This window comes from Fundulus heteroclitus, unplaced genomic scaffold (genome assembly GCF_011125445.2).
Source record: "Fundulus heteroclitus isolate FHET01 unplaced genomic scaffold, MU-UCD_Fhet_4.1 scaffold_80, whole genome shotgun sequence".
In the NCBI taxonomy this organism is placed as follows: Eukaryota; Metazoa; Chordata; class Actinopteri; order Cyprinodontiformes; family Fundulidae; genus Fundulus; species Fundulus heteroclitus.
In genome coordinates this window covers 516,326-638,658 of record NW_023397252.1, presented here as the reverse complement: position 1 = coordinate 638,658, position 122,333 = coordinate 516,326, and the positions used below count along the sequence as shown (strand labels likewise).

General features: G+C 38.7%; 3 protein-coding genes, 2 long non-coding RNA genes and 13 gene segments (V, D, J or C); 4 read left to right on the top strand and 14 right to left on the bottom strand.

Moving 5' to 3' along the window:
- Nucleotides 1–13,870: 13,870 nt before the first annotated feature.
- On the bottom strand, nt 13,871–20,738 carry LOC118562065. The segment is given in 2 exon segments: nt 13,871–14,220; nt 20,707–20,738. A coding segment is annotated over 1 exon segment (261 nt).
- LOC118562078 lies at nt 15,096–15,887 on the bottom strand. Its single transcript, XR_004930454.1, has 3 exons — nt 15,610–15,887; nt 15,300–15,538; nt 15,096–15,226 (listed from the first exon to the last, which is right to left on the bottom strand). It is a non-coding gene; the product is annotated as an uncharacterized LOC118562078 (long non-coding RNA).
- LOC118562079 lies at nt 20,010–20,668 on the bottom strand. Its single transcript, XR_004930455.1, has 3 exons — nt 20,482–20,668; nt 20,172–20,410; nt 20,010–20,098 (listed from the first exon to the last, which is right to left on the bottom strand). It is a non-coding gene; the product is annotated as an uncharacterized LOC118562079 (long non-coding RNA).
- A 3,415-nt stretch (nt 20,739–24,153) lies between the features above and the next one.
- On the bottom strand, nt 24,154–25,850 carry LOC118562051. The segment is given in 3 exon segments: nt 24,154–24,520; nt 25,355–25,406; nt 25,818–25,850. Coding segments are annotated over 3 exon segments (423 nt in total).
- Nucleotides 25,851–28,830: 2,980 nt separating this feature from the next.
- On the bottom strand, nt 28,831–30,433 carry LOC118562066. The segment is given in 2 exon segments: nt 28,831–29,185; nt 30,325–30,433. A coding segment is annotated over 1 exon segment (255 nt).
- Nucleotides 30,434–31,562: 1,129 nt separating this feature from the next.
- LOC118562050 lies at nt 31,563–33,907 on the top strand. Its single transcript, XM_036134343.1, has 5 exons — nt 31,563–31,743; nt 31,844–32,147; nt 32,751–32,754; nt 33,417–33,468; nt 33,576–33,907. Exons 1-5 carry the CDS (start codon nt 31,692–31,694, stop codon nt 33,905–33,907), a joined length of 744 nt encoding a protein of 247 aa, XP_035990236.1. The 5' UTR covers nt 31,563–31,691.
- Nucleotides 33,908–40,619: 6,712 nt separating this feature from the next.
- LOC118562072 lies at nt 40,620–41,781 on the bottom strand. The segment is given in 2 exon segments: nt 40,620–41,000; nt 41,763–41,781. A coding segment is annotated over 1 exon segment (255 nt).
- A 5,948-nt stretch (nt 41,782–47,729) lies between these two features.
- On the top strand, nt 47,730–48,351 carry LOC118562049. The segment is given in 2 exon segments: nt 47,730–47,904; nt 48,044–48,351. Coding segments are annotated over 2 exon segments (360 nt in total).
- A 1,485-nt stretch (nt 48,352–49,836) lies between these two features.
- On the bottom strand, nt 49,837–50,299 carry LOC118562073. The segment is given in 1 exon segment: nt 49,837–50,299. A coding segment is annotated over 1 exon segment (255 nt).
- A 7,038-nt stretch (nt 50,300–57,337) lies between these two features.
- Nucleotides 57,338–58,645, bottom strand: LOC118562071. The segment is given in 2 exon segments: nt 57,338–57,746; nt 58,618–58,645. A coding segment is annotated over 1 exon segment (255 nt).
- A 1,669-nt stretch (nt 58,646–60,314) lies between these two features.
- On the top strand, nt 60,315–60,821 carry LOC118562061. The segment is given in 2 exon segments: nt 60,315–60,366; nt 60,474–60,821. Coding segments are annotated over 2 exon segments (384 nt in total).
- A 6,003-nt stretch (nt 60,822–66,824) lies between these two features.
- Nucleotides 66,825–69,458, bottom strand: LOC118562048. The segment is given in 3 exon segments: nt 66,825–67,212; nt 68,095–68,200; nt 69,432–69,458. Coding segments are annotated over 3 exon segments (459 nt in total).
- A 3,160-nt stretch (nt 69,459–72,618) lies between these two features.
- LOC118562047 lies at nt 72,619–75,437 on the bottom strand. The segment is given in 2 exon segments: nt 72,619–72,974; nt 75,419–75,437. Coding segments are annotated over 2 exon segments (345 nt in total).
- A 106-nt stretch (nt 75,438–75,543) lies between these two features.
- Nucleotides 75,544–76,034, top strand: LOC118562062. The segment is given in 2 exon segments: nt 75,544–75,595; nt 75,703–76,034. Coding segments are annotated over 2 exon segments (384 nt in total).
- Nucleotides 76,035–82,659: 6,625 nt separating this feature from the next.
- LOC118562075 lies at nt 82,660–85,389 on the bottom strand (the record flags this gene model as incomplete). The annotated part of the segment is given in 2 exon segments: nt 82,660–83,127; nt 85,356–85,389. Coding segments are annotated over 2 exon segments (360 nt in total), but the record flags the coding sequence as incomplete, so codon positions are not given.
- Nucleotides 85,390–91,027: 5,638 nt separating this feature from the next.
- On the bottom strand, nt 91,028–92,346 carry LOC118562074 (the record flags this gene model as incomplete). The annotated part of the segment is given in 2 exon segments: nt 91,028–91,368; nt 92,307–92,346. Coding segments are annotated over 2 exon segments (366 nt in total), but the record flags the coding sequence as incomplete, so codon positions are not given.
- An 8,959-nt stretch (nt 92,347–101,305) lies between these two features.
- On the bottom strand, nt 101,306–106,653 carry LOC105922906 (major histocompatibility complex class I-related gene protein-like). The gene is made up of 7 exons (XM_036134361.1): nt 106,261–106,653; nt 103,740–104,006; nt 102,721–102,999; nt 102,332–102,634; nt 101,683–101,781; nt 101,561–101,578; nt 101,306–101,470 (listed from the first exon to the last, which is right to left on the bottom strand). Exons 1-7 carry the CDS (start codon nt 106,310–106,312, stop codon nt 101,460–101,462), a joined length of 1,029 nt encoding a protein of 342 aa, XP_035990254.1. The 5' UTR covers nt 106,313–106,653; the 3' UTR covers nt 101,306–101,459.
- Nucleotides 106,654–119,848: 13,195 nt separating this feature from the next.
- LOC105923692 (major histocompatibility complex class I-related gene protein) overlaps nt 119,849–122,333 on the bottom strand; it is a 5,113-nt gene continuing 2,628 nt past the window's right edge. The window contains exons 3-7 of the mRNA XM_036134358.1: nt 121,804–122,082; nt 121,406–121,708; nt 120,558–120,665; nt 120,432–120,449; nt 119,849–120,332 (exon numbers count right to left, since the gene is read on the bottom strand). Of these exons, the coding sequence (XP_035990251.1) occupies nt 120,322–120,332; nt 120,432–120,449; nt 120,558–120,665; nt 121,406–121,708; nt 121,804–122,082 (719 nt within the window). The 3' untranslated portion in view covers nt 119,849–120,321. The remainder of the gene's footprint in view (nt 120,333–120,431; nt 120,450–120,557; nt 120,666–121,405; nt 121,709–121,803; nt 122,083–122,333) is intronic.

Below are 122,333 nucleotides of genomic sequence, written 5' to 3'. Positions count from 1 at the left end.
GCACACATTGATCCAGTAATCTGTTCTACATTAGATGGTAATAGTGGGTGATCTGTCTTCCCTGGACGATGTCACAGCTAACAGAACGCCATACCAGGTGAACCTACTATGAAGGAAAAAAAAAAGAGAGAACAAAAAGTTAAAAACATAAATGATGTCAAGCAATGCAAAATTGAAGAACAGTAGAACTCAAAAATAGGCCCTGATGTCCTCCAGTAGCCTAAGCCTATAGCAGCATAACTATAGAGGTAGCTCAGGGTAAAATGAGCCACTCTAACTATAAGCTGTCTGTTTCTTTGTGAAATTCTTTTAAATGTTTCATTGGAAACTTCCAGTCCTTTAAAGACGGAAGCTGGGTTTATTAAAACTTAGTATAATTTGGTCATATGCGCTTATCCCTGCATGTCCATATTCTTACCATACACCTGCAAAAGCTCACTTCTAAGAGGCAAGGCAAGGCAAACTTATTTATATAGCACAATTCAGTACAAAGACAATGCAAAGTGCTTTACATGATTAAAATATAGCAAAATAAAAGCAAGTAGGAATAAAATGTAGATAGAAAATATAATAAAAGCAAGTAGGGATAGAATGTAGAAACAAAGAAAAACATTAAAAGCTGTAAAATAGTTTAACTAGAACAGTCAAAGGCAATTTTAAACAAATGTGTTTTTAATCTTGATTTAAAAGAACTCAGGCTTTCAGCACTTTTACAGTTTTCTGGAAGTTTGTTCCAGATAAGCGGAGCATAGGAACTAAATGCTGCTTCTCCGTGTTTAGTTCTGGTTGTAGGTATGCAGAGTAGGCTGGAGCCAGAAGACCTGAGTGGTCTGGATGGTTGATACACTGATAACAAGTCTGTGATGTATTTAGGTGCTAAGCCATTTAGGGATTTATAGACTAACAGAAGTATTTTAAAGTCTATTCTCTGAGATACAGGGAGCCAGTGGAAGGACTTCAGAACCGGGGTGATGTGCTCTACTTTCTTAGTCTTAGTGAGGACGCGGGCTTGGAAGAGACTTCTGTTGGAAGAAAGGTGGCATTTCAGGATCTCCGTCCTGCAGCTACTGGAAATTATCTCTAAAACTACCTTGAATGTAGATCCTTTACGTCACTGGAGATGCCAAAAATAAAAGCTAATAAAAATTTTACAAAGAAATAACCAAATTATAAGAAAACAAGGAAAAGACAATGTCTCCTAAAGAGTAAAATTACAGTCTGTATATTTATTAATACAAAGATCATTGACTTATTTTTAGGCTTTCAATTTCTTTCTGTTCCTTTTGACCACCTGAATTCATTGTTTGTATTGCCTTTAAATATATACAACATTCCAAATCTCAGTTAATCTATGGTAAAACTTTAAAGTGAACTGATTTACACTTCGTCCAACATCAGCAAAAGTAATGATTTTCTCTTTAAGTTTATGAGCTTCTGGTGTTCTTTTGTAATGACTGTAGTTTTCTCCTTGTAATTCAGCACATCCACAACACTGACAACAATGCCAAGAGCAATAATCAAGCTATACACATTTTTATTTTTTACTTGAATCCTTCATTTCTAAAGCTGCCATTATTTTTCTAAGGTTGTAAACTCCGCCCCCCCCCCCCCCCCCCCCCCGTGACATCAACTGAAACTCTATTTCATCGAGCTCCAGTCCCTGTCAAAGGCCAAAACATACAGACCAAACTTCAAATTCAGATGTTTACCTTGAAGTAGATTAATCTTAACGTTTCTTTTGTCTCTTCGCAGACTAACCCATCCCGTCTGGAAAATGTTCAGGGTTTGCTTCAGCTCAGCAAAACTAGTTGTTTATATAATAGATTATGTGCATAACATGGCCTGTTGAAAACCTGAAGCTCCTCAAATTTCCTCTCTAAGGTGTTCTTAGAGAAGAAATGAATCTTCATTTTATTTTATATTTATTTATTATTATAATAATATTGTTTATTAGTGATTAAATATGTGGTGCAATCCAGTTGATCCTTGTATCCAAGGCGAATTTCTCTCAGGGGAGACTCATAAAGATACTTCAATTTCATACAGTTTTGATCTAAGCCAAAGCACATTCCACCTGAATTTAAACATGTATTAAATGAAAAACCATGGGCCTTGCACTTATTATATTCTTCTAATGTATATTCTCAAATATTGCAATGCAAACTTTATTTAAAGCCTTCTTTCAAATGGACAAGTTTGTCATTATTGTTACAATTTCATAATCTCAGTAAGCTTTTATGTAGTATCTATACTTTGCTGCTGTTTGCAATTCTATTAATAGTCTAGGATCAGAACTTTAGAGCTTCTAATATGTTGTTTTTTTTTTTAATTAACATTTTATTGAGTGTATTTCAAAAAAATAAAAAATAAAAATGTATACATTCATCATATCCATTTCTGACATAGACTTAACATAGCCAAATTAACTTCACAACCTTCCATACATGAGCTAGGTGACAGTTATGCTTCAGGTAATCTTACCATTTTATCCTGACTCGCATACCTTCATGTAGAAAGAGAAAAACTCCCTTCCCCTCCTCCTTAATCATGGATATGTCTACAAATTTTCATTCCGATAGAAATACACTTTTTTATCTTAAAAGAAAAACAAGACAAAACAAGAAAAAACACCCAAAGAAAAGAAACCAAAACTGTACAACAACACTAACTGTGTGGCACTAAGAGGTTTTCAACCCTAATTTTATCACATGACAAAGTCTGATCTCACAGGCGATATAAATTTCACCCAGTTTTCCCACTGTTTCTTAAACTTGCCAGATTCTAATCTAAAGGAAAAGGTTAGCTTTTCCATTATATAAATATTGCGCATTACTTCAACCCAATCTTCCCTTGTCGGAGCCTCAGTTTTCAGCCAGTTCCTAGTTATAGCTCTATTCCTGGCTACCAACATGATCCTGAAAATATATTTATCCTCTGAGGTTGTCATCTTATCAATCCCTCTTCCCATGTATAAAGTGTCAAATGTTAGAGGAAGTTTCACTTTTAGAATTTTCTCCATACATTCCTTCAAGTCTTGCCAGTATGTATCCAAACTCCCACAACCCCAAAATACATGGAAGTGATTAGCTCTTTCCTCTCCACAACCTCTCCAACATCTAGTATCTTTGTATTTCATTTGCGCTGGAGTAAAGAAATACCTTATAATACATTTCCAGCCAAATTCTCTCCACGAGGGGGAACATGATGTTTTCCAATGTTGCCTAAATATCTCCTCCCATGTCTCCACCGTCCACCTCCCTCCCGTCTCTTTTTTCCATCGTTCTTTTATATATAATGTGTTTCTTCCTTTCAGGTTCTCCACTCCTGAATATAATTTTGATATTACTTTATTGCCTAAATTTGATTCAATTGCTCTGATAAACATCTGAATTAAACCTGTTTCTAATTCTTTAAAGTTTATCTTTTTTTTTAACTTCCTCTATAACATGCCTTACTTGCAGATACCTAAAGAGGTTTCTATTTTCAAGGCCAAATTTTCTCTTTATATCTTCAAAGCTTATTACTTTCCCTTTTTTAATCAGTTCCCATTATGTCTTCGGACCCCTCGCCCACACACCAAATGTTTTATCCATTGTATTCGGCTTAAAATCTGAATCATGGGCAATCCATCTTAATAGTCTAGTCTGCTCTGTCAGGCCGTGCTTTGATATAATTTCATGCCATGTACTAAGTGACAGTTCTATCCTTGGATTCAGATCGTTCTCCAATTGTAGTTTCAATTTATTGTCATTAATTATGGCTTGTAAAGGTATTTTGGGTGACATGGCACATTCTATGTCTTTCCACCTTGATTTATATTGAGGGTCACAAATATTCAGGAGAGGTTTTATCTGTGCCGCCTGGTAATAACTTTTCAGACATGGAAGGGCTAAGCCTCCACGATCCTTGGCCAGCTGTAAGGTTCTAAATTTAACCCTCGGTCTTTTCCCTTGCCAAATGAATCTCGAAATTAATTTATCCCATTCTATAAATTCTTTATCTGTCACCCCAACCGGAAGAGAAGCGAATAGAAACATTAGTCTTGGTAATACATTTGTCTTAACCATTTCTATTCTAGAGGAAATGCTTGTAAATGGAATTAAACTCCATCTCCCCATGTCCGATTTTATTTTGGTAATTAGAGGGTTGTAATTACTGCTCATTAAGTCAGGTAAGTTACGTGGTAATTCTACTCCCAAATACCTCAGAGACTTTGATGACCAGTCCCAGTTAAATTGCTTTTTGATCACTTCGTCTGGAGTATAGTTATAGCATAGAACCTGGGTTTTCTTTACATTAAGTTTGTAGCCCGACAAAAGGCCAAACTCATCCAGAATGTTCTTTAGGGCTGGAAGTGAGCTGTCTGGTTGTGAGAGGTATATTAATACGTCATCAGCAAATAAAGCTATGTTTTGTTCCCCCCCTTCCATATGTATACCCTTTATATTTCTATCCTGTTTTATCCACTGGCTTAGTGGTTCCAAATATATTGCAAATAAGAGTGGACTGATGGGGCAGCCTTGGCGACAACCTCGTTCTAGCATAAAATGGCTAGATAAACTCCCATTAATTTTTATCCTAGCTGTCGGTTGGTGGTATAATGATTGTATAGTTTTGATAAAGAATTCACTGAAACCAAATTTCCTCAGTACCCTAAACAGAAAGACCCACCTGACAGAATCAAAAGCCTTTTTCTGCATCCAAACCTAATATAACTGCTTCAGTTTTCATTTTAACTATATTTTGCATCACTAGTAGTGTGCGCCTAACATTATCTTGTGTTTGTCTCTGCTTTATGAAGCCTGTTTGGTCTAAGTGTATTATGTTTGGTAGAATTTTTTCCAGGCGTCTAGCTATTACAGCTGTAAATAACCTATAATCCAAATTCAACACACTAATTGGTCTATAGTTGGCACATTCCAATTTATCTTTTCCATCCTTGGGGATAACAGTAATATAGGCTTCTCTCCAGGAGATCGGTATCTCCCCACTCTTCAAAACCCAATTAAAAGTATTTTTTAGTAGGGGAATCAATGGTTTCCTAAGTAATTTATAAAATTCCGAAGTGTATCCATCCGTTCCAGGAGCTTTATTGGTCTTCAGTCTTGAGATTTCTGAGTTTAATTCTTCCTCTCTAATTTCCCCTGTCAACATTTGATTTTGCTCCTCTGTTAACCTAGGTAACTTTAATTTTGCCAATAATGTTTGGATTTGGTCTTCATTTTTAATTTGTGTTTGTGAATATAATTTTTTGTAATATTTTTCAAAACACTTATGAATCTCTTCTGTTTTATATTTTACGAGATTTGATGTGGGGTCCCTTATTCTGTTGATATTACTCTTCACCTCCTGCTTTTTCATTCTATACGCGAGATACTTAACTGACTTGCTTCCGCCTTCATATAACTTTTGTTTTGTATATAACAACTTTTTTTTAATCTCTTCGTCCAAGATGCAATTTATCTCTGTCTTAATTCTTTTAATTTCTTTGTTTTTCCCCTCATCAAAATTATTTTTTTGTTCCTTTTCTAGTCTCTCTAGCTCTGATTTCAATTGAGTTAGTTTACCTTGTTTTAACTTTTTTAAATATGCCGATTTGGCAATTAACTTCCCTCGGATAACTGCTTTACATGCATCCCATAGTACAGTAGGAGAGACCTCACCGTTGTCATTCTCGTTTACATATAAATTGATTTCTTTCTTAAATTCCTCCAATGTATTCCCTTGTAGTATGCCTGCATTGATTCTCCAGAGGGTTGACCTTATTTCCTGAGACATCTCCAATGTCAGATATACTGGGCTGTGATCCGATATATCCCTTATTCCAATATCACATTTTTCCACTCTGTGTCTATCCTTCTTCGACATTAGAAAATAATCAAGCCTAGAGTATACAGAGTGAGGTGAGGAGAAGTAAGTGTAATCTCTTCCCTTAGGATTTAGTTCTCTCCAAACATCCATTATACCTAGCTCTCCCATTAATTTCCTTATCTTTTTTCCGATTTTAGATGTTTTCCACCCTCTGTCTGAACAATCAAATTGTGGGTTCAACCTTAAATTTAAATCTCCACCACATATTATAATTCCCTCTCCCTCTACCACCAATAGATCCAACATCTTTCTATAAAATGCCCAGTTAGAACCAGGGGGTGCGTATATATTCAGGATGGTGACCAGCTCACCTTCCAGCCTACCCTTAATCAATACAAACCTCCCATCTTTATCTATAATTTCTGAAGACCTCTCAAATTGGGTTCTCCCTGAAATGAGGATGGCTACTCCTCTCCTATGTCCACTTTTATATGATGAATGAAATACTTGATTAAAACCGTGTCTCTGAAGCTTGGCATGTTCTTTGTCCGTCAGGTGGGTCTCTTGTAACATTGCCACTGCCACACCTTCCTTTTTTAATTTCCCCAGAACTTTAGATCTTTTTATTGGGTTGAGCAGCCCATTCACATTAAATGACACTAATTTTGTTAACCTTTTCTTGGTACACATTTCCTTGTTTCTCTCTGCTATCACCGCTCTTCTGAGCTCCCCGGTGCCACAAAAATCCCAAAACTGGGTTGAACATATAAACGAACAGAACAACTTTCACTAATGAACTAGTGATTAACATAACCATAATAACTTCCTCATGTGGGGTCCTTGTTTTGACCCTTTTTGAGATAAGATGGTAAGTCTGATCAAAGGGATAGCCTCTCCCTTTCAGAGGAGAAGGGCCCTTGATGATGCAGCAAATGTTATTCATGCACTTTCCACTGCTCAAAATCCAAATAACATTGCTCAAACAAGTAACTAACAAAGAAATACTTAACTTGGGGAGATGCCCCGACCATTTACTTATAACCGGGAAAAATTACCTCGAAAAGACCGGAAAAAAGGGAAGAAACCCGGTGTGTATTCGTCCTGGACCATCCTTTTAATTTACAGATGCTCATCATTCCTAGTCCTGACTTCTCCTAAAAGACTGTAGCCGTTGTTTATATCCAGGCAGCGTTTCTTTGGTTGTTGATCCCTTCTGGGCTCCGCTGGTCTTCCAAGTCAGGTGTCTGATCTTCTCCAGGCTGCTCTCCGTTGGTTTAATCACTGACACCGGAAAACCCCTCTCTGCCATATCTTTAGTCGCCTCCTCTGCTGAGTTGTAGACCTTCGTTTCTCCCTCGTAGAACACACGCATTTTGGCCGGGAATGGTGTCTGGAACCTTATATTTTTCTCTTTCAAAACCCTTTTGGCTTCTGCGTATTCCCTCCGTTTCTTTAGCACCTCCGGAGCATAATCATGGTCCAGAAACACTTTATTTCCCTCATACAGAAATCCCCTTTTCTCCCACGCTTTTTTCAGGATCTCTTCTTTAATTCTGAAACTTGTAAACTTTACCACGATGGACCTCGCTCGCGTTCCCGGAGAAGGACGCGCTGCCAGAGCCCGATGAGCTCTCTCTATCTGGATGGAAAGCGATGGCGGCAACTCCAGCTTTTCTCTCAACAGCTTCTCAATGAAGTCCGCCACTGACCCAGCGCCGTCCTCCGCTCCCTCTTTGAGACCATGGATCCTAATATTCTCCCTCCTCGAGCGTCCCTCCTGGTCCACGAGTCGTGTCTCCATGCGTTTCTGTAGCTCACTGAGTTCCATCGTAGCCCGCTCCACGAGCTGCAGGCGTTCCTCCGCTTCCTGAATCCGATTTTCGGCATGATCGATCCTGTTGTTGGCGACTTTAATCTCATTCTTAATTTCGTTGAGGTTCTCTGAGTTTTCCTGCCGAAAGTCCCGCAGTTCGGTCAAAATCGTTTCCAAATTTGCCATATTTAGGGAAGACTGGGACTCGTCGTCTCGACTTTTCAGGCTTGATTCTGCACCCACTGTTGTGCGGTTTAGCTCTCTGTCCAGGACAGCTAGCTTAGCATCTAGCTTTCCCCTTTCGGTGCTCTCCCTGTCGTGTCGGTCCGGTTTTTGAGATTTTCTGGCGTTTTTCCCTTTTGACATAATTAAATGCCCTATATCGGTTAGTTTTTATCAGTTTTTCGTTCCTTATTTGATAAGAGAGGGCTGGAAAAAAAAAAAACTTTGGTCGGTAGCTCGCACACTAAGCTGCCTCCATGCTGGAGTCACACCGGAAGTCTCTAATATGTTGTTTCTAAGGCTGCAGCGCCTCAGCAGCCTCAATTGTTTATGAGCTTTTCCTAAGTATCAATTATTTCTAACAAACCTTAAATATATTTCATTCAAGCCATGTTAATCTCTCCGTGTATCAATTTAATTTTGGCCAGACATTTAAAGTGACAACCCAACTGTATTTTAATACAATCTCTCTTTTCCCTCTTTCAAGCTTTTAGTTAAAATTGTCATGCTTATTTTAGGTCTCTCGAAAATGCATTTATGTTTAGAGCTGCAGTCTCCCAACACAAACAATTTTGAAACCAATTTATAATTTAAACTAAATCTCTGTTCATCTGTGTCAAGTAATTCAGTCACATACAAATGAGACATTCAAACAAAGAAACAACCACACACACACACAGGCCTGTTTTTTCACACCGTTTTTGCACAGATCTGTGGTCTTTGATTTTAAAAACGTTTAGACTAAGAGCCAATGTGGAAATACATAGTTTTGTAATAGCTTATTCAAGAATGGAGTGTGGGTGGGTTTAACTAACCCTGACAGTCGTCATTATTTTTTATTTGACGCTTCGAATCTCCTTATCTTGCAGACACTTGGAGCCTTGTTCCTTTTTATTACTTTTGTCTTGATTTGCACCGTAGATTCTATAGCTTTGTAACATGAAATTACCAGTCTTTCCCCTAAAATGCGCCCTCCATGCAGCGCTGCACTTCTTTTATTTCCGCTTCTGCCTTTTTTTTCTTTTTTTAATGTTTTACTTTGGCCAGTTTCCTATGAACGAAGTTACATTTAACTATAGTGCCCTTTAACTGGATAGGGGGCTTTAAAGCATCATTAAGCGAATGCTAGCGAATGCTATCTAAACCAAGTATCCGATCTGGCTGAGAGTTTTCTAAGCGTCTTAGGGAAGCCCCAGGGACTTTAAACCGAAGCCAATAGTGTGCTTGTTTTTCAGAGGGTAGCTTTTGTAACTATATCTTATAATGTATTATTTTTACTATTCGCTATTTGTTTTATTTTATTTTCCATATTCATTGTATTTATCACATATTTACTTAATACTATTAAAAAACTTTTAAGGTTTGAGTTTATTCAGATATAAAAATGTCTTTCAGTTGACTAATCTTTCTCTCCTATGTGACTCATGATATAAGTCTCATGATGTAAAGTTGTTTATCTCATGATATAAAGTTGTTTATACCCTTTTTTAACCCTGCCGAGACCAATCCGAGCTGGTTAACTGAGATAACTTTCTCTAAGTAATTTCCCTCTGGGATTATTAAAGTATGTCGGATTCTGATAACTTTCAAGCGTAAATGGAACACAGCCTAAACTGAACCATGCCAGACCGAACTGGACCGCGCTAAATCTAGACCAGGTTGAGGTACGGGCTCGGTCCGGTGTTTCAATGGCACATTTCTTAGATAACAAAGAGCGCATGAGCAGACCGCGTCATCTCCTTACAGGCAGCTGACATTTCAAACATTCATAAAAATACTAGCTTCCCTACCGTGCCAGACGATTTCCAGTGATGATTCTGCTTTGCAGTGTGATGAACCTCCACACCTGTTGTTGTTTCCTGCTTCTATAAGCCCTGATTAGACGTTTGTTTGTATTATGCACTTCCCAAAAGCCGACTCTGTCTAAGCATTACTTCCTGAATGTTACTGGTGCAGCAATTCTGATTTGCTTGAATCCTTCCTTCAAACCAAGAAAGCAGTAGTGTCGTAGATCGTCACTAGTTGGCGAGTGACCACGATAGCGTGATGTGTAAACGGTCATCAGAAGCAAACTCGGCATGGTTAACTGATCCAAGCTCAGTCTGAGTTCGACACGGATCGGTTTAACAAGGGTAGTGTAAATGGGTCTACTATCTGCAACTGTGAGGAATTGCACCTCGCCATCTGTGCAACGCCTTTCTCTGAGAACTGAATGCTCAATTGTCCTGTGTAACCGAACTGCTAGTTTGTGAAGTTGAAGGTCATCATTGCAGTTTGCTTCCCTGTGAAAATAAAAAGTAAGGGGAGGCACGGATACACTTCAGAGCGATGGGAGACACATGCCTGAATGTGTTCTTGGCGTTCTCCTTGCAAGAAAAGTTCTGTTGTCTTTCCTTTTTACGTTGTTTTAATGAGTGTGTTAGGTTTTTAATTTAATTGGTCCTTCGAGCTGGATACCAACATACTGGAGGATTCTGGTGGGTGAGATGAACCGGGTGGAAATCAGTGGCCACTGCATTCACATCCTTTTTCAAGCACCGGGTCATCCCGCTTACTGAAATCTGACAGTTGACAGTAACTCCGGGAGAGGATTGACAACAGAGGTTAGTGCAGCTTTGTTAAACAGTGTGAGTGAGTGACTGAGGGTTATTGCACATAGAAAGTCAGTGTAAAAAACAAAACCTTGTGAATCCTAGGCTCTGACGGGTAAAAGAGGACACAGAGCCCATAAACGTCTGTGTACAGGGAGGCAGAGCCCATTGACTTCTCTGTAATTAGGACGGGATGCGGCATCGGGTATGTCCGTGTAAATTGTGTGTGCTTTTGTGTATGACTGAAAAATTAAATACCACTAAGTATTTTCTTTTCATTTAAAAACAGTGGGATTGTAAGTAACACGTCTTTTGTGGATGTTGTAAGCAAGAATTCTTCACTTAGAAGAGTTGAAGTGAGAATTACCACAATAGGTATTTTTATTGTTGCCCCACAGTGTATAAATCCCATCTATAGAACACCCTATGTGTTAGAAAAGACTGGGCCTAATTTTTTTTTTTTTAAATGGATGACGTTAAACATTAAAATAACCCCAGGGTAAAAAAGGTAAAAATTGGAAGTTTATTAAAATATATATATATAAAAAAGGGTACAAAATGGCATTTTATTAAATTATAAGACCATGGCAAAACACAGCTCTTAATCAGAGTGATACAATACAAGTTAAGGGGTGATTAAACACACAAAAAAAATAGCTAAAACTGCAGGAAGCTATTATTAAATAAAGAGATTTAAAATGGATCCCATAGAAACAATTTGGTTTGTTTTTTCAGCACGACGTTTGCCCCAAAAGTAATCGCCGCCTGCTGCATCTTCCACAATATTTATATAGAGGCAGGGACCAGCTTGACGTGGAGGACGTGGAGGTTGACCCAGAGGAGAACAGCCATCCGGCAGCTGAAGACAGGGAGCTGTTCCAGCTGGCTGCATGTTTAAGTGAACATGACTACATCTGACCTAACCTAGATCAGTTGTAGTCATGCTCACATGCTGGTTCATTTAATTTTTTTCACTACCTGTAAAAATACATTAAATAATCAGTAAATCAATTTCCATTCCAACTATTTTTTAATTGTATGTTTTTAGGCGTTATTTGTGATGAACCGAAACTGGACCCAAGATTCAACCAGGACAAGTCAGTGACGTTTTAAGTAACGTTTTATTTAAAAGCGTGAGCAAGGCAACTCGGAGCGCTTCCGTCCGCGCTAAGACTGGAAACCCCTGGAGACAGAGACACAGGTTAGTGATCTGTGGAAGCTGCACTTCACCATGCAAGAGCTAGATCACTAACCTTATTAAGAGAGTGCCGGCCTTTAGCTGAAGAGCGGGGGTTGGAGGCAGCGGTCCATGTCAGTGACTATTAATAATTTGTTGACAAAATTTCACCTTGATTCTGTTCCAAAGGTAAAACATTTGTATACAATAAATGTCTGTTTTTTTCATGTACTGTTACTATTGTTTTCTTTCCCTCTTTTCTCAATTCTTCGTGTTCTCACTCAGAAGAAACTCACTTGGATAGGAAAAACATTTATAGATTTTATTTATTCATTTTATATGGTGCTGTCGTCCTTGGGAGACATTTACAATTCATTCCAGCAAGTATTGAGGTAATAAAGCTACACACGTCAGTCAGATAAACACAAAACAAATAATTCATAACCAGCGGTACTATGCACACTACTAGGCCGACAGAAGTGTACTACAGACGGGGTAACATCAGCCCTGGCTGTGGTTATCCTCGTAGGTCTGCTGGTCACTCTGGTCCGCTTAACGTCTGACTTTTTTTTTTTAATTACGCACTAACTCTGTAAACAAGCAATATAGGGAAGCATAAAAGTATAATGTGCAGACTTGATAAAGAGGGCGGGGCGAGACCAACATCAGGGGATTTGGTGCATGTTTGGTCTGGCATTCTCGGCGATTGGAACAGTGGCTGAGGCTAATGACGTGTCACAGGCACACAAGAACGCATATTGAGAAACGGCCAGGGTGAGGAGAGCAGTGTGATTGGCTGCTCCTTCACTCAGACCAAAGCAATTCAACACAGAGTTTCAAGTCAGGCCTGAAGGTCCTAATTCAGGGCTGCTTCCTTTGAAGGACCCGTTCTTCATGGGCCGGGTCTTGTAGCACAAGTGCAGCTCACTCAATTGAAAGTGCTTTCATGTAGAATCTTTATTCAAACCCACATCATTTTCCAACTTTTCAAAATCTCTAACTATGGGTGGTTATGAAGCTTTAGAGTTTTCAGCCAGGATGAGGCAGAGCAGCTGTCTTTAAGACTGCAGAAGTAAAAAGGGAATCATGGCTCCCTCAAGAAAAATGGAGATCTGCTTTCACATCAAGTCGGCAATAACACAGAAAAAAAGATGAGATGTTGCTTTATTTAGAATCAATAAATGGGTGGAGCAGGGGTCTGAAAAGTCTCTGGCAACAGCAGCAATGAGACAGAGTACGACAGCCTCCTCAGGAAGTAACAGGAGGGGGTGCGTCTGTCTTTTCCCGCTCACAACTGTGATCTGCATCAGAAGCTGCTGCCATCTTTTGTCAAAGAAACATTCATTATCGAAGTGATCAGAAGCTGAACTGGCAGCTGCGTCTGCAAACTTCTGCTACTCATATAATCACACATGCACCACCAAGCATTCAATGGAATCGATTCATGAATATTGTTAACATCCTTGTTCATTGATCAGTGAAGAGCGTGATATGGAAAATCATCCAATCTTAAGCTATTTACTTTCATAGATGTTTCTAAAAGTAAGAAAATAATGGATAATTCTAACTGCACAGACATGTTAAAGCACTGAGGTAATTTTCTTTTCACCATCAAATCAAAATCAGGTTCCATCAGATGGATTCTTTAAAATTTTATCTGGAATACTAAGAATATTGTTCTTTTTTATTTTAGGATGTGTTGTGAAGAACGCTGGAGATGCACCAGCTACCCCCGCAACCCCATGAGGGATTAAGTGGGTCAGAAAATGAATGAATGGATGGATGTATTGTGAAGTGGATTTTCCATGGCTGGTTGTTGGAAAGTGAAAGTATTTGGGGTTTTTCTTATTTAGATACTTCATATTTTACCTGATAACAGTGAAAACATTTTAAATTGTTCTTCCTATATTTTTAATAAAAAAGTAAAAAAAAAAAAAACATCTTCTGTCAGTATTTATCAAACCTGTCATTTAATATTTGAGAACACTCAATGCTTTTCTCTGATGATGTGGACGTGACGGGTTCAATAGAACCCATCTTGTCCCTCTGCCCAAAATAATATCTTGTCTGCTGATGTGCTGGTTAAAGATGTAAAAATATTGGCGTTAAGGAAATTTTGATAAAAATCACCATGAACCAATCCTGATTTGAAGAGAATGTCTTTATTCTGTAAATTTGAGTCAAAACTGTATTGGACAGATGACAAGAAAGGAAACATTAAAAGTAAAATCAGTAAAACTGTAAGAAAAAGAGAACTCCCAGTGAGGGACATCAGGACTGGGAACACTGGTCTCTGGTCAGTGTCTGTGTGACTGCAGGCTGGGAGCCCTTGAAGGCCTCACAGGTCACAGAGCCCACCTTCCTCCACTGGTCTGCAGGGAGCCTCAGGGTGCTGCTCCAGCTGTAGAGGCCGTCCTTCTGCAGCACCCCGGGGCTCCTGCTCTGCTCCCAGCTGCTGCTGCTGCTGCTGCTGTCGTCCACCTTCCAGGACAGACTCCAGTCTGAGGGGAAGCCCTTGTTGGCCAGACACATGAGGGTGGCCTTCCCCTGCTGCAGCTCCTCACTGGAGGGGGGCAGCACTGTCAGGGTGGGACGGCGTTCACCCACTACAGAGAGAAACAAACACATTGCAAAGTCTAGATTAAAGTCCTCCAGGTTTCACTTCCTGCTCTGGATCTTGTAACCATGGCAACACACATGCATCACTGCTCAACCTCAGCAACAGACAGGTTTCAGTACCACACATAAAAACTGACATTTCTAAATGTTTTCATGTTTTCTCATTAAATTTGTTCCATTTTTGAAATCAGGTCAAATCTTCTAAAACCACCTATAATGTATTTACATTGTTTTTATAAGATATGTGCTGTTACCTGAATCTCACAAACTACGTTTTTTTTTCCGCGTTAAAAAATAATGTTTTCTTGAAAAAAGAAAACAAGCTTTCAGACATTTTCTTTTCCAAAACTGTCATCAAAACATCAGAGAAAATGGATAATAAAAAATGTAATTAATATACATGAGCCAGAGATCACATTCCACACAGTGACACTGATAATGTGGCTCAGCATATAGTCCACATCACTCGTTAATGATAAGTAGAAATAAGAAAACTTTCAGGAGAAAACTGGAAACTTTGAGCTATGCAGGTTCTATAAAAACTCTAAATTATGACTATAGTAATGTAAAAAATAAAAATAGAAGAACTTTATTTTGCTAAGTTTTAAATGAACATTTTATTTAACATGTACAGTTTTCTGATTACTATTTTTTTATACTTTTTCATATAAAGTGGAATTTCTTTGTCTTTTTTAAGTAAGAATATTTTTTCAGTGTTAAGACTCATATTATTAGTCCAATTCGGACATCACAGAGTTTCGATTAAACACGCCAACTTAGAAAATTAAAAACTAACTAAACTAAAAAAAAAGTGTTTTTCCTCTCAGGAAAACACTTTAAAACTTGACATTACAGGTGTCATGTTTCGGACGTATTTGGCCCACATGCAGAGAGACACTTGGGACAACAATGAGCAGTTTAAAGGTTTTATTTACAGGAGCGGAGCTGGCTGATCACAGAATTTAAGGCTGAACGGAGCCGGGGTGAGAGGATCTAGGGAGAAAAACAAGAAGTTTAGGCTGGGTTGCGGTGAGAGAAATAACGGACTGAGGGGCGGGGCGTTTACCACAAGGTTCGGGGACCGGACCGGGGGAAGTGGAGCGGAGGAGGAACTTAGCGCTTTCGGCTCTGATGGAGGTTGGTGACTGAGCGGCGGTGAGCTGAAGGAGCAAGGGGAGGTCCGAGCAGCGCCCGAGGTGGTCGAGGACAGCCGGTGGAATCTGGCGAGTCAGACTGACTGGTTTTCCTCTGAAGTCTGGCAAGACAAGTGCATAAGCGCCACGGCTGGATCAAGGCACGGGAAACCTGAGAGGACAAGAGGCACTGATTAGATGCGAGCATATAATCGTTGACAGACAGTGGCCACACAAGCATACCACTGATGCTAACACTCAGGCATCCACCGGCTGTCTGAGCGCTGCTCTTATGCTCCAGCGCTGACTCGCAGAACGAGCCGCAGGTGTGCGCGCCCCGCCCACCAGTCAGCTGCAGTCACCTGTGGAGAGAGCAGAGGGGACAGCGCCAGCAGAGAACTGCATGGCGCTGTCTGCTAAGTTCTGACACCACCCCCCCCTCAACGGTCGCCACCTGGCGACTCAGAGGAAGTGGAAGGACGGGACGCCAAAAAGGACTCGATCAGGGCAGGATCAGAGACAAAGGAACGGTTACTGGAACGTACGGGTTTGATTTGGGAAACGTGGAAAGTGGGGTGAACACGGGAGTGTGAGGGAAGGCGCAGACGGACGGCCGTGGGACTGATTATGGTCTGAATCTCGTACGGGCCAGAATAACGGGGAGCCAATTTACGGTGAGAGGATTGGATGGAGGTGTTCTGGGTGGAAAGCCAAACGAACTGGCCGGGGCGGTAGCAAGGGGCTGGGACCCTCCTCCGATCGGCGAACCTGCGGTTCTGCTCCACCGTTCTTTGAAGGGCCTGCTTGGTCTGATTCCAAAACTCATGGCAGCGGTGAATGTGTTGGTGCACGGAGGAGACGGCAATCTGTCGGACACTGGCGGGGAATAAGGGGGGCTGATAGCCAAGAGAGGCTTCAAAAGGGGAGAGTCCGGTGGCAGAGGAGGTGTGGCTATTATGTGCATATTCAACCCAGGGGAGGTACTTACTCCAGTCCGCCGGGTTGGAAGATGTTAAACAGCGGAGGGCGGACTCCAGCTCCTGGTTCAGCCTCTCTGTCTGGCCGTTGGTTTGAGGGTGGTACCCGGAGGAGAGCGTATACCTGGCTCCGAGAGCTGAGGCAAACTCTCTCCAGACCCGGGAGATAAACTGGGGACCACGGTCGGACAGGATGTCTTGGGGTATACCGTGCAGGCGAAAGACATGCTTAACCAGAAGCTGGGCCGTTTGGAAAGCAGAAGGAAGTTTGCGAAGGGGGATCAGATGACAGGCTTTTGAAAATCTGTCCACTATAGTGAGGATGGTGGACATGCCTTGGGATGACGGCAGGCCGGTGACGAAGTCTAACGCTATGTGAGACCATGGGCGTTCCGGGACGGGGAGTGGTTGGAGGAGGCCCGCGGGTGGTCTGTTAGAGGGTTTATTTTGTGCGCAGGCGGGGCAAGCTAGAACAAATTCTTGGGCATCCCTGGACATGGATGGCCACCAGAAGTAACGGGAAAGGAAGGTGGTTGTGCGGCGAACACCAGGGTGGGCGGAGAATTTCTCTGTGTGGGCCCATTGTAATACTCGGGGACGGACAGCAGGGGGAACATAGGTCCGATCAGGGGGTCCGTTGCCTGGGTCAGGGTCAGACTGTTGAGCCTGCTGGATTAAATCCTCTATCTCCCAATGTATCGCTCCAACGGTGCAGGTGGGAGGTAAGATGAGGGCCGGCTCTTTTTCGAAGTCTTGGGGTGCGTGCAGGCGAGAGAGGGCATCAGGCTTTTGATTTTTGGAGCCAGGGCGGTAGGAGAGGGAGATGTTGAACCTGGAGAAAAATAAGGACCAACGGGCCTGTCTTGGGTTGAGCCGCCTCGCGGTCTGTAGATAGGTGAGATTTTTGTGATCCGTCCAAATAACCACGGGCTGCTCGGACCCCTCGAGCCAGTGACGCCATTCCTCAAGAGCGAGCTTTATGGCCAGCAGCTCCCGGTCTCCCACGTCGTAGTTGCGCTCTGTCAGGGATAAGCGCCGTGAAAAAAAGGCGCACGGATGGATCTTTTGGTCCCTGCTGGAATGCTGGGAGAGCACGGCCCCAACCCCGGTGTCAGAGGCATCGATCTCAACAATAAACTGCTTCGCAGGATCTGGATGAATGAGGACAGGTGCTTGAGAAAATCTGTTCTTCAAGTCATTAAACGCCGAGTCGGCGTCGGCACTCCAGCGGAAAGGCACCTTGGTGGATGTGAGAGCGTGCAGGGGGGCGGCGATCTGGCTGTAACCTCTTATGAACCGGTGATAAAAGTTGGCAAAACCGAGGAAGCGCTGGAGCTGCTTCCGTGTTTCAGGCACCGGCCATTCGATGACAGCCTTGATCTTTTCCGGATCTGATCGGACCCGCCCACCCTCCAGGATGAGGCCGAGGAAAACTACTGAAGGCTTATGAAACTCGCATTTTTCGGCCTTGACGAAAAGGCGATTTTCCAGGAGGCGCTGAAGAACTAGTCGGACATGATGTTGGTGTTCAGCGAGAGTCTTTGAATAGATCAGAATGTCATCCAGATAGACGAAGACAAAAATGTTTCGAAAATCCCGAAGGACATCATTTACCATGGCTTGGAAAACTGAAGGCGCATTGCACAGGCCGAAGGGCATCACTAGGTATTCAAAGTGCCCTAGTGGGGTCTTAAACGCTGTTTTCCACTCGTCCCCCCGGCGGATCCGAACCAAGTGGTAAGCATTGCGCAGATCCAATTTTGTGAAAATTGTGGCGGACTGCACCGGTTCCAGGGCGGAGGAAAGAAGTGGCAAGGGATATTTATTTTTAACAGTTATTGCGTTCAGCCCTCGATAATCAATGCAGGGACGGAGAGATCCGTCCTTTTTGCCGACAAAAAAGAACCCAGCCCCAAGCGGAGAAGAGGAGGGACGGATTAGGCCAGATGCTAGGGATTCTTTAATGTATTTCTCCAGCGCCTGTCGCTCTGCACGGGAAATGTTATAAAGGCGACTAGAAGGCAGGGGAGCGCCCGGCAAAAGCTCGATTGCGCAATCGTATGGTCTGTGCGGTGGTAAAGATTCAGCCCGGGCCTTACTAAAGACTAATTTCAGGTCATGATATTGCTCGGGAACAAAACTAAAATCTACTGAGTCACCCTCAGCGAAAGACGGCGTGGAAGGGGGCCCCGCAGGGACAGCAGATTGCAAGCAGCGAAACAGACACGTCTGGGACCAGGACTCGACTCGCCGATCGGCCCAATTAATATGCGGGTTGTGCTTATTTAACCAAGCGACCCAGGACGACAGGAGCGTGCTTAACTGGGAAAACAAAAAATGAAATAAACTCCCTATGATTACCGGAGATAACAACCTCAAGGGGCTTGGTCTGCTGAGTTACCCGGGGAAGACTGCCCCCATCCAGGGCAGAAACCTGGAGGGGGGTAGACAAAGGAACAGTTTCAATCCCGGCTCGCAAAACAAAAGATTGGTCAATTAAATTAAGGTCGCACCCTGAGTCAACCAGGGCGGATAGAGCAAAATTCTTGTTAGCCGTTAACAGCGTTGTGGGTAAGCAGAGCCTAGGAGATGCGGGGAGCGAAACTTCAGTGTGGTCCGCCGGCCTCCCCTTTACAGACGACGGACCCGCCCTTTTGGCCGAGCAGGACAGGTGTTAACAAAATGCTCAGGAGACGCGCAGTACATGCATAGTTTGTCATCAAAACGTTGCTGCCTCTCCTCAGGAGTCAGACGTACCCGACCCACCTGCATGGGCTCCGGGGGGGAAGGAGGAGTGGCAACAGGGCGAAGGGGTACGCGGTCAGGTGTGGGAGGAGGCGGCCGGTAGAGGACTGGCCTCTCTGCGCGTCCCCTGCCTCGAGTCCTTAAACGGTTGTCTAAACGGATTGTTAACACGATCAATTCGTTTAGCGTGGCGGGTTCCTCGAGGCGGGCCAGCTCATCTTTGAGTGGCTCGTCCAAGGCTTGAAAAAACACGGTTTTCAAAGCGCGAGCTCCCCAGCCCGCAGCAGCCGCCAGGGTGCGGAACTCTATAGCAAACTCCGAGACCCGCTTGCCACACTGCCTGAGGGCTAAAAGATGTCGGGACTGCTGAACTGGGTCGAAATCAGCGGAAAAAAACATTTTAAATTCCTGCAAAAATTCAGCAAAAGTGCAGCCGAAAAGCTGACAGTCTGGGAAGCGGGACTCAGCCCATCTTAAAGCTTTCCCAGATAATAAACGTAAAACGAATGAGATCTTTGCCTCATCAAGCGCAAATCTTTGCGGGGATTGGTTAAAAACTAACGAACACTGAAAAAGAAAACCAGCACAATCCTCACTATCCCCAGAGAATTTCTCTGGACTAGGGGCTGAGTTTTCAGGTACAGATCGGGGAGGATCGGCAGATTGAGGCTCAGGGGCACCACTGGATGCCGAGCCGGACTGTAGTGTAGCACGGAAAGTGTCAGATAGTTGACTGATCTGAGCTGCCAGCCCCTGCAACTGATTCTGTGTTGTTTGCACGGCCATATGGAGGGTCTGAAGCTGCTCCTGATGGGCTGTTAAAGTCGTCCCAAATGCCCCTGCTGGGTCAGATTGTTGGCCTGAGTGTTCTTCTGTCATGTTTCGGACGTATTTGGCCCACATGCAGAGAGACACTTGGGACAACAATGAGCAGTTTAAAGGTTTTATTTACAGGAGCGGAGCTGGCTGATCACAGAATTTAAGGCTGAACGGAGCCGGGGTGAGAGGATCTAGGGAGAAAAACAAGAAGTTTAGGCTGGGTTGCGGTGAGAGAAATAACGGACTGAGGGGTGGGGCGCTTACCACAAGGTTCGGGGACCGGACCGGGGGAAGTGGAGCGGAGGAGGAACTTAGCGCTTTCGGCTCTGATGGAGGTTGGTGACTGAGCGGCGGTGAGCTGAAGGAGCAAGGGGAGGTCCGAGCAGCGCCCGAGGTGGTGGAGGACAGCCGGTGGAATCTGGCGAGTCAGACTGACTGGTTTTCCTCTGAAGTCTGGCAAGACAAGTGCATAAGCGCCACGGCTGGATCAAGGCACGGGAAACCTGAGAGGACAAGAGGCACTGATTAGATGCGAGCATATAATCGTTGACAGACAGTGGCCACACAAGCATACCACTGATGCTAACACTCAGGCATCCACCGGCTGTCTGAGCGCTGCTCTTATGCTCCAGCGCTGACTCGCAGAACGAGCCGCAGGTGTGCGCGCCCCGCCCACCAGTCAGCTGCAGTCACCTGTGGAGAGAGCAGAGGGGACAGCGCCAGCAGAGAACTGCATGGCGCTGTCTGCTAAGTTCTGACAACAGGGATAGTTAACTTTATTTAAGTTAGTTGTACTTACAGTTAACATCCAGTCTGGTTCCTCCACCAAAAGTCCACCACAGTGATACAAACTGATGGAGCCGTCGTACAAAAACCTCTGACTGTAGAGACACGGTTCTCTGACTCTGAAACAAACAATTTATGGAGGGTGAGAAACTTTTAGAAAGAGGAAAAGATAAAATTTTGGTACATTCATTAAATTAATTCTTAAATTAATTGTCTAAAGTCTAAAAGTCTAGAATGTGGGTTTACCAGCCAAAGTACTATTTCCTCAGTATGAGCTCTAAGACCACTGTGTGTCTGTGGGTGAAGACTTTGTCCACTAACCAGTCATTTAATTTTGTTTATATATTAATAAAAAGGCATTTTGAAAATGATTTATATTCATCCAACCATCCATCGACTTTCTTGCTGGGTGCCTAACTCCAGCAGTCGATGGACGAGAAGCAGGACTAAACCTTAAGAGGTCGCCGTTCAATTATGGCTTTCAGGTCACAAACTGCTTCCTCCTGCATCACTATCACCTTAAAGAATTGTTACTCTTGGTGAAATTATTATTTACTATGAAAAACCTAAACATCCATGTCTGATTTAGTTTTTGATTTTCAACAGCTGAAAGAAATAGATCCCAGCTCCTACAGGAATCACTACAGAGCATTTCCATAGAGAGGCACTTTGCATCAGCAGCACCATGCTCCAGTGCTCTGGGAGAGTTTATAGTCCTAAGAGTTGAACACTGGAGGACTGACAGCTGTCCTTCATCACAACAGAAGACACAGAAATCCTCCTCATCAAAAACATGACTTTGATCTGCGTCCTCATCTGGACTCTCCTCTGCTGCTGCTTCACAGGTAAAGTCCAGAGGATCAAACTCCTCTCCTCTATCAACATCTGTCCCTCTGAAATGAAGCCCACACAACCATCAAGCTGCTTTATGTTTTTGTCTCTGTGTCCTCAGAGTCCAAAATCCAGGTAACAGTGACTCAGCCTGCAGCAGTGACAGCTGATCTGGGAGGATCTGCCACCATTAATTGTGGGACAGGTTACAATGTTTTTGTTGATTCCCATGGACAGTATTTAGCCTGGTATCAACAGAAAGATGGACAACCTCCTAAGCTGCTCATTTATCGTATCAGCACTCGAGCATCAGGGACTCCAAGTCGTTTTACAGGCAGTGGATCAAACTCTGACTTCACTCTGACCATCAGTGGTGTTCAGGCTGAAGATGCTGCAGTTTACTACTGTGTGGGAGAATTTGACGTGAATAAGTATGAGCGGTTCACACAGTGAAAAACAGTCGTACAAAAACCTCCCTCAGTCAGACTGAACAGAAACTGCAGCTGAATGTCACAGCAGACTCTGACACAGCTCACTAAACACAGACACACAGAGTAACAATCATTTTATGGAGATATTTTCTCATAAGTAGTTCACATTGAAAGTTATTGCTGGTTTCACACGAAGATTTGAATTTAGCTTATTGGTTTCAATATTTGAATACACCTGAACAACGTTTTTTGGGAAAGAACATTTTTACATTGGATTCAAATTAAATGTAAACATTTAGGTCCACATGGAAGAAAACATTAACAACCTGATGAAGATTTTTCCACAAGCAGTAGATCATCTTACTGCATGGTGCTGAATACATAGATGACTGTCTGCTAACGTTAAGGAGGAAGCATGATGACTCCATCTGACTGACTCTGTGGGTTTTCATAATACGTCCTGAAAGTGATGTTGATGATGAGGTAGACTGGTACCTTCACAGACCTGGAGAAGCTATTAAACTCCTTATTTACTGAAAATCATTTAGTTAGTTTGGAGTTTCTGATCGTTTCAGTGGAAGTCAGTCTGGAAGTGACTTCACTCTGACAATCAGCAGAGTTCAGGCTGAAGATGCAGGAGTTTATCACTGTCAACAGGATTACAGCTTCCCTCAGCTACACTGAAGCACATTCTATGTAGGATTAGATTAGTGCTTGGGAGTCGCATGTTGTCTGGTGGTGGTGTTTATTAATACTATTATGAGGGTTACAGAGAGTCAGGGAATAACAGGAATCACAAACATGGTAAATAACACAGACTGATGATATTTATGTTTAACACCTGCTCAGAGGTTGATATTTAAGTTTTAAGTGAATTTAATCTCGCCTCATAATGCATATCTTGATTAACTGAGATATACATTTACCTTTGCAGATTAAATGATAATATATAAATTGTAAAGTGGAAAGAATTTGAAAGCTCTGTTTATCAAAGTACAAAACAGTACAAATTATCTAAAATATATAATGACACAAATCAAAAGTTAATTAACTGACTGATTGATTGATTGATTGGTTGATTGATGATATCATCACATTAATCTAAATCCCTGTTCAGAGGGTTAGGTTATGTTCACAGTGAGAGTTTCTGATCAAAACTTGATTTTTATCATATTCTTATCTTTCCCATTATTGGCCCAATAATAATAATATGATGACTGAGCATCAGCCGTTCCTCCTCTGTGAAACAATCTACCTCTACAAACACGCAGCACTCAGTCAGTATAGACCTTCAAATGTTCATTAAAGACTCACAAGTTTACTTTGACGTTTAATGAGAGTTGAACCTGAATTATTGTCTGAAAAACCTTCAGACCTGTTTTGTTTTTGTTTTGTCTTAATGTAGCTTTCTGCTTTTCATTATTATTATTATCATCAATTACTGGATTTCTAAAGCGTATTTTAATGTTTTACTGAGGCATTTGGTCTAATAGTTGTCTGGCTTATAAGAGCTTCAGTACAACGTTGTTTCACATGATAAATAAATTTGACTTTGAATTCTGATCAACATGTTGGTTTGTCACACATTCTTAAAAAAGCACTAAACTGTTACCAGCTTAATCATTTACTCAGACTGAGCCAAATGCAGATAGTTTTCTGCATTTTCTGCTTTAAACCTTTAATAGAAAAACTCACATGACTCAGTAAGAAAAATAAGAACACTGGAGAAAACCTGGTCAGATAATTATCAAATAAATACCTGTTTTATCATTTGATGACAGTTAAATAAATAGGTACATTTAAAATATAATGTATTCATAAATACTAAATTATATTTATTATTATCAGAATAATTCACTGATGAAAAGGATTAAAAAGTAAATTGTTCTGAGGAATATTTCAGCCTAACCAGATGTTCTTGAACTTCTTTAATTAAAGAAAAAAATCAAAGAAAAAAATTATCTTTTAATTTTTTTTTTTTATTAAAGAAAGAAATTTGTTATCTTTGACAAGGTATCAATTACGCTGAATTATAAAAAATTATGGATGATTTAATTGGAATAAATTCAAAGGCATAACAGGAGTGATGATTTATATTTTATTGTTTTTTAAAAAGAAGTTAAGGTTCTTAACAAAAAAACAGAGATTCTGAGGATTAAATCCATCAGACAGTTTTTAAAGCAAGCAATCTGTAGCAGAATAAATCTTTAAAAATCCCTGAATGAGCTCAGGACTGGGAACACTGGTCTCTGGTCAGCGTCTGTGTGACTGCAGGCTGGGAGCCCTTGGAGGCCTCACAGGTCACAGAGCCCACCTTCCTCCACTGGTCTGCAGGGAGCCTCAGGGTGCTGCTCCAGCTGTAGAGGCCGTCCTTCTGCAGCACCCCGGGGCTCCTGCTCTGCTCCCAGCTGCTGCTGCTGCTGCTGCTGCTGCCGTCCACCTTCCAGGACAGACTCCAGTCTGAGGGGAAGCCCTTGTTGGCCAGACACATGAGGGTGGCCTTCCCCTGCTGCAGCTCCTCACTGGAGGGGGGCAGCACTGTCAGGGTGGGACGGCGTTCACCCACTGCAGAGAGAAACAAACACATTGCAAAGTCTAGATTAAAGTCCTCCAGGTTTCACTTCCCGCTCTGGATCTTGTAACCATGGTAACACACATGCATCACTGCTCAAGCACAGTAACAGACAGGTTTCAGTACCACACATAAAAACTGACATTTCTAAATGTTTTCATGGTTTCTCGTTAAACGTCTTCCATTTTAAAAATCAGGTCTAATCTTTTAAAACTAACTTTATTTCCCTATTAAAAAAAACTAGCTTTCTTGAAAAAACAAAGTTTTCAGACATTTTCTTTTCCAAAACTATCATTCAAAGATTAGAGAAAATTAGTTATTGATAATTAATATACATGAGCCAGAGATCACATTCCACACAGTGACACTGATAATGTGACTCAGCATATAGTCCACACCGCTTGTAAACGATAAGCAGAAATAAGAAAACTTTGAAGAGAAAACTGAAAGCTTTAAGTGATACTGAAATATATAAAAAAAATTAAAATATATGATTATATAAATGTAAAAATTGAAATTGGAAAACTTTAAATTATTATGCTTTAAATTAACATTTTATTTAACATGTAGGATTTTCTGATTATTAATTTTTATACTTATCATATAAAGCTGAATTTCTTTGTCTTCTTTAAATAACAGCTGTTTTATCAGTGTTAAGACTCATCTTATTAGTCCAACTCAGACATCACAGAGTTTCCATTAAACACAACAACTTAGAAAAATAAAAACTAACTAAACCCAAAAAGAAGTGTTTTTCTTTTGAGAAAACCCCTATAAAACTCAACATTACAGGGATAGTTAATTTAATTTAAGTTAGTTGTACTTACAGTTAACATCCAGTCTGGTTCCTCCACCAAACGTGTACCACAGTGATACAAACTGATGGAGCCGTCGTACAAAAACCTCTGACTGTTAGAGACACGGTTCTCTGACTCTGACACAAACAATTTATGGAGGATGAGAAACTTTTAGAAAGAGGAAAAGATTAAACTTTGGTACATTCATTTAATAATTACAACTGATAAACTTTTCAAATAGTTGTCTAAAGTCTAAAAGTCTAAAATGTGGGTTTACCAGCCAAAGTGATATTTCCTCAGTATGAGCTCTAAGGCCACTGTGTGTCTGTGGGCGAAGACTTTGTCCACCAACCAGTCATCTAATATTATTTATATATTTAAAAATGATTTATATTCATCCAACCATCCACTGACTTTCTTGCTGGGTGCCTAACTCCCAGCAGTCGGTGGATGAAAAGCGGGGGCCAACCTTAAAAGGTCGTCGTTCATTTACGGCTTTCAGGTCACAAATTGCTTCCTCCTGCATCACTGTCACCTTAAAGAATTATTACTCTTGGTAAAATTGTTATTTACTATGACAAAGATAAAGTCTGATCAGTTTTTGATTTTCAACAGCTGAGAGAAAACAATCCCAGCTCCTACAGGAATCACTACAGAGCATTTCCATAGAGAGGCACTTTGCATCAGCAGCACCATGCTCCAGTGCTCTGGGAGAGTTTATAGTCCTAAGAGTTGAACACTGGAGGACTGACAGCTGTCCTTCATCACAACAGAAGACACAGAAATCCTCCTCATCAAAAACATGACTTTGATCTGCGTCCTCATCTGGACTCTCCTCTGCTGCTGCTTCACAGGTAAAGTCCAGAGGATCAAACTCCTCTCCTCTATCAACATCTGTCCCTCTGAAATGAAGCCCACACAACCATCAAGCTGCTTTATGTTTTTGTCTCTGTGTCCTCAGAGTCCAAAATCCAGGTCACAGTGACTCAGCCTGCAGCAGTGACAGCTGATCTGGGAGGATCTGCCACCATTAATTGTGGGACAGGTCACAATGTTTTTGTTGGTTCCCGTGGACAGTATTTAGCCTGGTACCAACAGAAAGATGGACAACCTCCTAAGCTGCTCTTTTATCTTATCAGCACTGCAGCATCAGGGACTCCGAGTCGTTTTACAGGCAGTGGATCAAACTCTGACTTCACTCTGACCATCAGTGGTGTTCAGGCTGAAGATGCTGCAGTTTACTACTGTGTGGGAGAATTTGACGTGAATAAGTATGAGCGGTTCACACAGTGAAAAACAGTCGTACAAAAACCTCCCTCAGTCAGACTGAACAGAAACTGCAGCTGAATGTCACAGCAGACTCTGACACAGCTCACTAAACACAGACACACACAGAGTAACAATCATTTTATGGAGATAGTTTCTCATAAGTTGTTCACATTGAAATTTATTGCTGGTTTCACACGAAGCTTTGAATTTAGCTTATTGGTTTCAATATTTGAATACACCTGAACAACGTTTTTTGGGAAAGAACATTTTTACATTGGATTCAAATTAAATGTAAACATTTAGGTCCACATGGAAGAAAACATTAACAACCTGATGAAGATTTTTCCACAAGCAGTAGATCATCTTACTGCATGGTGCTGAATACATAGATGACTGTCTGCTAACGTTAAGGAGGAAGCATGATGACTCCATCTGACTGACTCTGTGGGTTTTCATAATACGTCCTGAAAGTGATGTTGATGATGAGGTAGACTGGTACCTTCACAGACCCGGAGAAGCTATTAAACTCCTTATTTACTGAAAATCATTTAGTTAGTTTGGAGTTTCTGATCGTTTCAGTGGAAGTCAGTCTGGAAGTGACTTCACTCTGACAATCAGCAGAGTTCAGGCTGAAGATGCAGGAGTTTATCACTGTCAGCAGGATTACATCTTCCCTCAGCTACACTGAAGCACATTCTATGTAGGATTAGATTAAAGTCAGGTTTTGTGGATCGACACGCAGACAAGTGCTTGGGAGTCGCATGTTGTCTGGTGGTGGTGTTTATTAATACTATTATAAGGGTTACAGAGAGTCAGGGAATAACAGGAATCACAAACATGGTAAATAACACAGACTGATGATATTTATGTTTAACACCTGCTCAGAGGTTGATATTTAAGTTTTAAGTGAATTTAATCTCGCCTCATAATGCATATCTTGATTAACTGAGATATACATTTAACTTTGCAGATTAAATGATAATATATAAATTGTAAAGTGGAAAGAATTTGAAAGCTCTGTTTATCAAAGTACAAAACAGTACAAATTATCTAAAATATATAATGACACAAATCAAAAGTTAATTAACTGACTGATTGATTGATTGATTGGTTGATTGATGATATCATCACATTAATCTAAATCCCTGTTCAGAGGGTTAGGTTATGTTCACAGTGAGAGTTTCTGATCAAAACTTGATTTTTATCATATTCTTATCTTTCCCATTATTGGCCCAATAATAATAATATGATGACTGAGCATCAGCCGTTCCTCCTCTGTGAAACAATCTACCTCTACAAACACGCAGCACTCAGTCAGTATAGACCTTCAAATGTTCATTAAAGACTCACAAGTTTACTTTGACGTTTAATGAGAGTTGAACCTGAATTATTGTCTGAAAAACCTTCAGACCTGTTTTGTTTTTGTTTTGTCTTAATGTAGCTTTCTGCTTTTCATTATTATTATTATCATCAATTACTGGATTTCTAAAGCGTATTTTAATGTTTTACTGAGGCATTTGGTCTAATAGTTGTCTGGCTTATAAGAGCTTCAGTACAACGTTGTTTCACATGATAAATAAATTTGACTTTGAATTCTGATCAACATGTTGGTTTGTCACACATTCTTAAAAAAGCACTAAACTGTTACCAGCTTAATCATTTACTCAGACTGAGCCAAATGCAGATAGTTTTCTGCATTCTCTGCTTTAAACCTTTAATAGAAAAACTCACATGACTCAGTAAGAAAAATAAGAACACTGGAGAAAACCTGGTCAGATAATTATCAAATAAATACCTGTTTTATCATTTGATGACAGTTAAATAAATAGGTACATTTAAAATATAATGTATTCATAAATACTAAATTATATTTATTATTATCAGAATAATTCACTGATGAAAAGGATTAAAAAGTAAATTGTTCTGAGGAATATTTCAGCCTAACCAGATGTTCTTGAACTTCTTTAATTAAAGAAAAAAATCAAAGAAAAAAATTATCTTTTAATTTTTTTTTTTTTTAATTAAAGAAAGAAATTTGTTATCTTTGACAAGGTATCAATTACGCTGAATTATAAAAAATTATGGATGATTTAATTGGAATAAATTCAAAGGCATAACAGGAGTGATGATTTATATTTTATTGTTTTTTAAAAAGAAGTTAAGGTTCTTAACAAAAAAACAGAGATTCTGAGGATTAAATCCATCAGACAGTTTTTAAAGCAAGCAATCTGTAGCAGAATAAATCTTTAAAAATCCCTGAATGAGCTCAGGACTGGGAACACTGGTCTCTGGTCAGCGTCTGTGTGACTGCAGGCTGGGAGCCCTTGGAGGCCTCACAGGTCACAGAGCCCACCTTCCTCCACTGGTCTGCAGGGAGCCTCAGGGTGCTGCTCCAGCTGTAGAGGCCGTCCTTCTGCAGCACCACTCGGCTCTTGTTTTCTTCCCAGGTGAAGCTGCTGCTGCCGTCCAGCGTCCAGGACAGACTCCAGTCTGAGGGGAAGCCCTTGTTGGCCAGACACATGAGGGTGGCCTTCCCCTGCTGCAGCTCCTCACTGGAGGGGGGCAGCACTGTCAGGGTGGGACGGGCATCACCTAGGAGACACCAATCAGGTTAGAGGATGAGAACTACAGAGGAGTTAAGCAGCAGATACTGTGACATGGTTACAGTCAGGGAGGGATTTTCTACAACAGGAAGTTTCTGCCAGATGTTTTCATGCTTCACTCGTCACTCACAGACACATTGTTTCACTTCCTTTTAGGAGGCTCAGATCAGCACAGAAATAATCACTAAAGAATTGTATTTTAAATACTTTAATAACCTCTAAGAAAATAAAATAACTTTAATATTTCATCTGTACAAGCAACAATTTATTTCATCTGATGTTTAGAATCATTATTTTTGGGTATGTTTAGTAGATTTTATTTAAAATGTTTGTATGGTTCACATTCATGTTTTAAATACGAACGAAACTGAGAGAAAAGAGTCATCAGAGTAACATTTTCTCTGGCCATGATCAACAGTAGATTAAGACTGATTTTTTTTCCTTCAATAACAGCTTTAGTCCTGATCAAGCTCTGATGGAGCTTTTTTAGACCAAACCACCAAACTGGTTCACAGCTGGTAGAAGAGCATTAAAGTTAAAAAGTAATAACATTAACAAACATAACGGACCTGAGTCAAGACAATTATTTTAGAAACAACATTTGACACAAGCTCATTAAATAGTTAATGTTTAATTTCAGCTTAAACTGCAACTTCACATTCTGGTCGGTTTAAAGAAGAAATTAATGCAAAGATACAATTTTCTGAATAAGAGCAGAAATAATATTTCAGCATATTTTAAATGTAGCTATCAAACATGAAGTAAACTTACCTCCAACATTCAGTCTGGTTCCTCCACCAAAAGTCCACCACAGTGATAGAAACTCACTGAGGCGCCGTACAAAAACCTCTGACTGTAGAGACACGGCTCTCTGACTCTGTCTGACTAAAATAAACCTACAAACCAAGACCAACTAAGGAGAATCAAACATCATTTAGGCTTTAGATCAATACTAACTTGTTACTCGGTTATAATTTCTTATTTTAACTATGAAAAAACTTGTCTCTGAGAGCGCTCTTTGCAAAATATTAAATATTAAACAATGCTTTTTTTCCAGCTTCAATCTATGAAAAAGCGTTAAAACATAAGAATCAAATCAATAAAATAGCAGATTTATCTTTTACTTACTTCCAACATCCAGTCTGGTTCCTCCACCAAACGTGTACCACAGTGATACAAACTCATTGAGCCGTCGTACAAAAACCTCTGACTGTAGAGACACGGCTCTCTGACTCTGACACAAACAAAATATCAGGACTACAAATTTCTAAAAGATGAAAATAATAAAGTCTGGCACTAATATGATAAATACCACCACGTTGTATTTTTTTTTATTTGACTTGCAGAAGACAGATAATTTTGCCTTTTTAATCAAACATCAATTATATGGACTACAACTTTCTAAAAGATGAGAACTATAAACTCTTAAAGCTTAATAACTCTTAAACCAATAACTCGTAAAGCTTTTTTCCCCCCAAACCCTAATATTTTAGAAAATGTTGAATCATTTTTAATATCAAAAACACATACATGTAAAACAGCTAAAATACAAAAGTTGTATGATGAGAATAGTAATGCAGAAATTTAAACATCAAAACAAGACAACCAAGAGTTTTAGACTTTTAAAAGGAAATCAGAGTTCTCCTCAAACTGTATATAAAATAATGATATCTTAATCTTTAGAGCTCTATTACAAGTTTTATCAGTTAGGTTTTATTTGGAGTTAAATGTGCTTAGTCATAACAACCAGTTTCCTCAACATAAATTCTCTTAAAATGATGAAAACTCATTAAATTACAACAGAAAATAACTGAATTGTGTGGTATGCTCTATGGAGCTGTGGGTTTACCAAACATTCAAATATTAACTCAGTGTGAGACCTGAGGGAAATTAATCTAAGTGGTCAGATATGCTGTTCTCTTAACCAGCATTGAAACATGTCTTTTTTATGTATCATAACCACATCTCAGCTGTTTGTAACAAACCAAACCGTGTGAAAATCAGATAAAAATTCTGATTTATTGTAGTTGGGCAAACAGCTTCCTCAGTACAAATAAATGCACTGGGGTCGCATGAGAGACCCATCCAAGATGGCGGCCACTCAGCAACATCAGCTCCAGTAAACAGCGCCAGTCCACTGGGCATCTAAATATATTAATGCAGTACATTAATATATTTTACAATAATAGAAATGTAAAAGATTCATATATTTTCGGGGCAAAACACAATATAAGAATAGACAAAAAGATGTAGAATCTTCTTCCTTGAACAGCATCACATTTAAATCATTCCCTGGTGGAGTCATTCAGAGCATTTCCATAGACTCTGTGTTTGCTCATTAGAATAGAACAAAATGACGCGTAGAGCTGAGCTCCATGTGACTGACTCTGTGTGTTTGCATATGTGTCCTGCCTCTCTGCTCCCAGCTGTTAAGAGGTCAGTGTTGATCAGTGGCTGTCCAGGCCTTTCAGAGCCACTGACACACCAGCAGCACAATGATGATGTCACTGACTCTACTGCTGACCACCCTGGGGCTCCTGCTTCACGGTGAGACTCTGGGATCAGAACTTGGTTTTACTCCAACACATCAGCTCTGACTTTCAGTCACATTTCCTTTAGTTTATTAATTTTTGTTCTTCTCTTCCAGGTTCATCAGGAGACATAATCATGACTCAGACTCCAGAATCTCTGTCTGTTGTTCCAGGACAGACTGTCTCCATCACATGTAAAGCCAGTCAATATGTCAACGATGAGGTAGACTGGTACATTCAGAGACCTGGAGAAGCTATTAAACTCCTGATCTATTGGACATCACGTCGTCAGCCTGGAGTTTCTGATCGTTTCAGTGGAAGTCAGTCTGGAACTGATTTCACTCTGACCATCAGCAGAGTTCAGGCTGAAGATGCAGGACTTTATCACTGTCAGCAGGATTGGAGCACACCGTTCACACAGTGATATAACGTGGTACAAAAACCTCCCTCAGCTGCAGAGGAACTGATCCACAGCTGCACTGAAAACACAAGTTGTACAAATGGGGAACACAACATCAGTTTATTACAAATATCTCACTAAGTTGTTATTATGATAATTATTATTGCTATTATTATTATTATTAATTGCAAAGATAAGAATTTGAAAAGAAAGATGAGTCTGGATAGACCAAAATACGCCTTTTATTGCTGTTCATCATTTTTGATTCAGCATCATTAAATAATTTTCTACTATGAAATGTGTTTTTTGTTGAGTACAAGAAGCAACATACAGATTTGAAAAAATGTATTGCCAGAAAAATAATGTTAGATCGTTAACAAGCAAGCACCAACATGATATAATTCAGCAGTTATTTAGTCAAATTCACTGAAATATTGTTGAAAACGGTAAAATACAAAAGTTGTATGATGAGAACAGTGATGCAGAAATTTAAACATCAAGACAACCAAGGATTTTAGACGTTTAAAGGAAATCAGAACCATACTCAAACTCTATATAATATAATAATATCTTAATCTTTAGAGCTGTTTCATAGGTTTTTATCGGTTTGGTTTTATTTGTAGTCAGGTGTGCTTAATCATAACATCTAGTCTGTTTCCTCAACATAAATTGTCTCAAAATGATGAAAACAGCTGAATTGTGTCATATGATCTATGGAGCTGTGGGTTTATCAAACATTCTGATATTACCTCAGTGTGGGACCTGAGGGAAATGAATATAGGTAGTCAGATATGCTGTCCTCCCAACCAGGAGGTCAGGATCTGGAGGTCAGCCTTCAGTTTATCAAAGCATCCTGTGTTGTTCCCCTTCTCTCTTCAGCCATTTCCTCTCTGGCTACTGTCAAAACATAAAAAGTCAAAAGTAAAATAAAAAAAACATTTATATTAAGAAACTTATCATCCCATGAAAATGTATATGTTTTTATTTATTTATTTATTTTTACAATGAATGAACTATAAAAGATTTATAGAACATTTTCACGGAAAAGAAACATTTAAAAGACACATGAGAACAAATCTAATGATGTAGAATCTTCTTCCCTGAACAGCGTAACAGATCAAAGTCCCTGCTGGAGTCATTCAGAGCATTTCCATAGAGAGGCACTTTGCATCAGCAGCACCATGCTCCAGTGCTCTGGGAGAGTTTATAGTCCTGACAGTTGAACACTGGAGGACTGACAGCTGTCCTTCATGACAACAGAAGACACAGAAATCCTCCTCATCAAAAACATGACTTTGATCTGCGTCCTCATCTGGACTCTCCTCTGCTGCTGCTTCACAGGTAAAGTCCAGAGGATCAAACTCCTCTCCTCTATCAACATCTGTCCCTCTGAAATGAAGCCCACAAAACCATCAAGCTGCTTTATGTTTTTGTCTCTGTGTCCTCAGAGTCCAGAGGTCAGGTCACAGTGACTCAGCCTGCAGCAGTGACAGCTGATCTGGGAGGATCTGCCAGGATCCGCTGTAGGACCAGTCAGAATGTTTATGTTGATTCTCATGGCCAACGCTTAGCCTGGTACCAACAGAAAGATGGACAAACTCCTAAGCTGCTCTTTTATCTTATCAGCACTCGAGCATCAGGGACTCCAAGTCGTTTTACAGGCAGTGGATCAAGCTCTGACTTCACTCTGACCATCAGTGGAGTTCAGGCTGAAGATGCTGCAGTTTACTACTGTAAGAGTTTTCATAACATCGGTAGTGAGTGGCCGTTCACACAGTGAAAAACAGTCGTACAAAAACCTCCCTCAGTCAGCCTGAACAGAAACTGCAGCTGAATGTTACAGCAGACTCTGACACAGCTCACTAAACACAGACACAGAGTAACAATAATTTTATGGAGATATTTTTTCCTCACAAATACATTCTATGAATAGTTCATACTGAAATCTATTGCTGGTTTCACAAGAATCTTTTAAGTTAATTTATAGATTTGAATATTTTCATACACCTGAAAAAATTTCATTTGTGGAATACTGAAGTTAAAATGTCAACATTTTGGTCCACCTGGGAGAAAAGATTGTTAAAAATCTGATAAAGATTTAGTTCTCTTGGCTGAACACACATCCTGTAACGATTACAGCCGGACACAGATTTACATTTAAAAGATTTACTGTAAAGAGTATGAGGCAAGGCAAATTTATTTATATAGCACAATTCAGTACAAAGACAATGCAAAGTGCTTTACATGATTAAAACATAGCAAAATAAAACAGAATAAGAGCAAGTAGGAATAAAATATAGATAGAAAATAGAACAAAAAAGTGGTGATTCAGTTAACTAGGACAGTTGAAGGCAATTTTAAACAAATGTGTTTTTAATCTTGATTTAAAAGAACTCAGGCTTTCCGCACTTTTACAGTTTTCTGGAAGTTTGTTCCAGATAATTGGAGCATAGGAACTAAAAGCTGCTTCTCCATGTTTGGTTCTGGTTCTAGGTATGCAGAGCAGGCTGGAGTCAGAAGACCTGTGTGGTCTGGATGGTTTATACGCTGATAACAAGTCTGTGATGTATTTAGGAGCTAAGCCATTTAAGGATTTATAGACTAACAGAAGTATTTTAAAGTCTATTCTCTGAGATACAGGGAGCCAGTGGAAGGACTTTAGAACTGGGGTGATGTGCTCTACTATCTTAGTCTTAGTGAGGACGCGGGCAGCAGCGTTCTGGATCAGCTGCAGCTGTCTGATCCACTTTTTAGGCAGACCTGTGAAAACACCGTTGCAGTAATCAATTCGACTAAAAATAAACGCATGGATTAGTTTTACTAGATCCTGCTGAGACATCAGTCCTTTAATCCTAGAAATGTTCTTCAGGTGATAGAAAGCCGACCTTGTAACTGTCTTTAGATGCTTTTGAAGGTTCAGGTCTGAGTCCATCACTACACCCAGGTTTCGGGCCTGATTTGTAAAGAGTATGAGTAGTACCAGGGGAGGCAGGCAAGCAGAAGCAGACTTGACAAATGAGTTATGGCTGAAGGTATGTGTAGGTAGGAATTGTCAGGTTTCTCTGTGCATCTGTGCTCTAATTCTGCCTCACAGGTGGTTCTAGTCGGCTGAGGGGGCGTGGCCGCTCAGACTCTGCAGTTTACTACTGTCAGAGTCTTCATTGGATCAACAGCCAGTGGGTCATCACACAGTGAAAAACAGCAATATAAAAACCTCCCTCAGTCAGCCTGAACAGAAACTGCAGCTGAATGTCACAGCAGACTCTGACACAGCTCATTAAACACAGACACACACACTACACAAATACACAAATACATTCACATGAATAGTTTACGTTTAAATTAATTGCTGGTTTCACAAGAATTTCTTTTAAATTAGCGTTTTGTAATGATTGCAAGTACAAACCCAATTTTCAAACCAGACACTGAGTTATGTTTAAAAGGTTTATTTCAGAGGTTGAGTTGTGGTAGATGAGGCAGGCGAACAGAACCAGATAAACCAGATGCAGGCAAACCAGCAAAGCACTAGCAGAGCATGACCAGATGAGACATTCTGGCACTGGAAGCTTGACTGAAGCAGGTTTATGTAGGGAGAGAAGCAGGTGGCATGACTTGAAGTAATTAGTGGCAGCAGCAGGTGGAGCTGATTAGGTGCAGAGTGGTGGCATGTAGGTGACTGAGCAGACTGAGCTGATTGGGCAGAATCTAATCAGTCCGGAAAAGTACAAACAAAAACCTAAATCATGACACTTTTTCTGGAAGATAAAATTTGACCAAAGATTGAAATCAAATGTCAGCATTTAGGTCCACGTAGAAGAAAACATTTCTAACAACCTGATAAACATTTCTCTCTCTTTGCTGAACACATATCCTAACGTTCTGGTTGGAGTTTCTTTAAACAGTGATACAATAGCTTTAGCATTAGTGTGTCCTCAATACACAACTAGGTTCTAATAGAAATGATGATTCAAAACTTTATAAGTGCCAGATATTGGACATTGAACAGCTTGGTTAGAACATAAAGTGAATTAAACTCTCTAGCTGCTCATTATTTGGCCAACAGCAGAGTTTCAGGGACTCTAAATGGTTTCATAGGCAGTAGATCAAACTCTGACTTCACTCTGACCATCAATAAAGTTCAGGCTGAAGATTCTGTCAGAGCGACACTTTCAACAGCCAAGTTGTGTTCACACAGTGGAAAACAATCAATGAACTAACTCATTCAGACTGAATAGAAACACAACTGATGACTGGTGATGCTGACTGAATGCAAACACATGACAACGTGACATTCTGTTATTGTTTTATTTATAAAGACATGATGTTGAAGTTATTTTTGATTAAATCTGCCAATGATTATTTTTAAACACTATGACACAGCGATAAATCTATAAAACTGTGAATAGTTTTTAACCTGATTATGATAACCTGATTATCAAAGGTTTGAATCAATATAGACGTTTATCCCAAAATGAACTACATTTGACCAAGATTAATATAAATAATCTGTGGTCATTAATAAATCTCTAATTAAATAGATCCATTTTAATTCTGTAAATTTGCATTAATTACAAACGGTATATAAATGAGAGACAATTTTGAAGTCTATCTGGAAGGAAGAAGTTTATTAAACAACGTCACCATGACACATTTAATGAAAACATCACTGGAGAGGCTTTCAGTCAAATCTCATGTTGATTTTCAGCTTTTGGCTGCATTTTGTATATAGATGTTGATCATAGGTTTATTCTGAACTTTCAAATATTTGCCAAACATCTTCTGATGGTAAACTTTAATTTTTAAAGTATTTTTATTGGTTTAAATTTCTCATGTTTTTAGGAGAACTGAATTAAATAAAATCCATCAAGACACATCTTTTTTTCCCAAAAAAATATTGTTAAATTCAACCACCCTTACAACCTGTTGAAACATTATAAAGCTCATCATATTTAACCAAAAAAATCCACAAAGAAACCTTCATTTTTGTTTTTCTTGGATGGATACGACTCTTATACCAGTGATAGATTGTATTTAAAGTAAAGCCAGAATCCTGACTTGATTCTGATATAAAAACTGAGAAAAGAGCTAAATATTAAGGTAATGGCCAGCAGGCCTTCCAAAATTAAAGACTTGGAGCTCATCACCAAAAATAAATCATTAAAATACCAGTGGAGACATGGAAAAAAGCTGGTCAGCAATTATAGGAAGGAAAGGATTACTGTAGAGCTAATAAATGTTTTTTCTATTGATAATTAAAAATAGTATAATTCATTTCCATGAAATCATGTTTAAAGAAAATATAAAAGTAAACATTTTTATCCCAAAAACCTCCTTTTACTTTTTGAGAGGCACTATTGTTATTTTCAACAACAAATAAACTTCTTAGCTGCGTTAAAATAACTTCAGTGTGAAAACAGAAACTGGACCCAAGATTCAACCAGGACAAGTCAGTGACGTTTAAAGTAACGTTTTATTTAAAGGCGTGAGCACGGCAACCTGGAGCCCTTCTGCCCGCGCTAAGACTGGAAACCCCTGGAGACAGATACACAAGTTTGTGATCTGTGGAAGCTGCACTTCTCCGTGCAAGAGCTAGATCAATAACCTTGTTTATAGGGAATGCAGAGTGCCGGCTTTTAACTGAAGAGCGGCGTTGGAGGCAGAGGCCCGAGTGACGGTGGGGATTTTCCAGATTAGTGGTCCAAGGGCAGTCCGAGGTCGGAGTCGAGAGGGCAGAGGTCCAGCGGCGGTACAGAGGGGCAATCCAAGGGCAAGGTAAGGTCCGGTCCGGGTCCGATAACAGGCTGGATGCAGAGGTACACAGGGGTTAGTCTGGCTAAGTTACTCACGGGCAGAAAGGGTTGGGCACACAGGCAGGCAGTCCAGGCTTGGCAGAGACAGGGGTCCAGAGGCAGATCCGATCTGGTTTCCAGAAGGGCAATCAGAGTCAGAATGGTGTCCAAATTCCAGGCAGGCAGTGTCAGAAGAGGATCAGGCAGACTCAGTAACAGAAGGCAGAACACAGGTCGGGAAACAGGCAGGCAGGCAGGCAAGCAGATGATTTGGTACAAAGAATGCTGGATTGGTTTTACCGGGATGGCTAGAGGACAATCAGGCACTGGTGGCAGACCTGTTGGCAGATTTTATACTGTGGAGAACAGGTGGACCTGTTGAAGGATGATTGCATGCAGGGTGGAGTGGGGCAGGTGTGCTGAGTTCAGGATCAGACCAGCACCAGTGCCAAGATCATTACATTCAGATTGAAATTATTCAGCAGTGTGATAAACTCAGAACTTAATTATAGTGCTACTCTCTCATCAGGTTGGAGGAAATATCCTGACATGTTGCAAGAGCTGGAGATTAATATCTACCTGACAAACTTAACATGGAAAGGATTCCTGTATAAATGTGTGCTTTTTTGTGCTTTTTGTGTCTCTGCTCCGTCTTCTCTAACCCCCAGTGGGTTGAGACAGATGAGCGTTCACACTGAGCCTGGTTCTGCTGAAGGTTTTCCTTCCTGTTAAAGGGGAGTTTTTCTCTCCACTGTCGTTTCATGCTTGCTCATTATGAGGGATTGCTGCAGAGCCATCAACAATGCAGACGACTGTCCACTGTGGCTCTACGCTTCTTCAGGAGGAGTGAATGCTGCTTGGAGAGACTTGATGCAACTTGCTGGGTTTCCTTAGAGAGAACTTTCTGACCAACCTGGAGGATTTGATCGAATTTGACTTTGTAAAGTGTCTTAAGATGACATTTCTTGTGAATAAGCGCTATATAAATGAATACAATTTAAAAAGAAAGATTCAGGAATGAAAAGGAGACATCCTGAGTTGTAGAGCTACTTTAGCTGCTCTGATTCATATTACATACATTGCAAATAATGAAGGCAAACAATTACAAAAAACATGCAATGAACAAGGGATACATTTTTCTAGACTTCAGTACAGTCACAGATAAAGACAGTGAGGTAGTACGGTGCTTATAAAACAATGCCCAGGTGGGAGAGGGGGAAACAGTGCATTGCCTGGGTGGGTCGATCAATGGAGATGTGGCTGGTCCTTCTTTGGACTAGATCTGCAAAAATAAAGTCTAAATTTTGCAGACGGCATCCCACAATCCCCTGCACTGTTCTCACCACCCGTGCTAAGGTCTTCCTCTCCTGGACTGTGCAGCTCCAATACCATACAGTTATGCTGAGGCATAAAACACTCTCTATTGTAGCTCTATAGAGGTTCTTTAGCATTTTAGTGGAAAGTCCAGAGCTTTTCAGTTTCCTGAAGAAAAAGAGCTGTTATTGAGCCTTCTTTACCAGGTAGGAGGTGTTCAAAGTTCAGGAGAGGTCGGAGGAGATGTGAATGCCTAGGAAACTAATGCTGTCCACCCGCTACACTACCTCCCTCCTCTATCTTACTGGTGTTTAGGATCAGGTTGTTCCTGGAGCACCACTGTGTCAGATTGCTGACCTCATCCCTGTAGTGGGACTCATCATTGTTGTAGATGAGACCCACTACAGTGATGTCGTCCACAAACTTCACCACTGTGTTTTTGGGGTGGACAGCAGAACAGTCCTGGGTGAAAAGGTTGAAGAGAGCTGGGCTGAGGACACAACCCTGCAACGTTCCTGTGTTGAGGATGAGTGGAGCAGATGTTCCCTTTCCTCACCATCTGGGGACTGTTGGTGAGGAACTCACTAATCCAGGAGCAGAGAGGCGTGGATAATCCCGTGTTGTGGAGCTTCAGAGTCAGCATTTGATGCATTAATATTGTTCCCCTTCTTGTTCATTTATTTGTGAAAAACCTTATAGCCTCTTTTATTATGGAAAATCAGGAAACATTCATGTATAGTTTCCACGCACAGATGTTTCCAAAAGTGAGACAATAATGCATCATTCTACCTGCACACACGTGTTTAAATACTGACATAATTCCTTCTTTCACCATAAAATAAAAACCAGATTCCACTATATTAATTCTTTAGATAAATTTCACCTCTACAAATAATATTAGAGGTTTTATTTATTTATTTATTTTAGGATAGCTAGTGAAGTGGATTTTCCCGGGCTGTCAGTTATAAAGTAAATGTTTGCTGGTTTGTTTTATATTTTGATTTCCTCATTATTTTAGCCTACATAAACATTCACACTAGTTTGTTAGGAGTACTTTGCTTTCTTTATACAAAGAGTTTCAAACTATTTTTTTCATAGTATATTAAAATGTCATTTTATATTTGAGCAGACTAAATTTTTTTTTCCTGATGACGGATAAGTGGTGGAACTTTAGATGGGGTTCAAAAGACCTCAGCCTATACCATTTACACTGACTGCTGAAGGGAAAGTCGAAGACATGTAATTGGTGTTTGTAGGTTTGAAATCAAGAAAAACATTCGGACAAAAAAAATCTGCATGAAACAATCCTCACTTGCAAAAAATGTCTTTTTTTTCTGTACATTTGAGTAGAAAACTTTATTGGACAGATGACAGGAAAACACAAAAAGCAAAAGTAACTTCAGTAAAAATATCAGAAAAAGAGAACTCCCAGTGAGGGACATCAGGACTGGGAACACTGGTCTCTGGTCAGCGTCTGTGTGACTGCAGGCTGGGAGCCCTTGGAGGCCTCACAGGTCACAGAGCCCACCTTCCTCCACTGGTCTGCAGGGAGCCTCAGGGTGCTGCTCCAGCTGTAGAGGCCGTCCTTCTGCAGCACCACTCGGCTCTTGTTTTCTTCCCAGGTGAAGCTGCTGCTGCCGTCCAGCGTCCAGGACAGACTCCAGTCTGAGGGGAAGCCCTTGTTGGCCAGACACATGAGGGTGGCCTTCCCCTGCTGCAGCTCCTCACTGGAGGGGGGCAGCACTGTCAGGGTGGGACGGCGTTCACCCACTGCAGAGAGAAGAAAAAAACATAGCATATTCTAGTTTTACTTCTTTGTCTGGATTTTGTAACCATGGTAACACACATGCATCACTGCTCAACCACATCAACAGACAGGTTTCAGTACCACCTGAAAAACTGATATTTCTTTTTAAATATTTTCATGTTTCCTCATTAAATTTGTTGCAGTTTCAAAATCGGTACTAATCATCAGAAGCCACCTATTTTTTTCTGCTTTTAAGAGAAATGTAGTGTTACCTGAATCACAAACACTAAATTAATTTTGAAATTCAATTTTTTATCTTGTCTGTAATATAAATTTATATTTAAAAAAAAAATGTTTCAGACATTTTCTTTGCCAAAACTTTCATCAAAAAATCAGATAAAATATATATGAGACAAATATTGCATTATACACAGTAAAACTGAGCTCAGCATATAGTCCATACTGCTTGTTAATGATAAAAAGAAATAAGAAAACTTTCAAGAGAAAAGAAAAAATTCTGAGTGACACATGTTTTATAAAAAATATAAAGTATGACTAATGAGATGTAGAAAATATAATTAGGAAAACATTATACTGCTAAGTTTTTAAATACACATTTTATGTATGATGTAGAGTTTTCTGGTTATTATTTTTTATACTTTTTATTACCAAGCAGAACTTGCTTATAAACTAGCTAAACCCAAAAAGAAGTGTTTTACCTCCTTGAATTTTTTTAAATTGTTATTAGAGAGATAGTTAATTTAATTTAAGTTAGTTGTACTTACAGTTAACTTCCAGTCTGGTTCCTCCACCAAACGTGAACCACAGTGATACAAACCCATTGAACTGCCGTACAAAAATCTCTGACTGTAGAGAGACACGGCTCACTCGCTTAATGAAAACAAACTTCATAAATCTGCTGCCTGTGTAAGATCTTTTAAATCTAGATGTAAACTAGTCAGACTTATTATTATTATTATTATTATTATTATTATTATTATTATTATTATTATTATTATTATTATTATTATTATTATTATTATTATTATTATTATTATTGATAGCAATAATAATAATAATAATAATAATAATAATAATGATAATAATAATAATATAATTTATTAGCAAATTGAACTTATAGAAAAGTAAAGTAACATTACCACAAACACTAAATATTGAAACAATTTGAAATATAAAGAGTCAGTGGAAAGACGTTAAAAGTGGAGATTGAGCCTCATAAATCGTTCGAAACAGTTTCAAAAAGTAATTTGAAAAATATTTTCTATGAATGATTAATTGTTTTTTTCACTGAAACAGAATATTCTGACTGAAAAAGCAACTGCAACTTAAAGATCCCAGTTCCTACAGGAATCACTACAGAGCATTTCCATAGAGAGGCACTTTGCATCAGCAGCACCATGCTCCAGTGCTCTGGGAGAGTTTATAGTCCTGAGAGTTGAACACTGGAGGACTGACAGCTGTCCTTCATGACAACAGAAGACACAGAAATCCTCCTCATCAAAAACATGACTTTGATCTGCGTCCTCATCTGGACTCTCCTCTGCTGCTGCTTCACAGGTAAAGTCCAGAGGATCAAACTCCTCTCCTCTATCAACATCTGTCCCTCTGAAATGAAGCCCACAAAACCATCAAGCTGCTTTATGTTTTTGTCTCTGTGTCCTCAGAGTCCAGAGGTCAGGTCACAGTGACTCAGCCTGCAGCAGTCATAGCTGATCTGGGAGGATCTGTCACCATCAGTTGTAGAACAAGTTACAGGGTAGATGATGGTGTTGATCTCTCCTGGTATCAACAGAAAGATGGACAAATTCCTAAGCTGCTCATTTATTATGCCAGCTCTCGAGCATCAGGAACTCCAAGTCGTTTTACAGGCAGTGGATCAAACTCTGACTTCACTCTGACCATCAGTGGAGTTCAGGCTGAAGATGCTGCAGTTTATTACTGTCAGGGTGAATTCCTCATCAGTAGCACATATTCATACACACAGTGAAAAATAGTCGTACAAAAACCTCCCTCAGTCAGATTGAACAGAAACTGCAGCTGGAAGTTACAGCAGACAATGTCACGGTTCACTGAAGTCAAGCACTGAATGAAGGTTTAGTGTCCACATTTAAATAAAAAAAATTTGCCTTACATTAATTTGCAACAATAATGTTGATAGCTTTTTTTTCTGTTGTAAATTGCATTCATGTTAACTTACAGACAATAAATAAAAGTTAACATTTAGATCCAGTTGAAAGAAATCATGTTTTCCGCTATTTTCCGCTCTACTGACAAAACACGCGTCTCAGGTTCTGACTGACGTTTACTAAAAAAGTGACTTCATAGTTTGAGTCAATATCTCCTGTCGACACAACAGGACTGCAATGGAAAAGTTATTTAAATTTTGTAGTAAACGCCTCCATTTCAAATGGATGGTGGAAACATAGCTGCTTAAAATCAGACAGGCACAGAAGCTCTGAACCTGCCACTTTATTTGGCTGAAAGATGAGATTCAGGATCTTGCTGTCATTTTACAGGCAGTGGTTAAAACTCTGATTTCAGTCAGACCATCAGTGAAGTTCAGGCTTAAAATGCTGTAGTTGACATCGGGAAGAGTGGACACGATAGCAACAGCCAAGATCTGTTCTCTCAGTAAAAGAACAGATCTGAACTCATGACGCTTAATGTTAACTGAAGAGAACTACAAATAGGCAAACACAATGCATGCTTAATGCACACATAAACAATACTTATATTTCTGACTAAACACTTTAGTCAGAATTTCTAAATTAAAGTTTAGACAAAGTGACATAAAGGAAAATGTTTTTTTTTCCACATCTATTAAGAAGGAATTGATATTAAACAATATCCAAGCTTTCAATGAACATAAATAACTTTTCTCACAGACACACATCAACGCGTTTTCAGTCATAAATAAAACAAATGTTAGATATCAAACCTTCACCACATTAAATGAAAATTTATCACAACTGCTAGAAACAGAAGTCTGTGGTGACGGTAGGTGTATGAAGTCACACCAAGTGTCATTTAGTTACACCTTTAGTGGAAAGGAGTTTCTTCTTCATCATCATCATCTTTCACTTCTTTTTCTTCATTTTATTTAATTTATTTATTTATTTATTTATTTATTTGACAGGGACAGTACAATTAAACATTGCAACCAAACAGGTGGCCCATGTCCAAGTACATAAGGCTTGTAGCCATAGGCTAATTTTCAGCCTTCGTCCCTGGTTAGGCTTTTAAAAGGTGTAAGCATTAAGGGGGAGGGAGGTTAGTAACGACACACAAATGCATAAAAAACAAGAGAAGTTAAAACAAACTGTACAATACAAGCCAGTTTAGTGCTCACACTTTTGATTGTCTTTGAGCCATTTTTTCAATCTTGTGGAGAAAAGTTGAACATCAGTCTGTGACTTAAGCTCCATCATCATCATCTCATGATCATCTTATTTTTGATATTTATAACAAATTATATCACATATATATGAAACATAATCTTTTATCAGTCAATAAGATAAATAAATGGAATCACAGTGAATCAGTTTACAATAGTTGTTTTTACATCTACTTTTGGTCTGCTCTCCAGCAGTGATGTGGTAACATAATAACGCTCCTTCAGAATTGGAGCTCTCCAGTTCTTCCAGTTTACTCTGGACTCTTCTGTTACAAAGCTCATGCTTTCTCTCTTCAACTTAAAAAATGAAAATATTTGATCAAATATATATATATATATATTTATAATATATAAATATATGATTATTTCTCAAATTTTCAATACATTAATTGAATTGATATATATATTATATAGAAAAAGACACTGAATATGTAAAATCTTCTTACTTGAACAGCGTCACATTGATGTCATTGAACACTGGAGGACTGACAGCAGTCCTGGCATTCAAACAATATATTATCACTTTTAAATTAGCCTTATTTTAACCAGAATACTTCCACTAAATAAAGAAACAGGTCCAACAGTGGTTAGATACAACAGGAGATAGTGAGTTTGTCCTCCAGTTGGTGGGTTGCTGGTTCAATCCCCCACTCCAACCATGTCATTCATTGTGTCTTTGGGCAGGACACTTCTCCCACCCTTGTGGCACTGATATATGGCAGCCTTGCCTCTGTAAGTCTGACCCAGGTCATCTGTTGCTACTCATAAAGCTCACCACCATCACGGTGTGAAGGACTTATGGTAAAGTGCTTTGGGGCCATCAGACTAGTTAAAGCGCTGCACAATTACTGATTACCATTTTACTAAACTAGAATCTGCTGATAAAAAAATCTATATTTTAAGCACATGGTACACTTTCTAACCTTGCAATATGATGAAATATATTTTTCTAGTCTTAATGAGTTTGTTCTATTGGTGTGGGATGATAGAGGTGATGCAGAAACATGAAAATTAAGTGAAGATAATTTGAAACCATTAATATTCAAATGAACCTGACCTGAATCCCTTTGAAAATTATTTATGTGAAAACACAGTCATTATAAACACAAGCAAGAACAAAACCTAACCCCTGTAAGAAAGATTTAATCTGTTTTTTGTGTCGATTTTGAAATGTGTGCATTGTTTATTATTTCTAAATTAGTATGAACAATTGTGAGTAAGTAAAACAATGAAATGTCTGATTAGTATGCTATAAAACTTTGTATGCATTCATAAAGTAATTTTTTCCAAAAGTCCCTGCTGGAGTCATTCAGAGTATTTCCATAGAGAGGCACTTTGCATCAGCAGCACCATGCTCCAGTGCTCTGGGAGAGTTTATAGTCCTGAGAGTTGAACACTGGAGGACTGACAGCTGTCCTTCATCACAACAGAAGACACAGAAATCCTCCTCATCAAAAACATGACTTTGATCTGCGTCCTCATCTGGACTCTCCTCTGCTGCTGCTTCACAGGTAAAGTCCAGAGGATCAAACTCCTCTCCTCTATCAACATCTGTCCCTCTGAAATGAAGCCCACAAAACCATCAAGCTGCTTCATGTTTTTGTCTCTGTGTCCTCAGAGTCCAGAGGTCAGGTCACAGTGACTCAGCCTGCAGCAGTGACAGCTGATCTGGGAGGATCTGCCACCATCATCTGTAGGACCAGTCAGAATGTTCATGTTTCCAGCAACTACCACCTTTTAGCCTGGTACCAACAGAAAGATGGACAAACTCCTAAGCTGCTCATTTATCTTGCCAGCACTCGAGCATCAGGGACTCCAAGTCGTTTTACAGGCAGTGGATCAAACTCTGACTTCACTCTGACCATCAGTGGAGTTCAGGCTGCAGATGCTGCAGTTTATTACTGTCAGAGTGTTCACTATATTAGCAGCCAGTATGTGTTCACACAGTGAAAAATAGTCGTACAAAAACCTCCCTCAGTCAGACTGAACTGAAACTGCAGCTGAATGTCACAGCAGACTCTGACACAGCTCACTAAACACACACACAGAGTAACAATCATTTTATGGAGATAGTTTTTACTCACATGAATAGTTTACATTGAAATGTATTGCTGATTTTGAGGAAGCTTTGAAGTTAACTCATAGGTTTGAATATTTTAATATATGCCTACTTGGAAAAACTTTGTTGTGGAAGATAACATTTGACCTGCATTGATCAGCATTTAGGTACGCATTATAGCAAACATTAATAACCAGATGAAGATTTAGTTGTCATGGCTAAACACATATCTTAAGGTTCTGATTGTAGTTTCTTTAAACAGTGATATAATTGTTTTAGCCTATATTTCTTGTCAAGACACAACATGGCTTTAACAGAAACTAAAGTTAAAAACTTTATCTGAGCCAGATAATGGACATTAAACATCTTGTTTGAACAGAGAGTGAATTAAACTCTAGCTGCTCATTATTTGGCCAATAGAATTTAAGTTCATGTGGAAGAAAACATTGTTAACAACCTGATGAAGATTTATCTCTCTTGGCTGAACTCATATCCTAAGGTTCTGGTTGGAGTTTATTTAAACAGTGAAACAATTGTTTTGGCCCCAATTCACCTCACAACACAATATAGCTTCAAAAGAAATGATAAAAAATGTATATGAGCCGGATGTTGGCTCATATACTCTCTAGTTGCTCATTATGTGGCCAACAGCAGAGTTTCAGGGACTCTAAATGGTTTCATAGGCAGTAGATCAAACTCTGACTTCACTCTGACCATCAATAAAGTTCAAGCTGAAGATTCTTTCAGAGCGACACTTTCAACAGCCAAGTTGTGTTCACACAGTGGAAAACAATCAATGAACTAACTCATTCAGATTGAATAGAAACACAACTGATGACTGGTGAAGCTGACTGAATGCAAACACATGAGAACATGACATTCTGTTAGTCCTGTATCAAGATTTTAAATCTATATTTTTCATCTGCCACAGATTAAGTTTAAACATTACAATATAGTAAGACGGAACAAAACTGTAAAAAGATTTTACCCTGGTTTTCACAGAGGATCAGAAGTTCATCCCAAAACAAACTAGATTTGACACAGATTAAGATAAATATGTGATCATTAATAAATAACATTAAATAGACCCTGTGTATGTAAGTCCTGACTTTAAGTCAGAACTCACATAAAAGTCATAAACTCTGAGTTTAACTGTAGTTTTGTTCTCTCAGCAGGTTGGAGGAAATATCCTGACATGTAGCAGGAGATGCAGATTAATAAATACACGACAAATGTTTCAGCAGAGAAAAGGAGGCGTTATGAGCTGTAGAGCTGAGCTCCATGTGACTGACTCTGTGTGTTTGCATATGTGTCCTGCCTCTCTGCTCCCAGCTGTTAAGAGGTCAGTGTTGATCAGTGGCTGTCCAGGCCTTTCAGAGCCACTGACACACCAGCAGCACAATGATGATGTCACTGACTCTACTGCTGACCACCCTGGGACTCCTGGTTCACGGTGAGACTCTCTGTTTAAAACTGTTTCGGGGTGTAAAGAGGTTAAATAAAAAAGAAGCAAAGGAACCATCCTTCTACATGTGGATGCTGTTTTTTTTATCTGGTCTAATCTTAATAATTCTCTCGTCTCATTTTTTTAGGTTCCTCAGCAGAAATCACCTTGACTCAGACTCCAGCATCTCAGTCTGTTGTTCCAGGACAGACTGTCTCCATCACATGTAAAGCCAGTGCTGCTGTTGATGATGATTTGCACTGGTACCTTCAGAAACCTGGAGAAGCTCCTAAACTCCTAATTTATAGTGCTGTATCACGTGGGTCTGGAGTGTCTGACCGTTTCAGTGGAAGTGGATATGATATCGATTTCACTCTGACCATCAGCAGAGTTCAGGCTGAAGATGCAGGAGTTTATTACTGTCAACATGATGAGAACGTCCCGTTCACACAGTGATACAACGTTGTACAAAAACCTCAGAGCTGCAGAGGAACTGATCCACAGCTGCACTGAAAAAAAAACCTGCAATAGAAACCATATCTGACAGTCATTCAGTCATTGGGTGCCACTAGGTTGGAGGGATGGTCTCCTATTGTAGGTTTATCAAGGCCTCTTCATAATGCAGGCTTGCTGGCTGATGTCACCAACGTTTCAGTGTAGAACCTCTTTGCTGCTTTGATCTCTTTGGTCAGTGTGTTTCTGGCCTGGTTTAGGTTTTAAGGACTCTGTTCCCACTTCTGAAGTTCTTCTATTTGGTCTGACGAAACTTCATCATTAAAGTCAAAGCAGGCCTGTCATTGCAGGTCTAACATAGCAGGTCTGTAATTCTATCTTTTCACGTTCTTTACAACAGGTTAACTGTCACCCTCAAAATATCAAAAACACATACATATGCACAGATTCAGTTAGATTCTGTACTCGAACCCTTTGGAACAGAAAAAATAACTTGGTGTCACGTTTTCCTTTTTCTTACCTCTGTGCTTTACAAAAACTTCCCTCTACGAACTGTTCTGGACACAGTTGATGATATACAGCTAAATGTCATTACCAAATGCTTCATCATATGTAGAAGGATTTTCAACAATGGAAATGAGCATGTTTATATGACCAGATTCCTTTTTCTGAGGTGAAATACACATTTGGCACAGTTTTGGCCAATTTGGCTAAGTTGTGCCAAGATCACAGGTCCACTTGGCACACTGCCCCCTAAAACCTTTGTGGAACAAATATGCTTCAGCTCATTCAGTCCAGAATAGCTTGATCTGTAATATCTAGGGCTTCTCCTATATTTTCAAAAGGGTTTCTATGGCATATTTTACACTTCATCAACACTGGCCTGATGTGGAATGTAAACAGTGACTAGCAAAAACCAGTAAAACTCTTCCAGGGAATAAAAGGGTTTATAGCTAATGAGTAATGTCTCTGAATAAGGGCTGCATGATTGTTTTCATCGTTGTGACATCTGTACACCAGCCTTCATTTATGTAGAGACAGAGTCCGCCTCCTTGTGTTTTACCTGTGAGCTCCGTTATGCAGTCCGCCCAGAAAAGATTTTATAAAAATCCACATATATTAAAATATTTGATTAAGTCCCATAAAAATATACATATATTAATGCACTGTTGCAGCTGATTTAAAGTACTGATCCTAATTAATTATTTGCAGTACCTTAATATCTCTGCAGGATATAATTTGACTGTGTTAATTCTGCAAAACATAATTGATCTGTGCTGGAAATACAACTTGACTTATGATGAAATAGTTTGGCCTTAACAAAAGCAAATATCAGTATTATGACTGAGATCCAGAAATCATAAAACTTTGTCTAAACTAGAGCCAAAAGGATATTCTAAGCTGTTTAAATGCCCTTGTTTGAAAATGTCCAGCGCAAAGGTTCTAGTAAAGCAATAAACACATTTAAGTGATAAAGTAAAACCACAATTATTTTTTGTCAGTTTTATTTCAATCATCAAGTTGTACATGAACAGATATACACTTATGGAAGAAACACTGAGATAAACAATCGAAGAGCAAAAACAGAGCAGTAGCAGAAAAAAGACCAGCAAACTCCCAGTGAATGAGCTCAGGACTGGGAACACTGGTCTCTGGTCAGCGTCTGTGTGACTGCAGGCTGGGAGCCCTTGGAGGCCTCACAGGTCACAGAGCCCACCTTCCTCCACTGGTCTGCAGGGAGCCTCAGGGTGCTGCTCCAGCTGTAGAGGCCGTCCTTCTGCAGCACCACTCGGCTCTTGTTTTCTTCCCAGGTGAAGCTGCTGCTGCCGTCCAGCGTCCAGGACAGACTCCAGTCTGAGGGGAAGCCCTTGTTGGCCAGACACATGAGGGTGGCCTTCCCCTGCTGCAGCTCCTCACTGGAGGGGGGGCAGCACTGTCAGGGTGGGACGGGCATCACCTAGGAGACACCAATCAGGTTAGACGACAGGAACTAGAATCTAACAACAGTCATTTCAACTCTTGTCCTGTTACAGTTGATTTTCTGCATAAAGAAGTTTCTGACAGATGTCTTTCTGCTCTAACAGCCACTCAGCTCACGCTATGTTTCACTTCCCTTTCAAAATTGTTCATGCATATCAGCTCAGGAAGACTCAGAATACAGTTTCAACTAAAATATATCAGTACTGAAATGTAGAACCAATATATTAAGTTTTTACCTGATATTCAAAATAACATCGGTTGTCATTTTCTTTAAACAGGGAATAAATGTTTCTATACGGTTCTATTTATCACTTCAAACAAATTTAAACTGTTCAGAAGCTCTGATCAATATCAGAAAGTTTCTCATGTCTTTCATGAATACTTTGAGATTATGCTTCAAATAACTCAGAAACAAAATGTATATTCTTGGACGACTGACCCTTATTGTCATGACGATTACTCTTCAAAGTCTTGACATTTTACTTCCAGTGTTGCTTTATACTTTAACCCCTGTTTTATGGTCTTATTTGAAACACAGTATAAGAAAATAATAAAAACAAAGATATTGTTTCTACTTTCAACAGGACACAGAACTATAACTAAAAAACATCCAAATATTCACCGAGGCTGATTCCACGACCCAAAGTCCTCCACAGACATACAAACTGATTGAGCTGCTGTAGAGAAACCTTTGACTGCAGAAAGACACAGTTTTCATACATTTTCAGACTAAACTGAACCTTCAGCCTAAGATTATCCACTAAAACGATTACAATTTAGTCTCATCCTTTATCAAATTGAGATACTCTAAAGAGACAATTATTACTGAATACAAGCTTTTACTGTGACTTACTTCCAACCTCCAGTCTGGTTCCTCTACCAAAAGTCCACCACAGTGATACAAACTCATTGAGCCGCCGTACAAAAACCTCCTACTGTAGAGAGACATGGCTCTCTGATTTTTGACTAAACTAAACCTACAATTTAGATAAAACACCTATAAAATCTGTCTAAGTTTAAGCCTGAAGCAGCTCCTAATCATCTACAAATTCAGATTTCAGATTTTCATTCACAAAATGACTTCTTTATTTAGCTTAATATTCTGTTTGTTTGAAACAGAAAATATACCTATTTTTTTCCAGGTATTATTTGAAAAAGAATATTGATAAAACAAGAATGCTGTTTGTAAAAGAATAGCTTTAAATTTGACTTACTTCCAAACTCCAGTCTGGTTCCTCCACCAAAAGTCCACCACAGTGATACAAACTCATTGAGCCGCCGTACAAAAACCTCTGACTGTAGAGAGACACGGCTCACTCGCTTTCATGAAAACAAACTTCATAAATCTGCTGCCTGTGTAAGATCTTTTAAATCTAGATGTAAACTAGTCAAAATTATTATTATTATTATTATTATTATTATTATTATTATTATTATTATTATTATTATTATTAATAATAATAATAATAATAATAATAATAATAATAATAATAATAATAATAATAATAATAATAATAATAATTGATGCTTTCATTTACAGCACATAGATTTATAAATGACTTTATTTCCTCAAAAAAGTTACTATAACTAAGCAGTTGTTAGTCTAAGGAAAATAGTTTAGATTAATAATCTAATAAATCCCTCTGGTAAACTGCTATTCAATGCAATGTAGCCTCACAGGGGCACAGTGTCCTGTGTCCTGTTCAGGGTTTGGTCACAAGCCTGGATAAATGCAGAGTTGCATCAGGAAGGACATCAGGTGTAAAACTTTTACCAAATTTACCACGTAAGACAATAACATGATCTCCATACTGGATTGATTGCGAACAGGGTGAACAATGACCACTATTGATGCTGGTGGAAACTGGCCTACTGTTGGTCAGCAAGGAAGAAGAGAAAGAAGAGGAGGAGAAGAAGAAAGACAACAGACTATGACTGAGAGTAGAGAATTAAATGGAGTTCTCCTACATGGTAATGTAATTATGGATAATCAGAAAACAGGTTGGACAGTCATCCGTTGGTGTGGCTGCAGGCTTTTGGCATGCTGAGGTGAGTAAAACTTCATCAGGGCACACAGAGCGTCTGCATGAATGATTAACTCATTTATATTGGTGTAATAGTGGAAAACCGTTGGTGTACAATATTATGCAGTTTCATATACAGAATGTGCAGTTTACGTGGTATCTCAGAGCTGATTTTTATGGGGTATTATTACTCATTTGTTCTTGGTTGCTTATTTTAGCCAGTGGTCAAACTGCATTTCTTTAAAATCAAAAAGTGTAGAAAGACATTGTTGTGGCTAAGCCAGTGGATCTTTATATGCCTTTAAAGTAAAGGTATTACATACATATGATTTTAATTTGACTTGGTATGTTTCATTCTCATCATTCACAAAAATTATTTAGATGTTAGTACAACAAAATTCTCAATTTAAATGCTTTTAAAAATATTGGAGGTTTCCAAAGAATTGTTTAATAAGTCAAATCTAGAATTGCAAAACACAATTAAAACAAATGAAAACTTTGGGGTGATATGTGCTCTTGAAATTATGTAATTTATCTGCAAATTGAATTTATAGAAAAGTAAAGTAACATTACCACAAAAACTAAATATTGAAACAATTTGAAATATAAAGAGTCAGTGGAAAGACGTTAAAAGTGGAGATTGGGCCTCATAAATTGTTCAAAACAGTTTCAAAAAGTAATTTGAAAAACATTTTCTATAAATCATTAATTGTTTTTTGCACAGAAACAGAATATTCTGACTGAAAGAGCAACTGCAACTTAAAGATCCCAGTTCCTACAGGAATCACTACAGAGCATTTCCATAGAGAGACACTTTGCATCAGCAGCACCATGCTCCAGTGCTCTGGGAGAGTTTATAGTCCTGAGAGTTGAACACTGGAGGACTGACAGCTGTCCTTCATCACAACAGAAGACACAGAAATCCTCCTCATCAAAAACATGACTTTGATCTGCGTCCTCATCTGGACTCTCCTCTGCTGCTGCTTCACAGGTAAAGTCCAGAGGATCAAACTCCTCTCCTCTATCAACATCTGTCCCTCTGAAATGAAGCCCACAAAACCATCAAGCTGCTTTATGTTTTTGTCTCTGTGTCCTCAGAGTCCAGAGGTCAGGTCACAGTGACTCAGCCTGCAGCAGTGACAGCTGATCTGGGAGGATCTGCCAGGATCCCCTGTAGGACCAGTCAGAATGTTCATGGCTCTAACGACCTAACCTGGTATCAACAGAAAGATGGACAACCTCCTAAGCGGCTCATTTATTATGCCAGTACTCGAGAATCAGGGACTCCAAGTCGTTTTACAGGCAGTGGATCAAACTCTGACTTCACTCTGACCATCAGTGGAGTTCAGGCTGAAGATGCTGCAGTTTATTACTGTCAGAGTTTTCATGTTATCAGCAGCCAGTATGTGTTCACACAGTGAAAAATAGTCGTACAAAAACCTCCCTCAGTCAGACTGAACAGAAACTGAACTGCAGCTGAATGTCACAGCAGACTCTGACACAGCTCACTAATCACAGACACACACAGGGTAACAATCATTTTATGGAGATAGTTTTTCCTCACATGAATAGTTTACATTGAAATGTATTGCTGATTTTGAGCAAGCTTTGAAGTTAACTCATAGGTTTGAATATTTTAATATATGCCTACTTGGAAAAACTTTGTTGTGGAAGATAACATTTGACTTGCATTGGTCAGCATTTAGGTACGAATTATAGCAAACATTAATAACCAGATGAAGATTTAGTTGTCATGGCTAAACACATATCTTAAGGTTCTGATTGTAGTTTCTTTAAACAGTGATATAATTGTTTTAGCCTATATTTCTTGTCAAGACACAACATGGCTTTAACAGAAACTAAAGTTAAAAACTTTATCTGAGCCAGATAATGGGCATTAAACATCTTGTTTGAACAGAAAGTGAATTAACTCTAGCTGCTCATTATTTGGCCAATAGAATACAAGTCCATGTGGAAGAAAACATTGTTAACAACCTGATGAAGATTTATCTCTCTTGGCTGAACTCATATCCTAAGGTTCTGGTTGGAGTTTATTTAAACAGTGAAACAATTGATTTGGCTCCAATTCACCTCACAACACAATATAGCTTCAAAAGAAATAATAAAAAATGTACATGAGCCGGATGTTGGCTCATATACTCTCTAGTTGCTCATTATGTGGCCAACAGCAGAGTTTTAGGGACTCTAAATGGTTTCATAGGCAGTAGATCAAACTCCGACTTCACTCTGACCATCAATTAAGTTCAGCCTGAAGATTCTGTCAGAGCCACTGTTATGGAATTCTAAACAAAACAACTGGACTTGTTTTCCGTAGTAGAAGACGTTTCGCTTCCTCTCCAGGAAGCTTTCTCAATTCAAAAGGTCTGGAGTAATGTGGAGTAACAAGCTATATACCACTGCCCAAACAAAGGCCTGTAATGGCTTAGATAACATGCAAATTCAACAGAAACACGTCCACCCCTTAGTAATGGGCGGTCGTTGAAGTCATTAAGCCAGCAGATTGGACCGAAACTGGTCCACTCCTCTGTAACGGGGAGTCGTTAGGGTTGTTATTGGCTTGGCTTACATGAACAATGTAAGAATTTACACCACAGCTATAGGATTAATTCACGCCAACCATCACCTTAACTCTCACCCTCATTGGGGGTGATCAAAACATTGTTCCTGTTCATGTTTTTAGGTTCCATCAGCAGAGTTCAGGCTGAAGATGCTGGAGTTTATTACTGTCAACATGTCACCAACGTTTCAGTGTAGAACCTCTTTGCTGCTTTGATCTCTTTGGTCAGTGTGTTTCTGGCCTGGTTTAGGTTTTGAGGACTCCGTTCCCACTTCTGAAGTTCTTCCATTTGGTCTGACGAAGCTGCTTAAGTTTTGCTGTGTACCAGGGTTTTATAAATATTCCACTTTATGTGCTAAAGGTTTTAGTCTGCACATACATGTCATCACAAAGATGTCTTGGTGTCAGTTGGTTTGTCCAGGTCAGTGGCTGCATTCTAAAAAACATGTTTAAGATAAGATAAGATAAGATAGTCTTTATTGATCTCACAATGGATAAATTCACTTGTCACATCGGCTCATACAAGAAGGTGCAGAGTAGGGAAGGTGCATTCAGTTATATACAGGGAATCTTCATATATACAATGGATCAAAAAGAATACCAAAAGAATACAAAAAAGGAAATAGGAATGGGCATATAATGTCTTATTTACATTCTTAGTGGTCTATATATATATATATATATATATATATATATATATATATATATATATATATATATATATAAACATATCTATATACTTAAATATATACATATATCTATGCGCCTACATACATACGTACCTACGCGTATATATGTGCATATACATTGTATACATTTGTACATACATACATACATGTGTACTGACTTATGTTCAGGAGTTGATGGCAGCAGAAGTCACTACATCAGGATTATTGCACAGGTTGTGGCCCAGTGTATTATTTAGATTATTGCACATTAGTTATTGCACATTACTTATTACTTACTTTGTCATTAAAGTCAAAGCAGGCCTGTCATTGCAGATCTGACATAGCAGGCCTGTAATTCTGTCTTTTCACGTTCTTTACAACAGGTTAAATGTCACCCTCAAAATGCCAAAAACACCTACATATACACAGATTCAGTTAGATTCTGTTCTCAAACCCTTTGGAGCAGAGAAAAAAGCTCAGTGTCTTTGAAAGGTAACACTTAATCTTTTTCCCCTATGTCTGAACTGTCCTGAACCACGTCTTCACTTTTCTTACCTCTGTGCTTTACAAAGAGTTCCCTTTATGAACTGTTCTGGACACAGTTGATGATATACAGCTAAATGTCATTACCAAATGCTTTATCATATGTAGAAAGATTTTCAACAATGGAAATGAGCATGTTTATATGACCTGACCAGATTCCCTTTTCTGAGGTGAAAAACACATTTGGCACAGTTTTGGCCAATTTGGATAAGTTGTGCCAAGATCACAGGTCCACTTGGCACACTGCCCCCTAAAACCTGTGTGGAACAAACATGCTTCAGCTCATTCAGTCCAGAATTGCTTGATCTGTAACATCTGAGGCTTCTCCTACATTTTCAAAAGGGTTTCTATGGTATTTCTTATTTTTTTTATGTAGAAAAAAACATTTACCATATTGTTACCATGTTTAATGCATTCTGCTGCTGTGGGGATTTAAATTTCAACCCCCAGAAGTAGAAAGTGGAATGTAATATACGTATCCTTTTGAAATGTAAAGGCTGATGTTTGCTATGTTAAAGTCAAAAGGAACAACGATAAAGGAATCTGGAGTTTTTTTGGTTAGCCAGGTGTAACACTTCATCAAAGGTTTACAGCTAATGAGTAATGTCTCTGAGTAAGGGATGATTGATTGATTGATTGATGATTGATGCATGATTGTTTTCATCATTGTGACGTCTGTACACCAGCCTTCATATATGTAGAGACAGAGTCCACTTCCTTGTGTTTTCCTGTGAGCTCCGTTATGCAGTCCGCCCAGAAAAGACTTTGTAAAAGTCCACATATATTAAAATATGTAATAAAGTCCCATAAAGATATACATATATTAATGCACTGTCCTAGCCAATTTTAAATTTCTGATACTAATTAATTATTTGCAATACCTTAATATCTCTGCAGGATATAATTTGACTGAGTTAATTCTGCAAAACATAATTGATCTGTGCTGTAAATTCAACTCGACTTACGATGACACAGTTTGTGCTTGGCAGGAGCATATATCAGTATTATGACTGTGATCCAGAAATCATAAAACTTTGTCTAAACTAGAACCAAAAGGATATTCTTAGCTGTTTAAATGCCCTTGTTTGAAAATGTCCAGCGCAAAGGTTCTAGTAAAGCAATAAAGTAAAAACACAATTATTTTTTTGTCAGTTTTATTTCAATCATCAAGTTGTACATGAACAGATGAACACTTAAGGAAGAAACATTGAGAGAAATGATTAAAGAGCAAAAACAGAGCAGTAGCAGAAAAAGACCAGCAAACTCCCAGTGAATGAGCTCAGGACTGGGAACACTGGTCTCTGGTCAGCGTCTGTGTGACTGCAGGCTGGGAGCCCTTGGAGGCCTCACAGGTCACAGAGCCCACCTTCCTCCACTGGTCTGCAGGGAGCCTCAGGGTGCTGCTCCAGCTGTAGAGGCCGTCCTTCTGCAGCACCACTCGGCTCTTGTTTTCTTCCCAGGTGAAGCTGCTGCTGCCGTCCAGCGTCCAGGACAGACTCCAGTCTGAGGGGAAGCCCTTGTTGGCCAGACACATGAGGGTGGCCTTCCCCTGCTGCAGCTCCTCACTGGAGGGGGGCAGCACTGTCAGGGTGGGACGGGCATCACCTAGGAGACACCAATCAGGTTAGAGGACAGGAACTAGAATCTAACAACAGTCATTTCAACTCTTGTCCTGTTAGAGTTGATTTTCTCCATAAAGAAGTTTCTGACAGATGTCTTTCTGCTCTAACAGCCACTCAGCTCACGCTCTGTTTCACTTCCCTTTCAAAATTGTTCATGCATATCAGCTCAGAAAGACTCAGAATACAGTTTGAACTAAAATATATCAGTACTGAAATGTAGAACCAATATATTATGTTTTATCCTGATATTCAAAATAACATTATCATTTCCTATAAACAGGGAATAAATGTTTTTATACAGTTCTATTTATCACTTAGTAAAACTTCAAACAAATTTAAACTGTTCAGAAGCTCTGATTATCAGAAGTTCTCTCATGTCTTTCATCAATACTTTGAGATTATGCTTAAAAAGAAATCGGTAACAAAATGTATGTTCTTTGATGACTGACCCTTATTGTCGTAACAACTAGTCTTCAAATTGTTGACATTTTACTTCCAGTGTTGCTTTAGACTTTAACCCCTGTTTTGTGGTCTTATTTAAAACACAGTATACAAAAATAATAAAAACAAAGATATCGTTCCTACTTTCAGAACTATTACTAAAAAACATCCAAACATACACCGAGGCTGATTCCACGACCCAAAGTCCTCCACAGACATAAAAACTGATTGAACTGCTGAACAGAAACTTTTGACTGCCGAAAGACACAGATTTCATACATTTTCACACTAAACTGAACCTTCAGCCTCAGATTATCCACTAAAATTATTACAATTTAGTCTCATCCTTTTGTCAAATTGAGATACTCTAAAGAGACAATTATTACTGAATACAAGCTTTTACTGTGACTTACTTCCAACCTCCAGTCTGGTTCCTCCACCAGAAGTCCACCACAGTGATACAAACTCATTGAGCCGCCGTACAAAAACCTCTGACTGTTAGAGACACGGCTCTCTCACTTTAGACAAAACTAAACCTACAATTTAGATAAAACACCTATAAAATCTGTCTATGTTTCAACCTGAAGCAGCTCCTAATCATCTACAAATTCAGATTTCAGATTTTCATTCACAAAATGACTTCTTTATTTAATAATTTAATATTCTGTTTGTTTGAAACAGAAAATATACATAATTTTTCCAGGTATTATTTGAAAAAGAATATTGATAAAACAAGAATGCTGTTTGTAAAAGAATAGCTTTAAATTTGACTTACTTCCGACCTCCAGTCTGGTTCCTCCACCAAAAGTCCACCACAGTGATACAAACTCATTGAGCCGCCGTACAAAAACCTCTGACTGTAGAGACACGGCTCACTCGCTTTCATGAAAACAAACTTCATAAAGCTGCTCCTGTGTAAGATCTTTTAAATCTAGATGTAAACTAGTCAGAATAATAATAATAATAATAATAATAATAATAATAATAATAATAATAATAATAATAATAATTGATGCATTCATTTACAGCACATAGATTTATAAATAACTTTATTTCCTCAAAAAAGTTATTATAACTAAGCAGTTAGTCGGAAAATTGTTTAGATTAATAATTTAATAAATCACCCTGGTAAACTACTGTTCAATGCAATGCAGCCTCAAGGTTTGGTCACAAGTCTGGTTAATGCAGAGAGTTGCATTAGGAAGGACATCCAGTGTAAAACTTTTGCCAAATTTACCTTGTAAGACAATAACATGATCTCCATCCTGGATTGATTGAGAACAGGGTGAACATCAACCGCTATTGATGCTGGTGGAAATTGGCCTACTGTTAGTCAGCAAGGATGAAGAGAAAGAACAGGAGGAGAAGAAGAAAGAAAACAGTCTATGACTGAGAATAGGGACTTTAAATGGAGTTCTCCTACATGGTGATATAATCAGGGATGATCAGAAAGTAGGTGGACAGTCATCCATTGGTGTGGCTGCAGGCTTTTGCCATGCTGAGGTGAGTGAACCTTCATTAGGGCACACAGAGCATCTGCATGAATGATTAACTCATTTATATTGGTGTAATAGTGAAATAGTGCTGGTGTACAATATTATGCAGTTTCATATACAGAATGTGCAGTTTACATGGTATCTCAGAGCTGATTTTTATGGAGTATAATTATTCATTCATTCTTGGTAGCTTTCTTTAGCTAGTGGTCAAACTGCTTTTCTTTAAAATCAAAAGTGTAGAAAAACATTGTTGGGGCTAAGCCAGTGGATCTTTATGTGCCTCTAAAGTAAAGGTATTACATACATATGATTTTAATTTGACTTGGTATGTTTCATCCTCATCATTCACAAAAAATACCTAAAGGTTAGTACAACAAAATTGTCTTTTTTTTTGCACAGAAACAGAATATTCTGACTGAAAGAGCAACTGCAACTTAAAGATCCCAGTTCCTTCAGGAATCACTACAGAGCATTTCCATAGAGAGGCACTTTGCATCAGCAGCACCATGCTCCAGTGCTCTGGGAGAGTTTATAGTCCTGAGAGTTGAACACTGGAGGACTGACAGCTGTCCTTCATGACAACAGAAGACACAGAAATCCTCCTCATCAAAAACATGACTTTGATCTGCGTCCTCATCTGGACTCTCCTCTGCTGCTGCTTCACAGGTAAAGTCCAGAGGATCAAACTCCTCTCCTCTATCAACATCTTTCCCTCTGAAATGAAGCCCACAAAACCATCAAGCTGCTTTATGTTTTTGTCTCTGTGTCCTCAGAGTCCAGAGGTCAGGTCACAGTGACTCAGCCTGCAGCAGTGACAGCTGATCTGGGAGGATCTGCCAGGATCCCCTGTAGGATCAGTCAGAATGTTTATGTTGATTCTCATGGCCACCGCTTAGCCTGGTACCAACAGAAAGATGGACAAACTCCTAAGCTGCTTATTTATTTTGCCAGCACTCGAGCATCAGGGACTCCAAGTCGTTTTACAGGCAGTGGATCAAACTCTGACTTCACTCTGACCATCAGTGGAGTTCAGGCTGAAGATGCTGCAGTTTATTACTGTCAGAGTCTTCATTACATCAACAGCCAGTATGTGTTCACACAGTGAAAAACAGTCATACAAAAACCTCCCTCAGTCAGACTGAACAGAAACTGAACTGCATCTGCAGAGAGTGATTCTGTTCAGTGAACAGAAAAAAAGATTAGGTACAATTAATGGACTTCAAATTCAGGTGAACTTGTGTTACAGAAACATACGAAGATGCTGTTTAAAATTATAAATATATATTATGCTAACTACATTTTGAAAACCTTTGTGAATATTTAGAGTTGACAGACTTTTGGTAACTTAACAATGACATAAACCTTGGACTTTTATGACCTCTGCCTCACAGGTGTTTAAAACTGATTTTACAAGAGCAGCACTATATGGATATCACAGTCAACATAATAAATAAATGAACCACGCTAAAAACATTCATGTAACAGTATGAGAGTGAACTGAAAACAAGGAAGAATCATGTAAGGATTAAACGTGATAAGTTTAGTTCATCAGTAACGGGTAACTACCCATCAGCTCCTGATTCATTCTTCTTTGATTCACTAATTAAAGCAAAACTAAACTGTAGTCCCCTCATAATGCTGGGCTGTGTGTTACCCACTAAGCACTGGTTCACTACCAGTTAGTTCATGATTAGTTCCTAAGGCGTTTCTCAGTAGTTAATTAAATAGTGTGTACCTTATTGTGAAGTGTTACCAACACGCATGCTCAACTTCACCCAAATTGACTTATCACCTCTTTAGTTCTTTAATGACACCAAATCCGCCATGACGAAGCATGCAAATAAATCACCTTTTTTTATATCTTTGGACTAATTTTCAATATAAGCAAAAGAGTTTGATAGAGAAAGTGAGATTATATTGATCACCTAGAAGTTTGGGCTAGCCGTGGCTCAATGTTCAACCGTTGCCTTAGAGTCAGATTTTCTTTTCTTTTTTTAACCAACTTCCCTCGGTGTCTGGAGAAAAATCACAGCATACACAGAGTGTAAATATGTAAGAAGATTTAACAGGAAACATCCTGGAATTTGTCTTATTCTGCAGAAACAAGAAGCTCAGCACAAGTCTCTTAAAAGAACAACAAACACAGTGTGTCATGTGTCACACGATTTATATCTTAAAACATGATTTCTATCATAAAACAAATAGTATACTCTCTCGCTTAAAACTTGGAATAACCGTTGATTCAGGCTTGTTTCTGTCATCTGCAAAACATTTTCAAACTTATTTCTATTGTTTCTCATCCTGAGAAGGAAATGATTTCCAAAATTCATGCTTTTGTTTTGTGTCATATGGACTATTGCAATGCACTTTAAACATGTCTTACCCAAACGTCCCTGGATTGCAATCTGTACAAAATGCTGCAGCTTGGCTTCTGACATGATCTTCAAAATTTGGAATATGACTCCACTTCTTATGAAACTTCATTGGCTCCTGGTTTAATATAGAGTACTTTTCAAGATCCTGGTTTTGACTTGGAAAGCTCTGCATGGACAGCCACCAGGGTAACTTCCCGAACTTTTACATCCCTACACCCCCATTAGGGCTCTGAGGACCAGTGATCAAGATTGCCCCCATACAAAATGGAAGACCAAGGGAGACAGAGCTTTCTCTTCTGTGGCTCCAAGACTCTGGAACACCCTCATTCTGACTATGAGATCAGCAGATTCAGTGGTTTATTTTTAAGGCTAGCTAAAAACAAATATCTCCTTTTGTTTATTTTTGGCTTGTGTGATTCTGTTATCTTCTACTGTAAAGCACAGTGAGTGGTGCTATATAAATTAATTTACTCACAAACTATAAATGTGTGTTGATCTACAGAAAATACAGAGCAACCAAAACTGATTGCTGTGATTTTACTCATCTGTCCATGTTGTTGTGACGTTTAAATTCTCTTCAACGATTTTAAAGACATAGAAAGACTAATAAAAGAGATATGTTTACATGTTACATACAAGAACAACTAAATATGATTTTAAGTGAAGATATTTTATTCACAAACAAACTACCAAACAAAATGATCCAGTTTCAGGACAGCAGGAAAAAAACATGGATGCTCACAATGTTGTTAAAACACTAACAAAGTCAATAACACTACTCTAAGCAGTATTTTCTACAAATAAACAGCGCTGAAACATCCAGTCTGATGAAGACTGAGAGGTATCACATGTACGACTGACTAAATGTTAGAAAAATAACAGAGAGCTGTTGCAAACAGACAAAGGTTTTACTAAATTTTGCTACGAGTAGCAACCATCATGAAAGCCGATGTCGGGTACCATCTGGTTATACTGATTTTCCTACTCGTAATACCGACTCTAGGGCCCGTTCCAGCCAGAGGTCAAGAATGCCGACTACCGAGTATAATAGAACACACTATTAGCTTTCTAGGCTTAAAACATATCCTAAGTTTCTGACAGGAAGTTCTTTAAACAATATTACAATTGTTATGGCATCAATTCCTCTTCAAGACACAACATGTCTTTAATATAAATTAAGCCATATATTGGACATTAAACAGCTTGGTAAGAACAGAAAGTGAATTGAGCTCTAGCTGCTTATTTTTTTGGCCAACAGAACAGTTTCAGGGACTTTAAATTAAACTTGCAGTTGTCTCTGGGAAAGAAGGAAACACTGTGGAGATAGAAGTGCTCCACCATTAAAGTTTGAAAAGAGTGAGTGGCGAAAAGCTTGACTAAGGTGGCGAAAGACTGGACTCCAGGTTCACTATGACATCTTTAAAAGACAGACTTTAAAGATGTAATCTAAAACTGAAAAATGCAAGAGATTATTTTTGGTGTTGCGCCGATACCGATACCAGTATCGGCCGAGGCTCCGATCCAGCACTAAAATGGTGGTATCGGTATTGGCGTGTACCAACAAATAGGGCACCGATACCTTTTTTATGTTTGTATGTCATTTGAACGCAGCCTTCTCTATCCCAACACTCACTAGTTCTACTGGATTCACTTTGTATTAGTCTTTTTGCTTTAAAAAGGTAGCATCTTTACAAAGCCATGATGGCAATTATTTTACAGTTTTTCATATATACACACACACATCAATTTCAAACAGATGGTATCGGCCATTACTGCACAGCCAGGTATCGGGGCCAAAAAACGGCATCGGCGCAACACAATTTATTTTTCGTGAGATTATTAACAAATAAAGTAATAATTCTCATACCTCATTTGACACAGTCAACAGGTTAACAAACCCTCTGGTGTCTGTGGCAGCTAAACTCCAATCTAACAAGGCCTGCAATGAATTTACAAACTTCTTTACTGAGTTAATAAAAGGTATGAGTAGGACGTTTTGCACATCAATGTAAGGTCCAGTGCCAATACTGTCTCAGTTTTACACCCTGTTCAAACATTATAAATCTCATAATAATTAATCATAAAAATACAAAGACCAGTAATGTTTTCAGCTGTTTTCGCTGGATAAAGAGGACTGAACTGTTCAGTTTAAAATGACTCATACCACTGATAGATTGGTTTGAGAAAAGGAGGCGTTATGAGCTGTAGAGCTGAGCTCCATGTGACTGACTCTGTGTGTTTGCATATGTGTCCTGCCTCTCTGCTCCCAGCTGTTAAGAGGTCAGTGTTGATCAGTGGCTGTCCAGGCCTTTCAGAGCCACTGACACACCAGCAGCACAATGATGATGTCACTGACTCTACTGCTGACCACACTGAGGCTCCTGGTTCACGGTGAGACTTTCTGTCTAAAAATGTTTCAGGGTGTAAACAAGTTAAACGAAAAAGAAGCAATGGAAGCATCCTTTTACATTTGGATGCTGTTTTTTTTTTTTTATCTGGACTAATCTTAATAATTCTCTCGGCCTCATGTTTTTAGGTTCCTCAGCAGAAATCACGCTGACTCAGACTCCAGCATCTCAGTCTGTTGTTCCAGGACAGACTGTCTCCATCACATGTAAAGCCAGTTCTGCTGTTGATGATGATTTGCACTGGTACCTTCAGAAACCTGGAGAAGCTCCTAAACTCCTAATTTATAATGCTGTGTATCACGTTGGTCTGGAGTGTCTGACCGTTTCAGCGGAAGTGGATATGATAACGATTTCACTCTGACCATCAGCAGAGTTCAGGCTGAAGATGCTGGAGTTTGTTATTGTCAACATGATGAGAACATCCCGTTCACACAGTGATACAACATCGTACAAAAACCTCAGAGCTGCTGAGGAACTGATCCACAGCTGCACTGAAAAAAAAAACTGCAATAAAAACCATATCTGACTGAATGTCATTCAGTCATTGGGTGCCACTAGGTTGAAGGGATGGTCTCGTATCGTAGGTTTATCAAGGCCTCTTCATGATGCAGGGTTATTGGCTGATGTTCTTTGCTGCTTTGATCTCTTTGGTCAGTGTGTTTCTGGCCTGGTTTAGGTTTTGAGGACTCCGTTCCCACTTCTGAAGTTCTTCCATTTGGTCTGACGAAACTCCGTCATTAAAGTCATTGCAGGCCTATCATTGCAGGTCTGACATAGCAGGCCTGTAATTCTGTCTTTTCACGTTCTTTACAACAGGTTAACTGTCACCCTCAAAATGCCAAAAACACCTACATATACACAGATTCAGTTAGATTCTGTTCTCAAACCCTTTGGAACAGAGGCAAAAGCTCAGTGTCTTTGAAAGGTAACACTTAATCTTTTTCCCCTATGTCTGAACTGTCCTGAACCATGTTTTCACTTTTCTTACCTCTGTGCTTTACAAAGAGTTCCCTTTATGAACTGTTCTGGACACAGTTGATGATATACAGCTAAATGTCATTACCAAATGCTTTATCATATATAGAAGTATTTCCAACAATGGAATTGAGCATGTTTATATGACCAGATTCCCTTTTCTGAGGTGAAAAACACATTTGGCACAGTTTTGGCCAATTTGGATAAGTTGTGCCAAGATCACAGGTCTACTTGGCACACTGCCCCCTAAAACCTGTGTGGAACAAACATGCTTCAGCTCATTCAGTCCAGAATTGCTTGATCTGTAACATCTGAGGCTTCTCCTACATTTTCACAAGGGTTTCTATGGTATTTCTTATTGTTTTTTATTGCGAAAAAACATTTACCGTATTGTTACCATGTCTAATGCATTCCGCTGCTGTGGGGATTTAAATTTCAACCCCCAGAAGTGGAAAGTAGAAAGTAATATACCTGTCCTTTTGAAATGTAAAGGCTGATGTTTGCTATGTTAAACTCAAAAGGCACAATGATAAAGGAATCTGGAGTTTTTTTTCACGTTAGTTACTTGGTTGGCCAGGTGTAACACTTCATCAACACTGGCCTGAGGTGGAATGTAAACAGCGACTAGCAAAAACCAGTAAAACTCATGCAGGGAATAAAAGGGTTTATAGCTAATGAGTAATGTCTCTGAGTGAGGGCTGATTGATTGATTGATTGATTGATTGATTGATTGATTGATTGATTGATTGATTGATTGATTGATTGATTGATTGATTGATTGATTGATTGATGATTGATGCATGATTGTTTTCATCATTGTGTCATCTGTACACAAGCCTTCATATATGTAGAGACAGAGTCTGCCTCCTTGTGTTTTACCTGTAAGCTCCGTTATGCAGTCCGCCCAGAAAAGACTTTGTAAAAATCCACATATATTAAAATATTTAATAAAAATATGAATATATTAATGCACTTTCACAGACGATTTAAAGTATTGATACTAATTAATTATTTGCAATACCTTAATATCTCTGCAGGATATAATTTGACTGTGTTAATTCTGTGTTAATTCTTTAACATAATTGATCTGTGCTGTAAATTCAACTCGACTTATGATGACACAGTTTGTGCTTGACAGGAGCATATATCAGTATTATGAGTGAGATCCAGAAATCATAAAACTTTGTCTAAACTAGAACCAAAAGGATATTCTAAGCTGTTTAAATGCCCTTGTTTGAAAATGTCCAGTGCAAAGGTTCTAGTAAAGCAATAAAGTAAAACCACAATTATTTTTTGTCAGTTTTATTTCAATCATCAAGTTGTACATGAACAGATAAACATTTAAGGAAGAAACACTGAGAGAAAACGATTGAAGAGCAAAAACAGAGCAATAGCAGAAAAAGACCAGCAAACTCCCAGTGAATGAGCTCAGGACTGGGAACACTGGTCTCTGGTCAGCGTCTGTGTGACTGCAGGCTGGGAGCCCTTGGAGGCCTCACAGGTCACAGAGCCCACCTTCCTCCACTGGTCTGCAGGGAGCCTCAGGGTGCTGCTCCAGCTGTAGAGGCCGTCCTTCTGCAGCACCACTCGGCTCTTGTTTTCTTCCCAGGTGAAGCTGCTGCTGCCGTCCACCTTCCAGGACAGACTCCAGTCTGAGGGGAAGCCCTTGTTGGCCAGACACATGAGGGTGGCCTTCCCCTGCTGCAGCTCCTCACTGGAGGGGGGCAGCACTGTCAGAGTGGGACGGGCATCACCTAGGAGACACCAATCAGGTTAGACGACAGGAACTAGAATCTAACAACAGTCATTTCAACTCTTGTCCTGTTAGAGTTGATTTTCTCCATACAGAAGTTTCTGACAGATGTCTTTCTGCTCTAACAGCCACTCAGCTCACGCTCTGTTTCACTTCCCTTTCAAAATTGTTCATGCATATCAGCTCAGGAAGACTCAGAATACAGTTTGAACTAAAATATATCAGTACTGAAATGTAGAACCAATATATTATGTTTTATCCTGATATTCAAAATAACATTATCATTTCCTTTAAACAGGGTATAAATGTTTTTATACAGTTCTATTTATTACTTAGTAAAACTTCAAACAAATTTAAACTGTTCAGAAGCTCTGATCAATATCAAAAGTTATCTCATGTCTTTCATGAATACTTTGAGATTATGCTTCAAATAACTGAGTAACAGAATGTATGTTCTTGGAAGACTGATCCTTATTGTCATGACGATTACTCATCAAATTGTTGACATTTTACTTCCAGTGTTGCTTTACACTTTAACCCTTGTTTTATGGTCTTATTTAAAACACAGTATAAGAAAATAATAAAAACAAAGATATAGTTTGTACTTTCAACAGGACACAGAACTATAACTAAAAAACATCCAAACATATACCGAGGCTGATTCCACGACCCAAAGTCCTCCACAGACATACAAACTGATTGAGCTGCTGAACAGAAACCTTTGACTGCAGAAAGACACAGTTTTCATACATTTTCAGACTAAACTAAACCTTCAGCCTAAGATTATCCACTAAAATGATTACAATTTAGCCTCATCCTTTATCAAATTGAGATACTCTAAAGAGACAATTATTACTGAATACAAGCTTTTACTGTGACTTACTTCCAACATCCAGTCTGGTTCCTCCACCAGAAGTCCACCACAGTGATACAAACTCATTGAGCCGCCGTACAAAAACCTTTGACTGTAGAGAGACACGGCTCTCTGACTTTAGACAAAACTAAACCTACAATTTAGATAAAACACCTATAAAATCTGTCTATGTTTCAGCCTGAAGCAGCTCCTAATCATCTACAAATTCAGATTTCAGATTTTCATTCACAAAATGACATCTTTATTTAGCTTAATATTCTGTTTGTTTGAAACAGAAAATATACATAATTTTTTTCCAGGTATTATTTGAAAAAGAATATTGATAAAACAAGAATGCTGTTTGTAAAATAATAGCTTTAAATTTGACTTACTTCCAAACTCCAGTCTGGTTCCTCCACCAAAAGTCCACCACAGTGATACAAACTCATTGAGCCGCCGTACAAAAACCTCTGACTGTAGAGAGACACGGCTCACTCGCTTCTAGGAAGACAAACTTCATAAAGCTGCTGCCTGTGTAAGATCTTTTAAATCTAGATGTAAACTAGTCACAATAATAATAATAATAATAATAACAACAACAACAACAATAATAATAATAATAATAATAATAATAATAATAATAATAATAATAATTATTATTATTATTATTATTATTATTATTATTATTATTATTATTATTATTATTATTAATAATAATAATAATAATAATAATAATAATAATAATAATAATAATAATAATAATAATAATAATGATGATGATAATAATAATAATAATAATAATAATAATAATAATAATAATAATAATAATAATAATAATAATTAATGCATTCATTTACAGCACATAGATTTATAAATAACTTTATTTCCTCAAAAAAGTTACTATAACTAAGCAGTTGTTAGTCTAAGGAAACTAGTTTAGATTGATAGATAGATAGATAGATAGATAGATAGATAGATAGATAGATAGATAGATAGATAGATAGATAGATAGATAGATAGATAGATAGATAGATAGATAGATAGATAGATAGATAGATAGATAGATAGATAGATAGATAGATAGATAGCTTAACTTTATTGTCCCAAAGGGAAATTTGATTTGGGTTACAGACTCTGGCTGCTACATAGTCCAAACTATGTGTCACACTGCATTCACACATAACACTACTATAAAAATTCCATTATAATAATTTAATAAATCCCTCCGGTAAACTACTATTCCTTGCAATGTAGCCTCACAGGGGCACAGTGTCCTGTGTCCTATTCAGAGTTTGAACACAAGCCTGGATAAATGCAGAGAGTTGCATCAGGAAGGACATCCGGTGTAAAACTTTTACCAAATGTACCTTGTAAGACAAAAACATGATCTCCATACTGGATTGATTGCGAACAGGGTGAACAATGACCGCTAATGATGCTGGTGGAACCTGAACTACTGTTGGTCAGCAAGGAAGAAGAGAAAGAAGAGGAGGAGAAGAAGAAAGACAACAGTCTATGACTGAGAGAAGGGAATTAAATGGAGTTCTCCTACATGGTGATATAATTAGGGAAAATCAGAAAACAGGTTGGACAGTCATCCATTGGTGTGGCTGCAGGCTTTTGGCATGCTGAGGTGAGTGAAACCTCATCAGGGCACATAGAGCGTGATTAAATGATTAACTCATTTATATTGGTGTAATTGTGGAATAATGCTGGTGTACAATATTATGGAGTTTCATATACAGAATGTGCAGTTTACGTGGTATCTCAGAGCTGATTTTTATGGAGTATTATTACTCATTCGTTCTTGGTTGCTTGGTTTAGCTAGTGGTCAAATTGCTTTTCTATAAAATCAAAAGGTGTGGAAAGGCATTGCTAAGGCTAAGCCAGTGGATCTTTATATGCCTTTAAAGTAAAGGTATTACATACATATGATTTTAATTTGACTTGGTATGTTTCATCCTCATCATATACAAAAAATACCTAAATGTTGGTACAACAAAATTGTCAGTTTTAAATGCCTTTAAATATATTGGAGATTTCCAAAGAATTGTTTAATAAGTCAAATCTAGAATTGCAAAACATAATTAAAACAAATTAAAACTTTGGGGTGATATATGCTCTTGAAATTATGTAATTTATCTGCAAATTGAATTTATAGAAAAGTAAAGTAACATTACCACAAAAACTAAATATCAAAACAATTTGAAATATAAAGAGTCAGTGGAAAGACGTTAAAAGTGGAGATTGGGCCTCATAAATTGTTCAAAACAGTTTCAAAAAGATATACGAAAAACATTTTCTATAAATCATTAATTGTTTTTTGCACAGAAACAGAATATTCTGACTGAAAGAACAACTGCAACTTAAAGATCCCAATTCCTTCAGGAATCACTACAGAGCATTTCCATAGAGAGGCACTTTGCATCAGCAGCACCATGCTCCAGTGCTCTGGGAGAGTTTATAGTCCTGAGAGTTGAACACTGGAGGACTGACAGCTGTCCTTCATCACAACAGAAGACACAGAAATCCTCCTCATCAAAAACATGACTTTGATCTGCGTCCTCATCTGGACTCTCCTCTGCTGCTGCTTCACAGGTAAAGTCCAGAGGATCAAACTCCTCTCCTCTATCAACATCTGTCCCTCTGAAATGAAGCCCACAAAACCATCAAGCTGCTTTATGTTTTTGTCTCTGTGTCCTCAGAGTCCAGAGGTCAGGTCACAGTGACTCAGCCTGCAGCAGTGACAGCTGATCTGGGAGGACCTGCCACCATAAGTTGTCAGACTTCACAGAATATTAATAGCAACCATTTTTCCTGGTATCAACAGAAAGATGGACAAACTCCTAAGAGGCTCATTTATTATACCAGCTCTCGAGACTCAGGGACTCCAAGTCGTTTTACAGGCAGTGGATCAAACTCTGACTTCACTCTGACCATCAGTGGAGTTCAGGCTGAAGATGCTGCAGTTTATTACTGTATGGGTCAATTCTACATCAGCAGCACATATTCATACACACAGTGAAAAACAGTCGTACAAAAACCTCCCCTGTTCAGACTGAACAGGAACTGAACCGTGTGTCACAGATGGAGGTTTCAGTTGACTGTTACAGTTAGTTACAACACAAACACTCAACCTTGTTTCAAGTACATAGTGAGGACTGTGCCTTGTCTTCCATACACTTCAATTCATTTTCTAATCTTTCTATGGCCTAACCTTGACCATAGCCCTAATCCTAACCTTTACAGGATTTTATTTAACCCTAACCTAAACCTTATTGAGTCCATAGTGCTAACCCTACCCCATAGACCAGAATAAAAGTGAGGACCAGCAAAAGGTCCTCACTCTACATCAAATTCCTCACTTTACTAGTAAAATTATTAAAAAAATGTTTTAGCTCAGCTGCAAGTACAACAGCACACACACACACACACACACACACACACACACACACACACATATATATATATATATATATATATATATATATATATATATATATATATATATATATATATATATATATATATATATATATATATATATATATATATATATATATATATATATATACACACACACACACTGGATTTCACACTGCAAGCTGGAAATTGTGAAAGGACTTTAGAGACACAAAATGTCAATCTACAATACAATGAACACAGTGTGTATTTTTGTAAATGCTGCTTGCCATGTTGCTGTTGCAGCCAGGTGATGTTACTTTAAATAAAGCTAAATCTAACCAACACCAAATCAAATATGTACTAATTTCAAATACTTCGATGACTAAATATCATTTTGTTAATTTTGTTGAAATTCATCAAATTTACCTTGTGATATCCTCTGCAAATATTTGATCCAAAAAAAAGTTTTTTAGTATTTTTTTAATTGAATTGAATCTTATATCTAAACATTTGTCCTTTTCTATACATAGAAAGATTTTATTGTTAAAATCAGAAATATGCACTGACAAATAATTTACCACGAGGTGAGGCATTAGGTTACCTTATTGTAATACCTAACAAATATTTTAAAAACAACAAATAACAGCTTTTGTACGTGTAAAAAAAAAACAGAACAAATTTTCTAAATGGTAAAAACTTATATAGAGAAGTAAAACTAGATTTAAAACATGCAGCACAAATTTGTTAATTCACATTGTTTGGTAAAAACAAAGGATCATGTGCAAACGTCCTTTAAACTTCAAATGTCTTAAAATGGATCAAGAAACTTACTTAATAGACAGAAAAATACTTCACAAACAAATATGATGTTCTTTATTACTTTTGACAAGAGAATACTGGTGATAATTACTGAAATCCTGTAATCTATGTTCTAAAAGGCTTCTGTGAAATGATATATTGAATATTAAAAAGCATTTAAATAATCTGTATTGAAAATATCCAGTGCAATAGTTTTGGTACACAATTATAGTCAAACATTTTTTTTGTGTAAGTTTTATTTCAGTCAACAAGCTTTACAAGGACATGTGGACACATATAGAAGAAAAACTGAGAGAAACTATTAAAGGTTAAAAATGGAGCAATAGCAGAAAAAGACCAGCAAACTGCCAGTGAATGAGCTCAGGACTGGGAACACTGGTCTCTGGTCAGCGTCTGTGTGACTGCAGGCTGGGAGCCCTTGGAGGCCTCACAGGTCACAGAGCCCACCTTCCTCCACTGGTCTGCAGGGAGCCTCAGGGTGCTGCTCCAGCTGTAGAGGCCGTCCTTCTGCAGCACCACTCGGCTCTTGTTTTCTTCCCAGGTGAAGCTGCTGCTGTCGTCCAGCGTCCAGGACAGACTCCAGTCTGAGGGGAAGCCCTTGTTGGCCAGACACATGAGGGTGGCCTTCCCCTGCTGCAGCTCCTCACTGGAGGGGGGCAGCACTGTCAGAGTGGGACGGGCATCACCTAGGAGACACCAATCAGGTTAAAGGACAGGAACTAGAATCTAACAACAGTCATTTCAACTCTTGTCCTGTTAGAGTTGATTTTCTCCATAAAGAAGTTTCTGACAGATGTCTTTCTGCTCTAACAGCCACTCAGCTCACGCTCTGTTTCACTTCCCTTTCAAAATTGTTCATGCATATCAGCTCAGGAAGACTCAGAATACAGTTTTAACTAAAATATATCAGTACTGAAATGTAGAACCAATATATTATGTTTTATCCTGATATTCAAAATAACATTATCATTTCCTATAAACAGGGAATAAATGTTTTTATACAGTTCTATTTATCACTTAGTAAAACTTCAAACAAATTTAAACTGTTCAGAAGCTCTGATAATCAGAAGTTCTCTCATGTCTTTCATCAATACTTTGAGATTATGCTTAAAAAGAAATCGGTAACAAAATGTATGTTCTTTGATGACTGACCCTTATTGTCGTAACAACTAGTCTTCAAATTGTTGACACTTTACTTCCAGGGTTGCTTTATACTTTAACCCCTGTTTTGTGGTCTTATTTAAAACACAGTATACGAAAATAATAAAAACAAAGATATCGTTCCTACTTTCAGAACTATAACTAAAAAACATCCAAACATTCACCGAGGCTGATTCCACGACCCAAAGTCCTCCACAGACATACAAACTGATTGAACTTCTGAACAGAAACTTTTGACTGCCGAAAGACACAGATTTCATACATTTTCACACTAAACTGAACCTTCAGCCTCAGATTATCCACTAAAATATTACAATTTAGTCTCATCCTTTATCAAATTGAGATACTCTAAAGAGACAATTATTACTGAATACAAGCTTTTACTGTGACTTACTTCCAACCTCCAGTCTGGTTCCTCCACCAGAAGTCCACCACAGTGATACAAACTCATTGAGCCGCCGTACAAAAACCTCTGACTGTTAGAGACACGGCTCTCTGACTTTAGACAAAACTAAACCTACAATTTAGATAAAACACCTATAAAATCTGTCTATGTTTCAACCTGAAGCAGCTCCTAATCATCTACAAATTCAGATTTCAGATTTTCATTCACAAAATGACTTCTTTATTTAATAATTTAATATTCTGTTTGTTTGAAACAGAAAATATACATAATTTTTCCAGGTATTATTTGAAAAAGAATATTGATAAAACAAGAATGCTGTTTGTAAAAGAATAGCTTTAAATTTGACTTACTTCCGACCTCCAGTCTGGTTCCTCCACCAAAAGTCCACCACAGTGATACAAACTCATTGAGCCGCCGTACAAAAACCTCTGACTGTAGAGAGACACGGCTCACTCGCTTTCATGAAAACAAACTTCATAAAGCTGCTCCTGTGTAAGATCTTTTAAATCTAGATGTAAACTAGTCAGAATAATAATAATAATAATAATAATAATAATAATAATAATAATAATAATAATAATAATAATTGATACTTTCATTTACAGCACATAGATTTATAAATAACTTTATTTCCTCAAAAAAGTTATTATAACTAAGCAGTTAGTCGGAAAATTGTTTAGATTAATAATTTAATAAATCACCCTGGTAAACTACTGTTCAATGCAATGCAGCCTCAGGGTTTGGTCACAAGTCTGGTTAATGCAGAGAGTTGCATCAGGAAGGACATCCAGTGTAAAACTTTTGCCAAATTTACCTTGTAAGACAATAACATGATCTCCATCCTGGATTGATTGAGAACAGGGTGAACAACAACCGCTATTGATGCTGGTGGAAATTGGCCTACTGTTAGTCAGCAAGGATGAAGAGAAAGAACAGGAGGAGAAGAAGAAAGAAAACAGTCTATGACTGAGAATAGGGACTTTAAATGGAGTTCTCCTACATGGTGATATAATTAGGGATGATCAGAAAGTAGGTGGACAGTCATCCATTGGTGTGGCTGCAGGCTTTTGCCATGCTGAGGTGAGTGAACCTTCATTAGGGCACACAGAGCATCTGCATGAATGATTAACTCATTTATATTGGTGTAATAGTGAAATAGTGCTGGTGTACAATATTATGCAGTTTCATATACAGAATGTGCAGTTTACATGGTATCTCAGAGCTGATTTTTATGGAGTATAATTATTCATTCATTCTTGGTAGCTTTCTTTAGCTAGTGGTCAAACTGCTTTTCTTTAAAATCAAAAGTGTAGAAAAACATTGTTGGGGCTAAGCCAGTGGATCTTTATGTGCCTCTAAAGTAAAGGTATTACATACATATGATTTTAATTTGACTTGGTATGTTTCATCCTCATCATTCACAAAAAATACCTAAAGGTTAGTACAACAAAATTGTCTTTTTTTTTTGCACAGAAACAGAATATTCTGACTGAAAGAGCAACTGCAACTTAAAGATCCCAGTTCCTTCAGGAATCACTACAGAGCATTTCCATAGAGAGGCACTTTGCATCAGCAGCACCATGCTCCAGTGCTCTGGGAGAGTTTATAGTCCTGAGAGTTGAACACTGGAGGACTGACAGCTGTCCTTCATGACAACAGAAGACACAGAAATCCTCCTCATCAAAAACATGACTTTGATCTGCGTCCTCATCTGGACTCTCATCTGCTGCTGCTTCACAGGTAAAGTCCAGAGGATCAAACTCCTCTCCTCTATCAACATCTGTCCCTCTGAAATGAAGCCCACAAAACCATCAAGCTGCTTTATGTTTTTGTCTCTGTGTCCTCAGAGTCCAGAGGTCAGGTCACAGTGACTCAGCCTGCAGCAGTGACAGCTGATCTGGGAGGATCTGCCAGGATCCCCTGTAGGATCAGTCAGAATGTTTATGTTGATTCTCATGGCCACCGCTTAGCCTGGTATCAACAGAAAGATGGACAAACTCCTAAGCTGCTTATTTATTTTGCCAGCACTCGAGCATCAGGGACTCCAAGTCGTTTTACAGGCAGTGGATCAAACTCTGACTTCACTCTGACCATCAGTGGAGTTCAGGCTGAAGATGCTGCAGTTTATTACTGTCAGAGTCTTCATTACATCAACAGCCAGTATGTGTTCACACAGTGAAAAACAGTCGTACAAAAACCTCCCTCAGTCAGACTGAACAGAAACTGAACTGCATCTGCAGAGAGTGATTCTGTTCAGTGAACAGAAAAAAAGATTAGGTACAATTAATGGACTTCAAATTCAGGTGAACTTGTGTTACAGAAACATACGAAGATGCTGTTTAAAATTATAAATATATATTATGCTAACCTTTGTGAATATTTAGAGTTGACAGACTTTTGGTAACTTAACAATGACAGAAACCTTGGACTTTTATGACCTCTGCCTCACAGGTGTTTAAAACTGATTTTACAAGAGCAGCACTATATGGATATCACAGTCAACATAATAAATAAATGAACCACACTAAAAACATTCATGTAACAGTATGAGAGTGAACTGAAAACAAGGAAGAATCATGTCTGATTAAATGTGATAAATTTAGCTCATCAGTACAGGTTAACTACCACAAGTTCCTGATTCTTTCTTCTTTGATTTGCTAATTAAAACAAAACTAAACTGTAGTAATAATGCTGTGCTGTGTGTTACCCACTAAGCACTGGTTCACTACCAGTTAGTTCATGATTAGTTCCCAAGGCGTTTCTCAGTAGTTAATTAACACATGCTCAACTTCACACCAAGTTGACTTATCACCTCTTTAGTTCTTTAATGACACCAAATCCGCCATGACGAAGCATGCAAATAAATCACCTTTTTTTATATCTTTGGACTAATTTTCAATATAAGCAAAAGAGTTTGATAGAGAAAGCGAGATTATATTGATCACCTAGAAGTTTGGGATAGCCGTGGCTCAATGTTCAACCGTTGCCTTAGAGTCAGATTTTCTTTTCTTTTTTTAACCAACTTCCCTCGGTGTCTGGAGAAAAATCACAGCATACACAGAGTGTAAATATGTAAGAAGATTTAACAGGAAACATCCTGGAATTTGTCTTATTCTGCAGAAACAAGAAGCTCAGCACAAGTCTCTTAAAAGAACAACAAACACAGTGTGTCATGTGTCACACGATTTATATCTTAAAACATGATTTCTATCATAAAACAAATAGTATACTCTCTCGCTTAAAACTTGGAATAACCGTTGATTCAGGCTTGTTTCTGTCATCTGCAAAACATTTTCAAACTTATTTCTATTGTTTCTCATCCTGAGAAGGAAATGATTTCCAAAATTCATGCTTTTGTTTTGTGTCATATGGACTATTGCAATGCACTTTAAACATGTCTTACCCAAACGTCCCTGGATTGCAATCTGTACAAAATGCTGCAGCTTGGCTTCTGACATGATCTTCAAAATTTGGAATATGACTCCACTTCTTATGAAACTTCATTGGCTCCTGGTTTAATATAGAGTACTTTTCAAGATCCTGGTTTTGACTTGGAAAGCTCTGCATGGACAGCCACCAGGGTAACTTGCCGAACTTTTACATCCCTACACCCCCATTAGGGCTCTGAGGACCAGTGATCAAGATTGCCCCCATACAAAATGGAAGACCAAGGGAGACAGAGCTTTCTTTTCTGTGGCTCCAAGACTCTGGAACACCCTCCTTCTGACTGAGATCAGCAGATTCAGTGGTTTATTTTTAAGGCTAGCTAAAAACAAATATCTCCTTTTGTTTATTTTTGGCTTGTGTGATTCTGTTATCTTCTACTGTAAAGCACAGTGAGTGGTGCTATATAAATTAATTTACTCACAAACTATAAATGTGTGTTGATCTACAGAAAATACAGAGCAACCAAAACTGATTGCTGTGATTTTACTCATCTGTCCATGTTGTTGTGACGTTTAGATTCTCTTCAACGATTTTAAAGACATAGAAAGACTAATAAAAGAGATATGTTTACATGTTACATACAAGAACAACTAAATATGATTTTAAGTGAAGATATTTTATTCACAAACAAACTACCAAACAAAATGATCCAGTTTCAGGACAGCAGGAAAAAAACATGGATGCTCACAATGTTGTTAAAACACTAACAAAGTCAATAACACTACTCTAAGCAGTATTTTCTACAAATAAACAGAGCTAAAACATCCAGTCTGATGAAGACTGAGAGGTATCAAATGTACGACTGACTAAATGTTAGAAAAATAACAGAGAGCTGTTGCAAACAGACAAAGGTTTTACTAAATTTTGCTACGAGTAGCAACCATCATGAAAGCCGATGTCGGGTACCATCCGGTTATACTGATTTTCCAACTCGTAATACCGACTCTAGGGCCCGTTCCAGCCAGAGGTCAAGAATGCCGACTACCGAGTATAATAGAACACACTATTAGCTCTCTAGGCTTAAAACATATCCTAAGTTTCTGACAGGAAGTTCTTTAAACAATATTACAATTGTTATGGCATCAATTCCTCTTCAAGACACAAGATGTCTTTAATATAAATTAAGCCATATATTGGACATTAAACAGCTTGGTAAGAACAGAAAGTGAATTGAGCTCTAGCTGCTTATTTTTTTGGCCAACAGAACAGTTTCAGGGACTTTAAATTAAACTTGCAGTTGTCTCTGGGAAAGAATGAAACTGTCAGGGTTCTCTGTGTTTTGGCTGCTCTAACTCTACTCCTCAGGTGTGTCTAGTTGGCTGAGGAGGCGTGGTCCACACCTGCAGCTCGTTGCAGGCGGCTTCCTCTGGCGTCTTAAGCAGAGCGCTGACAGATGGAAGACGCCGGAGCCTTAACCAGTCGTGGTACGACGTGGCCTCAGTCCCAACTCTCGGAGACCAGCTTGTGAGTTTTTTTGTTACTCTTCATTTTTGGAGTAATTTTTGAACCTCTCTGTTGCTTCAGATTTTGGTGCTTGGATGCACTCACCTGTCTTGACGTCTCGTCCGAAGAAACAGACCAGCGGAACCTGCCTGCTCAGATCTTGCTCTGGCGCTCCCCTCATACTTCCTGGAAGTTACCCAGCGAGGCCTGAGATCCCCTCTCCCGGGTTCTGTTGGTTCTGTGTTCACTCTGGTCAATCCTTCTGTCAACCGTTGCCGATGAGGCTCGCTCTGGATTCCTCGCCAGCTACATCAGCCGCCCTCAGCCACTAGCCGCCTATCTCCAGCAGAGTAGTATCATAGAGTTCTCCTGACGCTACTTCTTCCCGGTTAGGTCCGCTCAGCCTAATGGTAAGCAGCGCTACTTCTAGCAATTCTCCGGGTTCTTCCTTCAGAGTACTCACTCACTCTCTCTTGCAGACTTTCCAGCCGTGACGTTCTGACCCAGCCGATTCACCTGTAGTTCCGTCCGTAGACCTGCCTGTTTTCCAAATAAAATATCTTAAAACTGTGCATTGCCTCCCGTTCGTATCTGCATGTGGACTCGTCACCTGAAAACCATGACAGAAACACTGTGGAGCTAGAGGTGCTCCACCATTAAAGTTTGAAAAGAGTGAGTGGCGAAAAGCTTGACTAAGGTGGCGAAAGACTGGACTCCAGGTTCACTATGACATCTTTAAAGACAGACTTTAAAGATTTAATCTAAAACTGAAAAATGCAAGAGATTATTTTTGGTGTTGCGCCGATACCAGTATCGGCCGAGGCTCCGATCCAGCACTAAAATGGTGGTATCGGTATCAGCAAATAGGGCACAGATACCTTTTTTATGTTTGTATGTCATTTGAACGCAGCCTTTTCTATCCCAACACTCACTAGTTCTACTGGATTCACTTTGTATTAGTCTTTTTGCTTTAAAAAGGTAGCATCTTTACAAAGCCATGATGGCAATTATTTTACAGTTTTTCATATATACACACACACACATCAATTTCAAACAGATGGTATCGGCCATTACTGCACAGCCAGGTATCGGGGCCAAAAAACGGCATCGGCGCAACACAATTTATTTTTTGTGAGATTATTAACAAATTAATAATTCTCATACCTCATTTGACACAGTCGACAGGTTAACAAACCCTCTGGTGTCTGTGGCAGCTAAACTCCAATCTAACAAGGCCTGCAATGAATTTACAAACTTCTTTACTGAGTTAATAAAAGGTATGAGTAGGACGTTTTGCACATCAATGTAAGGTCCAGTGCCAATACTGTCTCAGTTTTACACCCTGTTCAAACATTATAAATCTCATAATTAATTATAAAAATACAAAGACCAGTAATGTTTTCAGCTGTTTTCACTGGATAAAGAGGACTGAACTGTTCAGTTTAAAATGACTCATACCACTGATAGATTGGTTTGAGAAAAGGAGGCGTTATGAGCTGTAGAGCTGAGCTCCATGTGACTGACTCTGTGTGTTTGCATATGTGTCCTGCCTCTCTGCTCCCAGCTGTTAAGAGGTCAGTGTTGATCAGTGGCTGTCCAGGCCTTTCAGAGCCACTGACACACCAGCAGCACAATGATGATGTCACTGACTCTACTGCTGACCACACTGAGGCTCCTGGTTCACGGTGAGACTTTCTGTCTAAAAATGTTTCAGGGTGTAAACAAGTTAAACGAAAAAGAAGCAATGGAAGCATCCTTTTACATTTGGATACTGTTTTTTTTTTTTTTATCTGGACTAATCTTAATAATTCTCTCGGCCTCATGTTTTTAGGTTCCTCAGCAGAAATCACGCTGACTCAGACTCCAGCATCTCAGTCTGTTGTTCCAGGACAGACTGTCTCCATCACATGTAAAGCCAGTTCTGCTGTTGATGATGATTTGCACTGGTACCTTCAGAAACCTGGAGAAGCTCCTAAACTCCTAATTTATAATGCTGTATCACGTTGGTCTGGAGTGTCTGACTGTTTCAGCGGAAGTGGATATGATAACGATTTCACTCTGACCATCAGCAGAGTTCAGGCTGAAGATGCTGGAGTTTATTACTGTCAACATGATGAGAACATCCCGTTCACACAGTGATACAACATCGTACAAAAACCTCAGAGCTGCTGAGGAACTGATCCACAGCTGCACTGAAAAAAAAAACTGCAATAAAAACCATATCTGACTGAATGTCATTCAGTCATTGGGTGCCACTAGGTTGAAGGGATGGTCTCGTATCGTAGGTTTATCAAGGCCTCTTCATGATGCAGGGTTATTGGCTGATGTTCTTTGCTGCTTTGATCTCTTTGGTCAGTGTGTTTCTGGCCTGGTTTAGGTTTTGAGGACTCCGTTCCCACTTCTGAAGTTCTTCCATTTGGTCTGACGAAACTCCGTCATTAAAGTCATTGCAGGCCTATCATTGCAGATCTGACATAGCAGGCCTGTAATTCTGTCTTTTCACGTTCTTTACAACAGGTTAACTGTCACCCTCAAAATGCCAAAAACACCTACATATACACAGATTCAGTTAGATTCTGTTCTCAAACCCTTTGGAACAGAGGCAAAAGCTCAGTGTCTTTGAAAGGTAACACTTAATCTTTTTCCCCTATGTCTGAACTGTCCTGAACCATGTTTTCACTTTTCTTACCTCTGTGCTTTACAAAGAGTTCCCTTTATGAACTGTTCTGGACACAGTTGATGATATACAGCTAAATGTCATTACCAAATGCTTTATCATATATAGAAGTATTTCCAACAATGGAATTGAGCATGTTTATATGACCAGATTCCCTTTTCTGAGGTGAAAAACACATTTGGCACAGTTTTGGCCAATTTGGATAAGTTGTGCCAAGATCACAGGTCTACTTGGCACACTGCCCCCTAAAACCTGTGTGGAACAAACATGCTTCAGCTCATTCAGTCCAGAATTGCTTGATCTGTAACATCTGAGGCTTCTCCTACATTTTCACAAGGGTTTCTATGGTATTTCTTATTGTTTTTTATTGCGAAAAAACATTTACCGTATTGTTACCATGTCTAATGCATTCCGCTGCTGTGGGGATTTAAATTTCAACCCCCAGAAGTGGAAAGTAGAAAGTAATATACCTGTCCTTTTGAAATGTAAAGGCTGATGTTTGCTATGTTAAACTCAAAAGGCACAATGATAAAGGAATCTGGAGTTTTTTTTCACGTTAGTTACTTGGTTGGCCAGGTGTAACACTTCATCAACACTGGCCTGAGGTGGAATGTAAACAGCGACTAGCAAAAACCAGTAAAACTCATGCAGGGAAAAAAAGGGTTTATAGCTAATGAGTAATGTCTCTGAGTGAGGGGTGATTGATTGATTGATTGATTGATTGATTGATTGATTGATTGATGATTGATGCATGATTGTTTTCATCATTGTGTCATCTGTACACAAGCCTTCATATATGTAGAGACAGAGTCTGCCTCCTTGTGTTTTACCTGTAAGCTCCGTTATGCAGTCCGCCCAGAAAAGACTTTGTAAAAATCCACATATATTAAAATATTTAATAAAAATATGAATATATTAATGCACTTTCACAGACGATTTAAAGTTCTGATACTAATTAATTATTTGCAATACCTTAATATCTCTGCAGGATATAATTTGACTGTGTTAATTCTGTGTTAATTCTTTAACATAATTGATCTGTGCTGTAAATTCAACTCGACTTATGATGACACAGTTTGTGCTTGACAGGAGCCTATATCAGTATTATGACTGAGATCCAGAAATCATAAAACTTTGTCTAAACTAGAACCAAAAGGATATTCTAAGCTGTTTAAATGCCCTTGTTTGAAAATGTCCAGTGCAAAGGTTCTAGTAAAGCAATAAAGTAAAACCACAATTATTTTTTGTCAGTTTTATTTCAATCATCAAGTTGTACATGAACAGATAAACATTTATGGAAGAAACACTGAGAGAAAACGATTGAAGAGCAAAAACAGAGCAGTAGCAGAAAAAGACCAGCAAACTCCCAGTGAATGAGCTCAGGACTGGGAACACTGGTCTCTGGTCAGCGTCTGTGTGACTGCAGGCTGGGAGCCCTTGGAGGCCTCACAGGTCACAGAGCCCACCTTCCTCCACTGGTCTGCAGGGAGCCTCAGGGTGCTGCTCCAGCTGTAGAGGCCGTCCTTCTGCAGCACCACTCGGCTCTTGTTTTCTTCCCAGGTGAAGCTGCTGCTGCCGTCCACCTTCCAGGACAGACTCCAGTCTGAGGGGAAGCCCTTGTTGGCCAGACACATGAGGGTGGCCTTCCCCTGCTGCAGCTCCTCACTGGAGGGGGGCAGCACTGTCAGGGTGGGACGGGCATCACCTAGGAGACACCAATCAGGTTAGACGACAGGAACTAGAATCTAACAACAGTCATTTCAACTCTTGTCCTGTTAGAGTTGATTTTCTCCATAAAGAAGTTTCTGACAGATGTCTTTCTGCTCTAACAGCCACTCAGCTCACGCTCTGTTTCACTTCCCTTTAAAAATTGTTCATGCATATCAGCTCAGGAAGACTCAGAATACAGTTTGAACTAAAATATATCAGTACTGAAATGTAGAACCAATATATTATGTTTTATCCTGATATTCAAAATAACATTATCATTTCCTTTAAACAGGGTATAAATGTTTTTATACAGTTCTATTTATTACTTAGTAAAACTTCAAACAAATTTAAACTGTTCAGAAGCTCTGATCAATATCAAAAGTTATCTCATGTCTTTCATGAATACTTTGAGATTATGCTTCAAATAACTGAGTAACAGAATGTATGTTCTTGGAAGACTGATCCTTATTGTCATGACGATTACTCATCAAATTGTTGACATTTTACTTCCAGTGTTGCTTTACACTTTGGGTCCGTTCTTCGTACGTCGCTAACTCAGTTAGCTGGATTTCATTGTTGACGATTTGGCATGATCTTGGATCGTTTGGTTCTTCGAAAGACTTCCTGCACTTGTTGTCATAGCAACAAGTGCGCCAGCTTGAGCCTGCTCCAGAGCAGGCTTATTTGATGTAAACAAGATTAGATCACGGCTGTATAAACGGAGGAGATGGGAAGTCTGCCGTAGCTATGTCCGTTTTTACGACAGCAACCTGTTGCGGAAGGTGCAAGAATAATTTGCAGAGTTTTTCGAATTAATCGCGTATTGCGCAATAGACATGATCCTTTAGAGCAGCGCGACAGTGTAATTGTAGAGAGATTTTTCTTGGTGGCTGTTATAAACAGACAAACACATAATTTAACAGTGGCTTTTAAAGAGGAAAAAGTGGTGTTGGAGCCATAAATCTAAAATTTTAAGTTATTTGTATGGTGGTTTGCTTTTTATTTTTATCCTATTCAGTAAGAAGATTTGTTCGGGCCATTTTATTGTGAAGTTTAGTTTTACTTTGAAAGGCTTGCTTCCTTTCGAGCCGTATATTGTATTAGAAAAAACTATGGTTGGATTATCTAGACACGGAGCAATACAGTTTTACCGTGTAAACTGTGGATGACTTGGAAAAGGAAGATTTTCATTTTTTATGGATAAAGATTGTTTTTTTTTGTTAAAATTCCCAGTTTGCACGGGTCCTTTACTTCCCGTGTCTAAGGAATGACACTGAAATTTGGATCTCTTGACATAACAAGTGCCTTTTTAAAATACAGTATAATAATTAAAGGCTACCATTTTGTAGAATATTCTTGTATTTCACTTTTACTTGTCCCCATGTTCTAGTGGGTCCCGTGGAGGCTCTGACATAAAAGAACAAAGTAAATATGAGATTATTAAAATGCAAAAATTAATACTGTAGAAAGTGATAGAAACATCTACCATGGACAGTATTTATGCATTAATTTGTCTGCTGCTTTTTGTCAGCCCTCTCTCCTGGCTTTAACAGATTTTGAGGTGTTTTAATTAATGACCTTACATTAAAAGCTCTTGTTCTGCTTGGGAGAAAAACTGTGGGCGTTCTTTAGCCATGCTGAACAGCCAATAGCAGTGCTGCTGATCATTGTTTCTACTATCGATACATTTCCCCTTTTAAACAAACGCATGAACGCGCAGTTGTCTCAGATAACTCAATCCAGCCATACTAATCATAAACAACAGGTGTGTTCGAAGAACCCAGTTAGCCGGATCATGGTTAGCCGGATGAAATCATCTTGGATGTCTCATTTGATCTTGGATGTTTTAAGCAACGTACGAAGAACGGACCCTTTAACCCTTGTTTTATGGTCTTATTTAAAACACAGTATAAGAAAATAATAAAAACAAAGATATAGTTTGTACTTTCAACAGGACACAGAACTATAACTAAAAAACATCCAAACATATACCGAGGCTGATTCCACGACCCAAAGTCCTCCACAGACATACAAACTGATTGAGCTGCTGAACAGAAACCTTTGACTGCAGAAAGACACAGTTTTCATACATTTTCAGACTAAACTAAACCTTCAGCCTAAGATTATCCACTAAAATGATTACAATTTAGCCTCATCCTTTATCAAATTGAGATACTCTAAAGAGACAATTATTACTGAATACAAGCTTTTACTGTGACTTACTTCCAACATCCAGTCTGGTTCCTCCACCAAAAGTCCACCACAGTGATACAAACTCATTGAGCCGCCGTACAAAAACCTCTGACTGTAGAGAGACACGGCTCACTCGCTTCTAGGAAGACAAACTTCATAAAGCTGCTGCCTGTGTAAGATCTTTTAAATCTAGATGTAAACTAGTCACAATAATAATAATAATAATAATAATAATAACAACAACAACAACAATAATAACAACAATAACAACAACAACAACAACAACAACAACAACAACAACAATAATAATAATAATAATAATAATAATAATTATTATTATTATTATTATTATTATTATTATTATTATTATTATTATTATTAATAATAATAATAATGATGATGATGATAATAATAATAATAATAATAATAATAATAATAATAATAATAATAATTTATGCATTCATTTACAGCACATAGATTTATAAATAACTTTATTTCCTCAAAAAAGTTACTATAACTAAGCAGTTGTTAGTCTAAGGAAACTAGTTTAGATTGATAGATAGATAGATAGATAGATAGATAGATAGATAGATAGATAGATAGATAGATAGATAGATAGATAGATAGATAGATAGATAGATAGATAGATAGATAGATTAACTTTATTGTCCAAAAGGGAAATTTGATTTGGGTTACAGACTCTGGCTGCTACATAGTCCAAACTATGTGTCACACTGCATTCACACATAACACTACTATAAAAATTCCATTATAATAATTTAATAAATCCCTCCGGTAAACTACTATTCCTTGCAATGTAGCCTCACAGGGGCACAGTGTCCTGTGTCCTATTCAGAGTTTGAACACAAGCCTGGATAAATGCAGAGAGTTGCATCAGGAAGGACATCCGGTGTAAAACTTTTACCAAATGTACCTTGTAAGACAAAAACATGATCTCCATACTGGATTTATTGCGAACAGGGTGAACAATGACCGCTAATGATGCTGGTGGAACCTGAACTACTGTTGGTCAGCAAGGAAGAAGAGAAAGAAGAGGAGGTGAAGAAGAAAGACAACAGTCTATGACTGAGAGAAGGGAATTAAATGGAGTTCTCCTACATGGTGATATAATTAGGGAAAATCAGAAAACAGGTTGGACAGTCATCCATTGGTGTGGCTGCAGGCTTTTGGCATGCTGAGGTGAGTGAAACCTCATCAGGGCACATAGAGCGTGATTAAATGATTAACTCATTTATATTGGTGTAATTGTGGAATAATGCTGGTGTACAATATTATGGAGTTTCATATACAGAATGTGCAGTTTACGTGGTATCTCAGAGCTGATTTTTATGGAGTATTATTACTCATTCGTTCTTGGTTGCTTGGTTTAGCTAGTGGTCAAATTGCTTTTCTATAAAATCAAAAGGTGTGGAAAGGCATTGCTAAGGCTAAGCCAGTGGATCTTTATATGCCTTTAAAGTAAAGGTATTACATACATATGATTTTAATTTGACTTGGTATGTTTCATCCTCATCATATACAAAAAATACCTAAATGTTGGTACAACAAAATTGTCAATTTTAAATGCCTTTAAATATATTGGAGATTTCCAAAGAATTGTTTAATAAGTCAAATCTAGAATTGCAAAACATAATTAAAACAAATTAAAACTTTGGGGTGATATATGCTCTTGAAATTATGTAATTTATCTGCAAATTGAATTTATAGAAAAGTAAAGTAACATTACCACAAAAACTAAATATCAAAACAATTTGAAATATAAAGAGTCAGTGGAAAGACGTTAAAAGTGGAGATTGGGCCTCATAAATTGTTCAAAACAGTTTCAAAAAGAAATACGAAAAACATTTTCTATAAATCATTAATTGTTTTTTGCACAGAAACAGAATATTCTGACTGAAAGAACAACTGCAACTTAAAGATCCCAGTTCCTTCAGGAATCACTACAGAGCATTTCCATAGAGAGGCACTTTGCATCAGCAGCACCATGCTCCAGTGCTCTGGGAGAGTTTATAGTCCTGAGAGTTGAACACTGGAGGACTGACAGCTGTCCTTCATGACAACAGAAGACACAGAAATCCTCCTCATCAAAAACATGACTTAGATCTGCGTCCTCATCTGGACTCTCCTCTGCTGCTGCTTCACAGGTAAAGTCCAGAGGATCAAACTCCTCTCCTCTATCAACATCTGTCCCTCTGAAATGAAGCCCACAAAACCATCAAGCTGCTTTATGTTTTTGTCTCTGTGTCCTCAGAGTCCAGAGGTCAGGTCACAGTGACTCAGCCTGCAGCAGTGAAAGTTGATCTGGGAGGACCTGCCACCATCACCTGTAGGACAAGTTACAGGGTAGATGAGGGTGATGATCTCTCCTGGTACATGCAGAGGGAAGGACAAACACCTAAACTGCTAATTTATAATGCCAACACTCAAGCATCAGGGACTCCAAGTCGTTTTACAGGCAGTGGATCAAACTCTGACTTCACTCTGACCATCAGTGGAGTTCAGGCTGAAGATGCTGCAGTTTATTACTGTATGGGTGAATTCTACATCAGCAGCACATATTCATTCACACAGTGAAAAACAGTCGTACAAAAACCTCCCCTATTCAGACTGAACAGAAACTGAACCGTGTCACAGATGGAGGTTTCAGTTGACAGTTAGTTACAACACAAACACTCAACCTTGTTTCAAGTACATAGTGAGGACTGTGCCTTGTCTTCCATACACTTCAATTCATTTTCTAATCTTTATATGGCCTAACCTTGACCATAGCCCTAATCCTAACCTTTACAGAGTTTTATCTACCTCTAACCTAAACCTTATTGAGACCATAGTGCTAACCCTACCTCCCTAGACCAGAATAAAAGTGAGGACCGGCAAAAGGTCCTCACTCTACATCAAATTCCTCACTTTACTAATAAAATTATAAAAAAAAACGTTTTTGCTCAGCTGCAAGTACAACAGCACTCTCTCACACACACACACACACACACACACACACACACACACACACACACATATATATATATATATATATATATATATATATATATATATATATATATATATATATATATATATATATATATATATATATAAATATATATATAGTATATATATATATATATATATATATATATATATATATATATATATATATATATATACACACACACACACACACACTGGATTTCACACTGCAAGCTGGAAATTGTGAAAGGACTTTAACTTTCTGTCTCCAATTACTTTCTTCAAGATCAGAATTTGTTCTTTTGATTTTGTGATGCATTTGCTGTGTTATCAAACTCTAATTATATGGATACACGTGCATTTCCTTTGTTTAATTTTAGATATATTTTTGTGTTTCCAGATGAATAATAAAAGAAGAGAAGGGGAAAGTTTTAGTTGGGAACACTTTAGAGACACAAAATGTCAATCTACAATACAATGATCACAGTGTGTATTTTTGTAAAAGCTGCTTGCCTTGTTGCTGTTGCAGCCAGGTTATGTTACTTTAGATAAAGCTAAATCTAACCAACACCAAATCAAATATGTACTAATTGCAAATATTTTGATGACTAAATATCATTTTGTTAATTTTGTTGAAAAGCATCAAATTTACCTTGTGATATCCTCTGCAAATATTTGATCCAAAAAATGGAAGAAATGGAAAAGAGAGCTTTGGGAACCTTCAGAGGAACACCACCAAGCCACTGGTTTAGATATGTGGATGACACTTTTGTCAAAATCCAGCTAAAAGAAGTGGAAGCGTTCACAAGACACATCAACTCGGTGGACAACAACATCAAGTTTACTCGAGAGGATGCCAATGACAACAAGCTACCTTTTCTCGACTGTTTGGTGAATTTGGAAGGAGATGGAAATCTCAACATTGAAGTGTATAGGAAACCCACCCACACAGACCAATATCTTCTTTTTGACTCACACCACCCACTGGAGCACAAACTTTCTGTCATCAGAACCTTACAACACCGGGCCGAGCATGTCCCGACTAAAACAGAAGGGAAGCACAAGGAACAGAAACACATCAAAGATGCCCTCCAAACCTGTGGGTACTCTAACTGGGCTTTTATCAAATCAGCAAGAAAATCAAAAAGACCCGCTGCAGAACATAATGGTGAGAAGAATAAACCCAAAAACATCGTCATCCCATATGTTGCTGGAGTCTCTGAAAAGCTCAAGAGGATTTTCTCCAAACACAAAATCCCAGTACATTTCAAACCAAACAGGACCCTCAGACAGAGGCTGGTGCATCCCAAGGACAAAACCCCCAAACCTAAGATGAGCAGAGTGGTGTATGCAGTTCAGTGCAGCGAGGAATGTTCTGATCTTTATATTGGAGAAACCAAACAACCTCTCCACAGACGGATGGCTCAACACAGGAGAGCTACCTCCTCAGGTCAAGACTCTGCTGTCCACCTACACCTTAAGGACAAAGGACACTCCTTTGAGGACCAACATGTTCACATTTTGGACAAAGAAGACAGGTGGTTTGAAAGGGGTGTGAAGGAAGCCATCTACGTCAAGAGAGAAAGACCAACCTTAAACAGAGGAGGAGGCCTTAGGTTCCAACTCTCAAAAACTTACAACACAGCTATAGGATTAATTCCAGCCAATCGTCAACTTAACTCTCACCCTCATTCAGGTGATCAAAACATTGTTCCTTTAAGCCAAGCCAATAACAACCCTAACGACTCCTCGTTACAGAGGAGTGGACCAGTTTCGGTCCATTCTGCTGGCTTAATGTCTTTAACGACCGCCCATTACTAAGGGGTGGACCCTTAGTAATGTTATCTAAGCCATTACAGGCCTTTGTTTGGTAATGGTATAAAGCTTGTTACTCATCATTACTCCAGACTTTTTGAATTGAGAAAGCTTCCGGGAGAGGAAGCGAAACGTCTTCAACTACGGAAAACAAGTCCAGTTGCTTTGTTTTTTACCTTTTTTTGGATTGATCCAAAAAAAGTTTTTTAGTATTTTTTTAATTGAATTGAATCTTATTCCTAAACTTTTGTCCATTTCTATACACAGAAAGATTTTATTGTTTAAATGACAAATACGCAATGACAAATAATTTACCACGAGGTGAAGCATTAGGTTACCTTATTGTAATACCTAACAAATATTTTCAAAACAACAAATACCAGCTTTTGTACCTGTAAAAAAAAGAACAGATTTTCTAAATGGTAAAAACTCATATAGAGAAGTACAACTTGATTCAAAATAGGCGGCACAAATGTGTTAATTCACATTGTTTGGTAGAAACAAAGGATCATGTGCAAACGTCCTTTAATCATTTTAAGACATTTAAAATGGATCAAGAAAATTACTTAATGGACAGAAAAATACTTCACAAACTAAGATGATGTTCTTTATTACTTTTGACAAGAGCATACTGGTGATAATTACTGAAATACTGTAATCTATGTTCTAAAAGGCTTCTGTGAAATGATATATTGAATATTAAAAAGCATTTAAATAATCTGTACTGAAAATATCCAGTGCAATAGTTTTGGTACACAATTATAGTCAAACAATTTTTTTTGTGTAAGTTTTATTTCAGTCAACAAGCTTTACAAGGACATGTGGACACATATAGAAGAAAAACTGAGAGAAACTATTAAAGGTTAAAATGGAGCAATAGCAGACAAAGACCGGCAAACTCCCAGTGAATGAGCTCAGGACTGGGAACACTGGTCTCTGGTCAGCGTCTGTGTGACTGCAGGCTGGGAGCCCTTGGAGGCCTCACAGGTCACAGAGCCCACCTTCCTCCACTGGTCTGCAGGGAGCCTCAGGGTGCTGCTCCAGCTGTAGAGGCCGTCCTTCTGCAGCACCACTCGGCTCTTGTTTTCTTCCCAGGTGAAGCTGCTGCTGCCGTCCAGCGTCCAGGACAGACTCCAGTCTGAGGGGAAGCCCTTGTTGGCCAGACACATGAGGGTGGCCTTCCCCTGCTGCAGCTCCTCACTGGAGGGGGGCAGCACTGTCAGGGTGGGACGGGCATCACCTAGGAGACACCAATCAGGTTAGAGGACAGGAACTAGAATCTAACAACAGTCATTTCAACTCTTGTCCTGTTAGAGTTGATTTTCTCCATAAAGAAGTTTCTGACAGATGTCTTTCTGCTCTAACAGCCACTCAGCTCACGCTCCGTTTCACTTCCCTTTCAAAATTGTTCATGCATATCAGCTCAGGAAGACTCAGAATACAGTTTGAACTAAAATATATCAGTACTGAAATGTATAAACAATATATTTCATATATAAAATGACACTGGAACTGTAATTTGTTTTAGAGCAAGAGCACTTATTTTTACCTAATTCCGTTTATTATTTAGTAAAACTTGCCGAGAAACTCATACTGTTCTTTTTATCAGTAACTTTACAATAAGTATGAACAAAATATATTACCTTGGATTACTGCATTATTCTCGCGACTATTCAACTTCAAATTGTTGATATTGCACTTTCAGTGTTGCTTTACACTCTTAAATTTTTTCTAATCTTGTTCAAAAGACAGTATGACAAAATAATGGAAATAAAGATTTAATTTTCCACTTTCAACAGGAGACAGAACTGTAATAATAATAATAATAATAATAATACCAATTACCCACCCCATCAAAAGTCCACCACAATGATACAAACTGATTGAGCTGCTGTACAGAAACTTTTGACTGCAGAAAGACAGATTTCTGATATTTTCAGACTAAACTAAACCACCAAGTCTGGAACAATGACTGAAAAATCACAATTCTAGTCTCATTCTTCTCCGAACCTAAAAAAACTCGAATTGCAACTTATATTAAATTTCTGTTCTTAAAATAACCTTTGTGTCTCAATTTAATGTTAAAAATGTTCACAATTTTCCAAATTGTCATTTATCAAGGTAAAATACTCTAAAGAGACAATTATTACTGAAAACAAGCTTTTTACTGTGACTTACTTCCAACCTCCAGTCTGGTTCCTCCACCAAAAGTCCACCACAGTGATACAAACTCATTGAGCCGCCGTACAAAAACCTCTGACTGTAGAGAGACACGGCTCACTCGCTTTCATGAAAACAAACTTCATAAATAAAATCTGTTGCCTGTGTCATGTTCAGATCTTTCAAACCTAATTGTAAAACAAACATAATTTCTCAGAATTTAGACTTTTATTTACAGAAAATATAAATTACAAATAATGTTAAAAATTGTATCTTCGCCCAATATATTAAAGCGTATATCTGCATTTCTTTGTCCATGGAAACGAGTTTAGCTAAATTAATTTAATATATCACTCCAACAAACAGAAGTTCAATGCAATGCTGCCTTAAAGGGGCACAATGTCCTATTTGTGCTTGACCGAGGACCAGATAAATGAAAGGTTTCATCAGGAAGGGTGTCCAGCATGAAACTTTTGCTAAAGTTATCCAGTGAGTCAAGAACATGAACTCCATACCGGATCAATCGAGAACCGTGTTAACAATTGCTGGTGACCAACATGTTACCGGTGGAAACTGGTCTACTGTTGATCAGAAAAGAAGAGAAGAAAGTGATGTACGCAGGCAGAAAGAGAAGAGGAAAGGCAGCAGTCTTAGACTGAGAGTAGGGACTTTGAAAGTAGTGCTTCAACATGGTCAAGTAATTATGTATGACAAGAAAACAGATCCGTTGAAGCGGCTCCAAGCTTTTTGGCATGCTGAGGTCAGTCAACCTTCATCAGTGCACACAGAGCGTCTTCACACTGTAGCATGAAAATAAGTAATGTTTATATTGCGTCATTGCTGCAACATTGGAGAAACGCCAGCATTAAATCAGCTTCCCATATAGTAATATGTGTGATCTGCATGCTATCTCAGAGCAGAAATATTTATGCTGTAGCTTTAGTTGTTTATCCTTACCAGCTTGGTTTAGCTAGTGATCAAATTTCCTTTTGCTTTAAAAACGATTGTATAGAAAGACATTGCTAGGGTTAAGCCAGTAAATCTTATATGCCACTAAAATACAGGTATTATTATATACATATTATTTTGATTTGACTTAGCAGGTTTCACTGCCATCATTCACAAACTTTCTTCAAATGTTAGTACAATAAGATGGTGAATTTTACCAGCCATTAAAAATATTAGAGGATTACAAATAATTGTTCAAGTTAATTCCATAACAGCAAAACTGTGATGGAGTTTGGATGAAGTTCATTCGGATTAGAACATTAATATCTTTAAAGGTGCCATCCGATCTGTTTCACTGACACAAAGAATTTCACAACGATTCATACACAATGAAGGATCATGTATGGGGCAAAATAGTAGCTTTAACATTTGCAAATGTTTGTGGAGAGTTGTGTGTCTGTATCTCGATTTGTGTGTGTGCAGTGGAATTTGAAAATGTGTAAATAAATCTGTAAATGTGTGAGGAGATGCTTATTTTTAAGAGCTTGTATACGCACAAACCTGTGACACGTGTTATATTTTCTTGTAAACAGGAGTTTGTGGAGCAAATGACCTTGTGAGCCTGTCCAGAATGAACCTGTCACTTTCCCACACAATCAGAAATAGGCAGCTGCAGACCGCACAACCCATAAAGGACAAGCAGTCAAAGAAATACAGATGGAGGGAAATGAACAGACCTCTGTTTTCATTACCCATTACAAAATGAAGTGCAATGGTTTGTGATCAAACCAACTCATTCTTTCCTTAGAAAAATAACATTATACTGCAATGTTACATCAACTGACAAAAGAACATACATTAAAAGTACCTTTAACAAGTTCTCTGAAAGAGCCTTTTGAAAGGAAGTTCTCTACCTCCAGATAATAACCTAACTAGAACATAATATATGTGTATTGAAAAGATGAATACATGGATCTCAAAATTGAACATGAGAAAATCCTTTTACATATGACAAAAGTCTGTGTTAGAAGTCTGTGTTAGAATCTGTTGTGCTCAAAGCATTTATCTAATTTAGAATCAACTTTGAAGAATATAAAAGAAAAATAGTGCCCTATGGAAAGAAAAGGAAAATAAATACAGTTTAAACACATGCTTCAAAATGTTTAACCATAAAGAAGCTTAATAGCAACAGCAATAATTTGACTTCAAAAACGTATATTTCACAATGTTGTTGGAATAATCTTTTTAATCAGTATTTTTTGCTCTATATCTTTGTCAGCAAAAACAAAAGCTAACTGATTCTATTGTGGTTCACTTCCATATGTTCCTGAAAACATATTACCATTTGAAGTCAAGTAAGTCAAGTAAGCTGTCTTTTAAAATATATTACATAGTGGTATTACCTGAAACCAAAAACATTTTAGATCAAATTGGATTTTTTCCAACAGGGCCTCAGTACACATTTGCAGATCTGAATACAGATTTGTGGATTTTTTTTTTACACATTTGCAAAACGGATTACACACAAGTAGTTTTACACATTTGCAGATTGTTGTACAGACACAAATCTCTTCACACATTTACAGATTTATTTACACATTTTCAAATCCCACTGCACACATACACAAATCGAGATACAGACACACAACTCTCCACACACATTTGCAAATGTTAAAGCTACTATTTTGCCCCCATAATAAACCTTTTAAAGAAACGTAACTGTGTCTGGCTGAATATCGGGTTCACCAGCAATATTTGTTACAAGCTGGAGTAATACAAATATATTTCCAAGTATTCGGACAGTTCAACTAAAAGCTTAAAGCGCCTTTAGTAAAAATGAAAGGGGTTTATTTCATTGTTGCCTAACAAACTGTGGAGCTTGGGGATCTGAAGGGTTTCCTTAGGCTTCCTGTGAGTTGCCTCTGCAAAGTTTGCTGCGGGAGCAAATTTCAGATCAGTTTTTTCTCCTGCAAAACAAGAGGAAAGATCACAGACAGCCTATTTTGTGGCAATTGGCTGCTTAGGTTTCAACGTTGAAGAAGGCAGGCTGTACTTAAATGTGTCTAGCCTGCACATAGTTGCGTGTCTCTCCAGTGTAGACGTTCTCTTCATGAGGGCCCATGGGTAAGAGGAAGATACGAGCGTTTCCTCTATGCTGTTCCAAGCAGCAGGCAAAATGAGAATGATTGTCACAGGGAGGGGGCTAGGCTTTTTAGAGTAGGAGAGATTGTAACTTCTCACATTTCTTGTCGCTTCAGCCTAGTCTTGCTGTTTATTTCTCAGATATGATGCACCCAAATGTTTTAACAATTTTTTTTAACTTTAAGTGTAGAAAGTGTTTTAAAGAGATCAGCCTAAATTCTGTAAACAAAAATTGAGATGCAAGACTTTTCTTTTATTGAAGGCTTTTTTTTAATACTCTTTGAGAAAGGAAGCCTCTAGTCATAGTTGAATCCATGTCCTTTGCTTCAGATCAAACTTTTAAATCGTCTCTCTAAAAAGCTTTAAAAAGCTGTAAACCTCTTCATTCTCACTATCACATTCACAGCCTCCTAGCCTCTGTAAAATATGAACTCCTGAAAGAGAGATGAAAAAAGCTTCTTTTAATGCCTAAACCTAAACAATGAAACAGATCAACAAAGGTAAAGTTTTGAACATAAATAATAATAAAAAATTGGATTGGCTGTTTAAAAAACTATAAACCCAAACAATGTTCCAATACAATATGTTTTTTTTCCAGTAAAAGAAATTACTATTCAGCTTGTGTCAGTTTCAAGAAATAACATTAAACAGTTTTTCAACAGCAAGCAATTTTAGTGTCTTGATAAATCTAGATCATTTCAGTTTCCTGAACAAGTATTTTCCACTTCATTTAGTTTTGCTCTTATTCCAACAAATTTTCATATTAAACTAAGAAAACGTAGGTAAACACAAAATGCTGTTTTCAATTTCTCTTAATATACAAAATGCAAAGTCCACCTGTAATGAAGGAATTAAGTGCTGTTTTAATTGTTTTTGTTTTGAAAGAATGAATGGGCTTAACATTTGCCAGCTACCTAAGTTGATAAAAACTGGACTTAACCACTGCCCCAACCTGGCGATTTAAATTAAAGCTATAGTTGGCAATCCTGTCAAGAAACACTTTTTGCTATCTTGACAGTATTCAATACATTGTGCATTCAGAAAAAAGAGGATACAAAATCAGATCTCTTTGAGAGCCGCAGGCTTGAAAACTCTAACCAATCTCTGCTGTCCCCAAATGGCAGAGATTGGTCAGAGTTTTGGTCCTGCCCTCATCCCCCTCTGTCCCTCAAGCATCGGAGGCATCACTTTATCTTTTGGTTGTCTCACATGCCAATCAGTCTGACGCGCTCAGGTAACGGCAATTGTGCTTGCACCCTGCTTGTTACTTTCCACTTTCCGTGCATGCGCACTTCTAGTGTTTACGTATCCGGTTAGTGGTTAGATTTGGTGTTAGCTGTTCATTGTAGCTCCGCTGCTCTCACTGTAGACTTTGAACATGGCTGAGAGTCACAAAAAGAACCGTGTTCATGATTATGAGAAGAGGAGGAAGGACCAGAAGGGATTTGGGAGATTTTTCCACGCGATCCCCCTGAAGAGCAGAAGAGCAAGGTAAGACAGTCTCGCACATGGACAGTTATTCAAAAGGGGACTTGGGGAAATTTCTGGAAAAAATCATCAACTCTAGCTTCAAATTTCTTGAAAAAACAGAGACTATAATTTTACAAATGGGCACAATTATATTCTCACATAAGACCAGGTTGTTTTGGATAGCATTTTCCCGTTTATTTAATTAAATTTAATTTATTTATATTTTTTGTTAATCAGAAACATTTAAATGTGAAAAAAAGTAAGCAAAAAGAAAAATTAAGGCAAATGGGGGGAATATATACAATAAAGTGAAATATAACATTAACATTGTGCAATGGCTGGCAATAGAGGGCGGGGAAGAAGCCTGAGCTAGTGTGCGAGGTTGAGAGGTTCCGACTAGAGATAGTCGGACTCACCTTGACGCACCGCTCTGGCTCTGGAACCAGTCACGTTGAGAGGGGCTGGACATTCTTCCACTCTGGAGTTGCCCCTGGTGAGAGGCGCCGAGCTGGGGTGGGCATACTTGTTGCCCCTCATCTCAGTGCCTGCACGTTGGGGTTTTCCCCGGGGAACGAGAGGGTGGCCTCATTCCGCATTTGTGTGGGGGGACGGATTCTGAATGTTGTTTGTGCTTATGCACCAAACGGCAGTTCAGATTACCCACCCTTTTTGGAGTCCTTGGAGGGTTTACTGGCGAGTGCCCCTCCTGGGGACTCCCTCGTTTTACAAGGGGACTTCAACGCTCACGTGGGCAATGACTGGAGGGGCGTGGTTGGGAGGAACGGCCCACCCGATCTGAACTCGAGTGGTGTTTTGTTGTTGGACCTCTGTGCTCGTCATGGATTGTCCATCACGAACACCATGTTCAGGCATAAGGGTGTCCATATGTGCGTAGTTCAACGATTGACTTTGTTGTCGTTTCAACTGACCTGCGGCTGCATGTCTTGGACACTCAGGTGAAGAGAGGGGCGGAGCTCTCCACCGACCACTAACTGGTGGTGAGCAGGCTCTGATGGTGGGGGAGGAAGCCGGTCAGACCTGGCAGGCCCAAACGTACTGTGAGGGTTTGCTGGGAACGTCTGGCAGAAAAACAATTCTGCAAAGAATAGTGTGTCAAAAAGATTTCCACATAAATGTAAAAGGCAATTGTTTATTAGTATTTACAGTTGTGAGATATTGATCCCAAGGACAATACTTGTTCTGTTTAGGGGCAATTACTTTTTCACAGAGGGCCAGGGGAGTGTAGAATGGCAAAGGGTTAATCATTATTTTAGAACTGATCTTCTAACACTGGTGCCTATTGCATAACTTTTTCTATACACCAGTTATTTATGTACGACTGAAAGACACGGACCATTGGTGGATTTTGTTCTTCTTTTGTAAACATGAAAATTAAAAATAATAAAGAAAATACGCAATAAACCAAAACATCCACTATTAAGTAAATAAATAAAGGTCACATTTCGTGGCTACATTAAACTCAGTATGATTGTAAGATGGGCGCTCATCCATCACGTCATCCTGAATTTAGGGGAAATTCTTGCTTGTAACTTAAATGATGCAGTTTGTTTTCAGGAAACCTCTACTGCGTCAGGGCAGAGCGTCTCTTGCTCCTGGAGAAACGAGGACGTCATGACTGGGTGGTTATTTGACAAATAGGAGCGCATGTTTTACACGTCACACGTCATTGGTTATAAGTTGGAGGCTGAAGAGAAAGTGAAAGCGGGACTGTGGAGTTTGATTTAATAACATGAAGAGACTTAACAGTGGAAGCCTAATATTTATTTCATCTGGTCTGTGACTGTTGTACCAACATACTTGCTGGCTGCAGGTTTTAGGCTCTCTGTGTTGATGCAGATGTAACATGACTGAGATTATTTGCAGAGCTTTTAAACAACCCTCTCCAACTTACCTTGATAGAAAAGAGATGGCAAATGTTAAAGCATTTGTAAATACAGCTGATAATGACCAAATGTTAATACCTACAAAAATCATATCAGTTCAGATAACAGCTACACAATGTTGAAATTGAGTATATTTTAAATTTAACTTAAGTGATTATGCCATTAGTTTTTAAGATTTCCGTAACTCGGTTCAAAATTTGAACTGAGTTATACCGAGAAATAAATTCTTCCACGCAAATCTTTGTTCAATAATTTTATGATTACAGAGCAATACAACAACTTTTCCTTACTTCAAAGGTTCAAGTTGACATGACATTAAGAAACAAACAAATATTTAATTTAAAAAGAATCAAAGTCCCAAAAACATTTAGTTAATTTTTAATAAACGTAAGCGATGACTGTTGGCCAAACAGGTAACATAATTTATCTTTGTGTTCTTCTAATGGAGAGTTTCTAAACACTTTAACAGCAAGAAAAGCAAATTTCCACAAATGTGACACTTCCCCCAAATACTTGATGCTTTTAAAGGCTGCAAATGCAACATTTTAGTCATTTTAATATGTTTTGCTCCTTACTAGCTATTTGGGGCTCTCTTCTCAGTTAAACATTTTATAGTTAATTAGATTAAAAGAAATGGTTCCCCTAAACACAAATAGAAGCAGCTAAAGTTGCTTATAAATGACAGTTATAGAAATATATCAAAGTTAAATGATTTCTTCAGAGTAATAAAAATCGGAATTGCAAAGCAAGTATTCTTTCTGTCCTTCTTTCTTTTCATGCTTAGTGAAACCACTAGGTATGCACAGGATGATCACACATTTAATTTAAGGTCATTCTAAAATGTTTTAAGGTACACAGGGGTCATTATGAAATTTTTTTGAAAACTTCTCAAATATTCTTATTTTCACAGTTTAAAATGATGTTGGCGAAAATGCAGCATCTTTAATTATGTTTCAGTTATGATGATTGAAAATATTCATATAAGTTTACTGTTGCTTCTGACATGACAGTTTATTTTACCTTTACGCTCAAAGACGCCAAAATGTAAACATCCCAGGATGCTGCCTGAAGACTGCACTCTTAGCAGTTCCTGCCTCCTCCTTTCTCTGTGCAGCTCTGATTGGAAGCACCTGTCAGGCTGCAATCATCTAATGACTGGTTCCACCTGTTCACACCCCTACATAAGCTCACCTCAGTCTGTTCTTGGTCGCCGGCTCGTATTCAGTCAAAACAACACCATGCCTGTCCGTTACAGTCCTCACGTCTTCGTCTTCATCTAATCAGTATGTACCTGTCTGCTGCGCTGCTGGATTCTGCTTCCTCGTCTCGTAATCCTATTCTCTGGTCTTCACTCACGATCCTGCAGCAGCGCAGCTCCTCTGTTTCCTGCTCAGTTTCTCCGCTCCGTTTCAGTCAGCCAGCTCCTGCATCCTACAACTCCGTCCGGTAAACTGACTCTGGTTCATGTCATCGTCCATCATCCACTGTCTGCAATAAACTCTCTTAAACCAGCTCTGTGTGTGTGTGCTGTGTCCGTGTTCATCCAAACACAAATCATGACAAAACAAACCTTTGTAATCATCAATAACTTTTATTAAATAATTATATCCATTTTCATGTACTTTTAAAAATTACAATTACAGTTGTTTCTTTCCACAGATAAGTTAGTTATTCAATTCCACTTTACAACCTACTGTAACTGCTTCCTATTTGTTTCATATGGAGAAAATGTCTTTCTGGTTTTTACAATGGAACAGATTTACAGAAAGGGTGAAAATAAAAACTAAACATTTCATCTTATAATGTATTTAAGGCAACATGTTAAGTACTTATGTAAAATCTGAATATAAATTATTTTTGTAAAAGAAAACAAAGCCACCCTTAAAAATGTTAAATTGACTAAAGTTGTTATTGTTGTTGTCCAAGTCCTCACTAAGACTAAGAAAGTAGAGCACCTAACCCCATTTCGAAAGTGCTTCCACTGGCTCCCTGTATCTCAGAGAATATAATTTAAAATCCTTCTGTTAGTCTATAAATCCCTGAATGGCTTAGCACCTAAATACATCACAGACTTGTTATCAGTGTATCAACCCTCCAGATCACTAAGGTCTTCTGGCTCCAGCCTGCTCTGCAGAACCAGAACCAGAAATGGAGAAGCAGCATTTAGTTCTTATTCTCCACTTATCTCGAGCAAAACTCCCAGAAAACTGTAAAAGTGCGGAAAGCCTGAGTTCTTTTAAATCAAGATTAAAGACACGTTTGTTTAGGATTGCCTTTGACTGTTCTAGTTAAACTGTTTTACTGTTTTTAATGTTCTTTTTTGTTTCTACATTTTATTCCTACTTGCTTTTATTCTGTTTTATTTTCCTATATTTTAATCATGTAAAGCACTTTGTATTGTCTCTGTACTGAATTGTGCTATATAAATAAATTTGCCTTGCCTTGCCTTGCTTTACACTTAAGCCACATTCATGGAAATAAAACTGAGTGAATAGTTTCAGCCTCCAGCAAAGCCATCGCTGATTTATAATAAGTCCAGCTCCAAGATTAATAAACCAGCTGATCCTAGACTCAGCTTAATAGTACAGCAACAATATTTTATGCAGTATTAGCCCTCTATGTTTCCGTTAGAAATTTGAAGTCAGACATGTTTTGTATTTGAGAAAGTGTGAATTTATTGACTCTACAACCAGTTACACATTCTCCTTTAATCTTCTCCTGTCAAGACAAATAGTAAAAATGTGAACACTTGCATGTTACAGTGAATACAATACCTCTCATTCATTTGCACAAAAGAGTAATAGTTACCATCAACTTGCTTGAATCCTGGAATGTAAGGAATAAACACCATTAAGGAAGAATGGAACTATCAGCTAATAAATCTGTAGCGTTCATTTCAAATTCTGTCTTGTAGAAAATTGTTTCCTCACCATTACGTTTACTCCACCAGAAGACGGCAACAATTACAGCAGCTCCCAGAAGAAGAAATACTGCAACACCTCCAGCAAAAGGAATCTCTGGAGAAGACGCTGAGAAGGTCCAACAACATGCGCCAAACAGTTAGGAAATTAAGTAGTGCAGTTCTAAAATAGTTGAATTAATTTATGCTGTTTCAAAAAAATTTAGTTTAATGGAAAAAAGTTCCTCAAGAAATTCGAGGCTTGTAAATTATGGCGTTAAATATGTCCTACTGCCCTAAATTCCCATGCAATGGATATTTTGTTGAAAAAAAAGGACAAACTTCACAGTAACATCTACCTGTAAATTGACAACATTAGCAGAAAAGAGACAACATTCATGGTATAATTCTTATTTACTGCTGTGAGTTTTCTAATGTGTCTTCCGCTGCAATGCTCTAAAAGAGCCCGTTGATGGGGACAAGTAACTTATATCTGGATGTGATATTGGGGTCCCTTTTCTTCCTCACAACTGCAAGTGTACAAAGTGGTTTTAAAATGCCTTTTTCAAATGTGCATGGATATATCAAGAAATAATGTGCTCTTTAAGGGAACATATGTGGGTTAATCATTTCAGTTTGCTCTCCTAAATTAGTGGAGCCATCACAGAGGTGCATCTTACCCCAGTTTGTATGGATCACGGATTTATCCAGTGTTACTATTATGTCATCTTCAGCACCAGAGAGCTGAAACACACAGTCATATCTCCTCCAGCCTTCAGGCTGGATGGATGAAATGTTGAGTTCAGCACTCATCTGGAAGGTTCCATCATTGTTCATGAGGATCTCTCCTTTTTCCACACCCTCATGAATCTCCTTTCCGTCTTTCCTCCAGAATATTTCAGCTCTGTCAGGGTAGAAACCTGTAGCGTGGCAGGTAACCACAGAGGAGGGAGTCTTCTGGAGCAGAGATACAGACGGGCTTTCTGCAGAGAGAAAATACTCTTAAATAATGATCTGTACCATTCCTGCTGATTCATGTGTTGCAGCAATTAAATATAGTGTCAAATACCTGTCCTCTGCAAAAAGCTCCTCCCATGCTGGACATATTTCTTTAACCAGGCAGTACATTCGTTGTTGTAGTAGTTTTTATTAAATTCTAATCTAGCTTTATCATCATCCCATATGAGTTTTATGATGACAGCTTGCGATTTAGGAGCAATCCACGTCAGTGTGTTTAGGTCCACGGCTAAGAAGTCCTCACCATTAAACCCATACTGATTAAACCCTTTAATTTCCCCAGTCTCATCATCCCACTCACAGCCACTCATTCTCTGCAAAATGTAGGTACCTGAAAGACAAGAACAATTAAGGAAAAATAGAAACAGTTTTAATCCATACAGTTACATTTTATGGCTGAATAAGACAAATGTATATTTGAGACCTAAACTTATGTGACTTAAAATAGCTTTAGTGTGTCACAGAAAAAAAAGGAAATTTTAAGTGAAACATTATTTAGAAAATCAGACTGAATTTTACAAGAAATTAACAGTAAAATTAGGATAAAAACATACTGGTTAAAACATTAAGTAGAATAAAATCAAAGTACAAGAAGTATTAAGAAGAGACATGATGAGGCATGAAGAAGTCAAAGCAATAAGTGAAAGTCAAAATAAACTATTTTCTTTTCAGTATGAAGCTTGGCCACAAAAAAATGCTTTAGGGATCATGTGTCAGAAAAAATACAAATTAAACTTAAAATTATCAATGGAATAGATAATGAAATGTAGATAAAAACTCTAGATTAAATACAATGAAAATATGAATAAATGATAATGATGACTCAGGAAAAATCTTGGTCATTTATATTTCATTATGATGTTGTGATGGAAACTGTGAAGTGTAAATTTTCTGCATCTTCCTTCACCCTAGCTGGGCTGAGAGATATATCCAAGAGTAACATTTATGTAAAGTCTGTGGACCTTTTCAACCATAAAATAACTTTTAATGTGACAAATCTAAATTTATGATGCTTCCTAGATACACCACCAGAGAGAAAATAAAAGAGGTGAAAATTATAAAACAGATTACCTTGCGTCAGGTTTAAGCGTTGGATAAAGTTCTCAATGTATGCGCTTAATACATGCTGCTCTTCAAGACACTGCTGAGAATACCACTCCAGGTGTTTAGGATCCTCTTCAATCAGTCTCTTCGCCCAGTCTTGTCTGGTCTTGGCTGTCTTGATGTTGCTGTCACAGTAGCCCACCTGAACTTCATCCACTGTAGCAGCAGCAAAGTACTCTGGAAAGCCTGGGACTCCGGAGGTTGCAGTAACCAAATATTTTAGGGAATGTTTCACTGAAGGGAAAGAATAGTACAGAAAAGGTGACGCCGTAACCTCGTGTTCAATGAGAAATGCATTTTTACACTCTACTGATCCACAAACCAGTATGCCATTATTCTTCACCCAAAAAATTTCACATGTTGCAGTATAGGGTAGTTCATTGTTATTGTTTTGATGCGGGTTTTTTGCGCATGCGCGCCGGACTGGTAGGCAAAAGGCGAACACACTGGCGGACACAAACAGAGAAACCGACGAGTTCTCCACGTATTTTTCTTCTTTAGATAACATTTTGTAGTGGATTAATATCTCACAATGCATGTATTTTTGTCACAATAGTTAAAGGGTGTGCTTACATATCTCACAATGAATGCATTCTTATCATAACGGATAAAAAGTGTGCTTTAACACGTATTTGGGGGAAATGTGTGTGTGTCAGTCCAGAGGTCAAGTTGAGAGTTAGAGAATTGATGCACACAGGCCCTGGCGGAGGAGAAGTACATGATGCACCATGGAAACATCGGAACCAAAGATCAAGTTATACTGTAATGTAAACAAAATGTGTATGGTGATGGTCCGGAAAAGGAGATGATGTGCAGCCGTCCAGAATGGCCAAATGATGTTAACGTAATGAGGTGTTGTCATCTGGAAGGATGTAATGATGTGTAGCCATTTTGTAAATGATGTTAACATAATGGGGTGGGGCCATCTGGAAGGATGTAATAATGTGTAACCATGTTTTTTAAAAAATATGCACCCTCGGGAAGTTTCCACTGGTATATAATAAGACAAGAAAGATATCCGTGGAAAAGTATCTAAAAATACGTAATAAATAGGAGGGGCTCAGGGAGGAGCCCCCAAGACCCAGGGAATGTATATAAGCAGACCACTTTCTTTGTTTTGTCAGATGTTGACCAGTGAACATCTCATGTGTGGTTGACTTGTATTACTGCAATAAACCATACTGGACCGAGACCCAGCTGCCTCTGTTAATTTTTGGACCACTGTTGGAGATTTTTCAACTGCCTTATCAAGAACTTAGAATTCTTGAAAGACTTAGCACAAATCATTACGTCGTTTGGAGGACATCCACGACAGTATCACAAGATCGTTTTGAGAGTAAGTTTATGGTTGATGGTATCAGATTGCCAGATCCACACAGCAAAAGCCTGAAGGGACGGAGCGAGTCTGTGAAATGCTGCCAAGGGTTCCGTACCGCGACATACAGCTGCCTTATAAACACAGCAGGCCAGTACAGACGAGAGAGCATGAAAGCCATGAAACCACTGGACGGCTACAATTATTTTATATCGGGAAAAAGGCTCCAGCAACCCCCGCGACGCCATGAGGGATTAAGAGGGTCAGAAAATGGATGGATGTTCAGACATGTTTGTGTAACAGCAGAAAGCGGCGTCGGACACAGACCGCGTCTCAGCAGAGAGGAAGACCCGCCCGGTAGGTTAAAAAAAAAAAACATTGTTTACTACGGATTATTTTAGTGTTTTTGTCTTGTTAAAATGGGCGGAGGTGTCGGCGACATTGCAGCGTAAACACAGACGTACTGGCGCCCGTGGCGGAGGGGAGGCGGCGATCGCTACACGGGCCGGAGAAGCGGCCCGTGTAATGTTTATGCAGCAGCCGCTTCTCCGGCCCGTCTAGCGATCGCCACCTCCCCTCCGCCGCTATTTAAGTAGAACAATAAACGAACTAAAAGTATGCTGTAAATCACCCGTTTTGTCATGTAGTAGACCAGAACAGTACTGTTTTTTGCCTACCCGCGGGACCCGGATGTAGCGCTGACGTCACGCGTGAACTACCCTATTCTGTCTGTCCATTGTGATGTTATAGAATATGAAATAGTGATCTATTACTACATACATCAAACAAAATATCATTGGCTGAGAGGAATAAATGGCACATTTTCATGCACAATACCTAATTGTAGGCTCCTGTCTTTCATAAAATTCATGAAGTAGTAAAACACTTTATATATCCCAAAAAGGTTTTTCATCTTTTATTCAAGAACGCGGTGACTTCAGTGTTACAAAAACATGTATTTAGTTGTAACATAATGCTAGAAAGATAATTTTGGGGAAGAAAGCTTGGTACATCATAATTATGTGACAATCTCAGCACTGGTGCTGGTCTGATCTTCAAATCAACACATCTGCTCAACTTCACCCTCACTGCAATCACTGTCGACTTAAAATAAAACTATCAGAATGTCGCGCTGGGATGGAAAACAAGTAACAACATGTAACCCCGTCTTACCTGAAGATGTGACGTGAAAGAGAAGCAGAAGGCAAAAATATTTCATGATCATGCTTTGTTCGAGGAGAAACGGTTTAAGAACTTGAGGTAAAGTCAGCCGCACACATAACAGGAACTAAAACAACTTGACGGAGACAGGCGTGTCCACCTTCACAGACAGTGTGACACTAATCAATGCAGTCTCTCCAAAGGCGGAAAGCAGCAAACGGGTGCCAACACCTGTTGCCACCCGTTTGGTGAAAGTGAGGGCACCTACGTTTCACCCTGAAAATGCCTGTCGCTCCCTGCATGTTGCTGCCATATTCCTATAAGCTTTTTGTGTGAATAAACCCTCCAGTGTCCCTTGCCCGACCAGGTTTGTTCTGTGGATTTCTGCCTATTTACCTTGATCCAGTCGGACGTTTTCATTCACCTCTGAACTTCCTGCATTTATTCAATCAAGCCTTATTGCCTGTTTATGCCTCCTGCAGACCTAAGTGTTGGACTGCCTTCTGACAAAACCTGCCATCTGGTAATCCTGCCTGCTTCTAATTCACCGTGTATGACCCTGTACTGTTTTTCGGACTGCCTGCTCAAGCTGCTACATGCCAAGCCTGTTATCTGTGCTTCCTCATACCAGGCAAGTGGAGCGCTTGGACCCACGGATCAGATTCAGTGTCACCTGTCAGATTCAGGAAGGTTAGTGGCTTTATTTAAGTGTTCACTACATTCCACTGAGGTGATTACAGCCACTAACCTTACCCTCTGTTACAGTGGTTTCTGAGTGTGCTCCAGCTTGTTTTAAGCCCTTTAACACATTTTGGTTAAATAAAGCTTTTAAACCTGCTCGTGTGTCTCAGTTGAATTATTGGCCCTTCTACCTGTTTCATTAGATCAATATTTAAAGACAACACCAGGGGTCTTCAATTCTCATCCTCGAGGTCTGCAGCTTCCAGATGTGTCTCTGGTCCAAACACAGCTGAATCAAATGGCTCAATTAGATCCTCAGCATGCAGTTAAGTCTTGCCAAATAACCTGATTATTTAACTCAGATGTGTTGGAGATTTACTTAGGATGGTTTTATTTCTTCATCAAATCAACAGGTCATTAGTCAGTCACACTAAGCATGTGTCAGTTTCTTTGTAAATGCGTCAATATCTATTGTAAAAAAGTTATCTTACAGAATTTGTTTAGATAAACCCACATCACCTGAGTGATGTGGGTTTATCTAAACAAACTACAAAGTCTTTGTCTTTTACATGCGAACAATTTTGTCCAACGTATCATGCAACTTTTTTATTTTTTTTATGCACTGGAATGTTTGGGGTTGTCAGACTAGTTGAACCGCTATACAAGTACAAGCCATTTACCACTTAGCTGTAGAATTGCACTTAAAGACAAATACTCATAGTAGAAATATACATTCAGAATACTGTATTTTAACACACTGCAAATACAAGTAAAGTAATACAGTCAATTATTTTAGACAGCTTTAAATACGCAAGCTATTTCCGAGTACAATGTGTCCACACAATAATCTTTCAGTAGTTTTGGTTTGTATAATTATCTGGGGAGATTAGAAGTGAAGATAAGCAGGGTTTTGTTTCTAAGGCAGTACAGTGAACCAGAAATGAAGCCAAGTTAAACGGGTTTTTATGGGTAAGTAACAGTGTGAAATGCAAAAACAACAAAAGTCCCATGGCCTGTATAACTTGTTCAGCAAAATGTTCTATGCTATGTCAGATAAAAGTGGGAATCAACTAACAGGAAACAGCCTTAAATTGAACCACAAAGTTGGAGAACCTCATGGCAAACATGGTAAAACATTTGGACAATAATAGGCTAAAAATAGTTTTTCATGCTTGTGTTCAACAGACTGATCAGCACCAGGTGAAAGGAACAGTTTTAAGATGTATATTTTGTAAATAACATGATTCTCTTGTCTCCTGCGAAGAAGCTGGGTAGAAAAAAGGAATGTAGGTAAGTTGATCAAGGTTTTTTAAATGGAATAAATAAAATGTAAATGAGTTAACTGGTGTAAAATATAGGTAGGGGGGTTGGTTAATATTTTTAGAGGTCAGGGAGTTTCCATTCCTGTTTTGGCTGAGGTTAGCAGAAAGCGATATGGTGGCATCATACGACTTCTGTTTGATTTCCAGTTCTCTGTCAGGTAGAGAGAGTGAGCAGGCAGGTAAGTATAGAAGTAAAATTACTAGGGAGCTTTATCTTTGTAGAAGAGGTGTATTGGCATTGTAACCTTCTGTTAGTCTATAAATCCCTGAATGGCTTAGCACCTAAATACATCACAGACTTGTTATCAGTGTATCAACCATCCAGACCACTCAGGTTGTCTGGCTTCAGCCTGCTCTGCAGAACCAGAACCAGAACTAAACACGGAGAAGCAGCATTTAGTTCCCATGCTCCACTGATCTGGAACAAACTTCCAGAAAACTGTAAGTGTATGTACAACTGTGTATGTACTTTTTGCATGGTCAGCTAAACACAAGCAGTCTTGTTTCATTTCTTTGTTTTTCTCAAGGTCAAGAATCCACAAAACAGAATGTGAAAATATGAGGTTTAACATTTTTTGAGGATCCTTTAGGGATGTTTGTCTAGTTTTTCAATATTTTTAATTTGGGTCTGCCTTTTATGCTGTGTCTGTGGGAGATTATTTAACTATTAAACCTTAAAAAGAAAGAAGACTCGGGGAGGAATCGTTTTGCTGCCTTGCCAACGAGAACTCATTTATTCCATTCAACTTTTTATTTATTTATTTTATTTATTTATTTATTTATTCGAACATGATACAAATATAAAAATAAAATAGTGCACAGTAACAAGAAGTGCATAAGAAAGAAGAGAAAATACAGATTTTTGTTTCAGTTAACATATCATGCTCAAAACGGGGTAGGAAGAAGTGAGAACTTATAAACTCCTACCCCTAAACACTTGAGACTTTAGAGTTCTACTGTCATTAGAAAAAAAAAAAATCAAAATCAAAGTGGCAGTTTGAAGTAACAGTTACTAATATTTACCTATACATTTTCCCATTTTATGCTGGTTTATCTTTCTAAACCCTTACACCAAGTTATTATCTTCAATACACACCTTATTGCTTTCTGTCCCCATGTGTATATCTATTGAAAATTACCTCTTTGTACCTTCTCACGTACAAATGGGTGTAAAGCAAGAGTTCTAAACAATACAGTGAACAGGCCTCTTTTATAAGTCACAGATGTGTGTACGTTACAATAAAAATCTGTGTGTCTCCATTGGTGTGTATTGCAAGCTAGTGACGTCCAGCTTCTTGGCAGGGTGGACTTTACGTCTGGTAAACGTTTAGCTGAAAGTACAAAAACAGACCGATTAATTCCACTACTTGACATATCTTGGAACACTACAGTTAAACAATGTTATCGCTCTCTTTCCAGATGTTTCCTCTCTTTACTCCCATTGCTGAGAGCCAGGTCAGAATGACCTTAATGATGTTTATCAAACCTCTGCATGTCTCACCAAAATATCAGTATGGCTACACCACAACAATAAAGACTCTTGATTCTTGAAAAGTTAGTTTAAAGCTCTGCCCCTCTCTCCCATACAGGACCTTCACTCCTATTTGGCCATCAGATTAAAACTCAAACCATAATCAACAAGTTGTTACCACCAGAATGAAATTGCATTCCAATTGGTTTATGATCCATAATCCGATCAGTGTCCATCTAAACACTTCCGACTAACTCATAAACTTATTGCACCTGAATATGGAGGATGGGGCCGCAGTGCTGCAGCACAGAGCATTTAGGGATGATCATCATTTCCTCAACCATCTCAGAACTTGGTGCGGGTCCATTCTATGCGCTCCTGTATCAAGGTGGAGCTCTCATGCCATGTCAAATCTCGCATGTTACTTTTTTTTGGTTTTGTATAGTGCTACATGCTCCCTGTATTTTGAGGACTTGGTTCGAGCCCCTTTCTCTGCGTCGTCATTAGTAGAATCTACTACAAAAAAGGAGCATTTGAATATACCGCCTCTGCTTCGTTTACGTCACACTGAAGCCAGTCAGCATTGACGACTGCCTGCAAGTGAGGCAAACGGTAAATTTTAGGGCCCACAAAAATCATTACAAAAACTGTATATATATATATATATATATATATATATATATATATATATATATATATATATATATATATTAAAGCAATATACAGTAAAAACTGTTCAACTGTACTTTTTAAAAACAGACAAAAATACAAGGATAAGCCATGAATTACCAAAGGATTACAATATACACGTGAGAAAAATAGTGATCTAAACAATTTACAAAGCACAGAACTTTTGAAGAAGACCAAAAATTTAAAATCTATAAAGATAAATTAATTACTATTAGGAAGAAATGTAAGGAAGTATATAATGTTAAACATTGGTAAATAACAAAGAAAAACTAATGATGTTTCGTAAAACAGTTTCACTAGGACAGTCAAAGGCAATCCTAAACAAATGTGTTTTTAATCTTGATTTAAAGGAACTCAGGCTTTCAGCACTTTTAAATTTTTCTTGAAGTTTGTTCCAGATACCTGGTGCATAGGAACCAAATACTGATTCTCCATTTCTGGTTCTGGTTCTGCAGAGCAGGCTGGAGCCAGAAGCCCTTAATGATCTGGAGGGTTGATACACTGATAACAAGTCTGTGATGTATTTAGGTGCTAAGCCATTCAGGGATTTATAGACTACCAGAAAGATTTTAAAGTCTATTCTCTGGGATCCAGGGAGCCAGTGGAAGGGTTTTAGAACTGGGTTGATGTTCTCTACCTTCTTAGTCTTAGTGAGGATGCAGGCAGCTGGCTTAGAAGCTACATTGGAAATAGAAAACAATTTGTAGAAATAGGTAATTACAAATCAGAACTAGAAAATTTCAGAAGAAATTTAGCAAGGCGACTGCATCGTGGTGCGTACCGTCGTACCCGTAAGAGTTTGCAAATATCATATTCCTACGTTCATCACAGGCCCCGCAGTGAGCGTGTAATGGTGGATTACGTGATTTTGGTGTCTACAGCAGGTAGCAGGGTCAAAAAGGGGTTAAAAATGGATGTTTGACACCTCCTAACATGGAGATGCTTTATCCGACATAGCCTGAATTTGTTGGGCTTTCTCTCTAAAGGAAGTACAGAGTCTGTCAAGCAGAAGTTGGTAGGACCTTCCTAGAGCTACTTCCGGTTAGCAACATGCTAACCGTTAGCCGCTAACATGGTTGTGTTCAGTATCACCGGGTGATGGTACTCTGTTAGTTTGGTCCAAATTCTGTACTGGTAAGTGCCTCAAAAAAGGTTAAAATACTTAATGTTACCAAAGCCCACCAATGGCCATTGGTCAGATCTCCTTTCGCAACACAGCCTCACCAAATCTCGGCCCAGAACTCAACATTTGACCAAAATGGTGTGTAGTGCCATTTCCCACAGGTGGGTGGTGCTGTATCGGCCGGGGAGGAGTCATGTCTGGGCATCCTGCCAGGTCCTGTTGGAGTCAGAGGCCCAATAGGAAGATTTATCCCTGCGATTTACCCCGCAAGCAGCACTTTGTTTTTCCGGAAAGATAAAGGTTATTGTGTTTATTTAGTAATGGATAGGGGGACAAGACAAGCTATGGGTTTTTGCTGGAAATATTTTAATTTAGGCACAAGAAATCATGAAAAAGAAGGTAATTGAGGAAAATGCAAAGATCATGGATGGAGAAGTGCAGAGATGCATAGTCATTGCTAAAATCAATTTTTTTTTTTGCTGTACTATCTACTATTACTCACAGAAAATAGTCTGAAACAATACCTTTCATCAAAACTAAAGAAATAGGGCTACAAGATGCTTGTCTTGGTTAGTTCTGATGGTGTCCCACACAATTTTGAGATCTACACAGGTAGAGCTGTGCAACCCTCTGAACTGGCAGATGTAGGAGCAAGTGGCAACGTTGTACTCTGCCTGACCCAGCCAATTCCCAAGCAGCAAAACTACAAGGTGTTCTTTGACGACTTGTTCATGCGTGTCCTTCTCATACTCACACTTGCTCAGCAGGGAATTCACTGTACTGGTACTGTTTGTAGAAGTTCAGTCAGTCTTCTCAGTAATTTCAATGGAGCACACCCAGCCACCGAGGTTGATAAGTGGGATGGCAAGCAAAAGAAAATAATCAAAGTCCCCTGTTCTGCTATGGTGAGAGAGTACAATAAGAATATGGGTGGGATGGACCTGCTGGAGTCTCTCATTGCACTGTACTGCAATAAAATAAGTGGTAAGTGGTTGAAGAAGTGGTATCACCGGCTGATGTTTCATTTATTGACATGATGATCGTGACTGCCTGGCTGCTCTACAAGAGAGACTGCAACACCAATGGGATGACAGAAAAGGAACAGATGAAGCTTTATACGTTCAAGTCGCATATCGCAGAAAGCTTGTGCAGAAGTGGCAAGAATCTGGAGCGTAAGAAAAGTCGTAGCAGTTCCACAATTGCTAGGGAGTATGAAGAAAAGAACAGAAGAGGACCCATTACACCCATTGCGTTCCCTGATGTGCATCTGGTACGCCACGTCCCACTGGATGGTCATGGATGAAGAGAAAGAGAGATGCAAGGGACCATGATGCACCTTTAGGTACACCTAAAGCCAAGTGCCATCTGTGTTTCACATCCACCAGCAACTGCTTCTTGAGGTTCCATACAGAATAATAAAGACTGTGCTTTGTAAGAAAAGAGAAAGCGATTCAAACTTCCCCACAAGAACACATATATTCATAAACACACACTGCAGCTAATCTCTAACCCAGTAATCCATAAACCATTTGTTGGTGATCCTTGTTAAAATAAAACTTCTTTTAATGCATAATTTGGGGGCATGAGCGGATCCCAGAGAGCCAAGACCCCAAACCTACCGTACCTGGACCATACTCCAGCTCCAACCCAGATGGCCTAGTGGTAGAGAACTGCACTTGCACTCTGAGAAGGAGAAGACCGACACTGTGCGTCCCTGAGCAAGACCATTAGTCCCAGATTGCTCCCCAGCTGATGAAAAGCTTTATAAAACACTTGTTTGAGCATCTCTAATATGATCATTTGAAGGTGTATCATAGCAATAACTGTCTCAATTTAGGATTAGTAGATGGGAAAGGAGTATTTAAAGGGGGCTTGTTTTGTGGTGGCTGTGGCTGCAGCTATACTCTTCTCCATCAAAGTGTCCTCAAACAATTCCTATAAACTGCCTTAGCAAAGAATGGTGATTGCTTTACCATTCATGACACTTTATTCATGTTTTTAGGAAACAGATGACACTTTTACTTTACAGACTCTGTAGATTCAGAGTAGGATTATAAATAAATGCAGTGGATGCCAGCTAGTTGAACAACTGTCATTTGCTTTTCGTGGCTTTTGTCATGGTTTTAGCCAATTTTCTGACTTGCACAGTGGATCAATGTGAAGGAGAGGTAAAAGGTGAGTAAATTAATTGTGCACCAGGAGATGAAGGCAGTTGGCAGTTGACTTACTGTGGTGGTGGGATTAGTGGTAGGAACCAGGAGGAACAGAACAAGATCTGGGGTTGCTGGTCTGAATATTTCTAACATGGAGCCTTGGAGATGCTTTCCAGAGTGGTGTCTCAAATGTTGGAGGGTAGAGAAGTTGCTGGAGGCTTGGACTGACTGGTCATGGTGACGGATCTACATGGTTTATGGCACAAACGGCATTCCCAGAAAATCAAGGAGACGTCTTTGAAAGGCTGGTTCAGGACTGGGTTCAGGAGGCAACCATTAAAAAGGGAACGGAAGAGCAAGCTTAAAGGTATACTCTGCAACCGGGGTTGATTTTTCAGCGAGGCTCCCCCCAGAGGGCGAAAGTAAAAGTGCACTGTCGTAAAGATGCTCAGCTGTTCTGGTTCTCCGTCAAGCCAGGCGCGGTTGTTTTGAGCTTAGCAGACAGGCGCACGCAACGAAAAGTGGAAAAAACGGCAGTACAAACAATGACTAACACAGTGAAGGTATGAATATCAAGCTTCCCGCAGCGCTATATTGGCGAGGCGGCCGCCGCCTCGCCTAGATTGCGAGGCGGCTCGCCAAGCCGCGGCCGCCACCGCGGCCGCCTCGCCAATTTAATTATTATTATTATTATTATTTTTTTATTTATTTTTTTTATGTTGGCGAGACGCTACCGCCACCGCCTCGCCAAGCCGCCACCGCCGCCTCGCCGCAGCCACCGCGGTAGCGTCTCGCCAACATAAAAAAAAATAAAAGAAATAATAATAATAATAATAATAAAACTCGATATGCTTGCATGTTTATTTGACGTTAACACGCGGTTCTTTGTTGTTGCTTTCGCGCGTGCATATAGTGGATGGCAGGGCAAAAACACATGGAGTTCTTGCCGTAAAGCGAGACTTCTGTGTGTGCGGGCCGTGAGCTCTTGCAATTGCATGTGTGGTATTTCCCCCACAGACCCCCAGGGCGGCCGAGAAAACCTTTGTTCGACCTGAAATGACTCATTTAATCATCCAAAACGGTATGGAACACATTAATTAACTGAAAAATGTTGCATAGTATGCCTTTAACATAAGCTTGGAGTTTGCACAGGAGGAAAATCAGTAGAAAGGGCATGAGGAAGAGCCTACACCTTAGATCAACACACTCAGATAAAATCCAGTGGAACTTCTCACTCTCAGGGGAAGTTGCACTGGATGAAGAAAATATCAAATAAACAAAGAAAATAAGTAAAACGGCAAGAGTTCAATAAAAAGTTCTCCTAAAAAATGTGTTTTAAGGCCATGTTTAAAAGCCTCTACTGTCTGTGGGGTCCAGAACAGCTGAGCATCTTTATGACAGTGCACTTTTACTTTCGCCCTCTGGAGGGAGCCTTGCTGGAAAATCAACCCCGGTTGCATAGTATACCTTTAACATTACATATTCTGTCTGTCCTAGGCTGTACAACTGAAGAAAGTAAAAAGTACTTTATTCCTTTATTGTCCCACAATGTGTAAATTTGGGTAGTAGTAGAAGTAGAAGATACTAAAATTAGCAATATTAAAAATGGAGACAACACACAAAATAGTTAAACGTGAGGAGATATGTAAGTTCATTTTGCAGGGCACCAAAATGAATCAAGAATACAAATAAAATATGGGATAAAAGTGTAATATTTGGGTTAAACCCTTTTAGTCTGCAAAGAAAAACTAATAAAGGTTCAGCTGTAAAGGTTTTGCTCAATGAAAAATTATAGATCTTTTGACGGCAATCTGCTGGAATATATGGGGGTACAGATTATTAGTGATCAACCTGAATTATGATCGGTGGATTCTTTCAGGTGGTTACAATGGCTGGTACAAAATATTACTTAGGACTTGTAACACATAATGAGCTCAAATGGCAGCAAATGAGAATTTCTCTAGAATCATTTATACTGATTTCCTGATGAACTGATGAGCAAAGGGTGAACACCAGGGAGCTAAAAATAAACAGGAAAATAGAACAGCACCAACCAGCAGAGAACCAGGAAAATAAGAATTTTTGAACCAGAAGAACCCTGGACTGGAGGCCTGGGCTATTATGGTAGTTCTAGCTCAGTATAGCAGTGATTGGAATCACACAGCTCTATCTTAACGCAGTGAATGTGATTTTATTGCCCCAACAGTTACAAGGTGCAACCACCAGAGGATGCTGCATGAACACTACTGATGAGATCACTACCAGAGTATATGGGGGACTGTTTTTAAAACCCTGCTTTTACTGAATATCTGACCATTTCTGCTTGTTCCTGCTGTCTGCCAACAGTAATTAATCAATGCACTATATGATTCAATCAATTTTACCTCCTAAATGCTTTATTGCCGTCGATCAAGAACTGAAAAATAAATATATAGGCTACAACAGAAATTTCTGCTCCCCTATTGTAGATGAAATGTAAACTGTATCCTGCTAGTCATATCTCCTGACCCCTGAGCCAGAGCCTGGGCAGCAGCGCCATTATTAGAGCAGGGCACGAGCCACGGTTGAGAAGATCATTAGGATGCTGAAGGCCCAGTTTCAGCGCCTTTGTCCCAGAAGGGGAATGTGATATGATATGGTATCATATGTGATATGATACTTAGTTACAGTATGTGTCTCTACACAGCAAAGCTGCCATTAGAGGAGACAACTGTCCTGGCTGTTTTTTAACAAGTTGTTCCAGATGATGACGTGAACCACACGACAGAAAAGGAGAGATGGCGGAGCAGTTTGAGATGCAATATGTTATATCAATTTCTGATTTACCTGTCACTTCCCAGCTAAAGACGAGAGTAATTTCATTATATTAAACGTTCTTTATTGCCTGCAAGTGAAAATATCGTAGCTGTTAATATTTTATTCAAATAAAATCATGCACCCCTGTGGACACCTGACCCACTCGCTGAATATTGAACTAATTTCCATGTTGTTGTTTTTTTTGTTTGTTTCTTTTGCTGAAAACTTTAAAACTATAGCTGTTTTAACAAATGGTTTGGTGCATTTAAATATTCTTAGTGGGGTTAAAAGTAATAGAATATTCTGATAGGATGTCTGTTGCAAAACACTCATACATTGTTATAATTTTTCATTACTATAAACACAAACACATTTATACACAAATATATACATATACACACACACACATATATATATCTATCTATCTATCTATATATATATATATATATATATATATATATATATATATATATATATATATATATATATATATATATATACACGCATATACATATATGTCCTAAATTATTTATTTTTTATTATATTATTATTATTATTTAAATTAGCCTATTTTGTCGGGAATGATGGTAAATCTGATGTCTTTTCGACTAGTCAGAATGTAATTAGAGATATCTCAAATAGGTATTTTGACTAGTCAAAATTCAATTAGAGATATCTTAAATCGCTAAAACGTCTAGTCATAAAACAATTTGAGATATCTCGAATGTAAGGGCGGGACAACCGAATTTATGTTAAAATGGCTTGCCATAGAGGGTGCTGTAATGCCTTGTGCCGTCTAGCATGTCAAAATCAAGAGCTAGCTGGCTTTACCATAATTTCCGAAGAGGCCGATAGCTTTACCACAGTATAAAAACTGCATCTGGTTATTAACTAAACTGGCCCGGGCTGAGGAATATTCCTTATTTCTAGCTTGGACATGAGTCGATAGTAGCGCTTTCAGCTTCCCTAAGCCGGTTTTCAGTGCATTGTGTGTGTCGGCAGCAAGTAAATCAGAAACTCTTTGCAAATTTCTTAAGCATTTTTCAAGTATACTATTTTCGCGCTCTCCGCAAAGCCCATACTGAAAAAGCTCTTTCTATATTGTGGCAATTTCTTAAAGTTTTGTCGAAAACTGCCAGCGCCATTGAATGTTCAGGCAATTATTTGGACAGCTTACAGCCAATAAGGGGCTTACATGCAATGTCTTATTTCAGATATCTTAAAGGCATACTATGCAACATTTTTCAGTTAATTAATGTGTTCCATACCATTTTGGAAGATTAAATGAGTCATTTCAGGTCGAACAAAGGTTTTCTCGGCCGCCCTGGTGGTCTGTGGGGGAAATACCGTACTTGCAATTGCAAGAGCCCTCGGCCCGCACCCACAGGCTCAGAAGTCTCGTGCAAGACCGCAAGAGTTGGTCTTGCTTTACGGCGAGAACTCCATGTGTTTTTGCCCTGCCATTCACTATATGCACGTGCGAAAGCAACAACAAAGAACCACATGTTAACGTCAAATAAACATGCAAGCATATCAAGTTTTTTATTATTATTATTTTTATTTTATTTATTTATTTATTTTTTGAATGTTAGCGCGGCGGTAGCGTGAGTTTGGCGAGGCGGCCGCCTCGCCAAGATAACGCTGCGGGAAACCCTGATGTTCATACTTTCACTGTGTTAGTCATTGTTTGTACTGCCGTTTTTTCGACTTTTCGTTGCGTTCACCTGTCTGCTAAGCTCAAAACAACCGCGCCTGGCTTGACGGAGAAACCAGAACAGCTGAGCATCTTTATGACAGTGCACTTTTACTTTCGCCCTCTGGGGGGAGCCTCGCTGGAAAATCAACCCAGGTTGCATAGTATACCTTTAAATTGTAATTCTGACTAGTCATAATTACGTTTGAGATATCTTAAATGACAATTACAGATGTGTGACGTTTTCAGTGACGAATCAGGTGACGTAGTTTGAGATATCTTGAAAGGAATTTTGACTAGTCAAAATGTAATTGAAGATATCTTGAATTATTATTCTTCCTAGTCAGAATGTAAATAAAGATATCTTAAATTACCATTCCGGATAGTCAAAATGTAGTTTTGTCCAGTCAAAATGCATTTTAAGATATCTGGAATGTAATTACGGATAGTCAGACGAAACCGAATTTATGTTAAACCGGGTGCCATACTCCTGGAGAAACGAGAGTGTCATGACCGGGTGGTCATTTGCCCAATAGGAGCGCATGTTTTAATCACACGGTTAGAAGGCGGGGACTGACAGAAAGTGAAAGCGGGACAGTGGAGTTTGATTTAATAGTGAAAGCCTAATATTTCTTTCATCTGGATTCATGACTGTTGCATCAACAGACTCGCTGGCTGCAGGTTTTAGGCTCTCTGTGTTGGTATGCGTTTGCAAATACATGTGAAAAACAGCAAATGTTCAAAACTGCTTTGGTGTGGATTTTGTTGGCGGAAAAAAAAAACGAATCTTCAATCAGATACACATTGAAGATTTAAACAGCTACACATTGTTTAAATCGTGTAGCTGTTGGAGCAATGCAAATCTCTTTCTTTGCTTCACATAGCTTCAAGTTGACCTAAAAATTGATATAAAAAGTTCAAAAACGTTTTAGTAATTTTTGAACGTGAGCAATGGCAAAAGAACCAAACAGGTAATATAATGTATGGTTTCTGTTTCCCTCTAGTGGACAGTTGCTGAAACGTACCTTTGAAAGCAAGAAAAGTAAAAATCAAATACTTTCTTTTAGAGGCTGCAAATGCAGCATATTAGTAATCATTTTAAAATATTCATTGTGTACTAGCTCCTTAGTAGCTTTTGGATTTATCTTCTCAATTAAACATTTTAATTAGATTAAAAGAAATGTGTCAAATGTGTAAAAATAGAAGCAGCTAAAGCTGCTTATAAATTACAATTATAGAAATATGTCAAAATGTAATGATATCTTCAGATTAATAGAACTTGGAATTGCAACACAAGCAAGTGTTTTTTATTTAATGTTTCGTGTCATGCTTGTTAGTTAAAATGCAAAGGATCATCAATATAAGAGTTTAATTTAAATTGAGGTCATTTTAAAATCTTTTAAAAAAGTACACAGAGGTTAGTTACCATTACGCTGATTGCAAATATTCTCAAGTTTTATTAGTTTCGTTATTGCTGCTTACATGACAGTTGTTTTCACCTTTATCCTCAAAGATGCCAAAATTCAAACAAATCTTTGTAATTATCAACAACTTTTTTTATTCAATAATAATGAAATAATATCAATTTTTTCATGTACTTAAAAAAGACAATTACAGTTGTTTCTTTCCCCTGTCAAGTTAATCAGTTCAACTGTTAAAACCTTTTGTGACTTCTTCCTCTTTGTTTCATGAGTAGAAAACGTCTTTCTACTGTTTACTACACAACAGATTTACAGAAAAAAAAGACAGAAGAAAAGGTGAAAACCAAAAAAGTATTAACATCTTATAATAAAAATGAATGTATTTGATATAACACATTGTGTACGTAAGTAAATCTTATAAAGATAAATTTCACCCTACAACAAGTCCAGCCCTAAGATCAATAAACCAGCTGATCCTGGAGGCTTCAGCAAATGTGTATTCAGAGCTCCCCTCACTAAGAGTGATCTAACAAAAAAGGTTGTACAAAGTAAAGCTTACATATAGTCTAGTCTGTTTGCCGTATTCTGTTAATTTTTACTGCTGGACACAACTTAATGGTACAACAACAATCATTCATGCAGCAATAGCCCTCTATGGAGACGTGTCCATTGGAAGTTTGAAGTGTAAATTTATTGACTCTCCACCCAGTCAAATATTGTCCTTTATTCTTCTCCTGTCAAGACAAACAGCAAAATGTGAACTCTTGCCTGTTACTGTAAATATAATACCAAACCCCTATTACCAGAAAACGACTTAAAAGGGGAATAATTACCATCAACTTGCTGGAATCCTGGAATGTAAAGAATAAACACCATAAATGAAGTAGTGAACTATCAGCTAATACATCTCTAACATTCATTTCAAATTATGGCATTTAGAAAATACATTGTTTCCTCACCATTACATTTCCTCAACCAGAAGACGCCAACAATTACGGCAACTCCCAGAAGAAGAAATGCTGCAACACCTCCGGCAACAGCAGCAACAGGAATCTCTGGAGGAGATGCTGAGAAGGTCCAACAACATGGGCCAAACAGTTAGGAAATTAAGCTGTTTTGTTAAATAAATTCAAGAAGGCGTAATCTTGTTTGTTTGTTGTCTTAATGCCCTAAAATGTCATGTGATGAAGGACTTTTTTCGAGAGAAAAAAAAGACAAACCTCACACTAACATCTACCTGTAAATTGACTATATTGGCAGAAAAGAGACAAGATTCTTGATATAATTTTTATTTACTGACGTTGAGTTTGTAATGTGTCTTTGGTTGCGATGCTCCCGCTTCGCAACTAATGACACAATGAAGAAATTCAAGAAGGCATAATATTGTTTAAAAACATAGAGTAAAAAATATCTTACTGCCTTAGATGTCATGTGATGAAGGGCTTTTAAAAAAAAAAAAACAGGGCAAACCTCACACTAACATCTACCTGTAAATTGACTATAGTGGCAGAAAACAGACAACATTGTTGATATAATTCTTATTTACTGCTGTGAGATTTCCAATGTGTCTTTGGCTGAAATGCTCTAAAAGAGCCCGTTGATCGGACATTTAACTTATGACTGGACGTAATATTGAGGTCCCTTTTCTTCCTCTCCAGTTTATGTGCTTAAAGTGGTTTTAAAATGCCTTGTTCAAATATGCATGAATATACCAAGAAATAATGTGCTCTTGAAGGGTACATATATTGCTTAATAATTTCAGTTTGCTCTCCTAAATTAGTGGAGCCATCACAGAGGTGCATCTTACCCCAGTTTGTACGGATCACAGATTTATCCAGTGTGACTATTATGTCATCTTCAGCACCAGAGAGCTGAAACACACAGTCATATCTCCTCCAGCCTCCAGGCTGGATGGATGAAATGTTGAGTTCAGCACTCATCTGGAAGGTCCCATCATTGTTCATGAGGATCTCTCCTTTTTCCACACCTTCATGAATCTCCTCTCCGTCTTTCCTCCAGAATATTTCAGCTCTGTCAGGGTAGAAACCTGTAGCGTGGCAGCTGACCACAGAGGAGGGAGTCTTCTGGAGCAGAGATACAGACGGGCTTTCTGCAGAGAGAAAATACTCTTAAATATGATCCGTATCATTCCTGCTGATTCAGGATTTAGAGGTATTAAATATAGTGTAATTTCAATACAAATACCTGTCCTCTGCAGAAAGCTCCTCCCTTGATGGACATAATTCTTTAACCAGACAGGACATTCGCTGTTGTAGTAGTTTTTATTATATTCTAATCTAGCTTTATCATCATCCCATAGAAGTTTTATGATGACAGCTTGTGATTTAAGAGCAGTCCATGTCAGGTTGTTCAGGTCCACGGCTAAGAAGTCCTCACCATTAAACCCATATCGATTATACCCTTTAATTTCGCCAGTCTCATTATCCCAATCACAGCCATTCATTATCTGTAAAATGTAGGGACCTAAAAGACAAGAACAATTGAAGAAAAAACAGAAACAGCTTTTATCTATACAGTTACATCTCATGGCTGAATAGGACAAATATACATATGTCCCTCCTCTTCTGCTTCCACATCCTCTTCCGAGGGCATAGAGCTGATCCAGTGTTCTACGGCCAGGACAAATACCACACTGCTCTTCCTGAATCCAAGATTCGACTATCTGACGGACCCTCCTTTCCAGAACCCCAGGACAGACCTTACCAGGGAGGCTT

What these genes read in the sequence shown, in the direction of transcription:
- LOC118562050 (XM_036134343.1), top strand. Translation starts at nt 31,692, where the DNA reads ATGATGATGTCACTGACTCTACTGCTGACCACCCTGGGGCTCCTGCTT. An exon ending in CCTGGGGCTCCTGCTTCACG is followed by an intron (nt 31,744 to 31,843) that starts GTGAGACTCTGG and finishes CTTCTCTTCCAG; the next exon opens with GTTCATCAGGAGACATAATC. An exon ending in CCTCTGCTGCTGCTTCACAG is followed by an intron (nt 33,469 to 33,575) that starts GTAAAGTCCAGA and finishes CTGTGTCCTCAG; the next exon opens with AGTCCAGAGGTCAGGTCACA.
- LOC105922906 (XM_036134361.1), bottom strand. Translation starts at nt 106,312, where the DNA reads ATGATCATGAAATATTTTTGCCTTCTGCTTCTCTTTCACGTCACATCT. An exon ending in CTTTCACGTCACATCTTCAG is followed by an intron (nt 104,007 to 106,260) that starts GTAAGACGGGGT and finishes CTTTCCCTTCAG; the next exon opens with TGAAACATTCCCTAAAATAT. An exon ending in GAGCTTTTTGCAGAGGACAG is followed by an intron (nt 102,635 to 102,720) that starts GTATTTGACACT and finishes TTCTCTCTGCAG; the next exon opens with AAAGCCCGTCTGTATCTCTG.